At 45.7% G+C, this 144,179-nt stretch overlaps 3 protein-coding genes across 3 annotated transcripts; all 3 read right to left on the bottom strand.

Annotated features, from left to right (window-relative positions):
• Positions 1-37,475: 37,475 nt before the first annotated feature.
• On the bottom strand, positions 37,476-99,577 carry LOC140083203 (uncharacterized). The gene is made up of 2 exons (XM_072126362.1): positions 99,415-99,577; positions 37,476-38,614 (listed from the first exon to the last, which is right to left on the bottom strand). The coding sequence occupies exon 2, from the start codon at positions 38,420-38,422 to the stop codon at positions 37,793-37,795; it is 630 nt and encodes a 209-aa protein (XP_071982463.1). The 5' UTR covers positions 38,423-38,614; positions 99,415-99,577; the 3' UTR covers positions 37,476-37,792.
• On the bottom strand, positions 99,501-131,960 carry DDRGK1 (DDRGK domain containing 1). The gene is made up of 9 exons (XM_072126361.1): positions 131,809-131,960; positions 130,097-130,240; positions 121,466-121,605; positions 113,415-113,516; positions 107,593-107,715; positions 103,297-103,335; positions 101,903-101,959; positions 100,496-100,544; positions 99,501-99,752 (listed from the first exon to the last, which is right to left on the bottom strand). The coding sequence occupies exons 1-9, from the start codon at positions 131,894-131,896 to the stop codon at positions 99,580-99,582; spliced, it is 915 nt and encodes a 304-aa protein (XP_071982462.1). The 5' UTR covers positions 131,897-131,960; the 3' UTR covers positions 99,501-99,579.
• Positions 131,961-137,212: 5,252 nt separating this feature from the next.
• On the bottom strand, positions 137,213-138,184 carry LOC140113389 (olfactory receptor class A-like protein 1). Its single transcript, XM_072132642.1, has one exon. It carries the CDS (start codon positions 138,182-138,184, stop codon positions 137,213-137,215), a length of 972 nt encoding a protein of 323 aa, XP_071988743.1.
• Between the last annotated feature and the right edge of the window lie 5,995 nt (positions 138,185-144,179).

Genomic DNA, 144,179 nt, shown 5'->3' with positions numbered 1-144,179 from the left:
ATAACATGGTCAGTGTTGAATTCCACCTCGTGGGCACGTCGCACAACAGTCGGTGAGCGGGCAGTTGGAGGCGGCGCTGCGCTGCCCTGAGAGTGGCAGCATCTGGGCTGGACTTCCTGAAATGCGCACAGATGCGGCGCACCTTCGTGAGCAAATCAGACAGATTGGGGTATGTCTTGAGGAAACGCTGCACTATCAGATTTAACACATGGGCCAGGCATGGCACATGTGTCAGTCTGCCGAGTTGCAGAGCCGCCACCAGGTTACGGCCGTTGTCACACACAACCATTCCCGGCTTGAGGTTCAGCGGTGCCAGCCACAGATCAGTCTGCGCCGTGATGCCCTGTAATAGCTCTTGGGCGGTGTGCCTTTTGTCGCCTAGGCTCAGCAGTTTGAGCAACGCCTGCTGTCGCTTAGCGACGGCACTGCTGCTGTGCCTAGAGCTACCGACTGATGGCGCCGTGCCCACGGATGGTAGTTCGGAGGAGGAGGTGGAGGAGGGGTGGGAGGAGGAGGAGGCATAGTAGGCCTGAAACACCTGGACCGAGGTAGGCCCCGCAATCCTCGGCGTCGGCAGTATATGAGCAGCCCCAGGGTCAGACTCGGTCCCAGCCTCCACCAAGTTAACCCAATGTGCCGTCAGCGATATATAGTGGCCCTGCCCGGCAGCACTCGTCCACGTGTCCGTGGTCAGGTGGACCTTGTCAGAAACGGCGTTGGTCAGGGCACGGATGATGTTGTCTGACACGTGCTGGTGCAGGGCTGGGACGGCACATCGGGAAAAGTAGTGGCGGCTGGGGACCGAATACCGAGGGGCGGCCGCCGCCATGAGGTTGCGAAAGGCCTCGGTCTCTACTAGCCTATAGGGCAGCATCTCCAGGCTAAGCAATCTGGAGATGTGCACATTAAGGGCTTGGGCGTGCGGGTGGGTTGCACTATATTTGCGTTTCCGCTCCAGCGTCTGGGGTATGGAGAGCTGAACGCTGGTGGATGCTGTGGAGGATCGTGGAGGCGACGATGGGGTTTTTGTGCCAGGGTCCTGGGCAGGGGGCTGACTAGCAGCTGACACAGGGGAAGGAGCAGTGGTGTGCACGGCCGGAGGTGAACGGGCTTGTTGCCACTGAGTGGGGTGCTTAGCATTCATATGCCTGCGCATACTGGTGGTAGTTAAGCTAGTAGTGGTGGAACCCCTGCTGAGCCTGGTTTGGCAAATGTTGCACACCACAGTCCGTCGGTCATCCGGTGTTTCCTTAAAGAACCTCCACACTTCTGAAGATCTAGCCCTCGCCGCAAGAGCCCTCACCACGGGAGCTTCACTAGTTGACAGTGGCGCTGATGCACCAGCTCTGGCCCTGCCTCTCCGTCTGGCCCCACCACTGCCTCTTCCAACCTGTTCAGGTCGAGGACTCTCCTCCGTCTCAGAAGCACTGTGTTCACCCGGCCTCTCAACCCAGCTTGGGTCTGTCACCTCATCATCCTCCGATCCCTCAGTCTGCTCCCCCCTCGGACTTCCTGCCCTGACAACAACTTCCCCACTGTCTGACAACCGTGTCTCCTCATCGTCGGACACCTCTTTACACACTTCCACTACGTCAAGAAGGTCATCATCACCCACAGACTGTGACTGGTGGAAAACCTGGGCATCGGAAAATTGCTCAGCAGCAACCGGACAAGTGGTTTGTGACTGTGGGAAGGGTCCAGAAAACAGTTCCTCAGAGTATGCCGGTTCAAATGCCAAATTTTCCTGGGAGGGGGCAGACTGGGGGGGAGGAGGCTGAGGTGCAGGAGCTGGAGGAGTGGGGATTTCGGTGACATGGGTGGACTGCGTGGAAGACTGACTGGTGGTGGACAAATTGCTCGAAGCATTGTCAGCAATCCACGACATCACCTGTTCGCACTGTTCTGGCCTCAACAGTGCTCTACCACGAGTCCCAGTAACTTCAGACATGAACCTAGGGAGTGTAGCTCTGCGGCGTTCCCCTGCTCCCTCATCAGCAGGTGGTGTCTCACCCCGCCCAGGACCACGGCCTCTGACCCCTGCAGTAGTTGGACGCCCACGTCCCCGCCCTCATCCTCTACCCCTAGCCCTCGGGTTAAACATTTTTAAAATGAGAGTTATAACTTTTTTTTTTTTTTTACTTCTTTTTGTTTTTTTTTGTGTTTTTTTGTGGGTTTTTTTTTTTTTTGTGTTTTTTGTTTTTTTTTTAGTTTTTAAAACCAAACAATCCTATCCTATTGCTATGGCTATTTTCTAGCCAAGTATCAAAGGAAGCACACTACTATGCCAGATGAGATGACACTGAGTTAGTGCCTAATAGAAATCCAACCCCTACTGAATTTTGCCACTTCGGCCTTTGCTATGGATATGTGCGCCACTAAGCGCAGAACACAGCGGTCGCAAGTCTCACTACAAATTGCTCAGAATTGGCAAGTACATGCACTGCAGAAACTACAGCCACCAGCAGATCAACCAGAAATCAAATATATAGAACGCTACTGTAGGCTTCAAGAAGCTGTTTGTATTCTCCTATGGCTATTTTCTAGCCAAGTATCAAAGGAAGCACACTACTATGCCAGATGAGATGACACTGAGTTATTGCCTAATAGAAATCCAACCCCTACTGAATTTTGCCACTTCGGCCTTTGCTATGGATATGTGCGCCACTAAGCGCAGAACACAGCGGTCGCAAGTCTCACTACAAATTGCTCAGAATTGGCAAGTACATGCACTGCAGAAACTACAGCCACCAGCAGATCAACCAGAAATCAAATATATAGAACGCTACTGTAGGCTTCAAGAAGCTGTTTGTATTCTCCTATGGCTATTTTCTAGCCAAGTATCAAAGGAAGCACACTACTATGCCAGATGAGATGACACTGAGTTATTGCCTAATAGAAATCCAACCCCTACTGAATTTTGCCACTTCGGCCTTTGCTATGGATATGTGCGCCACTAAGCGCAGAACACAGCGGTCGCAAGTCTCACTACAAATTGCTCAGAATTGGCAAGTACATGCACTGCAGAAACTACAGCCACCAGCAGATCAACCAGAAATCAAATATATAGAACGCTACTGTAGGCTTCAAGAAGCTGTTTGTATTCTCCTATGGCTATTTTCTAGCCAAGTATCAAAGGAAGCACACTACTATGCCAGATGAGATGACACTGAGTTATTGCCTAATAGAAATCCAACCCCTACTGAATTTTGCCACTTCGGCCTTTGCTATGGATATGTGCGCCACTAAGCGCAGAACACAGCGGTCGCAAGTCTCACTACAAATTGCTCAGAATTGGCAAGTACATGCACTGCAGAAACTACAGCCACCAGCAGATCAACCAGAAATCAAATATATAGAACGCTACTGTAGGCTTCAAGAAGCTGTTTGTATTCTCCTATGGCTATTTTCTAGCCAAGTATCAAAGGAAGCACACTACTATGCCAGATGAGATGACACTGAGTTATTGCCTAATAGAAATCCAACCCCTACTGAATTTTCCCACTTCGGTCTTTGCTATGGATATGTGTGCCACTAAGACCTAAACACAACGGTAGCAAGTCCCCCTGCTAATTCCTCACAAAATGGTAAAAGATGCAAATTAAAATAAAAAAAGTAGAACGTTATTGTAGCCCTAAGAAGGGCTGTTGGGTTCTTTGAGAATCACTCCTGCCTAACAGTAAGCTAATAGAACACCCTAACGCTTTCCCTGACCAGCAGCAGCTCTCTCCCTAGCGGCATCCAGAGACAGAATGATCCGAGCAGCGCGGCCAGCGGCTAGTCTATCCCAGGGTCACCTGATCTGGCCAGCCAACCACTGCTATCGACGTGTAAGGGTACCACGTCATGCTGGGTGGAGTGCAGAGTCTCCTGGCTTGTGATTGGCTCTGTTTCTGGCCGCCAAAAAGCAAAACGGCGGGAGCTGCCATTTTCTCGAGCGGGCGAAGTATTCGTCCGAGTAACGAGCAGTTTCGAGTACCCTAATGCTCGACCGAGCATCAAGCTCGGACGAGCATGTTCGCTCATCTCTAATTATTATTACTCTTCCGGAAAAAAGGTTAGTAAAACCTCAGCTCACCGATATGTATGGAGGATGCAACATTTGCATATTTATTGGCCAAGTTTTGTATGAGCTGGAAATTTAGTTTGGCTAAAACAAAGATATTTACAATTTAAGAAAGAGCTATGGGTGGAATAGGTTTACCAAATTTTGAGAATGTGTTGTCTGAGAATCTAGTTACGGCATCTGCTTAGATGGGAGACATTGATATGCTACTGGATTTGTATAATTATAGAAGTAAATGGGAGATATCTGGATGTGTTCCAGCTACTGAAGTCTGGTTCTTTAAGCCGTCCAGCAGAAACTAAGTTGAGTAATTGTTGCAGTTGTTTATTTAAAGGAAAACTACCACCTGGAGTCTAGATCCAGGGGCAGATACCCCATGCAAGTGTGATCCAGGGTGCGTCTTTGTTGAAGCAAGGTATAGGCTCCTTTGTCCCTAAAATCTGTCCTTTATATTTGGCATTAAGCCCAAAAAGGCTACTGGGGCATCTCCCTAGCCTCTGGGAGCTCCAGAGGCAAGACTATAACAGGCATAGATGTACCCTTGTGTATCTGCAATGTAGAATAATGCCGGCAGCATGGGCCTGTGCATGTGCCATGGCATAACTGTCCATTTATGCAAAGCACATGCACACAGCTTCAGGGACGCACAGGGGGAAATCTCTGAAGAGCTCTGTCCCATGCCCTGCTTCAACAGAAAACACCATGAATAACATTTGCATTTCATGGGATAAAGTGCCCATGGATCTACTTTGGTAAGCAGATTCCTGCTTCCTGAAATGACTGTGGGTTTAACCATTTGCAAAGCAGGGCAAACTCCACAGGAGACAGACAGGTGTGGTGGTGATCAATTAATAGAGTTAAGAAAGCAGTAAATAAATGTTCAGATTAGGACAAAGGACAAAAAGAAACCAAATTATCTTTTTCAGGGCAACTTCGCCAGCGCTGAAGTCCAAATGGGCAGAGATGTTACAGTTGCATAGAAAGTTTTTATAATAATCATCAAATACGAGAAAGTGTTTCCTAACTTGAAAATCCCCTTTAAATGCTTACGTTTTAAATTGTTTGGCTAGACTAATTTTTGAATTCAAAACTGGTCTCACCAGTATAATATAACATTTAGGGAAGAATATGCAAGCCAAGATGCCAACACTAGAAGATATCACAGCAAATATTTCTACAAGAACAGTATTTTTCCCAGTAACACTCATGTAGGCCGGGATAAAAGCCACCCAAACACTGCAGACCACCAGCATGCTGAACGTGATGTTCTTAGCTTCATTAAAACTATCTGGTAAATTTCTGGCCAAAAAAGCAACAATGAAACTAACAGCAGCAAGTAGTCCCATATATCCCAGGAGCATGGAGAAGGCCAACATTGACCCTTCATTACACTGGAATATTATCTTGTCCTGATATAAGTGAGTGTTCCTTTCTGGGAATGGAGGAGAAGTGGATAACCAGATGATACTGAGCAACACTTGTATTAATGAACAGAAGAAGACAACACAGTTTGTGATTTTCACACCAAGAACTTTCCTCCAGGAGCTTCCAGGTTTGGTGGCTTTGAATGCAATGTAGACCATGATGGTTTTAGCCAGAATGGAAGAAATGGCTACTGAGAAGATGATGCCAAATGACGTCTGACGGAGCATACAGGTGACCTGTGTAGGACGACCCAGGAACAGGAATACACAGAGGAAACTCCACATGATGGAGACCAGGAGGATGAAGCTCAGGGTTTGGTTATTTGCTCTGACCACTGGAGTGTCTCGGAATAAAGTGAAGATCCCTAATATTATAGATGTTATAACAAGACAAGAGGCAGTTACAAAGGAGATGGTGAAAACTGTTGGGTCCTGATAGTTAAAGGATAAATATTCGACAGGTTTTGGTGAGCACTGGTTTACGTCATTCGGCCACTGATCTTCTGGACACTTTTGGCATGATACACTGTCTACAGTCATAGAAAATGTTAGATGGTAAAAGGCTGTCATGCAGTAGAAAAAGAAAAATATAAAGTAAACAAGCTGCATAAAAGCTAAAGGACATTAAGAGCAGAGCAACAAAGTATTGGTGATCTACAAAAGCAGTAACTTTTTAGAAAAAATAATATAGAGACTTGTCAGCAATCCCAAATCTCATAAAAAATAATGATGACAATTTATATTTTCAATGGAGCATTTTTCAACAAGTTATTACAAATTTATATTTGTATTTTAATTAGTTCTGGTCTTGAAATATTGTGGAAACCAATATGTTATATATTGGGGCTCATTTACGAAGGGTCCACGGACCGCACAAACGCAGAAACCATTTTGCACCGCTTTTAAAAGGGGATTGTGGCGCACACGATCGGATTTTGGTGCATCAGCACTGGTTTTCATGCAACATAAATCGGGGGGCAGGCTGTCGCAAGACAATGCACTTACATGCACCAGGAAGAAGAAGGTGAACTCTGGCGGACCTCAGCGGGGAAGCGACACATGCAGGATCTCGGGCACACAATCTTGGTGAATCGCGCCGGATTTCATCTTCGTCGGACCATCCGGATCAGGGATCGCGACAGGACCGGGTAAGTAGATGTACCCCATTGTGTCTATTTTTTAATTGTGATCATTTGTTTATAAAATGCGACCTATGCTACACCAACGTAAATTGCAATTGATACTTTTACACTGCTAATCGCTTATCTAAATGGCGCAGTTTACCTAAAAAACATAGTGCATGAATATTTTTACCTGTCTCCGTAGTTATTTCTCCCTCTGAACATTCCAAACAGTGATAGCAACATTTGTGTATTCCAGGCGCCAAAGCTCTTCTGTAGCCGGGAGGACACGGATCAGAGCAGGAAGACACGGGCACCTGATGTGATAAACATGGGGTCATAAATGAGTTATATTTTTAAAATATTCAAATATCTTTTCCCAATTTTTTTAAAACTGTAACTGTGCATCGTGTACAGTATATATATAATATATATAATATACAGCACCACAATATCGAATCTCTAACATGTTTAAAGGCCAGATATCTAAACTGAAAAAGAGAGGCTGAGTGCATTCACCTTCTTCTTCCTGGTGCATGTAAGTGCTTGGACTTGCGACACAATGTTGAATCCCGCGCTCACTCCGAATCCGTCGGATAGTCGGTTGGCACAACCCCCCAACTTGTGTCACATGGACGCCAAAATCCCAGTATTGGTGAGGAGTGAGCAGAGCTACACTTTAATTTAATGGCTAAATTAAGACTTTCTACATTCAAAGTCTGGATTCTATGAGTTGCCTGAGGAGGAAGTGTCAACAGAAGTTTTAATTGTGTGAATGTTTTGTACATTAATAATAAAATGTCTCTTGAATGTCTCTTGAGCTTTCTGACAAATCTATTAAGATCGATAAATAAATTCCAGCGCAGATACTAGTTAAATAACTGCCGTGTAATCCACAAAAAAAGGCAAACAGTCCAACAAAGGTGAGCAGCGCAACCCTTAGTAAATTAGCCCCAATGTATTTTCTGTTGAAGACCTATACCCCCTCCCTTTGTCTTTGTCTTTTTGGGGGGGGGGGTTTTGTTTATTTGTTTTGCACTGATCCATTTTGTTTGCATAATGTTTTTAAAATCACTAAATACTAAGGTACAGAATGTGTCAATAAAAAAATTCAGACTTAATATAATCCAAACTATGTCCAGCGTACGTGGATTGGTGAAACAAGATTACTTATTTATTGTGGATGTAATAATTTTATTAATAATAATAATATTTATTTATATAGCTCCATCATATTACAAATTGCTTTACAACTCATAGGGAACGTATACAAATAAAATAATACATTACAGGGTACAAACATTCATATGGAACAATGGGAGTCACATGTCCATGTCATGTTCAGAAATGCTAGCACACAGAACTATACAATACAAGGAGTCTATAATACCAGTTATCCCCTGGGGTAACCACCTCTTGATGGTCACATGGTGCAGAAAATTCCACCTTTATGACCCTGGGACAGGTGTAAATTAAAAACCTTAAAATTCACAGGATCAAATTCACGGATCCTTAAAAATCCTAAACTTTGCAATTGTGTATTTTTTGGTTCTCTTTTTTCTGTGTGACAAATATGATGACTATTTTTTGGTTTTTATATGTTCTCCTCAATTATACCATAGATGTTGTAACACATGAGATGTAGTTTCAGTCATTGATTACATGGTTGGCCCTGGAGGTAAAGCTCATAGAAATGACATGACTAGGATTGTGGGTTTGAGAGGTGTAGACTACCACAACACTTCACCATCGGGAGGGTATTTTATACCATCTGTGTGTGCTAGCATTTATGACCATGATTAAGATGCGGTAAGAGTCAAAATGCTTAGATATTTCTGCCCATATAATGCTGACTTTGCTGGTTTTACTATGTCTCCAATAAAGAAGTTACTGTATCTTGTTTCGCAAATCCACATATGTGCCTTCCTTGTTGTGCCGCACATAGTTTGGATTACATGGGATGTGTCCATGTTATTTCGGGTTTTCTATCTGATCCCCCGGAACAATTGGTGAGAAGTAATCTGAGCTACACTTTAATATTACAGATAAATTAAGACTTTGTGCGTTCATAAGTCTGGATTCTATGAGTTGCCTGATGAGGAAGTGTCAATAGAAGTTTTAATTGTGTGAATGTTTTGTACGTTAGTATTAAAATATCTCTTGATTGTCATATCTATTAAGATCGATAAATAAATCAAAATCATCCAGAACAGCATCAGGACAGAAAGCTGGTCCCTTTTTTAAAAAGGCTTCTTCTTCTTCTGGTTTCTGACCTGGTCTAGACGTCATTTTTTTTACACCATTGGGTTGAGACCTTAGGACATTTTGAACCTATCTCATTTTTTTTACAGTCTGCGGTCACCTGATCTTATGTCCCTCCCCTATTAGAGGGCGTTCACACAAACTAACCTAATGTATTGTGGGATCAGATACATCAGAGCACTTATCAAATTGGCCAGAGGCTAAAATGGGCATCAGACAATTAAGATTTCCAATGTTCTTTACCCCCTTAGATAGGCATAGACTCCCCAACGTCTAATTTCTCATACTGTGTTTGGCCTGTAATTACAGCCTCATGTTATCTTCTTAGAATCAGATATCAAAGACAATGGGGCACATTTACTAAGAGTCCAAATCGCTTTTTTCTGCCGGGTTTCCCGAATTTTTCTAATTTGCTCTGAATTGCCCCGGGATTTAAAAAAAAAATTGTGTCGCAAAAATAGCACTCACATACACCAAGATGGAGGCGCACGACCTTAGTTAATCCCGGCAGGACCCGAATCAGCGTCGGAGAACGCGCCACTGGATCGCGACTGGACCGGGTAAGTAAATTTGCCCCATTGTTCAAGTTTCATGGAAAATAATATACTGTATTTGTCTTCTTCACCATGGACAGTTGTGCTGTTTGTACCAACATTGACCACAAATTGGCCTATGAGGCAATAGCCTACAATCTTACTAAAAGTGGTATTTTGGCCTCAACCCAGAAGGACTTCAATCTGAATGCCTTACAGTTCTTATTAGAACTTATTTTATTTGCAGCAATAGGGGACCACAATGGAGAGCAAATTTGTTCCAAGTTTTGCTCCATCTTGAGGAGCCACTTCTTCATCAGTTGCCTTTGTTTGCCAAGTGAATCACCTCCATGTGGTTTGTAGTTGATGTTTTGATAATCTGGGATGAGAATATGGAGAAACTAAACAACTTTGGTGTTCAGACGAAGAGTTATATATGGGCCTGGAATTGGCAGGGAATTAGGCAGAATTTTAGGATTTGGTGGTCTTTAACAAATCAGATTTATGGAATAACAGAAGGATATACTTCAAAGCTGGGGACAGTAATAGTTATCTGGATTTCAATAGTAACCATTATAAGGAATGGTTGGTGAATATCCCTTTTGGGAAATTTAAACTTAGAAGAAGGAATTATAAAAACTACTATATAAGAAAAAAAAAATACGACCCCAAATCTCTCGTAAAAACGTTGTGTGAGAAGGTACCCTATTTTATTACTTGTTATTTTTCTAAATATTATGTTTTCTAGTCTGTTTTTTTTTTTTTTAATCCCTTGGACCAAGGGTCAGGACCAGCACTGGGCATACCCATGCAAGTGCCGGGGCCCAGGGCTGCTGGGGGCCCGCATAAAGCTGTACATAAGGAATTTAAGGGGGTGAGGGGGCTTATATAAAATTATAAAACAAATTATAAATATACATATTAAAATTACCATAAGGTACCATAACAAAGTAATGATAAACTAGGGAATACTTTATAGAACAGGAGACTGTTTTAGTTTCTGAATTTTTAATGCTGCCACGTGAGTTCACTGCAAAGGGGCCCACTGAGGCTCTGCAAACCAAGGGGCCTACTGAAATGTAATGTAATATATTATGTAGCAGATTTAAACATTTTTGATATTGATCATATATTAAGGATATTACATATGCTATTAGAAAATGGAAAAAACAGTAGCACATTTACTTCCTCATTTTTCCAAAAGGCAATATTATTAGAGAGGGAAAGTTGATTTCCTTTAGAAAAAGATGCATCAAAATTTCCAACATATTTATTATAAAGGTTTCCTTTTGGGTTAAATGTTATAATAGAGATATCATAGGATGTGGTCATTTCTCGTTTCTCATTAAAATGCACATTTTCTCCAGTAGGATCCATGAAAGAAACTCTTCTTAAGAACTAAAAACAAAAAACACATTGTATAAGTTACAGATGCACTAGATACATTTGCACCGAATTCATTTTGTGTTTGCCCAAATTTTTTAAATTAAAATTTATTTATCACAACATAATAGAGATTTATAAAAAATCTATAAGTCATTATATCACTCTGAAAAACTGTACTATGTACAGTAGCCCTTCACCTACATATATAACAGGATATAGGTTAGTTTTAACAGTGGATAAAATGTATGCTTTAAGTCAGCTCACCAATTCCTTGTACCCGACTTAAGGACACCGACTTGCAGACGAGCCCTAGTTACAGACGGATCCACTGTGACCTCTGGTGCAGCTCCCTGAAGGCTTTACAGGCTGCAATGATCAGCTATAAGGTGTCTGTATAGAAGCTTTATTGATATTGCTTGTTTCAAAAAATTGAAAAAATCCAATTGTCATAGGGACAAAAATTTTTTGTCAAGATACAATTATAAAATATACCAGTTCCGACTTAGGTTAGAAAAAGAGGGGGAGATACCAAGGGGTTCACAATAAGAGATTGGGAGATAAGGGGCTACAAAATCAGGGGTGGATAATAGGGGATCCACAATAAGAGGGGTATATTCAAGGGGTCCATAATTAGAGGGGGGAGAAGAGAAGGGTCACAATAAGAGGGAGGAATGAGAGGGGATCCACAATTTTTTAGTGTGGTCTAAAGATGTACTGTAAATACTTGAGTATAAGCTGGCACCAGAGTAGAACCTAATTTTAGCACAAAAACTGGGAAAACCTATAAGCCTAGTATATAGCCTGCCAGCTCATTCCCCGAGTATATTGTCAGAAGCCCCTTGTCTCCAGTGTATAGACAGCCAGCTTATGCTGCCAGTATATTTCCAGCAGTTCCTGCCCCCAGTACATAGCCTGCAGCCCCTGTCCCCAGTGTAAAGCCTGCAGCCCCTGCCCACCAGTATATAGCCTGCAGCCCCCCAGTATACACCCTACAGTCCCTGAAGGCGGAGCATCAATGGAAAAAAGAGGACCTGCCAAGGGGGGGGGTGCTGGAAGGTGAGTAGACATTTTGGATTTTTTATAGAGTAGAGTAAAAGCTGAGTTTTTTCAGCACATTTTTTTGTGCTGAAAAACTTGGCTTATACTCTAAAATATACGGTACATTTAATATTCCCATGTCTCAGTACGTGGGCACCCAAAATCAATTTCACTAGTGGGTCCTTGGTCCCCCAGTCGACCCTGTGTAGTTCAATAATGATTTCAAACTTTATCACTAAAATCCTGTATGCTCAAAGCATGCCAAGGTATATAAAATAGAGATTGACGCTTTTCGGTAGAATGCAGAATTAGTGATAGATCATGACTAAATCTACATTCTCGCCGAAATGGCTGTGTACCTTGACATGTATTGATAAAATGGGTTTTCTATTGTCTATTTGCCTCAATTGTAAGGTCTATAGCGTATACTAAATGAATTATTCTAATATTCACCTAATTTTCTACACATATATTTTTTTTCTAACTTTTTGAATGTTAGGCACAAAGCACTTGGGGTTTTCTCTCTCGCATTTAACTTATTTAGCTGATGCACTTTGGCGGTGTAGGTGCTGGCCCCTGTATTCTGAAATTGGTTTTCCGAGACCATAGATAAAAAACCTTGGTGGCTTGGAGGGAGCTCCTTAAAAAAATAAACATTTACTTACCTCCTTAGTCCCCTCCTGCGTCCACGGCTGCCATGTAAACAAACGGAGGCGCAGTAGCTGTACTGCATTGAGCTTCTGCACGAACGAGTTTGCTAGAAGCTGAACACAGTGTGGCTTCCATTTCCCTGTTGGTTTACATGGGGCACAAACCGGAGAGATGGCAGCACGGGACGCCAGGAAGGAACGTGGAGGTCACTTTTTGTTTATTTTTTTAAGCAGTTCCCTCCCAGCCACCAAAGTTTTTTTTTTCTATGGTCTCAGACAACCCCTTTAAGCATGTGCATGTAATATGTCTCTAGAAAAGAGCAAGAGGTGCAGGTATCTGTATTTTACATGCTCGTACATATTATTTTTTTAATGCCTAGGTGTATGAGAGAAAAAAAGGTTTAAGAAAAAATCTGAGCTAGGCACATAATTAATTTGTTTGGCAGAAAAGTACTGGGTCTCATTTACTAAGGGTCCGAACGCCGCACTTTGTTGGGTTTCCCAAATATTTCCGATTTGCACCGAATTGCCCGGGGATTTTGGCGTACACGATCAGATTTTGGAGCATCGGCGCTGGCTTTCACGCAACAGAAATCGGGGGCGTGGCCGGCGGACAACCCGAAGGATTCGGAAAACCTGCGGAATTTAAAAATTTGTGTCGCAAGATCAGCATTTGCATGCACCCGGAGGAAGAAGGTGAACTCCGGGGGACTTCAGCGCAGCAGCAACACCTGCTAGATATCGGGCGCAAGACCTTAGTGAATCCCGGCAGACCCGAATCAGTGCCGGACAATACGCCGCGGGATTGCGACTGGACCGGGTAAGTAAATGTGCCCTATTGAGGGTTAATTGGTTGGTTGCAGAGTCTGGCCCTTGTGTTGGTGTATTCCCCAGTAGTAGGTATAAAGACAAAGAGGTAAAAAACAGGCAGCAAAACAGATGCACTAAACAATGGGGGGGATTTATAAATGCACTTGCGCCACAATTCTGGTGGTTTGCGCCAAAAACTAAAATGCCTTGCAATACAGTTATCAAGGCCTTTAGACCTTTTTTTTGGCACTTTCTCGACTTGTCTGAGAAAGTGCCTCTTGTGAAAGGGGGCAAGGCTTGTGGGAAATAGTCCGTGCTCCCAAAATTGTGGAGCACAGTTTAGTCCAAATAAAAGTAGGTCTAAAATAGAAACTGGTGGGACCTGAGAGACATTGTTGAATCCCCCCCAATGAGTTTCTAAAGGTAACAGAAACATTTTACCTTTACCAACTTGCTATGCCTGTCTGTCTTTCTGCCCCGTTTTTTTCCTCCATTTCTAGTGCCTACGGACATTGATAATATGGCATACTGCACAACCGTACTTACTATTGTCAATGCAACGGTTCTTAAGTCTACTATGCGCAGGAAATCGAAATCAGAGAAAAATAACTTACACGTCTCATAAAAGTGTGACTTTCTCCGTACTTCTTTTTAATATTTGGCATAGATATGTATAAATTATGCAGGGAATGCGCCATGGCATAGACCGATTTGTATATCAGGTAAGGAAATCGGAAATCTTCAGATGTGTATGTGGAAAGGATCAGTTCACCCAACACCAAAGATTTGTTACATTCTATAAGTTGGGTTCTATATAGAGACTGAAATATTCTATTCATGTGTGGGTCTGAGGTTAAACAATGGAAAAAATAGGACAGAAAGTTTTCCATAAAATAATCATTTGGATGACTGGATAGAATCATATCATGAATGAAATCTTTCAATTGTGGTAGAATTTTAGTGAGAGGTGAAAATACCAGACTTCCATAAAATGGAGATTTTCCGATATTGTAAACTTTTGCCGCAGCTAGCCACCCAGCCGGGATAATAAAGGTCTTGTCGTATCCAATATCACATTGTGTTTGTATGAAAGCGATGATTAACAATGAAACTTTGCCACAAACAACAACAACTTGTGACGTTCTGCCCTCCATAATCTTTTTTTCCTGGTCTCTTTTTGTTTCACTAATTTTTAGAATATATTCAACACAGATGTCATAGGCAGCAGCCATTGCTGATAACTCCTGGCTCTGCTTCTCACCGGCGACATCATCGGAAGTAAGAACTCCGATCCACGTCCAGTTGTAATGGCGGAGTAATCGGACAATGGCCAAACATTGGGTTTGGTAATTGGGAAGAGCTTGGAAGAACGACGGGAAGAGTTTTGAATTGGTTAAAACTGGATCCGTGGTGCCATAACTGATCTAAATAATACAAAAAATAATGAGTTTATCAAAAAAGTTAAAAAAGACAAACAAAACAAATTGAATAATATGATAAATGACTGTGCTGAACTTCCTCTACACATCAAAAAAGAAAGTCCATAATCATTTATGGCTTTTAACCTATAGTTAGCACTAAAGAAAGATTTTTTTATACTTTTTCAAAGGGACTCTTTTACTCCATTTGACAACCCAATCCACATAAATCAACTTTATACCATATTCGCTGACATCACAGAAGGCTTCTATCTAATCCTTCCCATGTTCCAGGCCTCTTCTCAGCATGTCATGTGACCATAGTGACATCATCACAGTTCCATGGCCTCCTAACATAAGCAAACTGTACACCATGCATATATCTGATCACATGATACTTCTCCCCACCCTCCACGGAGGTAGAGCGATGCAAGTAACTCATGAATATGCAGGGCTACATTGGACTTCAGAAGTGCCACTGGACTCAGCTCAGATGAGTTGCATATAGGTTTACAAACTGATCTAACAGTGACTAAAGATATTAGTTAGAAATAATCGCACATCCTTAGCCTTCTTTCGAGATCTTAATTTAAATTTGATTAGCTTGTCGGTGGGAAATTTGAAATAATCTAATTTATGATTTCTCAGTTAATGCATCATAATTAAATTTACTTGTTGTATTGCTAAATTACCGAGATTTTAACTTTTTTTTTTTTTAAATATCATACTCTAAATACCAAATAGAGCAAAACTTGTTTATTTATGATGCACATTGTTTTACTGTATTAGAAGATTTTGTATATCAGATTTATCTTAGTGACTTGTGTCGAAGGTGATTAATTTTTGAAGTCGCAAATAAAGCGCAAATTGTTGCACAACTAATTTGTCATTTCCAATGCCAGAAGAGGAATGGAGCAAATTTGTGCCTAAATTTGAGACGTTTTGAAATGTCGCACTTCATATATCTGTCAACCACCCAATGATTCTGTTGATAAAGTGGTAAATATCCCAGATTTTTGAGCAAATCACCAATTCAGTCAATTCCGAGACATTTCTACACCAGAAACTGACGTAACCACAATCATTAATTCCCTCCAATTTGTCTCACCTGTGAATATCCATAAATGCCCAGTATTTGGGCTATAATTAAAGATATGTCGGAATCTTGATCTCCAATGACACCAATAAAGTGACCAAACTGCTCACAACTGTAATTGGGAACGGTGTCTCCAGGACCAGACAAGATCTGCAGAACATTATCTACAGCCTTATTCACATTGTTACACGAGTCATACACATGGTATCCCAGGGTCATATTTGGTAAAATATCTGGGTTCTTGTTAATCTCATCAATGGAGAATATGAAAGCCAACACATATCTGTAGAAGCGAGGGAGAGGTCTGTGGAGATGCCAAAAGATTTAAACAGGAAAAGTAAGGACATTAAGTACAGTGTAAGTACAGCGGGGCACATTTACTATGGATTGCGCTGTGCACTTTAGTCAGACTGTGCACCTTTTTCGGGGCTAAAACGGCTTGCACAGGTATTTTATAAGTGTGCTGGGATTGTGGCACACGCCACCCTTTATATGGCAGCTGCGCGGGCTTCCATGTGACACAATTAGAGGGCGTGTCGTCGGTCGGTCCAACTGATTCGAGCAAAGTGCGGTATTTAATTTTTAAATTGTGACGCATGCCCTATGTTTAAAATGCACCACAAAAATGATGTTGAATTCTGTTGGACCTGAGCGGGGAAGCAACACACACAGCATTATAGACTGACAATGCACTCTTCTGTGAACTCCAGTAACCCTGTAAGTAAATGTGCACCAGTATGTTTAAATAATAGGTGAAGATAGTTGAAAGAACAATTGGGTTCGGTAACCAAAATATCCCAAATGGCAAGTATCTGCTATTACACAACAATTACGCTTCCTTATCTGACATACAGTAAATCCAGTAAAAACTATAGTTGCTAACACAGTGTATTATTCCCATCTAAATCTAAATTCCCATCTAAAACTTTTTTGATGGTAATTTTTTTAATCGTAATTGTTGTTATGAATTAAGATACAAATTTACTCAAAACTTTGGTGATAGCTTTATAGTTTTTATCCAATTGGAATTGGGTTCCGGTTCAGCTGGTTTGGTGGAACCTTGAAAAACTGACCACTAACACCCACTATTGGTTCTGGCACTGATTGCTGTGTTAAGTCCTTAACAAAGTCAATAAAGAAATCAGTATATAGAGATGGACATAAGACATTAGTATCAGGTTTACACATTACCTACATATAACAAAAAGATACAGGATGTCCAGATTTACTTTTCATAAGCCTCATCCCATTACTCATAGTGAATATCCCTCCGATGACCAGGTCTCCATCCTGCACATACTGAGTATTAAATAAAGGATATCTCTTCCGGATGAAACATTGCGGGGATGTGCTGAGTTTCTGGCATTGGGAAAGGTTCCAGAGATACACAATGGTGAAGAGGAGAAGAGATTGTCTGTACATTGCTGGATCATGTAGATATCACGTAGCAGCGACTCCCTGCAGAACGTGTAACAGCGTCTCATTGTCTGTCACTGAGGCCAGTACCTTATATAGTCTGGAGAGGCTTCTGCAAGGTTATTGTAAGATGTTTCACCATAATAGATTACTATTAATTTGTCAATTGCTGATTAAAATAACAGACTGAGTTAATAGTGTAGAAGTGGTAGAAGTCATTTCCACTGTTACAGTTATATCTATGTACTGCAAGAAGGCAGGCAAGGGTCAGAAGAGCAAAAATACACAAGTCAAGAAAACGGGAGCAAGCTCTTCCTTGGCTTATAGCAGTGATAGCGAACCTGTTGGAGGTCGAGTGCCAAAACTATAACCCAAAACTTGCACATTTTTCGCAAAGTACCAAAATAGCAATTCAAGCAGTAACTTATTGCAGTCTTCTTGCTCTGTTCTGGACCAGAGTTTTCAATGGGCCTGAGGGCACCAATATCTCCAAAGAGAGGAAATTTGGATTGCCAGTAGAGTTTCCCTGGACAGCCCCCTGTAGAGGATGATTCAGGGGTCGCACAGAAGGAGCTGCAATGATAACCTGACCCTGCCCACACCTCTGCCCTCTTCCTGCAGTCTTAAGGATGCTAATGCTAAGCATGGCAAGTCCTGGGAGGATCCCTGTCTGGCAAACACTACCATGGGGCAACAGCCTGAGTGCCCACTGAGAGGGCTGTAAGTGCCACCTCGGTCACCCGTGCCATAGCTTCACCACCACTGGCTTATAGCATGAACCTTCCTTGGCTTATAGTATGAACCTTCCTTGGCTTATAGTATGAACCTTCCTTGGCTTATAGCATGAACCTTCCTTGGCTTATAGTATGAACCTTCCTTGGCTTATAGCATGAACCTTCCTTGGCTTATAGCATGAACCTTCCTTGACTTATAGTATGAACCTTCCTTGGCTTATAGCATGAACCTTTCTTGGCTTATAGTATGAACCTTCCTTGGCTTATAGCATAAACCTTCCTTGGATTATGGCATGAACCTTCATTGGCTTATAGTATGAACCTTCCTTGGCTTATAGTATGAACCTTCCTTGGCTTATAGTATGAACCTTCCTTGGCTTATAGCATGAACCTTCCTTGGCTTATAGTATGAACCTTCCTTGGCTTATAGTATGAACCTTCCTTGGCTTATAGCATAAACCTTCCTTGGCTTATAGTATGAACCTTTCTTGGCTTATAGTATGAACCTTCCTTGGCTTATAGTATGAACCTTCCTTGGCTTATAGCATGAACCTTTCTTGGCTTATAGTATGAACCTTCCCTGGCTTATAGCATAAACCTTCCTTGGATTATGGCATGAACCTTCATTGGCTTATAGTATGAACCTTCCTTGGCTTATAGTATGAACCTTCCTTGGCTTATAGCATGAACCTTCCTTGGCTTATAGTATGAACCTTCCTTGGCTTATAGTATGAACCTTCCTTGGCTTATAGTATGAACCTTCCTTGGCTTATAGCATGAACCTTCCTTGGCTTATAGTATGAACCTTCCTTGGCTTATAGTATGAACCTTCCTTGGCTTATAGCATGAACCTTCCTTGGCTTATAGCATGAACCTTCCTTGGCTTATAGCATGAACCTTTCTTGGCTTATAGTATGAACCTTCCTTGGCTTAGAGCATAAACCTTCCTTGGCTTATGGCATGAACCTTCCTTGGCTTATAGCATGAACCTACCTTGGCTTATAGCATGAACCTTCCTTGGCTTATAGTATGAACCTTCCTTGGCTTATAGTATGAACCTTCCTTGGCTTATAGCATAAACCTTCCTTGGATTATAGCAGGAACCTTCCTTGGCTTATAGCATGAACCTTCCTTGGCTTATAGTATGAACCTTCCTTGGCTTATAGCATGAACCTTCCTTGGCTTATAGCATGAACCTTCCTTGGCTTATAGTATGAACTTTCCTTGGCTTATAGCATGAACCTTCCTTGGCTTATAGCATGAACCTTCCTTGGCTTATAGCATGAACCTTCCTTGGCTTATAGTATGAACCTTCCTTGGCTTATAGTATGAACCTTCCTTGGCTTATAGCATTAGCCTTCCTTGGCTTATAGCATGATCCTTCCATGGCTTATAGCATGAACCTTCCTTGGCTTATAGCATGAGCCTTCCTTGGCTTATAGAATGAACCTTCCTTGGCTTATAGCATGAACCTTCCTTGGCTTATAGCATGAACCTTCCTTGGCTTATAGCATGAACCTTCCCTGGCTTATAGTATGAACCTTCCTTGGCTTATAGCATAAACCTTCCTTGGCTTATAGCAGGAACCTTCCTTGGCTTATAGCATGAACCTTCCTTGGCTTATAGTATGAACCTTCCTTGGCTTGTAGCATGAATCTTCCTTGGCTTATAGTATGAACCTTCCTTGGCTTGTAGCATAAACCTTCTTTGGCTTATAGCATGAGCCTTCCTTGGCTTATAGCATGAACGTTCCTTGGCTTATAGCATGAACCTTCCTTGGCTTATAGTATGAACCTTCCTTGGCTTATAGCATAAACCTTCCTTGGCTTATAGTATGAACCTTCCTTGGCTTATAGCATGAGCCTTCCTTGGCTTATAGCATGAGCCTTCCTTGGCTAATAGCATGAACCTTCCTTGGCTTATAGTATGAACCTTCCTTGGCTTATAGCATGAACCTTCCTTGGCTTATAGCATGAGCCTTCCTTGGCTTATAGCATGAGCCCTCCTTGGCTTATAGCATAAACCTTCCTTGGCTTATAGTATGAACCTTCCTTGGCATATAGCATGAGCCTTCCTTGGCTTATAGCATGAACCTTCCTTGGCTAATAGCATGAACCTTCCTTGGCTTATAGTATGAACCTTCCTTGGCTTATAGCATGAGCCTTCCTTGGCTTATAGCATGATCCTTCCTTGGCTTATAGCATGAACCTTCCTTGGCTTATAGCATGAACCTTCCTTGGCTTATAGCATGAGCCTTCCTTGGCTTATAGCATGAGCCCTCCTTGGCTTATAGCATGAACCTTCCTTGGTTTATAGTATGAACCTTCCTTGGCTTATAGTATGAACCTTCCTTGGCTTATAGCATGAACCTTCCTTGGCTTATAGCATGATCCTTCCTTGGCTTATAGCATGAACCTTCCTTGGCTTATAGCATGATCCTTCCTTGGCTTATAGCATGAACCTTCCTTGGTTTATAGTATGAACCTTCCTTGGCTTATAGTATGAACCTTCCTTGGCTTATAGCATGAACCTTCCTTGGCTTATAGCATGAGCCTTCCTTGGCTTATAGCATGAACCTTCCTTGGCTTATAGCATGAACCTTCCTTGGCTTATAGTATGAACCTTCCTTGGCTTATAGCATGAACCTTCCTTGGCTTATAGCATGAGCCTTCCTTGGCTTATAGCATGAACCTTCCTTGGCTTATAGCATGAGCCTTCCTTGGCTTATAGCATGAACCTTCCTTGGCTTATAGCATGAGCCTTCCTTGGCTTATAGCATGAACCTTCCTTGGCTTATAGCATGAGCCTTCCTTGGCTTATAGCATGAGCCTTCCTTGGCTTATAGTATGAACATTCCTTGGCTTTTAGTATGAACCTTTCTTGGTTTATAGCATGAGCCTTCCTTGGCTTATAGCATGAACCTTCCTTGGCTTATAGCATGAGCCTTCCTTGGCTTATAGCATGAGCCTTCCTTGGCTTATAGCATGAGCCTTCCTTGGCTTATAGCATGAACCTTCCTTGGTTTATAGCATGAGCCTTCCTTGGCTTATAGCATGAACCTTCCTTGGCTTATAGTATGAACCATCCTTGGCTTATAGCATGAACCTTCCTTGGCTTGTAGCATGAACCTTCCTTTGCTTATGGCATGAACCTTCCTTGGCTTATAGTATGAACCTTCCTTGGCTTATAGTATGAACCTTCCTTGGCTTATAGCATGAACCTTCCTTGGCTTATAGTATGAACCTTCCTTGGCTTATAGTATGAACCTTCCTTGGCTTATAGCATGAACCTTCCTTGGCTTATAGCATGAACCTTCCTTGGCTTATAGTATGAACCTTCCTTGGCTTATAGCATGAACCTTCCTTGGCTTATAGCATGAACCTTCCTTGGCTTATAGCATGAACCTTCCTTGGCTTATAGCATGAACCTTCCTTGGCTTATAGTATGAGCCCTCCTTGGCTTATAGCATGAACCTTCCTTGGCTTATAGCATGAACCTTCCTTGGCTTATAGCATGAGCCTTCCTTGGCTTATAGCATGAGCCTTCCTTGGCTTATAGCATGAACCTTCCTTGGCTTATAGTATGAACCTTCCTTGGCTTATAGTATGAACCTTCCTTGGCTTATAGTATGAACCTTCCTTGGCTTATAGCATGAACCTTCCTTGGCTTATAGCATGAACCTTCCTTGGCTTATAGCATGAACCTTCCTTGGCTTATAGCATGAACCTTCCTTGGCTTATAGCATGAGCCTTCCTTGGCTTATAGCATGAACCTTCCTTGGCTTATAGCATGAGCCTTCCTTGGCTTATAGCATGAACCTTCCTTGGCTTATAGCATGAGCCTTCCTTGGCTTATAGCATGAACCTTCCTTGGCTTATAGCATGAGCCTTCCTTGGCTTATAGCATGAGCCTTCCTTGGCTTATAGTATGAACATTCCTTGGCTTATAGTATGAACCTTTCTTGGTTTATAGCATGAGCCTTCCTTGGCTTATAGCATGAACCTTCCTTGGCTTATAGCATGAGCCTTCCTTGGCTTATAGCATGAACCTTCCTTGGCTTATAGCATGAGCCTTCCTTGGCTTATAGCATGAGCCTTCCTTGGCTTATAGCATGAGCCTTCCTTGGCTTATAGCATGAACCTTCCTTGGTTTATAGCATGAGCCTTCCTTGGCTTATAGCATGAACCTTCCTTGGCTTATAGTATGAACCATCCTTGGCTTATAGCATGAACCTTCCTTGGCTTGTAGCATGAACCTTCCTTTGCTTATGGCATGAACCTTCCTTGGCTTATAGTATGAACCTTCCTTGGCTTATAGTATGAACCTTCCTTGGCTTATAGCATGAACCTTCCTTGGCTTATAGTATGAACCTTCCTTGGCTTATAGTATGAACCTTCCTTGGCTTATAGCATGAACCTTCCTTGGCTTATAGCATGAACCTTCCTTGGCTTATAGTATGAACCTTCCTTGGCTTATAGCATGAAACTTCCTTGGCTTATAGCATGAACCTTCCTTGGCTTATAGCATGAACCTTCCTTGGCTTATAGCATGAGCCTTCCTTGGCTTATAGCATGAGCCTTCCTTGGCTTATAGCATGAACCTTCCTTGGCTTATAGTATGAACCTTCCTTGGCTTATAGTATGAACCTTCCTTGGCTTATAGTATGAACCTTCCTTGGCTCATAGTATGAACCTTCCTTGGCTTATAGTATGAACCTTCCTTGGCATATAGCATGAACCTTTGTTGGCTTATAGTATGAACATTCCTTGGCTTATAGTATGAACAAGAAAGTGGGCAGACAATCATCTTATGAGATATCAGAGTCCAGGTCAAGAGATTGATTGGAACAGCCCTTGACATCCAGACAAACCAGACTAGCAGTGGAGAAGGCATCTGTCCATCACAGCTATCTTATCCATTTGTGGAAGGAGACTTGGGGCAGGAGACATGCGGTGGAAATCAATTAAGATGGCCAGACAGTGTTAGGGCAGAATTCACATTTTATGCTATACTTTACGGGCATGATGTTGAAGCCGAGCAGATGTTATGAGTTGCCATTGGACCCTCATTGATACCACATTGGCTTGGGAGATGCTGGAACAGGACTGTAGTCCTTCCAATGAACAAGATATTGGATGGAGTTCCAGACCAGACAGGAATCCAAAATTGGATACAGCTCAACTGTGACTACTATTGTATCTATTGGATTTAATGCCAGTAACCCTAAAGGTTTTTTCTTCTTAAAAGGGAGTTTTGAAATTATTATACAGTATGCATGTACAAAGAACATGCTATAATCTGAATGGAACTGGATTAATGATGTGAATTACAGGAGCAATGGACCAATGGAACATGATGTAAATTTCCCAGACAGAACCTGGAGGAGGAGGCTCTTAGTAGACAATCTCACCTTCTACCCCAATACATAATCAGGGCAAGTAGAACATTTTTTATTAGGCTGATGTTGTTGTCTAGTTTGGGGCTTAGCCAGGGTCGAAAGTGCCTGGGACCAAACTGCGCACAGTTGTTGATATTTTAGCTCAGAAGTGAAGCTCAGCAAGAAGAGAACCTGGAATTAAACCCTTAGAAAATGAAGAATTGATGTCAAGAAACCTTGTACCAGGAAAACAGTGGCTAGATTTGGGATATCAGCCCATACTCCGACCCTCTGTTACTGGGTCAAAACACACCGAATGGTGCAGGTGTCTCGAATTTCCATTCACCGCTGATTCTGTTGTCCCTGGGGTGGTGACAGCGCCGGTCCATTGTTTGTGTGTAGTTTAGTTTTACTTTACTTTGTTTTATACTCATGGTGTCCTGGTTTCAAAGGCAACATCAGTGCTTCATGGCTACAAGGAGGTCACATCATCTACATAATCAGGACCATGCTTACATTTCTTACATTTTTTGGGGTCTTATGTGACAAACCTGTATAATAATAATCTTTATTTTTATAGCGCCAGTCATGTGGAACAATAGGAATGAGAGTCATGGTCACAAGTGCTTACAGTCTATGAGGATGAGATGGTGACACAAGAGCTTACAGTCTATGAGGGGGTGACACAAGAGCTTACAGTCTATGAGGATGAGGGGTGACACAAGAACTTACACTCTGTAAGGATGAGGGGGTGACACAAGAGCTTACAGTCTATGAGGATGAGGGGGTGACACAAGATCTTACAGTCTATGAGGATGAGGGGGTGACACAAGAGCTTACAGTCTATGAGGATGAGGGGGTGACACAAGAGCTTACAGTCTAGGAGGATGAGGGGGAGACACAAGAGCTTATAGTCTCTGAGGATGAGGAGGTGACACAAGAGCTTACAGTCTATGAGGATGAGGGGGGGACACAAGAGCTTACAGTCTATGAGGATGAGGGGGAGACACAAGAGCTTACAGTCTCTGAGGATGAGGAGGCGACACAAGAGACTACAGTCTTTGAGGATGAGGGGGAGACACAAGAGCTTACAGTCTATGAGGATGAGGGGGTGACACAAGAGCTTACAGTCTATGAGGATGAGGAGGTGACACAAGAGCTTATAGTCTTTGAGGATGAGAGGGTGAAACAAGAGCTTACAGTCTATGAGGATGAGGAGGTGACACAAGAGCTTACATTCTATGAGGATGAGGGGGCGACACAAGAGCTTACAATATATGAGGATGAGGGGGAACACAAGAGCTTACAGTCTATGAGGATGAGGGGGTGACACAAGAGCTTACAGTCTATGAGGGTGAGGGGGTGACACAAGAGCTTACAGTCTATGAGGATGAGGGGGCGACACAAGAGCTTACAGTCTATGAGGATGAGGGGGAGACCCAAGAGCTTACAGTCTATGAGGATGAGGAAGAGACACAAGAGCTTACAGACTAAGAGGATAAGGAGGTGACACAAGAGCTTACAGTCTATGAGGATGAGGGGGTGACACAAGATCTTATAGTCTATGAGGATGAGGGGGGACACAAGAGCTTATAGTCTATGAGAATGAGGGGTGACACAAGAGCTTACAGTCTATGAGGATGAGCGGGTGACACAAGAGCTTACAGTCTATGAGGATGAGGGGGTGACACAAGAGCTTACAGTCTATGAGAATGAGGGGGGACACAAGAGCTTATAGTCTATGAGGATGAGGGGGTGACACAAGAGCTTCCAGTCTATGAGGATGAGGGGGTTGACACAAGAGCTTACAGTCTATGAGGGTGAGGGGGTGACACAAGAGCTTATAGTCTATGAGGATGAGGGGGAGACCCAAGAGCTTACAGTCTATGAGGATGAGGGGGTGACACAAGAGCTTACAGTCTATGAGAATGAGGGGGGACACAAGAGCTTATAGTCTATGAGGATGAGGGGGTGACACAAGAGTTTCCAGTCTATGAGGGTGAGGGGTTGACACAAGAGCTTACAGTCTATGAGGGTGAGGGGGTGACACAAGAGCTTATAGTCTATGAGGATGAAGAGGTGATTCAAGTGCTTACAGTCTATGAGGATGGGGGGGTGACACAAGAGCTTACAGTCTATGAGGATGAGGGGGTGACACAAGATCTTATAGTCTATGAGGATGAGGGGGGACCCAAGAGCTTATAGTCTATGAGAATGAGGGGTGACACAAGACCTTACAGTCTATGAGGATGAGCGGGTGACAAAAGAGCTTACAGTCTATGAGGATGAGGGGGTGACACAAGAGCTTACAGTCTATGAGGATGAGGGGGGACACAAGAGCTTATAGTCTATGAGGATGAGGGGGTGACACAAGAGCTTCCAGTCTATGAGGGTGGGGGGTTGACACAAGAGCTTACAGTCTATGAGGGTGAGGGAGTGACACAAGAGCTTATAGTCTATGAGGATGAAGAGGTGATTAAAGTGCTTACAGTCTATGAGGATGGGGGGGTGACACAAGAGCTTAGAGTCTATGAAGATGAATGGGGTGACACAAGAGCTTACAGTCTATGAGGATGAGGGGGTGACACAAAAGCTTACAGTCTATGAGGATGAGGAGGTGACACAAGAGTTTACAGTCTATGAGGATGAGGGGGTGACACAGGAGCTTACAGTCTATGAGGATGAGGGGGAGACCCAAGAGCTTACAGTCTATGAGGATGAGGGGGTGACACAAGAGCTTACAGTCTATGAGAATGAGGGGGGACACAAGAGCTTATAGTCTATGAGGATGAGGGGGTGATTCAAGTGCTTACAGTCTATGAGAATGAGGGGGTGACACAAGAGCTTAGAGTCTATGAAGATGAATGGGGTGACACAAGAGCTTACAGTCTATGAGGATGAGGGGGCGACACAAGAGCTTACAGTATATGAGGATGAGGGGGAGACCCAAGAGCTTACAGTCTATGAGGATGAGGGGGAGACACAAGAGCTTACAGTCTATGAGGATGAGGAAGAGACACAAGAGCTTACAGACTAAGAGGATAAGGAGGTGACACAAGATCTTACAGTCTATGAGGATGAGGGGGAACACAAGAGCTTACAGTCTATGAGGATGAGGGGGTGACACAAGAGTTTCCAGTCTATGAGGGTGAGGGGTTGACACAAGAGCTTACAGTCTATGAGGGTGAGGGGGTGACACAAGAGCTTATAGTCTATGAGGATGAAGAGGTGATTCAAGTGCTTACAGTCTATGAGGATGGGGGGGTGACACAAGAGCTTACAGTCTATGAGGATGAGGGGGTGACACAAGATCTTATAGTCTATGAGGATGAGGGGGGACACAAGAGCTTATAGTCTATGAGGATGAGGGGGTGACACAAGAGCTTACAGTCTATGAGGATGAGGGGGTGACACAAGAGCTTACAGTCTATGAGGATGAGGGGGTGACACAAGAGCTTACAGTCTATGAGAATGAGGGGGGACACAAGAGCTTATAGTCTATGAGGATGAGGGGGTGACACAAGAGCTTACAGTCTATGAGGATGGAGGGGTTGACACAAGAGGTTCCAGTCTATGAGGGTGAGGGGGTGACACAAGAGCTTATAGTCTATGAGGATGAAGAGGTGATTCAAGTGCTTACAGTCTATGAGGATGGGGGGTGACACAAGAGCTTACAGTCTATGAGGATGAGGGGGTGACACAAGAGCTTACAGTCTATGAGGATGAGGGGGTGACACAAGAGCTTACAGTCTATGAGGATGAGGGGGTGACACAAGATCTTATAGTCTATGAGGATGAGGGGGGACACAAGAGCTTATAGTCTATGAGGATGAGGGGGTGACACAAGAGCTTACAGTCTATGAGGATGAGCGGGTGACACAAGAGCTTACAGTCTATGAGGATGAGGGGGTGACACAAGAGCTTACAGTCTATGAGAATGAGGGGGACACAAGAGCTTATAGTCTATGAGGATGAGGGGGTGACACAAGAGCTTACAGTCTATGAGGATGAGGGGGTGACACAAGAGCTTACAGTATATGAGGATGAGGGGGAACACAAGAGCTTACAGTCTATGAGGATGAGGGGGTGACACAAGAGCTTCCAGTCTATGAGGGTGAGGGGTTGACACAAGAGCTTATAGTCTATGAGGATGAAGAGGTGATTCAAGTGCTTACAGTCTATGAGGATGGGGGGGTGACACAAGAGCTTACAATCTATGAGGATGAGGGGGTGACACAAGATCTTATAGTCTATGAGGATGAGGGGGGACACAAGAGCTTATAGTCTATGAGGATGAGGGGGTGACACAAGAGCTTACAGTCTATGAGGATGAGGGGTTGACACAAGAGCTTACAGTCTATGAGAATGAGGGGGACACAAGAGCTTATAGTCTATGAGGATGAGGGGGTGACACAAGAGCTTACAGTCTATGAAGATGAGAGGGGACACAAGAGCTTACAGTCTATGAGGATGAGAGGGGACACAAGAGCTTACAGTCTATGAGGATAAGGGGGTCACGCAAAATCTTACAGTCTTTGAGGAGAAATTGGGAAACAAAGGGTAAAAGACCTTGTATAATGGTCCTGCCATTATTTATATGGAAACGAATAAAAGAAATTAATAAATAATGCAGCTGCTAGAACCAGCCATCAGCCGCTTTCTGACATACAAAGCAGAAGGTCAATGTAACTGCAGAGAAGCCTAGGGCTTAGTATCTGTTTTTTGCCAGATAACAGAGAGAGTTAATATTTCATGCTATTAGAATGTGATAGATCTGCCTAAAGAGAGGTCAATGAGGCACATGTGAATTCACGCCTCTCGCATGACATCACCTTGCTCTACAATGCTCCCAGCCTGGGAGAGGGAGGCACGGGGGCGGGCATAATCAGCAGCCCGGAGTGCTGGACATGTTGTCCCCTGCTGCATGCTGCTAAATATAAGTTTCTTTTCTAAGTGTTCCCGGCATGTCAAGCTTAGTGAGGACAAGTGCCGGGATCAAGATGAAGAGGAGCAAAGGTGAGTATCATTAGATTTTATTTTGTTTTTTAAGTGGTTTATTTCTTTTAAGGTAGAGTATAATCTAAGATCACTGGCAGATCATAGTACAGGAGTTGGGCATTAGACTGAGATGCGACTGAGATGAGAGAGGAGATGATTGGAGGTGCAGCACTGTGCAGAGCTTTGTGGATGAGGGTTATTATTTTAAAGTGAATACGGAGACGGGCAACCAGTGCAGTGACTGACACAGACTGAAGGCATCTGTGTAGCTTTTTACAAGCCTGGCTGCTGCATTAAGAATACATTGGAGAGGAAAGAGTTTAGTGAGTGTAAGATCATTTAGTAGGGAGTTTCAGTAGTTAATGGAAAAAATTTAAAAGATGTGGATTGTGGAAGGACCAAAAGGAAAACCATAAATGCAAAAACCTGAAACAAAACAGGTCTTGGAGGGGAAGATACAAGAAAACAAAATAAAAGATTTTTATTCTATCCCTTTCTACTCATACAAAACGAGTTTTCTTGGCTTAATATTTGTTTTACTAAACTAATTTTAGAATTTAAATCTGGTCTGACCAATATTATATAACATTTAAAGAAGAATATGCAGCCCAAAACAGCAATACTAGAAGATATTATAGCAAAAATCTCTACAAGAACAGTATTGTTCCCGGTAACACTCATGTAGGCCGGGATAAAAGCCCCCCAGACGCTGCAGACCACCAGCATGCTGAACGTGATGTTCTTAGCTTCATTAAATCGATCTGGTAAATTTCTGGCCAAAAAAGCAACAATGAAACTAACAGCAGCAAGTAGTCCCATATATCCCAGGAGCATGGAGAAGGCCAACATTGACCCTTCATTACACTGGAATATAATCTTGTCCTGATATAAGTGAGTGTTCATTTCTGGGAATGGAGGAGAAGTGGATAACCAGATGATACTAAGTAAAACCTGGAGAAATGAACAGAAGAAGACAACAGAGTTTGTGATTTTCCCACTAATACATTTTCTCCAGGAGCTTCCAGGTTTGGTGGCTTTGAAGGCCATGTAGACCATGATGGTTTTAGCCAGAATAGAAGACATGACAACTGAGAAGATGACCCCAAATGAGGTCTGACGGAGCATACAGGTGACGTGTGTAGGACGACCCAGGAACAGGAATACACAGAGGAAGCTCAACATGATGGAGACCAGGAGGATGAAGCTCAGGGTTTGGTTATTTGCTTTGACCACGGGAGTGTCTCGGAATAAAGTGAAGATCCTCAATATTATAGATGTCTTAACAAAACAAGACACAGATATAAAGGAGACACCAACAACTGCAGGGTCATTGTTGTTATAGGACAAATATATTACAGGTTTTGGTAAACACTGGTTTACGTCATTCGGCCACTGATCTTCTGGACACTTATGGCATAATACACTGTCTGCAAACATAACATATGAAAAGGTTAAAAATATCTAGGATGCCATTCATTATTTTGCTGTAAAATGTCAATTTTAATAAAAGTTTAAAAAATCACATTAAAGGTTGGGTACAGGCAGGGTCGGACTGGGGTGCCTAGGGCCCACCAGTGAAATTTATCCTGGGGTTACACCCTAATGCTACTTAGAAATGTGACCTGTATTGCGTGAGTTCAGCGAATATCTAGACACTAGGGGGGGAAGGCATTGGAATTTAAAATAAAGTAATGCCTTTCCCTTTCGTCTTCCAGCGTTCGGCTCTTGGTTTGTAAACATGTTTAGCGTTATGTCAGGCGTTATGTCAGGCTACAAATGGTGGGGATGTTTTACCCCTGGTTTCCTGGGTTTTCTGCTAGTGGTTGAGCTGTGGCTACAGATGAAAGCGTCAGAACCAACTTAACAATTAGTGCTAAAATTTACACCCTGGAGACTGTACCAAACACAGAGGACAAACTTCTGCCCACACTGTATTCTACACATATCATATACAGTATACCCCTAACAACACAACTGACAATGTTGTGCCTCTTATGTATCAAATATTACATTGTGAACATCCAATATATGGTGCCCCCCATAATTTTGCATTTAACTTTACGGCCTCCCCCATTAGTTTTTCAGCCTCCCCCCAAATGTGTTCTCACATTTAGTGCCCCCTCCCCACAAATTTTTAATTCACATATAGTGGACTCCCCCATATTTTTAATGTACTTACTATTGCTTTATTTCCGCCTAGTCTTCCTGTCTACTCAATCGCAGCATCAGGATTGATGTGGAACAGGATATCCGGCAGCTTGGTGACATCATCACATGCCTGCGGCGCTTCCTAGGTCAGGTCAAGACTCCTGGCCCCATCACACTCAATGTCAATGGCCATTGATGGATGTCGTTCTATTAATAGAGCTCAATGCTGGCAACATCGAGTGCTTTTGAAAAGTGAGGCAAAGGCCCGTGTTCCCTTTGTTGACAGGCACAAGGTATCATTATTTTTGGCACTAGTTGCTCTTTTTTTATCTCCCGATTTTATCGGTGATTTGCACTGTGATGTTATATTGTGGCGCAGGTCCTTAATGTATAAGGTGCACCGTTTGAAGAACAGATGAACACCAGAAATGTGTAACCACATTCATGGAGGGGTTTAGAAGTTGGTAGTCCAAACCAGGAAGAGGAAGAGTAGGATCCACACCGGTTTATAAAAGTGTACAGAAAAACCTCAGTGTGGGAACCCAGCCTAACAGAGAAGTCTTCTCAGCTCCTGCATGTACAACAGATATTGCCTACAGGTTAAAATTGCATGTCCACATTTCCCAAAAACACAAGTAAGAATTTTTTTACCTGTCCCATTAGTAATTTCTCCCTCCGAGCATTTTAAACAGTTGAAGCAGCATTTATGTATTCCAGGTCCTAAAACTCTTCTGTAACCAGGAGAACATGGAGCAGAGCAGGAAGAGACCGGAATCTGGTACAAATATAGGACCATAAAATCAAATGTGTCTGGATTTTGATTAATTTGACTAAATACATTCACTACAGTCTCTCAAGTAAAAAAATTGCAAATTGTTGAAGATAACAGATGTCTGAAAATGATAACAAAGTTCAAGCAGTGAAAATCCATGAAATTGGAGTCCAGACACAATAGGGTACATTTACTTACCCGGTAGCTGTGCGATACCCGATCCGGATCCCATATTCACATGACACGATTTTGAGTGCATCTGGAGAATCTCCTTTAGGTCTAAACACATGCATGTTCAGGGAGGAGATTCTCCAGATACGCTTGAAATGTATTTTAATGTATTTTAAAACGCAATTCAATCGCATCTTGTGAACATGCTCTTAGGCTGGGGTCACACTATGGCCCACATTTACTAAAAACAGTGCAGTCTGTACTATGTGCAGTTGCCTGGGTAGTGTGCAGAGGGCACTAGATTTGTGATTTGTGGTGCCCATTGTTCATTAATCTGGTGCCCTTTGCACTGCTCGACAGAGTGCATCACTTTATTTCGGGGCACGTTTACCATGGCATGCGACCCAATTCTGTTGGACTTGCATGACAAATTCGGCACACTTTCCAACTGAGCACCGGAATGCCCATTTCAGTGCAGAAATTTGTGTTTCATGAAGAATAGTGCAGTGTGCACCATAATTGTGTCACGTGTGCCAGAGATGTGTCTTGGACACTTCTTGTGCAAGCCGATTACAGCTAAAAGAATGTGCAAAGTCCGACAGAAAACTGGTCACATCTTTAGACTTCTTGTAGGTCATACTCAGCCTTTCAAGGTAGCAAGAGGAGGCATTGATTTCCATTCAACACCTTGGAAAATGTTTTTGCATACTTCCCTAAATATGGGCCTATGAGCTTGCATTGCATTTTAAAACACTTTGCAAAAGCAATGGGAAAATGCACTTGTAAATACCTCTGCATTTTTACTATACGTACTGATGTGTTTAGCCTGACGCATTTGGGTTGTGTTTCAAAACAAAACAGGAAATATGCAAATAGGTTTTCCGGGATGGAACATGGAAACATTGCTGCTTAGCTGCCTTGTAAGGCAGCCCTCTCAACATCAAGCATGACTTTTAAGAAGCCTAACAACATGATATGGGATAAAAGCCAAACCAGTGTTTCTATTCCAAAAGGAACGGATTCCCAACTCTAGACAGCGCTGTTCCGATTTATTTGCAGTAGAGTGTAGGGAACGCTAAGTGAAAGACTTTTGGTTAGGGTCAGGAAGTAAGAGTTCTTCTTACAGAGAATATATTAATTAAATCCACCTTTCAGGAGTGTGGAGACTTATAGCCATTAACACTCCACTGAGGGATTCTGGGAAATATCTAAATATGTTTTCCAGGATAGCATAAGTAAAACATTGCCTCTTAGCTGCCTTGTAAGGTAACCCCTTACCATCAAGCATGACTTTCAGGAAGCCTAATGACATGACCCCGTAGGTGGTATTTATATGGAGAATTTGGTGGGCCCTCCTCTCAATGTTTGTATCATTTAAAAAAAAAGATTGTTTTTTATATGATTTACATAATAGAGAACCAAAAAACTTACTTTTCCATTTTTCCAAAAAGTTGCACTGCTATTGAAGGTTAGCTGATTTTCTTTACGGGAAGACGCATCAAAATTTCCAACGTGCCTGAGAATGAAGTTCTCTTCATGATGGACTACACTAAAGATCTCATAGGACGTGGTCATTTCTTTTTTTTCATTAAAACACACATTTTCTCCGGTGGGATCCGTAAAGGAAACATTTTTTAAGAACTGAAAAAAGACATGATAAGAGATCAAAAAGAAATCTAGGTTTTTTTATTTCATTTAATTTTTTCTGCCGTTAAAAAATATTATTTACTTTCTGGGTATCATTTTAATGCCTAAAAAATGTATTAGTTACTGTATCTATTAATAGGGTGAAATATGTTTTTGGTATTTCAGTCAAAATACCTGCTATACCAGCTGTCAAGGCAACCAATTAACAACCCCCTGATGATGTCACGGGGGTGCTGATTGGCAGTAATGTGACTGCTGTTTATGTGAAATGATCAGATTTGACCATGGCAACCAACAGGTTAACTTCCACGATTGTCGCCAACACCGACCACAGCAATTAGCAGATACCTGGTTAGTATGAAGAAGGAAGAACCTATAAGCATTTCCATGTGACCCTAACCTCTTTATGGCACATATTAACCAGTTAAGGTGGATTTGATGGTAGGTTCCTACTAAGCCCTAATACATCTTAAGATAATCCTATATTTGGTTTCTGTACTTAGCTAAACTTTATCTAGCTCTGTACATTTTTCATGGAGGCTACTGGGGTTCTCGAGAGAGCGGGAGCAAAGTAGCCTCTGAAATCCCTTGTGTATGAGTATAGCAGAGATCCTGTCGGCACTGATGCCGGAGCTACTGATGGAGCATTCACCAATCAGAGCATTATAGGAACCCCATGAGGATGTGCAGGTAGGTGGGAGCGCAGAGGCTACTAGGGTGTGGAGTAGCCTTTGCTCCCGCTCCCCGAAGAGGCTTCTTCACCCTCCAGTAGCTCTCTAGAAAATTTACATATTAGCTAGGTAAAGTTAAGCTTAGTATAGAAAGTGATATAGGGTTAGCTAACGATAGATTGAGTCTTAGTAGGTTACCGTATTTTTCGGCCTATAAGGCGCACAAAAAATACTTTGATTTTCTCAGAAATCAAAGGTGCGCCTTATAGTCCAGTGCGCCTTATATATGAACCGTACTTACATACAACAGCTGACTTGTACTGTGCACAGGTCTGCCACCTGCTGGTCATTCATCCTTATAATCAGGTGCGCCTTATAGTCCAGTGTGCCTTATATATGAACCTAGACGTTTCATCAGGCATTTATTGATGGTGCGCCTTATACTCCGGTTCGCTTTATAGTCCAAAAAATACTGTAATAGGAACGTACCATCAGATTGACCTGAATAGGTTGATTTCTGATGGTAGGTTTCCTTTTAATTGTTTTAAAAATTAATTAAAAAAAAACAGCAGGAGGATATTTAAAAGAAATTTTAGTTTTTAAATTTCTAAAAAGCAGAAGGAACGTATGTAATTTATTTTCACACATTTTATTAATATATCCATTTACAGATTGATGAAAAAATACACCCTGACGTTCCTCCTCCGCAATACTCAGATTTTCGATCTTCAAAATTCATAGCATTTTCTATGTAGGTTGAATAGATGAAGGCAAGTTTTGTATGTTTCTTCTGCCCTCAGTCTTCTGCCCTCTGATTGTTCTGTCCCGGACTTACTTATTACTACACACCTTTGCTATTCCACTACTACACACCCACACGCTCTATGATGGCTCATACCTGGGATTATTTTGCCTATCCACCGGCCCCTGCCCAAGCTACAGAGTTCCCAGATGCACAAGTTGTGTTAGAGGATCACAAGGTTATCAGCGGACCACCACTGGAGATGTACTGTGATGAGGATAAAAGTAAAGTGCTAACTGCTGCAACTTTCCGAAATGTGGAGACTACTAAATAGGTAAGTGGTGGTCACAAGATCCTAGACCAAACATAGACTAAAGGCAATGAGAGTTCAGAAGAAGAGGTGGTGTCTACAAAGTCCCTGCTAGCCAGCTGAAGATGTCAAAGGGTGAAAAGGCACAGCGGGCAACACATGGCCACAACATAACGTGCTACTACCCCCCACACCCAGGAAATCAGCAAAGATTGGTCCAGAGAATCTTTATGGCCCTGAATTTTTTCAAGCAATAGGCAGAAAGTAAAACACATGTTCAGGCTGTGCTGCTATTCCCTGAAGCAAGGGAAAAGTGTGAACAATCTAAGCAGCTGCTATGGGGCCAGCAGTATCAGGGGGCCCTGTCATCTGACCTGACACACTACAGAGGATGTGCGCCATTATATACATATTATGCTGCACATTGCACAGCATAATATTATATATATAACATATGTAAATGATATATGCTGCATATATGTGTGTACCTGTGTTGTGTATATGGTGTATATACTGTATGCAAGTACATGTGGTGTATGTTTGTACATCGTACTGTGGGGCACATTTACTTACCTGGTCCATGTGCGATCCCTGGGGTGCGTTGTCCGCCAGAATCCACATCTGCTGCGATTCATGAAGATCGTGCGCCCAAGTTCCTGCATGTGTCTCTTCCCCGCTGAGGTCTGCCAGAGTTCACCATCTTCCTCCTGATGCATGTAAGCGTGTGGCTTGCGACACAAATTGTTTTGTTAAATCCCGCACGTTGTCCCAAACCGACGGACCCCCCCCATTTGTGTTGCATGAAAGCCAGCGCCAAAATCCGATTGGGTATCCCAACGATAGTGTGGACCGCGGACCGTTAGTAAATGAGTCCCTGTGTTTGTATATACTCTATAATGCATAAATGTGTTTAAGAGTGTATATATGTAAATGAGTGTATATAAGTGAAGAACGGTATGCTTATGTATAATAATAAATAATAATTATATATATACTGTATATATTGTAAGGGATCATGCTCGGGATCGTCGTCTCCTGAGGTAGACAATTCACCAGCGCACCTGTAAGTTCACTGTTCACACTGTGCGATTTGGGTACAACAGACCTCAGCCAGTTTTATTTGGCAGGATGGAACCCAGCTCAGCTCATGGGCACTATTGGAGCAAGAGGGATGCACCGAGAACAGCGTTTCCTTGCTTCTGGGCAGCCTTGCTCACATGCTCACCCGGCTGAACCCCTGCTATAAGGGTATCATATCATCCATGATTACTACAATGGAGCGTGACATAAAAATGAAAGAATAAAAGCGCACCTGGTGGAGGCACCACCAGTTTTTGAAACTTCCCTATAAAGGGCAATTACTAATTCCCCCTGACTGACCTTATCTCCACCAGCATCCTCTAGTGCTGTACCAACCATTTATACAGCTGAGCGCCTAATGGCTCTGCCAATAATCAATTTATGCAATCCTTCCCCCTGCTGATTGGCACTCCCACACAATGCTACGAGAGTCGGTGACGTGACTCAGCATTGTGTGGGTATGTCAATCAGCCAAGGGGAGGAGTGCGCAAATGAATTATTGGTGGAGACATGAGGTGCTCACCGGAGCACCACAGGCTCATTTGCTAAGTTTATAAAAACCTTTTTCCAAACAATGCAAAAAATTGGATGGGGAGGGAAGTATAAAATTCTACCATCAGGTTACCTGATGGTAGATGTCCTTTAAATAAATACTGGCACTGTAGTACCATATGAGGATATAGGTGAAATTAGTACTATTACTATCACTGTAGTACCATATGAGGATATAGGTGAAATTAGTACTATTACTACCACTGTAGTACTGTATGAGGATATAGATAAAATTAGTACTATCACTGGCCCTGTAAAATAGCAGTAAATCTGAATACACGTGCAGTTCTTCAGACTGCCCTGAAAAGGGAAATTATTAATTTTGCCTGTCTAACCCCATATCCAGTGGCATCTTTTTCCTAGCACTACCGGATTATATCAGGTTATAGATGAAACTAGACTGGAATTGTAGTACCATATTATTATTTATGTATAGAACACTATTAGTTCCATGGTGTTGTACTATCAATAAGGGATTCATGTACACAAGAACACATGTAAAACTGCCGACATCTGGAAGAGGTTGGAGGAGGATATATGAGGACATATGAGGATATAGTGGGCATGGCTGTGGTTGCTAGAGGTTAAAAGCTGGCCAAATGGCTGTTCAATGGCCCATAACCCAGCCTTTTCCATTGTGGCCAAATGAGTAGCCACAATGTTTGACAGGAACCCTAAACTTGATGGTTCAGGTTTACTCATCACTAGTCAAGACAAGGTTAGTGATAAGCAAATCTATTTGTTGGTTCATAGATTCATAGCAAATCTGCAATTTTTCAGGCACATAGACAAAGCTTTTCAGGTAAATCTTTTAATACGGGATCCATCTACTGCTGCCATACTTCAGAGATTCAGGCGAGGGAAAATAAAAATGAAAAGGATTAGAGGGGGTTGTATACAAATTTCCAGGACTACTGGAGCAACACTGGTTCGGATGGAAGCTTCACTCATGTTTCCTCCAGATCATTTCATTTTTTTTATATTTTGCCCTCCAAAAAAAAAACTTCTCCACCACATTTTAATATAAAAAGTTTTAATGTGTTTTCACATCCTTTTCCCAAAGTGTCACTTCTGATGATGGAAAATCATTTAAAACTTCGAAATTGCACAAGCCTTACAAATGAAACTTATGAGCAGCGATGAGTGGGCCCATTCAGTTTCGAATTCGTTGAGTTCAGACAAAAACCCCGAACAAAAGTTTGGTTCGGGGTACTCAAACCCGAACACTCGCCAGGAACACCCCCGGTGCTGGCAGGGGTGAGTCCGAAAATCGAACCGGAACTTCTGGCTGAAGTCTGCGTTCAGGGACTCTAATCCGCAATGCTCGGGTCCCTTTACCCTTACTTATGAGTACAAGGATCTCTCACTATGTATCAGATTTCTCTTACATGTCTCATAAGGCTGTGACTTTCTCTGAAGTTCTTGTTAGTGTTCATCGCATATAACTGTAAATCATGTAGAGAATGTGCCAGGGCATAGACAGATTTGTACACCAGGTAGGCAACTCGAAAATCTTCGGCTGCGTATGTGGAGCGGACCAGGTCATCCAATACCAAAGTTCTGTTACATTCTTTAAGTCTAAATAGAGACCGAAATACTTTGTTGATGTAAGGATCTGATGTTAAGCAGCTGAAATGATAAGCCAAAATATATTCCATGTATAAGTCATTAGGACGACTCGCTAGAATCATCTCTTTGATGTATTTTTTTAATTCTGGAAAAATTTTTGTAGAAGGTGAAAATACCAAACATCCATGAAACAGAGATTTTCTTATTTTGGAAATGAGTGCTGCTTCTAGCCCCCCCACCGGTACGATCAGCGTCTTATCATCACATTGGGCTCGCATAAAAAACATAATCCACATTGAAACTTTACCACAAAAGACAACGACTTGTGAGGTCGACCCATAGATGATTCTCCTATATATTCCATATCGTCCTCTCAGTTGTTCTTCACCGATCGCAATGACATACTCAACACAGATGTCATAGGCATCAGCCATCGCCTTCAACTCTGCACTCTGCTTCTCACCGATGTCATCACTAGACGTAATAACTCCGATCCACGTCCAGTTAAAGCGTCGGAGTAACTGGACAATGGCCAGACATTGGGTGTGATAATTGGGAAGAGCTTGGAAGAACGATGGGAAGAGCTTCGCATTGCTTAAAAGTTGATCTGTGGTGCCATAACTGATCTAAAATATATAAAAAACAATATTCCAATATATAAATATACATATACAAGATACATTTTAACCCCTTTCTGACCAGGCCTTAAACGGCTTTAATGACCAAGTGTCTGTAGCAAATTTTCATACTTATTTGTCTAAGGGCCATAACTTCTTATCTTTGTGCAATACCTTAAAACATTTTTAAGCATTTTTTTGGGAACATAGGGATAGTTAAACATTTTTAAAAAGGCAAAGATTTTTAAAAAATTTTGTAATGTATAGTGTATACAGGCAGTCCCCGGGTTACGTACAGGATAGGTTCTGGAGGTTTGTTCTTATGTTGAATTTGTATGTAATTTGTATATTTTATCATTGTAGCCTCAGACAATTTCTTTTTGGTCTCTGTGACAATTGGATTTTAAAAATGTAGGATTGTCTTCAGAACCAGGAGTTCTTCATTACAGACACCTGTGATAACTGTTACAGCTGATTATTGTAGCCTAGGGCTAAAGTACAGGAAATTACCAATTACCAGAGGTCCGGTTGTAACTAGGAGTCGTATGTAAGTCGGGTGTTCTTAAGTAGGGGACCGCCTGTATGTGGATTTTATTTTCAGTTTTCAAATTAACTCAAAATGACCGTTAATTAATTCCTTATTGTGAAACGGTCATTTTGATATATAATATGTATTTATTTGTCTCTGGCAAACTGGGCAACTAAGGCGATGTTTTTTAGTGTAGTTTTTTTATTTTATTGGGAAATATTAACATTTATTCCTAAATATTTATTAATATTTTGTGTGTGTTTGTCTTACCATCTATTGTGCCCCATGAGGTCATAAAAGATCCCTGGTGGTATTTTAACTTTTTTTTATGTTTTACTCTGTAACTGGGGCATCTTTGGGAGTGCCAGTCATGGGGAGAAATATCTGGAGAAGAAATGTACTGGGTCTAATCAGACCCAGCAATGATGAAACAGCCTTGTCTGCAGTACCGGATCTGCTATACATGGCATAACACTAATAAAGAGACTTTAGCGCTATGCAATGAGGACTGGAAAAGCAGATCTGTGCTGTCCATTTGTGCGACCAGGGACAGGGATAGTTTAATTGGTGTACAATATATGTTTCCTTTTTTTCAAGACTAAATCTGGGGTGCGCCTTATTGTCGGGTCTACACCCAATTGTGTAAATAGAATCCCGTAAGACCCGGACGAGAGAAGAAACGTGTCGGCTTTGTGTCAAAAATAAAGTGGAGTCAAATATATTCTAGAACAGTGGTGGCGAACCTATGGCACGGGTGCCAGAGGCGGCACTCAGATCCCTTTCTGTGAGCACCCGGGCCATTGCCCCAACGCACCAGACAGAACTCAAAGAATCTTCCTGCAGTTGCAAGCCACTGCTGCTCAGTCATATTTTGATACTTACTTCATTACTAGGGACTGTAGGAAGAGGGAAAATGAGTAGACAGGGACGAGTTATCTTTGGAGGACGTCCTGCTGGCCCCACGATTCTCTGTGTACACAGGGACACTGGTAAGAAGCTAAAACTATGAAAATTTTCCATTTTCTACTGGGTTGCTGTTGTCAGGAGGCCAATATGATTGAAAGTTGTTGAACAGGGAGCAATAAATTAATGCTTTAATTTTTGGTTGGCACCTCGCGATAAATAAGGGGGGCTTGGGCACTCGGTCGCTAAAAGGTTCGTCATCACTGTTCTAGAACCTTCTAAATATATTAAAAAATATATTGAAAATAGTATAAGTAAAAAAAATGAGGCCGAAGGAAAACCGCTGTGATTCCTTGGACACTTCACATACGAAATCACATATTTTACTTCTACTTTTTATGATTAGAAAACATAGAAAAATAGAAAAAAGTGACAATTTTTAAGGTTGAAATTCTTTAAGGTTGAGATTGTCACTGCAGCAGTAACTCGCACCTGTGCATATCCATAAATACTCAGCATCTGAGCTATCGGGAAGGTTATATCGGAATCCATATCTCCAATGACACCAAACAAGTTGCCAAACTGTTCGCAGGAATAATTTGGGACAATGTCTCCAGGACCAGACAAAATCTGCAGGACATTATCTACAGCCTTATTCACACTGTTACACGAGTCATACACATGGTATCCCAGGGTCATGTTTGGTAAAATATCTGGGTTTTGGTTAATCTGATCGATGGCAAATATAAACGCCAACACATACGTGTAGAAGAGAGGAAGAGGTCTGTGGAGAGGTTAGAAAAAGCGGAGTATATTATGCAGATATAACCAATCTTTACTATACCTTATACCGCTATTTGTATCCGGAAGTGTTCCCATTATACAAGCTCAATCCCAACAAGGAGAAGACAAACTGCTCTCCAGTCTCCCGTAGACGGCACATGGACAAAACTACTCCTCACTATGGATGAGCGGACACAAACCCCAAATATTTGGGTCTGTGCCAGACATTGTGGGTTCAGGTCCAGTGTTTGGGCTCACCCCTCGCCACCCCTTATCTGCTGGTAACATCGTCAGACAGTGGTGGAACCGATCCGGGGGTATTAAGTTTTTTAATGCTTTTCAAGGCCACCCAAATGTGGCACACCACCATTATTCTTAGAATCACCCATACCCTGATTAAATTACGGGAGAGACAATCCTAAGGAAAATAGTGGCGCACAAGTGGAATTTAAAGAATAGTGAAAGGGTAGCACCCGTTATCAGTGTCACCACCAATAGTAGCTGTTACCATAGGGGGTGAGGTTTAATGGGTGTGTTCATCCCTACTCCCCCATCTAGAGGTCAATCAGAAGGAGAGGTAGTTGTACTGTGGATCAGGCTAGGGTAAGCCCAAACAAACTAACCCCATTATCTTAGAAACAACATGTCTGAATCATATATGGCAGAAAAGTGTCTTACATAATTTATATTTTGGTCAATTTTGCTTAAAGGAAATCTACCAACAGGATGAGGGATTGTAAACCAAGTACTCTTACACGCAGCTATGGGCCCCCTTTGGCAGGATCTGTTCTTCGTTTAGCTTCAAAAATATTATACAAACGAGCCCCTCAGGATCTTTGGGCTAGATTATGGAGCCCCTTGGGCTCATTTGCATAATTTTTAAAGGCTTGTTTTGGAAAAAAAAAGGAATAGGAATCAACAAGAACAGTGGATCCTGCCAGAGGGGGCGCATATCAGTATCTTAGTGTGCTTGGTGTACAATCCTTCATCCTGGTGGTAGATGTCCTTTAACTTCTGTTCATCACTTCATTAAATATGTAAACCCCTCCATCAAGACAAGGAGTAAGGTAAAAGTTGTAGATTGAAACCTATAATTTAAGCAGATGTAATGTGTTTTTTTTTAGTAAATTCCCTTCAAAATGCTGAAAATGCAAATATAATGGTCATGATGCTCTTCAGCTTTGTTCTCCCTCCTCTATACTTCTCCTCCAGACTCCCATTAGACTACTATACAGGGTGAAGGATTTTTTTTACTCGTGTCGCGTCTAACTACAGAGACTGCACCGATAACAGAGGACTGGCATTTCCTATAGATCTTCTGAGACTCTCCCAGCTCAATGACCACTCAACCATCAGGGAACTACCCGGTAGAGCTCATCACCCCATCGTCCATTGACATATCATGGCATTAATAGGCAGCGTAGATGTGAATCAAATACCTTGGTGAGATATAAAACTTACAATATACTGCGGCCCCTTCACTGTGTCTCTGCTTACACAGATCCCTCCTGCTATTCATTCCCCTCCCTTTCCCACCATAGGAGGGGGAATGAAAAAAGTGTAATATTATTTGTGCTGTTTATTGTGTGAAACACTGTTCATGCCTTGCCTGGAGTAATGATGCACAAAACAATTTCCCAACGGGATTAATGAAGTTTTATTCTATTCTATAGAATCCCATGTGCGGCAGCTGTAATCCGATATCTCCCCGTACAAAGCTGAAGCAGTCACTTCTGCTCCCACAGCGATCACAGCACAAGTCTACACTCAATGCAGAGTGAGCAGTTTAGGTGAAAAATTGCTAAGGAGGAATGAAGACTAATGAATTTAGACATAACATTTTCGGTTGTTAAATATAGTGTTTATTTTAAATTTAAAAAAAGCTCCCGCAGAAAACTGATTTTTCTTTTTTTTTGGGGGGGGAGGGGGAGTGGGTGGCAGCAAAACAGGATCGGAATTCATTGTAGCCCTACATGATTTGTGTTGGTGAAATCCAGAGGTTCAATAAAAAACAAAATCACAAAAACCATAATATGAGTAACAAGCACAAAACCACCATCCTAACTACATAACCTATGCAGTGCTCACTCTGATTTTGCTACGTAAATTTGTCAAAAAGGGAGAACAGGTCAAAGATTTTAGTTTTTCTACGGGCCTCTTTGATTTCATGATCAATGAGGTCTATAGTAAAGAGAAACGTGCACAAAGTTTGCAAGAATTGATAAGAAATTTAGCAACTCGTCATATTACGCCAAAAAAGTTTTATTAATCTCCTTAAGGGTGAAAATAATTAAGAACAATAAAGAGATTCCGGAAAATCAGAAACTTCCAACACTTCAATGGATAAGGGAATGTCTGATACTTATCACCTATCCCTGTGTGTGTATAAAGTACTTACATATCACACATGGATACAGAAGCTCCTGAACTCCTGAGACCAGTACTGAGGGTGAATATCCCTCCGATGACCAGGTCTCCGTCCTGCACATACTGAGTATTAAATAAAGGATATCTCTTCCGGATGAAACATTGCGGGGATGTGCTGAGTTTCTGGCATTGGGAAAGGTTCCGGAGATACACAATGGTGAGGAGGAGAAGAGATTGTCTGTACATTGCTGGATCATGTAGATATCACTTAGCAGCGACTCCCTGCAGAACGTGTAACAGCGTCTCATTGTCTGTCACTGAGGCCAGGACCTTATATAGTCTGGAGAGGCTTCTGCAGGGTTATTGGAGCTTATTTTATCAGACTCCGGTGACTGTCAATTACTGATATAAAAAGAAAACTAGAAATAGTGGGACTTGTCGTGATTAAGTCTTATATATACTATACGTATTTCTTTGCTTTATTGCCATTGGGAAGACATTTCATATGACCGAGCCCAATTTGCAGAATTTTTTGTAATATTGAATTCAGGTCTGAATTTAGGGTTGGCCACTATTACAAAGATTTTACTATGGTGAGTACAAGGCTTCATAGGGTCCCAGGTAAAGTTTTGTAAAGTGATAAACTGTCAGCAGGACTCAGTACTTCCCCTGACGTCCTCTGTCCTGCAATCTTCCTGCAGATGGGAGGAGCCATTACTGTTTGTACACCCCTCCGTCATAACCACTCCCACAATAGTGGTTGGAGGAATGTGCCAGGGACATCCTACAACCCTCCTATCGCTGCTATGTGAATGGTTATGACTCTAGCACAGTGATGGCTAACCTATGGCACTGGTGCCGGAGGTGGCACTCAGAGCCCTTTCTGTGGGCACTCGGGCCATCACCAGAGATGACTCCAGGTATCTTCCTGCAGTCCCAGACAGCCCAGGACTTGCTGTGCACAGAGGTATTTTATAGTGACAGCTCTACCTGGGACTATTTTCTACTTTATTGGTGTCCTCAGGAGCTGGTATCAATGAAAACTGTGACAGAGAAGGGAGTATAAATCACAAATTGAATTTCTGTGTTGGCACTTTGCGATAAATAAGCGGTTCTTTGTTGTAGTTTGGGCACTCGGCCTCTAAAAGGTTTGCCATCACTGCTCTAGCAGAACACGGGACGTAACAGGAAAGCTTGCCTTGGAACTGCTCACATTCAGGATTCTGGAGATGGACAGCATTAATGATCTGATGACAGCAGGTGTTCTACAGTAATAAGTTCCCAGCCACCACTACTTTTCACGGCAGGTGGTATCCACCCTCCACCAACAGTTTGTAGACAAAATCAGATGTACACAGTGCAATGCCATTAGTCCCGAGGTGCATCTCAAAACTGACGCAAGGACCAGTAAGCATGGGCAGGGACGTTACATCCCTTTAACTGTCCGCTGGATTAATTTAGTGGCGGCTGTTCCTGAGGCAGGAGGCGGGACAGACAGATGACTGGTTGCTGCCACTGAACCTTAAGTCCAGTAAGGTAGTGCAAGACAACAGCCAGAAGATTGTAGCAGCTTTGGGCCGAGACAAGTTCCCACACGCCCCATCCATGCTGGATTCATACTCCAAGGACAGTTTAGTATTCTTCATTCCAATGCAAGAGTGTGAGACAAAAATGAGGTGCAATTTGATGTGCACTTTGTTGCAGGTGTACTACTGGCAGTGTTCTCATCTGACATTGAGAGCTCAGTGGCAGCACGAGGAGGAGGAATGTTGAGTTCTGCTCAATCTTCACCAGCATTCGATGGGGCAAGAAGTACCAGGAGGCAGAATGTGACTCCCATGGTGGAGGATTATCTGTCCTGAAGGTACTAAATGATGGGCCCTCTGTGTTCAATTTTTGGATGGAAAAATTGTACCCATGGCCAGAGTTTCTGTGCCTTACAGGTGTTTTCCTGCTGTGCAGCTAGTGTGCTGCCCTCTAACCCCAATTTACAGTCATTTTTCTGTATTAAAATCCAGGTCCCCATTGAGTTCAATGGGATTCATGCTCAGGCCAAAGTCCACTAAATTCGGATGAACCCGTTAAACCCGAATTTTAACTAACTTGTTGATCTCTACCGACAGGCTGTGGAGGATACCAAAGCAGAAAAGCAAGCAGATGGTCTACCACAGTTAACGCTTTTTAAGATTTTTCTCTTTTTCAAAAAGAGTTTTGAGAAATGTCGAACCACAAGGTTACTGTGTGCAAAGCAAGTTACCTCCAAGTTCTGTGTGATCTCTATGGTGTTGCCATTGTGGATCAAGACCTTACTGGCTTGGAGCCGTGGGTTGACAGCCAGTGTGCTGAATCTGCCATTCTGATGTGCCTCTTAACATGGTGCATGTGATAGGAAGAGGGGGAAAAGCATATGGATGGGTGTCGATGGAGGAAGTGGAAGAGAAGGTAAATAAGTGATACCTGCACTGGAATCCAGACTGACAAATACATGGAGGTGGCAAAAGACCCTAGTCCAAGAATAAATCTCTTTGTCAAAACCATCTACAACAATGTTAATAATACCCAGCGTTATTCCTCACGTCAGCCTGTATACTCTGTGTGTGACTCCAGTATTGATAAAACAGAGCAGAAATAGCATCTAGCAACTCATAGGTGATTATGTTGGTCCAGCAGGTCCTGAAGTTCATGAAGACGTCTCTCAGCCATGACTTAATGCTGCAGAACAAGATATCTTTGGCTTATGCAGAACATCTCCACACTGTGCACCTAAAAATTATACAATCACTTATAGTAAAGTGTGACCTGGATATCAACTATTCCCCACACTGTGCTCCTGATGTATATCTCTGACAACACAACTGACCTCATTGTGCCCCAACCTAAATCATGTATACCACACACCACAACTGACTGACCTCCATAAGTATAAAACAAAATTTCCTAAATTTAAGCCTAAGTTTAGTGCAATTTCTGCTCCCTGAGTACATTTTGATTTAGTGCTCCCAAATAAAAAAATATATAGTTTACACACAAAATGAAAGATAATATATACAATCCCTCAGGGTCGGACTGGGGGACCAAGGGCCCACCAGTGAAATTGATTTTGGGGGCCCACCTATTGCTACATGAGGTTTTGTGCACAAAAATGTGCTGAAAAACCTAACTCGGCTTATACTCCAGTCTATAAAAAAAAACAAAATGTGTATTCATCTTTCGACCCCCCCCCCCTCCCCCCCCCCCCATGACGTCAGCCGCAGGAAATATACTGGGGTGGCAGAGGCTGCAGGCTATATACTTAAAGCAGGGGCTGCTGGCTCTATACTGGGGGACAGGAGTTGCAGGCTATGTAATGGGGGCAGGGGGTAAAGGTTCTACACTGTGGTGCAGGGGCTGCTGGCTACATACTGGAGGGTAGGGGCTGCAGGCTATATACTGGACGGCAGGGGCTGCAGGCTCTATACTGGAGGGCAGGGGCTGCAAGCTCTATACTGGAGGGCAGGGGCTGCAGGCTCTATACTGGAGGGCAGGGGCTGCTGGGTATATACTGGGGGACAGGGGCTGCAGGCTACATAATGGGGGACAGGGAGACAGGCTATATAACGGGGGAAGGCGGTACAGGCTATAAAGTGGGGGGCAGGGGTTGCAGGCTTTATACTTGGGGCAGAGGATGCAGGCTATATACTGGGGGGGCAGGAGCTGCAGGCTATATACTGGGGGGGCAGGGGGTACAGGTTCTATACTGGGGTGCAGGGGCTGCAAGCTATATACTGGGGGAGAGGAAGTACAGGCTATATAATGGGGGAAGGCGGTACAGGCTATAAAGTGGGGGGCAGGGGTTGCAGGCTTTATACTTGGGGCAGAGGATGCAGGCTATATACTGGGGGGGCAGGGGGTACAGGTTCTATACTGGGGTGCAGGGGCTGCAAGCTATATACTGGGGGAGAGGAAGTACAGGCTATATAATGGGGGAAGGCGGTACAGGCTATAAAGTGGGGGGCAGGGGTTGCAGGCTTTATACTTGGGGCAGAGGATGCAGGCTATATACTGGGGGGGCAGGAGCTGCAGGCTATATACTGGGGGGGCAGGGGGTACAGGTTCTATACTGGGGTGCAGGGGCTGCAAGCTATATACTGGGGGAGAGGAAGTACAGGCTATATAATGGGGGAAGGGGGTACAAGCTTTATACTTGGGGAAGGGGATAGAGGCTATATACTGGGAGGCAGGGGCTTCAGGACATATACTGGGGGGCAGGAGGCTTCTGAGTATATAAGGGGACAGGAGCAGCAGGCTTTATACTGAGGGCAGGGGCTTCTGGCTCTATACTGGGGGGCAGGGGCTTCTGGCTCTATACTGGGGGGCAGGGGCTGCAGGCTATATTCTGTGCGGCAGGGGGCTGCTGACTATATACTGGGGAGAAGGTGGCTGCTGGGTACATACTGGAGAAAGGGGCTGCAGGCTATATACTGGGGGCAGGGGCTACAGGCTATATAATGGGGGTAAGGGTACAGCTTATATACAGGGGCAGGGGGCTGCTGGGTATATAAGCTGGCAGGGGCTGCAGGCTATATACTGGGGGGCGGGGCTGCAGGCTATATACTGGGGGCCGGGGCTGCTGAGTACATACTAGTGGCAAGGGCTGCAGGCTATTTACTGAGGGCAGGGGCTGCAGGCTATATATTGAGGGCAGGAGCTGCAGGCTATTTATTGAAGGCAGAGACTACAGGCTACATACTGGAAGACAGGGACTGCAGGCTATATACTGGGGGCAGGGGGCTGCTGGATATAGACTGGGGGAAGTGACTGCAGGCTATATACTGGGGGCAGGGGATACAGGCTATATACTTGGGGGCAGGGGCTGCAGACTACATACTGGCAAGCAGAGCATGCAGACTTCATACTGGGCACAGGGGCTGCAGGCTATATACTGGGGGGCAGGAGGCTGCTGGATATATAAGGGGACAGGGGCTGCTGGCTATATACTGAGGGCAGGGGCCGCTGGCTCTATACTGGGGGAGGAAGGGGCTGCTGGCTCTATACTGGGGGGAAGGAGCTGCAGGCTATATTCTGGGGGGAAGGAGCTGCAGGCTATATTCTGGGGGGCAGGGGGCTGCTGGGTATATACTTGAGGCAGGAGCTGCTGGCTATTTACTGGGGAGCAGGGGGCTGCTGGGTACATAATGGGGGAAGGGGCTGAAGGCTATATACTGGGGTACATTTGCTGCAGGCTATATAATGGGGGCAGGAGTTACAGGTTCCATACTGGGGGGCAGGGACTGCAGGCTATATTCTGGGGGGCAGGAGGCTGCTGGGTATATAAGGTGGCAGGGGCTGCAGGCTATATACTGGGGGACAGGGCTGCAGAGTACATACTAGTGGCAAGGGCTGCAGGCTATTTACTGGGGGAGAGGCTGCAGGCTATATACCGGGGCAGGGGCTACAGGCTACATACTGGAGGCCAGGGGCTGCTGACTATAGACTGGGGGCTGCTGGCAATAGACTGGGGGAAGGGACTTCAGGCTATATACTGGGGGGGAGGGGGCTGCTGGGTACATAAGCTGGCAGGGGCTGCAGGCTATATAATGGGGGTAGGGGGTACAGGTTATATACAGGGGGCAGGGGCTGCAGGCTATATACTAGGGGGGCAGGGGGCTCCTGGGTATATAAGCTGGCAGGGGCTGCAGGCTATATACTGGGGGACAGGGGCTGCTGAGTACATACTATTGGCAAGGGCTGCATGCTATATACTGGGGGCAGGGCTACAGGCTACATACTGAGGGGCAGGGGCTGCTGACTATATACTGGGGGCAGGGGCTGCAGGCTATATATTGAGGGCAGGGGCTGCAGGCTATATATTGAGAGCAGGGGCTACAGGCTACATAATGGAGGCCAGGGGCTGCTGACAATATACTGGGGGCAAGGGGCTGATGGCTATAGACTAGGGGAAGGGACCGCAGGCTATATACTGAATGGCAGGGGACTACTGGATACATACTGGGGTCAGGGGCTGCAGGCTATATTCTGGGGGGCAGGGGCTGCAGGCTATATAATGGGGGCAGGGGACAGGAGGCTGCTGGGTATATAAGGGGATATGGGCTACTGGCTACAAACTGGGGGCCAGGGGCTGCAGGCTATATACTGAGAGCAAGGGCTACTGGCTCTATACTGAGGGGAAGGGGCTGCAGGCTATATTCTGGGGGCAGGGGGCTGCTGGGTATATAAAAGGAGGAAGGGCCTGCTGCCTATATACTGGGGGCATGGGCTGCAGACTATATACTGGGGAGCAGGGGGCTGCTGGGTATATAATGGGGGCAGGGGCTGAAGGCTATATACTGGGGGACAGGGGCTGCTGGCTATATAATGGGGGCAGGGGGTACATGTTCCATACTTGGGGGCAGGGGCTGCAAGCTATATTCCGGGGGGCAGGGGCTTCAGGCTATATACTGGGGGGGCAGGGGCTGCACGCTATATACCAGGGGACAGGGGCTGCAGGATGTATAGTGGAAGTCAGGGGCTGCAGGCTATATACTGGGGGTGGGGGCTGCAGGCTATATACTGGGCGGCAGGGGCTGTAGGATATATTCTGGGGGCAGGGGCTGCAGGCTATATACTAGGACCAAGGGCTGCAGGCTATATGCTGGGGGGGACTTCAGGCTATATACTGGGGGGCAGGGGCTGCTAACTATATATTGGTGGAAGGGGCTGCAGGCTATATACTGAGGGCAGGGGCTGCAGGCTATATACTGGGGGCATGGGCTGCACGCTATATACTGGGGAGCAAGGGGCTGCTGGGTACATAATAGGGACAGGGGCTGAAGGCTATATACTGGGGGACAGGGGCTGCAGGCTATATAATGGGGGCAGGGGGTACAGGTTCCATACTTGGGGGTAAGGGCTGCAGGCTATATACTGGGGGACAGGGGCTGCAGGCTATATAATGGGGGCAGGGGGTACAGGTTCCATACTTGGGGGTAAGGGCTGCAGGCTATATACTGGGGGACAGGGGCTGCAGGCTATATAATGGGGGCAGGGGGTACAGGTTCCATACTTGGGGGCAGGGGCTGCAGGCTATATTCTGGGGGGCAGGGGGCTGCTGGGTTCATACTAGGGGCTGCAGGCTATATACTGGGGGCAGGGGATACAGGCTATATACTTGGGGGCAGGGGCTGCAGACTATATACTGGGGGGGAGGGGCTGCAGTCTATATACTGGGGGGCAGGGGCTGCAGACAACATACTGGGGGACAGGGGCTGCTGAGTACATACTGGGGGACAGGGGCTGCTGAGTACATACTAGGGGCAGTGGCTGCAGACTATATACTGGGGGAGGGGCTGCAGGCTATATACTGGGGGAAGGGGCTGCTAGATATATACTGGAGGACAGAGGCTGCAGGCTATATACTGGATGTCAGGGACTACAGGCTATATACTGGATGGCAGGGACTACAGGCCACATACAGAGGGCAGAGACTACAGACTATATACTGGGGGGCAGGGTCTGCGGGATATATAATGGGGCAGGGGGTAGAGGTTCTATACTGGGGGAAGGGACTGCAGGCTATATACTGAGGGCAGGGGCTACAGGCTACATACTGGGGGGCAGGGGCTGCTGGGTATATACTGGTGGATCTATACGGGGGCAGGGGCTGCAGGCTATATACTGGATAGCAGGGGGCTGCTGGGTACATAGTGGGGGCAGGGACTGCAGGCTATATCCTGGGGGCAGAGGCTGCTGGGTATATACTGGTGGGCAGGGGCTGGTGGATCTATACTGGGGTCAGGGGCTGCAGGCTATATACTGGGGGCAGGGGCTGCAGGCTATATACTGGGGGAAGGGGTTGCTGGGTACATACGGGGGCAGGGACTGCAGGCTATATACTGGGGGCAGGGGCTGCAGGCTATATACTGGGGGTAGGGGCTGCTGGATATATACTGGCGGCATAAGCTGGCTGTCTATATACTGGGGACAAGGGGCTTCTGGCTATATACTTCGGGCATGAGCTGGTAGGCTATATACTAGGCTTATAGGTTTTCCCTGTTTTTGTGTTAAAATTAGGTTCTACTTAGGTTTCGGCTTATACTCGAGGATATACAGTACATTTTCAGACACTGAAAAATTGTGGGTCCCCTCTAATCCAACCCTCTTATTGTGGACCTTCTCTCCTCCCCTCTCTAATTATGGCCCCTGTTGTATATACCCCTCTTATTATCTTGTTGCCCCCCCTCATTTGTGGTTTTCTCATCTCCCTCCTCTCAATGTTGCCCCCTTTTATCTCCTACTCTTGTTATGGCCCCCCAGGTATCCCCCCTCTTATTGTGGGCCCCCTGATCTTCTGTACCCCCTTTAACCCCACTCATTTATGGCTCCTCTCTCCTCCTAATGTTCTCCCCTTGTATCTCACCCTCTTGTTGTGAGGCCCCTGGCATCTCCCTCTCTGACCCACTCTCAACTCCACCTCTCAATGTGCCCCCCCCCCCATCCTGTTGGCCCCCCTCTTATCTTCCTCTTTTTAACATACTTTAAAAAAAACAGACACCACAAACCTCACCTTTCCACGTTCTCCTCTTATTCTCTGCTGCTATGTGCAACAGGCCGACAGGCGATGACATCATCATACCGCGCCTGCCGACCTCGTCTTCGCTTCTAGCAAACACAGTGCCATACATCTGCAACATCCCTGCCAATACATAGGCAGGCTGGAAGTTGTGAATAGCGCCCTCTCCGGGTCAGGAGCTGTTAGGGGGAGTCGCAAACCCTCTATGAAGGTTCTAGAACGTGGTCATTATGTAAATGCTGCTAGAGCCTCAGCCTGGAAAGGCAATAGTTAAATGGGTGAAAGATGTTATCCAATTATGTGGCTTTATCGTAAACTGGAGTGTGATTGGAGAGGTGCTACCACCTGACCAGGGGGAGTATGAAACCCCTGTCAGCAGTCTGACCTCAGTGTCAGGTCCAGTCCAGACTACAGGAGTCTGAGAGTGAACAGAAAGTCCATGTGGAGCTCACCTTTAGTGCTGTCACAGAAACCAGTCCCAGGAACTGAGCCAGGAGACTCTAATCCAGAGCTGCAGCTGGTGCACTATTCCTGAGGACCCCTCTCCATGACCACTCCAGTACGGTAATCTGCTGTTTCACTGTTTTGGCCTGTTGCCTGCTACCTGTTGTTCAATAAGGAACCGCGAGTTGATTTGCAGAACGTTGCCTCTGTCGGATCCCTGGATACGGCGGTATTAACAAGGGCGCCCCATCCATTACCAAGGGACTCATACTACGGACACTAAGGGGTTGCCCCAGGGAGAACCAGTACATCAGCCTCTCCCTCCATATTTCTTGCACACACCACCTGCTGGAGACCTGCCAGGCTGTAGGACAGCCCTCCGGTCCCTATACCAAGCACCGTGACACTAGCGTGCCTAGGCCGCAACCGCTAGTCACTCCGGTATTCTGGGCCCCGGCTGCCTCCAGACCCACAAGAAAAGACTAGGTCCCGGTGGAAGATGCTGCACATATTTCTATGGCAGGTAAGACCTGGCATAGAAATATACGATCTGTAGCCCAGGCGGTGGAAGCCTCTTGATGTATCCGTAGGGGCAAGTATTTCATCATGCACGAAGAACAGCATATGATAAATCTCCCCCCAACGTGTGATAGTCCACAACACTTTCATTGGGTCCATAACAAAATTCCTAGACTGAAGTCATGGCTATATGATCCTTCAACACATGACATCATCATACAGTAGGTCTTCTAACCCACTAACGATCCAGAATCTATCCGGGGCGGAGTGGGGGGTAGTGGTGGTAGTAGGGGCTATGGCGGCCATAGATATTGGACCAGATTTACTTACCCCGTCCTGTCGCGATCCCGCGGTGCGTTGTCCTACGAGGATTTGGGTCCGGCGCGATTCACTAACATCGTACGTCCTCTGGAGTTCACCTTCTTCCTGGTGCATGTGAGTGCTTGATCTTGTGACACAATTCCCTTTTTAAATTCCGGGCAATTACTCTACACAAGACTGGATTTAGGGAGGCTGTATTGGCTCTTCACTTCTGTGTCACCCATATATCAATTATCTTATAGGGGTTCATGATGGGATAAAGAAAAAAAAAAACCTCTGATCACTGTCTCCATTTTCTGTGTTGCTCTGATACGTTCAGTTTTTGGGCCTGCACCCGACCAGAAGTTCCAGAGTCATGTGACCTGCTCCAGCAAGTAATGGCTGCATCAGACCATGTGACGTCACTTTCATTTTCTTTCCTTTGTTGTCCCATGACCCCCCCCCCCCCAGACATATATCATATCAGGGGCAATGCTTTGTCACTCAGTAATTGATTACCCTATCAAAACCCCCCGACTTGTGCGGGACAGACCTCTTCTTTCCTTACCAAGTTCCCTTTTTTATCGACAAACCATAGGGTTATTCTTTTTGGACTGACAGATATGTAACCATCAGGCCGTGTAGTGGGGGCCTCGGGGTGCAGCAGCTCCCGTATTTTAGCTTATCTGTCATTCTTTGTGTTGTATATGACCTGATAAAAAAGAATTTATTTACAGTCCTGTGTCACAGTTCTCTCATTCTCTCCCCCCTTGATGTAGGTTATATCTAAAATTAGGGTCATACACATGTAAATTTATCGTCGTCCTCAGTGGTCACATGTGCTTGTTGTGGAAGTCATCCGTGTAGAGAAATCTACTACAACTATCACACATGAGGCCAGGAGTGACCACAGACGTCGCTCCAGAGACTAGTGGAGAGCACCGGTAGTGCGCTGCTTGAAAGAACGAGTGGCCAAGACTCCCCCTCCCCCATTGACAACACAGACATTACTAACAGACATGAACCCACACTATAGTCTATGGTTCCAGCCGGGACACAAGCAACGTCTCTTGGCCATGGCCAAAGAAGGTCCTATGACCCCACAATTTAGAGCCCCCTGGAAAATCGCTATGAGTTACTGATAATGTATCCATGAAATCAGTTATCCAACACAGACCCCCTTGGATCGGGCGTGCCCCACCTGCCGAATGCAGAGGGATTTTCATTACATAAAAAAAACCCTATAAATGAAAAAGTTATTATGTTATTTAGGTTTCAAAAAAAATGAAAAATTTATTAGAAAAAAACTGCTTTGTGTTCTTTTAAAAATGAAAATTGTGTTCCTTCCTGGAAAAAAACCAAAACGAAACCTCATAAAAAATACGGGAAATAAAAATAAGTTATAGCTTGTGGAAGGTGTTACCGAAAAATAGCCTGGGTTTACATGGAATGCCCTTGTGTTTGATATGGACAATCCCTTTAAGATATAGAGAATATTTGGGAGTATTCCCTTATACAGCAGCGAGAGGGACGAGGCCAACGCACATCGTGAGCTGGAACATCCGACCCGAACACAGAGCAAATAGGACAGAACTTCGGTTCTGGTTGTCAGCGTTCGGGTTGGAGGGGTCACAAGATACATGTAGACACAATAGTCTATTATACCGGAATATATATTTATATTAGGAATATATTAACCCTCGCTGGCCACGTGTTCAGCACCACAGACTGTACAATGCGCCGGGTAAAGGATTTGACATGAATGAAAGATGAAGGAGAAGTTCTGTGTGGAAGCCCCGGGGGACGGATCACAGGCAGCGCCAATCTCCGGGGGGAAGCGCTTGCATTCTGCCGATTACATCTAATAGAAGGATAAAAGCGTCTGACATTGTGCCAAAGACAAGCCCGACCTGTAATTACCAGCGACTTCTCCTCTATAAGAGGCGGGGGAGGGGCGGGAGGTGTGACGGGGGCGGGGACACCAAGGGAATAGCAGCGCCGGCGCTTACATCACCCCCCCCCCGGGCCGCCGCCTGCACCAGGGTGTTCTGGGAGGACAATCTACTGCAAGGGGTTAATGCTGGAGACAGAGAGAAGAGAAGAGACAGAAATAACTGCAGGAGAGATCAGCAGCACACAGCGACACGTCACAAGACAGCGAGGAAAAATAACATGTCACACGTTACTAGGATGAAATATCAGGGAGAATAAAATGTCAGAATTGTCTTCCTGCTAAAACTACTAATAAAGAGAAATAAAATACTAACACAAATAATAATCAGTAATAATAACAATAGTAATAATAAGAGTAACAGTGATAAAAATAATAACAACCTTATTACTATTATTGCCGTCATTGTTACTACTATTACTAACAATTCTAATAATAATAATAGCAATACTAATAATAGTAATACCAATAATCACAGTAATAATCACAGTAATAATAGTAACAGTGATAATAACAATATTAATAACAAACATTATTACTATTATTGCTGTCATTGTTACTATTCTTAATAATTCTAATAATAGCAATAATAATAACAGCAATACTAATACTACAACTAATAATAGTAACAATAGTAACAGTGATAATAATAATAACAGTAATACTAATACTACAACTAATAATAGTAATAATAGTAACAGTGATAATAATAATAACAGTAATACTAATACTACAACTAATAATAGTAATAATAGTAACAGTGATAATAATACTAACAGTAATAATTACATTACTATTAGTTATTATTACTATCATTGTTACCACTGTAAGTATTATTACTAATAATTATAATAGTAATACTAATAATAATAGCAGTAATAATAGTAAGGCTACATTCACACGGACCTATGGGGTGTGTATATACGCTGTATGTACGTCCCCCGTAAACGGCAATGGGCGCACGGCGCTGTACGGGAGCGGTATGGTGCTGCACACATGCGCCATGTATCTCTATGGAGAGGGGCAGCGCTCCCCCCCCCCCCTCCTCTTCTCCCTCCTCTTCTCTGAATATTGCCTAAAAATTACTATTATTACAAATACAATACAGTAAAGTAATAAAATTACAATATACAGAATAGAAAAGAATTCACCCCAATGTACACACTCTGTATGAGAAATGATGATTAAAATAATAATAATAATAATAATAAATATATATAATAAAAAAAATAAAAACACAACAACGATGGAAAATGTCTGAAATATCAGTAACACAAACGTCCGGATACAATCTCCGCAGGGATAGAAGCTGTAAATGTTCTCATGGAAAAAAATATATTGGAACTTCTGAGAACAAAAATGGCCGATACAAAATCTAGAAGAAACACAAAGAGAAGACGAGACGCCAACATACAACTGGTACAACATATAATCCCCTCAGATCACTGAGAAATAGGAGACCGGGGGAGAGATTTAAGAAAAATCATGGAAAATAAAAATGTACTAAATATTGAAATAAAAAAGCAGAACAAAAATAAATCATAAAACACAAAATACAGAAACACGAGTAATAAGAATGACCCTCAGTGATGGGGCAGAGACCCTCAGTCCATCAGTCCTGTGTCACAACCAGACGTCCAGGGCTGGGACTCCTTACATCACAGCGATATACATGATGTAGGGAGTCCCTTCTGACCTGCTAGAGCCGTGCAGTCCTATGTCATAAGCAGAGAGCCGGGACTCCTTACATCACAACGATATACACAATGCAAGGAGTCCCTTCTACCCTCCTAGAGCAGTGCAGTCCTGTGTCATGACCAGGCGGCCATGGCTCCTTACATCATAGCGATATACATGATGCAAGGAGTCCCTTCTACCCTGCTAGATCAGTGCAGTCCTGTGTCATGACCATAAGGCCGGGGCACCTTACATCATAGTAATAGACATAATGCAGGCAGTCCCTTGTACCCTGCTAGATCAGTGCAGTCCTGTGGTAGTAGGGGCTCCCTGCATCATATGTATGAGTGTGATGTAAGGAATACCGGCAGTGAGAGCAGGACACTGAATCACAGACCGATGTTGCTGCCCATAACATGAATCGTGAAATCCCTCCGATCACATAGCGATTGTTATTAAATGTAATAATTATCACACAACGTTCTGGTTACTGTGACGTCCCTTCTGATTGTCCGGTGTCACAAGACGTATTCAGCACATGTCACAGAGAGTAGTAGATGCAGGAGACCAATGTGAGGGGACAGAAGGGACAATGTGTGACCCCCTGCCTCCATAGTCTTGCTGCTTGCCCGTTACACAAGATCCCACGTTCATACAGTCACAAAGGAGCTGCCCAGAGTTGAACATAGAAGATCTCAGCGTAACGCTGCCCTCTGCAGGACAGTACAAGACACTGCAGTAATAAATAACAGCTGAAAAATATATTCCAGCAATGTGTAAGTGCCCCGGAATATCTCATCAGTGTCACTGTGTCTGGTCTCAGCACAAAAATAGGAAAACCCTGCTCAGCGCTATACATAAACCCTCCACTAGATGTCAGCACTGTACCAGATATCACACACAGCCCGGGCTCAGCGCTATACATAACATCTCCACTAGATGTCAGCACTGTACCAGGTATCACACACAGCCCGGGCTCAGCGCTATACATAACATCTCCACTAGATGTCAGCACTGTACCAGGTGTCACACACAGCCCGGGCTCAGCGCTATACATAAACCCTCCACTAGATGTCAGCACTGTACCAGGTATAACACACAGCCCGGGCTCAGTGCTATACATAACATCTCCACTAGATGTCAGCACTGTACCAGGTATCACACACAGCCCGGGCTCAGCGCTATACATAACATCTCCACTAGATGTCAGCACTGTACCAGGTGTCACACACAGCCCGGGCTCAGCGCTATACATAACACCTCCACTAGATGTCAGCACTGTACCAGATATCACACACAGCCCGGGCTCAGCGCTATACATAACACCTCCACTAGATGTCAGCACTGTACCAGATATCACACACAGCCCGGGCTCAGCGCTATACATAACATCTCCACTAGATGTCAGCACTGTACCAGGTGTCACACACAGCCCGGGCTCAGCGCTATACATAACATCTCCACTAGATGTCAGCACTGTACCAGATATCACACACAGCCCGGGCTCAGCGCTATACATAACATCTCCACTAGATGTCAGCACTGTACCAGATATCACACACAGCCCGGGCTCAGCGCTATACATAACATCTCCACTAGATGTCAGCACTGTACCAGATATCACACACAGCCCGGGCTCAGCGCTATACATAACATCTCCACTAGATGTCAGCACTGTACCAGGTATCACACACAGCCCGGGCTCAGCGCTATACATAACATCTCCACTAGATGTCAGCACTGTACCAGATATCACACACAGCCCGGGCTCAGCGCTATACATAACATCTCCACTAGATGTCAGCACTGTACCAGATATCACACACAGCCCGGGCTCAGCGCTATACATAACATCTCCACTAGATGTCAGCACTGTACCAGGTATCACACACAGCCCGGGCTCAGCGCTATACATAACATCTCCACTAGATGTCAGCACTGTACCAGATATCACACACAGCCCGGGCTCAGCGCTATACATAACATCTCCACTAGATGTCAGCACTGTACCAGATATCACACACAGCCCGGGCTCAGCGCTATACATAACATCTCCACTAGATGTCAGCACTGTACCAGGTATCACACACAGCCCGGGCTCAGCGCTATACATAACATCCCCACTAGATGTCAGCACTGTACCAGATATCACACACAGCCCGGGCTCAGCGCTATACATAACATCTCCACTAGATGTCAGCACTGTACCAGATATCACACACAGCCCGGGCTCAGCGCTATACATAACATCTCCACTAGATGTCAGCACTGTACCAGATATCACACACAGCCCGGGCTCTGCGCTATACATAACATCTCCACTAGATGTCAGCACTGTACCAGGTGTCACATAGCCCGGGCTCAGCGCTATACATAACATCTCCACTAGATGTCAGCACTATACCAGGTATCACACACAGCCTGGGCTCAGCGCTATACATAACACCTCCACTAGATGTCAGCACTGTACCAGATATCACACACAGCCCGGGCTCAGCGCTATACATAACATCCCCACTAGATGTCAGCACTGTACCAGATATCACACACAGCCCGGGCTCAGCGCTATACATAACATCTCCACTAGATGTCAGCACTGTACCAGATATCACACACAGCCTGGGCTCAGCGCTATACATAACACCTCCACTAGATGTCAGCACTGTACCAGGTGTCACACACAGCCTGGGCTCAGCGCTATACATAACACCTCAACTAGATGTCAGCACTGTACCAGGTGTCACACACAGCCCGGGCTCAGTGCTATACATAACATCTCCACTAGATGTCAGCACTGTACCAGATATCACACACAGCCTGGGCTCAGCGCTATACATAACATCTCCACTAGATGTCAGCACTGTACCAGGTATCACACAGCCCGGGCTCAGCGCTATACATAACATCTCCACTAGATGTCAGCACTGTACCAGGTATCACACAGAGCCCGGGCTCAGCGCTATACATAACATCTCCACTAGATGTCAGCACTGTACCAGATATCATACACAGCCCGGGCTCAGCGCTATACATAACACCTCCACTAGATGTCAGCACTGTACCAGATATCACACACAGCCCGGGCTCAGCGCTATACATAACATCTCCACTAGATGTCAGCACTGTACCAGATATCACACACAGCCCGGGCTCAGCGCTATACATAACATCTCCACTAGATGTCAGCACTGTACCAGGTATCACACACAGCCCGGGCTCAGCGCTATACATAACATCTCCACTAGATGTCAGCACTGTACCAGATATCACACACAGCCCGGGCTCAGCGCTATACATAACATCTCCACTAGATGTCAGCACTGTACCAGATATCACACACAGCCCGGGCTCAGCGCTATACATAACATCTCCACTAGATGTCAGCACTGTACCAGGTATCACACACAGCCCGGGCTCAGCGCTATACATAACATCTCCACTAGATGTCAGCATTGTACCAGGTATCACACACAGCCCGGGCTCAGCGCTATACATAACATCTCCACTAGATGTCAGCACTGTACCAGATATCACACACAGCCCGGGCTCAGCGCTATACATAACATCTCCACTAGATGTCAGCATTGTACCAGGTATCACACACAGCCCGGGCTCAGCGCTATACATAACATCTCCACTAGATGTCAGCACTGTACCAGGTGTCACACAGCCCGGGCTCAGCGCTATACATAACATCTCCACTAGATGTCAGCACTGTACCAGATATCACACACAGCCTGGGCTCAGCGCTATACATAACATCTCCACTAGATGTCAGCACTGTACCAGATATCACACACAGCCCGGGCTCAGCGCTATACATAACATCTCCACTAGATGTCAGCACTGTACCAGGTGTCACACACAGCCCGGGCTCAGCGCTATACATAACATCTCCACTAGATGTCAGCACTGTACCAGATATCACACACAGCCCGGGCTCAGCGCTATACATAACATCTCCACTAGATGTCAGCACTGTACCAGATATCACACACAGCCCGGGCTCAGCGCTATACATAACATCTCCACTAGATGTCAGCACTGTACCAGGTATCACACACAGCCCGGGCTCAGTGCTATACATAACATCTCCACTAGATGTCAGCACTGTACCAGATATCACACACAGCCCGGGCTCAGCGCTATACATAACATCTCCACTAGATGTCAGCACTGTACCAGGTATCACACACAGCCCGGGCTCAGCGCTATACATAACATCTCCACTAGATGTCAGCACTGTACCAGATATCACACACAGCCCGGGCTCAGCGCTATACATAACATCTCCACTAGATGTCAGCACTGTACCAGATATCACACACAGCCCGGGCTCAGCGCTATACATAACATCTCCACTAGATGTCAGCACTGTACCAGGTATCACACACAGCCCGGGCTCAGCGCTATACATAACATCTCCACTAGATGTCAGCACTGTACCAGATATCACACACAGCCCGGGCTCAGCGCTATACATAACATCTCCACTAGATGTCAGCACTGTACTAGATATCACACACAGCCCGGGCTCAGTGCTATACATAACATCTCCACTAGATGTCAGCACTGTACTAGATATCACACACAGCCCGGGCTCAGTGCTATACATAACATCTCCACTAGATGTCAGCACTGTACTAGATATCACACACAGCCCGGGCTCAGTGCTATACATAACATCTCCACTAGATGTCAGCACTGTACTAGATATCACACACAGCCCGGGCTCAGTGCTATACATAACATCTCCACTAGATGTCAGCACTGTACCAGGTATCACACACAGCCCGGGCTCAGCGCTATACATAACATCTCCACTAGATGTCAGCACTGTACCAGGTATCACACACAGCCCGGGCTCAGCGCTATACATAACATCTCCACTAGATGTCAGCACTGTACCAGATATCACACACAGCCTGGGCTCAGCGCTATACATAACATCTCCACTAGATGTCAGCACTGCACCAGGTGTCACACAGCCCGGGCTCAGCGCTATACATAACATCTCCACTAGATGTCAGCACTGTACCAGATATCACACACAGCCCGGGCTCAGCGCTATACATAACATCTCCACTAGATGTCAGCACTGTACCAGATATCACACACAGCCTGGGCTCAGCGCTATACATAACACCTCCACTAGATGTCAGCACTGTACCAGATATCACACACAGCCTGGGCTCAGCGCTATACATAACACCTCCACTAGATGTCAGCACTGTACCAGGTGTCACACACAGCCTGGGCTCAGCGCTATACATAACACCTCAACTAGATGTCAGCACTGTACCAGGTGTCACACACAGCCCGGGCTCAGTGCTATACATAACATCTCCACTAGATGTCAGCACTGTACCAGATATCACACACAGCCTGGGCTCAGCGCTATACATAACATCTCCACTAGATGTCAGCACTGTACCAGGTATCACACAGCCCGGGCTCAGCGCTATACATAACATCTCCACTAGATGTCAGCACTGTACCAGGTATCACACAGAGCCCGGGCTCAGCGCTATACATAACATCTCCACTAGATGTCAGCACTGTACCAGATATCATACACAGCCCGGGCTCAGCGCTATACATAACACCTCCACTAGATGTCAGCACTGTACCAGATATCACACACAGCCCGGGCTCAGCGCTATACATAACATCTCCACTAGATGTCAGCACTGTACCAGATATCACACACAGCCCGGGCTCAGCGCTATACATAACATCTCCACTAGATGTCAGCACTGTACCAGGTATCACACACAGCCCGGGCTCAGCGCTATACATAACATCTCCACTAGATGTCAGCACTGTACCAGATATCACACACAGCCCGGGCTCAGCGCTATACATAACATCTCCACTAGATGTCAGCACTGTACCAGATATCACACACAGCCCGGGCTCAGCGCTATACATAACATCTCCACTAGATGTCAGCACTGTACCAGGTATCACACACAGCCCGGGCTCAGCGCTATACATAACATCTCCACTAGATGTCAGCATTGTACCAGGTATCACACACAGCCCGGGCTCAGCGCTATACATAACATCTCCACTAGATGTCAGCACTGTACCAGATATCACACACAGCCCGGGCTCAGCGCTATACATAACATCTCCACTAGATGTCAGCATTGTACCAGGTATCACACACAGCCCGGGCTCAGCGCTATACATAACATCTCCACTAGATGTCAGCACTGTACCAGGTGTCACACAGCCCGGGCTCAGCGCTATACATAACATCTCCACTAGATGTCAGCACTGTACCAGATATCACACACAGCCTGGGCTCAGCGCTATACATAACATCTCCACTAGATGTCAGCACTGTACCAGATATCACACACAGCCCGGGCTCAGCGCTATACATAACATCTCCACTAGATGTCAGCACTGTACCAGGTGTCACACACAGCCCGGGCTCAGCGCTATACATAACATCTCCACTAGATGTCAGCACTGTACCAGATATCACACACAGCCCGGGCTCAGCGCTATACATAACATCTCCACTAGATGTCAGCACTGTACCAGATATCACACACAGCCCGGGCTCAGCGCTATACATAACATCTCCACTAGATGTCAGCACTGTACCAGGTATCACACACAGCCTGGGCTCAGTGCTATACATAACATCTCCACTAGATGTCAGCACTGTACCAGATATCACACACAGCCCGGGCTCAGCGCTATACATAACATCTCCACTAGATGTCAGCACTGTACCAGGTATCACACACAGCCCGGGCTCAGCGCTATACATAACATCTCCACTAGATGTCAGCACTGTACCAGATATCACACACAGCCCGGGCTCAGCGCTATACATAACATCTCCACTAGATGTCAGCACTGTACCAGATATCACACACAGCCCGGGCTCAGCGCTATACATAACATCTCCACTAGATGTCAGCACTGTACCAGGTATCACACACAGCCCGGGCTCAGCGCTATACATAACATCTCCACTAGATGTCAGCACTGTACCAGATATCACACACAGCCCGGGCTCAGCGCTATACATAACATCTCCACTAGATGTCAGCACTGTACTAGATATCACACACAGCCCGGGCTCAGTGCTATACATAACATCTCCACTAGATGTCAGCACTGTACTAGATATCACACACAGCCCGGGCTCAGTGCTATACATAACATCTCCACTAGATGTCAGCACTGTACTAGATATCACACACAGCCCGGGCTCAGTGCTATACATAACATCTCCACTAGATGTCAGCACTGTACTAGATATCACACACAGCCCGGGCTCAGCGCTATACATAACATCTCCACTAGATGTCAGCACTGTACCAGATATCACACAGCCCGGGCTCAGCGCTATACATAACATCTCCACTAGATGTCAGCATTGTACCAGGTATCACACACAGCCCGGGCTCAGCGCTATACATAACATCTCCACTAGATGTCAGCACTGTACCAGATATCACACAGCCCGGGCTCAGTGCTATACATAACATCTCCACTAGATGTCAGCACTGTACCAGGTATCACACACAGCCCGGGCTCAGCGCTATACATAACATCTCCACTAGATGTCAGCACTGTACCAGGTATCACACACAGCCCGGGCTCAGCGCTATACATAACATCTCCACTAGATGTCAGCACTGTACCAGATATCACACACAGCCTGGGCTCAGCGCTATACATAACATCTCCACTAGATGTCAGCACTGCACCAGGTGTCACACAGCCCGGGCTCAGCGCTATACATAACATCTCCACTAGATGTCAGCACTGTACCAGATATCACACACAGCCCGGGCTCAGCGCTATACATAACATCTCCACTAGATGTCAGCACTGTACCAGGTGTCACACACAGCCCGGGCTCAGCGCTATACATAACATCTCCACTAGATGTCAGCACTGTACCAGATATCACACACAGCCCGGGCTCAGCGCTATACATAACATCTCCACTAGATGTCAGCACTGTACCAGATATCACACACAGCCTGGGCTCAGCGCTATACATAACATCTCCACTAGATGTCAGCACTGTACCAGGTATCACACACAGCCCGGGCTCAGCGCTATACATAACATCTCCACTAGATGTCAGCACTGTACCAGATATCACACACAGCCCGGGCTCAGCGCTATACAGAATATCTCCACTAGATGTCAGCACTGTACCAGATATCACACACAGCCTGGGCTCAGTGCTATACATAACATCTCCACTAGATGTCAGCACTGTACCAGGTATCACACACAGCCCGGGCTCAGCGCTATACATAACATCTCCACTAGATGTCAGCACTGTACCAGGTGTCACACACAGCCCGGGCTCAGCGCTATACATAACATCTCCACTAGATGTCAGCATTGTACCAGATATCACACACAGCCCGGGCTCAGCGCTATACATAACATCTCCACTAGATGTCAGCACTGTACCAGATATCACACACAGCCTGGGCTCAGCGCTATACATAACATCTCCACTAGATGTCAGCACTGTACCAGGTGTCACACACAGCCCGGGCTCAGCGCTATACATAACATCTCCACTAGATGTCAGCACTGTACCAGGTGTCACACACAGCCCGGGCTCAGCGCTATACATAACATCTCCACTAGATGTCAGCACTGTACCAGGTGTCACACACAGCCCGGGCTCAGCGCTATACATAACATCTCCACTAGATGTTAGCACTGTACCAGGTATCACACACAGCCCGGGCTCAGTGCTAAACATAACATCTCCACTAGATGTCAGCACTGTACCAGATATCACACACAGCCTGGGCTCAGCGCTATACATAACATCTCCACTAGATGTCAGCACTGTACCAGGTATCACACACAGCCCGGGCTCAGCACTATACATAACATCTCCACTAGATGTCAGCACTGTACCAGGTATCACACACAGCCTGGGCTCAGCGCTATACATAACAACTCCACTAGATGTCAGCACTGTACCAGGTATCACACACAGCCCGGGCTCAGCGCTATACATAAACCCTCCACTAGATGTCAGCACTGTACCAGGTATCACACACAGCCCGGGCTCAGCGCTATACATAAACCCTCCACTAGATGTCAGCACTGTACCAGATATCACACACAGCCCGGGCTCAGCGCTATACATAACATCTCCACTAGATGTCAGCACTGTACCAGATATCACACACAGCCCGGGCTCAGCGCTATACATAACATCTCCACTAGATGTCAGCACTGTACCAGATATCACACACAGCCCGGGCTCAGCGCTATACATAACATCTCCACTAGATATCAGCACTGTACCAGATATCACACACAGCCCGGGCTCAGCGCTATACATAACATCTCCACTAGATGTCAGCACTGTACCAGATATCACACACAGCCCGGGCTCAGCGCTATACATAACATCTCCACTAGATGTCAGCACTGTACCAGATATCACACACAGCCCGGGCTCAGCGCTATACATAACATCTCCACTAGATGTCAGCACTGTACCAGATATCACACACAGCCTGGGCTCAGCGCTATACATAACATCTCCACTAGATGTCAGCACTGTACCAGATATCACACACAGCCCGGGCTCAGCGCAATACATAACATCTCCACTAGATGTCAGCACTGTACCAGATATCACACACAGCCCGGGCTCAGCGCTATACATAACACCTCCACTAGATGTCAGCACTGTACCAGGTATCACACACAGCCCGGGCTCAGCGCTATACATAACACCTCCACTAGATGTCAGCACTGTACCAGGTATCACACACAGCCCGGGCTCAGCGCTATACATAACATCTCCACTAGATGTCAGCACTGTACCAGGTATCACACACAGCCCGGGCTCAGCGCTATACATAACATCTCCACTAGATGTCAGCACTGTACCAGGTATCACACACAGCCCGGGCTCAGCGCTATACATAACATCTCCACTAGATGTCAGCACTGTACCAGGTATCACACAGCCCGGGCTCAGCGCTATACATAACATCTCCACTAGATGTCAGCACTGTACCAGGTATCACACACAGCCCGGGCTCAGCGCTATACATAACATCTCCACTAGATGTCAGCACTGTACCAGGTGTCACACACAGCCTGGGCTCAGCGCTATACATAACATCTCCACTAGATGTCAGCATTGTACCAGGTATAACACACAGCCCGGGCTCAGCGCTATACATAACATCTCCACTAGATGTCAGCACTGTACCAGGTGTCACACACAGCCTGGGCTCAGCGCTATACATAACATCTCCACTAGATGTCAGCACTGTACCAGATATCACACACAGCCTGGGCTCAGCGCTATACATAACATCTCCACTAGATGTCAGCACTGTACCAGGTATCACACACAGCCCGGGCTCAGCGCTATACATAACATCTCCACTAGATGTCAGCACTGTACCAGGTGTCACACACAGCCTGGGCTCAGCGCTATACATAACATCTCCACTAGATGTCAGCACTGTACCAGATGTCACACACAGCCCGGGCTCAGCGCTATACATAACATCTCCACTAGATGTCAGCACTGTACCAGATATCACACACAGCCCGGGCTCAGCGCTATACATAACATCTCCACTAGATGTCAGCACTGTACCAGATATCACACACAGCCCGGGCTCAGCGCTATACATAACATCTCCACTAGATGTCAGCACTGTACCAGATATCACACACAGCCTGGGCTCAGCGCTATACATAACATCTCCACTAGATGTCAGCACTGTACCAGATATCACACACAGCCCGGGCTCAGCGCTATACATAACATCTCCACTAGATGTCAGCACTGTACCAGATATCACACACAGCCCGGGCTCAGCGCTATACATAACATCTCCACTAGATGTCAGCACTGTACCAGATATCACACACAGCCCGGGCTCAGCGCTATACATAACACCTCCACTAGATGTCAGCACTGTACCAGGTATCACACACAGCCCGGGCTCAGCGCTATACATAACATCTCCACTAGATGTCAGCACTGTACCAGATATCACACACAGCCCGGGCTCAGCGCTATACATAACACCTCCACTAGATGTCAGCACTGTACCAGGTATCACACACAGCCCGGGCTCAGCGCTATACATAACATCTCCACTAGATGTCAGCCCTGTACCAGGTATCACACACAGCCCGGGCTCAGCGCTATACATAACATCTCCACTAGATGTCAGCACTGTACCAGGTATCACACACAGCCCGGGCTCAGCGCTATACATAACATCTCCACTAGATGTCAGCACTGTACCAGGTATCACACAGCCCGGGCTCAGCGCTATACATAACATCTCCACTAGATGTCAGCACTGTACCAGGTATCACACACAGCCCGGGCTCAGCGCTATACATAACATCTCCACTAGATGTCAGCACTGTACCAGGTGTCACACACAGCCTGGGCTCAGCGCTATACATAACATCTCCACTAGATGTCAGCATTGTACCAGGTATAACACACAGCCCGGGCTCAGCGCTATACATAACATCTCCACTAGATGTCAGCACTGTACCAGGTGTCACACACAGCCTGGGCTCAGCGCTATACATAACATCTCCACTAGATGTCAGCACTGTACCAGATATCACACACAGCCTGGGCTCAGCGCTATACATAACATCTCCACTAGATGTCAGCACTGTACCAGGTATCACACACAGCCCGGGCTCAGCGCTATACATAACATCTCCACTAGATGTCAGCACTGTACCAGGTGTCACACACAGCCTGGGCTCAGCGCTATACATAACATCTCCACTAGATGTCAGCACTGTACCAGATATCACACACAGCCTGGGCTCAGCGCTATACATAACATCTCCACTAGATGTCAGCACTGTACCAGATATCACACACAGCCCGGGCTCAGCGTTATACATAACATCTCCACTAGATGTCAGCACTGTACCAGATATCACACACAGCCTGGGCTCAGCGCTATACATAACATCTCCACTAGATGTCAGCATTGTACCAGGTATCACACACAGCCCGGGCTCAGCGCTATACATAACATCTCCACTAGATGTCAGCACTGTACCAGATATCACACACAGCCCAGGCTCAGCGCTATACATAACATCTCCACTAGATGTCAGCACTGTACCAGATATCACACACAGCCCGGGCTCAGCGCTATACATAACATCTCCACTAGATGTCAGCACTGTACCAGGTGTCACACACAGCCCGGGCTCAGCGCTATACATAACATCTCCACTAGATGTCAGCACTGTACCAGATATCACACACAGCCTGGGCTCAGCGCTATACATAACATCTCCACTAGATGTCAGCACTGTACCAGATATCACACACAGCCTGGGCTCAGCGCTATACACACAATCTCCACTAGATGTCAGCACTGTACCAGGTATCACGCACAGCCCGGGCTCAGCGCTATACATAACATCTCCACTAGATGTCAGCACTGTACCAGATATCACACACACAGCCCGGGCTCAGCGCTATACATAACATCTCCACTAGATGTCAGCACTGTACCAGATATCACACACAGCCCGGGCTCAGCGCTATACATAACATCTCCACTAGATGTCAGCACTGTACCAGATATCACACACAGCCTGGGCTCAGCGCTATACACACAATCTCCACTAGATGTCAGCACTGTACCAGATATCACACACAGCCCGGGCTCAGCGCTATACATAACATCTCCACTAGATGTCAGCACTGTACCAGATATCACACACAGCCTGGGCTCAGCGCTATACACACAATCTCCACTAGATGTCAGCACTGTACCAGATATCACACACAGCCCGGGCTCAGCGCTATACATAACATCTCCACTAGATGTCAGCACTGTACCAGATATCACACACAGCCCGGGCTCAGCGCTATACATAACATCTCCACTAGATGTCAGCACTGTACCAGATATCACACACAGCCCGGGCTCAGCACTATACACACAATCTCCACTAGATGTCAGCACTGTACCAGATATCACACAGCCCGGGCTCAGCGCTATACATAACATCTCCACTAGATGTCAGCACTGTACCAGGTATCACGCACAGCCCGGGCTCAGCGCTATACATAACATCTCCACTAGATGTCAGCACTGTACCAGGTGTCACACACAGCCCGGGCTCAGCGCTATACATAACATCTCCACTAGATGTCAGCACTGTACCAGATATCACACACAGCCCGGGCTCAGCGCTATACATAACATCTCCACTAGATGTCAGCACTGTACCAGATATCACACACAGCCCGGGCTCAGCGCTATACATAACATCTCCACTAGATGTCAGCACTGTACCAGGTATCACACACAGCCCGGGCTCAGTGCTATACATAACATCTCCACTAGATGTCAGCACTGTACCAGATATCACACACAGCCCGGGCTCAGCGCTATACATAACATCTCCACTAGATGTCAGCACTGTACCAGGTATCACACACAGCCCGGGCTCAGCGCTATACATAACATCTCCACTAGATGTCAGCACTGTACCAGATATCACACACAGCCCGGGCTCAGCGCTATACATAACATCTCCACTAGATGTCAGCACTGTACCAGATATCACACACAGCCCGGGCTCAGCGCTATACATAACATCTCCACTAGATGTCAGCACTGTACCAGGTATCACACACAGCCCGGGCTCAGCGCTATACATAACATCTCCACTAGATGTCAGCACTGTACCAGATATCACACACAGCCCGGGCTCAGCGCTATACATAACATCTCCACTAGATGTCAGCACTGTACTAGATATCACACACAGCCCGGGCTCAGTGCTATACATAACATCTCCACTAGATGTCAGCACTGTACTAGATATCACACACAGCCCGGGCTCAGTGCTATACATAACATCTCCACTAGATGTCAGCACTGTACTAGATATCACACACAGCCCGGGCTCAGTGCTATACATAACATCTCCACTAGATGTCAGCACTGTACTAGATATCACACACAGCCCGGGCTCAGCGCTATACATAACATCTCCACTAGATGTCAGCACTGTACCAGATATCACACAGCCCGGGCTCAGCGCTATACATAACATCTCCACTAGATGTCAGCATTGTACCAGGTATCACACACAGCCCGGGCTCAGCGCTATACATAACATCTCCACTAGATGTCAGCACTGTACCAGATATCACACAGCCCGGGCTCAGTGCTATACATAACATCTCCACTAGATGTCAGCACTGTACCAGGTATCACACACAGCCCGGGCTCAGCGCTATACATAACATCTCCACTAGATGTCAGCACTGTACCAGGTATCACACACAGCCCGGGCTCAGCGCTATACATAACATCTCCACTAGATGTCAGCACTGTACCAGATATCACACACAGCCTGGGCTCAGCGCTATACATAACATCTCCACTAGATGTCAGCACTGCACCAGGTGTCACACAGCCCGGGCTCAGCGCTATACATAACATCTCCACTAGATGTCAGCACTGTACCAGATATCACACACAGCCCGGGCTCAGCGCTATACATAACATCTCCACTAGATGTCAGCACTGTACCAGGTGTCACACACAGCCCGGGCTCAGCGCTATACATAACATCTCCACTAGATGTCAGCACTGTACCAGATATCACACACAGCCCGGGCTCAGCGCTATACATAACATCTCCACTAGATGTCAGCACTGTACCAGATATCACACACAGCCTGGGCTCAGCGCTATACATAACATCTCCACTAGATGTCAGCACTGTACCAGGTATCACACACAGCCCGGGCTCAGCGCTATACATAACATCTCCACTAGATGTCAGCACTGTACCAGATATCACACACAGCCCGGGCTCAGCGCTATACAGAATATCTCCACTAGATGTCAGCACTGTACCAGATATCACACACAGCCTGGGCTCAGTGCTATACATAACATCTCCACTAGATGTCAGCACTGTACCAGGTATCACACACAGCCCGGGCTCAGCGCTATACATAACATCTCCACTAGATGTCAGCACTGTACCAGGTGTCACACACAGCCCGGGCTCAGCGCTATACATAACATCTCCACTAGATGTCAGCATTGTACCAGATATCACACACAGCCCGGGCTCAGCGCTATACATAACATCTCCACTAGATGTCAGCACTGTACCAGATATCACACACAGCCTGGGCTCAGCGCTATACATAACATCTCCACTAGATGTCAGCACTGTACCAGGTGTCACACACAGCCCGGGCTCAGCGCTATACATAACATCTCCACTAGATGTCAGCACTGTACCAGGTGTCACACACAGCCCGGGCTCAGCGCTATACATAACATCTCCACTAGATGTCAGCACTGTACCAGGTGTCACACACAGCCCGGGCTCAGCGCTATACATAACATCTCCACTAGATGTTAGCACTGTACCAGGTATCACACACAGCCCGGGCTCAGTGCTAAACATAACATCTCCACTAGATGTCAGCACTGTACCAGATATCACACACAGCCTGGGCTCAGCGCTATACATAACATCTCCACTAGATGTCAGCACTGTACCAGGTATCACACACAGCCCGGGCTCAGCACTATACATAACATCTCCACTAGATGTCAGCACTGTACCAGGTATCACACACAGCCTGGGCTCAGCGCTATACATAACAACTCCACTAGATGTCAGCACTGTACCAGGTATCACACACAGCCCGGGCTCAGCGCTATACATAAACCCTCCACTAGATGTCAGCACTGTACCAGGTATCACACACAGCCCGGGCTCAGCGCTATACATAAACCCTCCACTAGATGTCAGCACTGTACCAGATATCACACACAGCCCGGGCTCAGCGCTATACATAACATCTCCACTAGATGTCAGCACTGTACCAGATATCACACACAGCCCGGGCTCAGCGCTATACATAACATCTCCACTAGATGTCAGCACTGTACCAGATATCACACACAGCCCGGGCTCAGCGCTATACATAACATCTCCACTAGATATCAGCACTGTACCAGATATCACACACAGCCCGGGCTCAGCGCTATACATAACATCTCCACTAGATGTCAGCACTGTACCAGATATCACACACAGCCCGGGCTCAGCGCTATACATAACATCTCCACTAGATGTCAGCACTGTACCAGATATCACACACAGCCCGGGCTCAGCGCTATACATAACATCTCCACTAGATGTCAGCACTGTACCAGATATCACACACAGCCTGGGCTCAGCGCTATACATAACATCTCCACTAGATGTCAGCACTGTACCAGATATCACACACAGCCCGGGCTCAGCGCAATACATAACATCTCCACTAGATGTCAGCACTGTACCAGATATCACACACAGCCCGGGCTCAGCGCTATACATAACACCTCCACTAGATGTCAGCACTGTACCAGGTATCACACACAGCCCGGGCTCAGCGCTATACATAACACCTCCACTAGATGTCAGCACTGTACCAGGTATCACACACAGCCCGGGCTCAGCGCTATACATAACATCTCCACTAGATGTCAGCACTGTACCAGGTATCACACACAGCCCGGGCTCAGCGCTATACATAACATCTCCACTAGATGTCAGCACTGTACCAGGTATCACACACAGCCCGGGCTCAGCGCTATACATAACATCTCCACTAGATGTCAGCACTGTACCAGGTATCACACAGCCCGGGCTCAGCGCTATACATAACATCTCCACTAGATGTCAGCACTGTACCAGGTATCACACACAGCCCGGGCTCAGCGCTATACATAACATCTCCACTAGATGTCAGCACTGTACCAGGTGTCACACACAGCCTGGGCTCAGCGCTATACATAACATCTCCACTAGATGTCAGCATTGTACCAGGTATAACACACAGCCCGGGCTCAGCGCTATACATAACATCTCCACTAGATGTCAGCACTGTACCAGGTGTCACACACAGCCTGGGCTCAGCGCTATACATAACATCTCCACTAGATGTCAGCACTGTACCAGATATCACACACAGCCTGGGCTCAGCGCTATACATAACATCTCCACTAGATGTCAGCACTGTACCAGGTATCACACACAGCCCGGGCTCAGCGCTATACATAACATCTCCACTAGATGTCAGCACTGTACCAGGTGTCACACACAGCCTGGGCTCAGCGCTATACATAACATCTCCACTAGATGTCAGCACTGTACCAGATGTCACACACAGCCCGGGCTCAGCGCTATACATAACATCTCCACTAGATGTCAGCACTGTACCAGATATCACACACAGCCCGGGCTCAGCGCTATACATAACATCTCCACTAGATGTCAGCACTGTACCAGATATCACACACAGCCCGGGCTCAGCGCTATACATAACATCTCCACTAGATGTCAGCACTGTACCAGATATCACACACAGCCTGGGCTCAGCGCTATACATAACATCTCCACTAGATGTCAGCACTGTACCAGATATCACACACAGCCCGGGCTCAGCGCTATACATAACATCTCCACTAGATGTCAGCACTGTACCAGATATCACACACAGCCCGGGCTCAGCGCTATACATAACATCTCCACTAGATGTCAGCACTGTACCAGATATCACACACAGCCCGGGCTCAGCGCTATACATAACACCTCCACTAGATGTCAGCACTGTACCAGGTATCACACACAGCCCGGGCTCAGCGCTATACATAACATCTCCACTAGATGTCAGCACTGTACCAGATATCACACACAGCCCGGGCTCAGCGCTATACATAACACCTCCACTAGATGTCAGCACTGTACCAGGTATCACACACAGCCCGGGCTCAGCGCTATACATAACATCTCCACTAGATGTCAGCCCTGTACCAGGTATCACACACAGCCCGGGCTCAGCGCTATACATAACATCTCCACTAGATGTCAGCACTGTACCAGGTATCACACACAGCCCGGGCTCAGCGCTATACATAACATCTCCACTAGATGTCAGCACTGTACCAGGTATCACACAGCCCGGGCTCAGCGCTATACATAACATCTCCACTAGATGTCAGCACTGTACCAGGTATCACACACAGCCCGGGCTCAGCGCTATACATAACATCTCCACTAGATGTCAGCACTGTACCAGGTGTCACACACAGCCTGGGCTCAGCGCTATACATAACATCTCCACTAGATGTCAGCATTGTACCAGGTATAACACACAGCCCGGGCTCAGCGCTATACATAACATCTCCACTAGATGTCAGCACTGTACCAGGTGTCACACACAGCCTGGGCTCAGCGCTATACATAACATCTCCACTAGATGTCAGCACTGTACCAGATATCACACACAGCCTGGGCTCAGCGCTATACATAACATCTCCACTAGATGTCAGCACTGTACCAGGTATCACACACAGCCCGGGCTCAGCGCTATACATAACATCTCCACTAGATGTCAGCACTGTACCAGGTGTCACACACAGCCTGGGCTCAGCGCTATACATAACATCTCCACTAGATGTCAGCACTGTACCAGATATCACACACAGCCTGGGCTCAGCGCTATACATAACATCTCCACTAGATGTCAGCACTGTACCAGATATCACACACAGCCCGGGCTCAGCGTTATACATAACATCTCCACTAGATGTCAGCACTGTACCAGATATCACACACAGCCTGGGCTCAGCGCTATACATAACATCTCCACTAGATGTCAGCATTGTACCAGGTATCACACACAGCCCGGGCTCAGCGCTATACATAACATCTCCACTAGATGTCAGCACTGTACCAGATATCACACACAGCCCAGGCTCAGCGCTATACATAACATCTCCACTAGATGTCAGCACTGTACCAGATATCACACACAGCCCGGGCTCAGCGCTATACATAACATCTCCACTAGATGTCAGCACTGTACCAGGTGTCACACACAGCCCGGGCTCAGCGCTATACATAACATCTCCACTAGATGTCAGCACTGTACCAGATATCACACACAGCCTGGGCTCAGCGCTATACATAACATCTCCACTAGATGTCAGCACTGTACCAGATATCACACACAGCCTGGGCTCAGCGCTATACACACAATCTCCACTAGATGTCAGCACTGTACCAGGTATCACGCACAGCCCGGGCTCAGCGCTATACATAACATCTCCACTAGATGTCAGCACTGTACCAGATATCACACACACAGCCCGGGCTCAGCGCTATACATAACATCTCCACTAGATGTCAGCACTGTACCAGATATCACACACAGCCCGGGCTCAGCGCTATACATAACATCTCCACTAGATGTCAGCACTGTACCAGATATCACACACAGCCTGGGCTCAGCGCTATACACACAATCTCCACTAGATGTCAGCACTGTACCAGATATCACACACAGCCCGGGCTCAGCGCTATACATAACATCTCCACTAGATGTCAGCACTGTACCAGATATCACACACAGCCTGGGCTCAGCGCTATACACACAATCTCCACTAGATGTCAGCACTGTACCAGATATCACACACAGCCCGGGCTCAGCGCTATACATAACATCTCCACTAGATGTCAGCACTGTACCAGATATCACACACAGCCCGGGCTCAGCGCTATACATAACATCTCCACTAGATGTCAGCACTGTACCAGATATCACACACAGCCCGGGCTCAGCACTATACACACAATCTCCACTAGATGTCAGCACTGTACCAGATATCACACAGCCCGGGCTCAGCGCTATACATAACATCTCCACTAGATGTCAGCACTGTACCAGGTATCACGCACAGCCCGGGCTCAGCGCTATACATAACATCTCCACTAGATGTCAGCACTGTACCAGATATCACACACAGCCTGGGCTCAGCGCTATACATAACATCTCCACTAGATGTCAGCACTGTACCAGATATCACACACAGCCCGGGCTCAGCGCTATACATAACATCTCCACTAGATGTCAGCACTGTACCAGATATCACACACAGCTCGGGCTCAGCGCTATACACACAATCTCCACTAGATGTCAGCACTGTACCAGATATCACACACAGCCCGGGCTCAGCGCTATACATAACATCTCCACTAGATGTCAGCACTGTACCAGATATCACACACAGCTCGGGCTCAGCGCTATACACACAATCTCCACTAGATGTCAGCACTGTACCAGATATCACACACAGCCCGGGCTCAGCGCTATACATAACACCTCCACTAGATGTCAGCACTGTACCAGGTATCACACACAGCCCAGGCTCAGCGCTATACATAACATCTCCACTAGATGTCAGCACTGTACCAGGTATCACACACAGCCCGGGCTCAGCGCTATACATAACATCTCCACTAGATGTCAGCACTGTACCAGATATCACACACAGCCCGGGCTCAGCGCTATACATAACATCTCCACTAGATGTCAGCACTGTACCAGGTATCACACACAGCCCGGGCTCAGCGCTATACATAACATCTCCACTAGATGTCAGCATTGTACCAGGTATCACACACAGCCCGGGCTCAGCGCTATACATAACATCTCCACTAGATGTCAGCACTGTACCAGGTATCACACACAGCCCGGGCTCAGCGCTATACATAACACCTCCACTAGATGTCAGCACTGTACCAGGTATCACACAGCCCGGGCTCAGCGCTATACACACAATCTCCACTAGATGTCAGCACTGTACCAGATATCACACACAGCCTGGGCTCAGCGCTATACATAACATCTCCACTAGATGTCACCATTGTACCAGATATCACACACAGCCTGGGCTCAGCGCTATACATAACATCTCCACTAGATGTCAGCACTGTACCAGATATCACACACAGCCCGGGCTAAGCGCTATACATAACATCTCCACTAGATGTCAGCACTGTACCAGGTATCACACACAGCCCGGGCTCAGCGCTATACATAACATCTCCACTAGATGTCAGCACTGTACCAGATATCACACACACAGCCCGGGCTCAGCGCTATACATAACATCTCCACTAGATGTCAGCACTGTACCAGATATCACACACAGCCCGGGCTCAGCGCTATACATAACATCTCCACTAGATGTCAGCACTGTACCAGATATCACACACAGCCTGGGCTCAGCGCTATACACACAATCTCCACTAGATGTCAGCACTGTACCAGATATCACACACAGCCCGGGCTCAGCGCTATACATAACATCTCCACTAGATGTCAGCACTGTACCAGATATCACACACAGCCTGGGCTCAGCGCTATACACACAATCTCCACTAGATGTCAGCACTGTACCAGATATCACACACAGCCCGGGCTCAGCGCTATACATAACATCTCCACTAGATGTCAGCACTGTACCAGATATCACACACAGCCCGGGCTCAGCGCTATACATAACATCTCCACTAGATGTCAGCACTGTACCAGATATCACACACAGCCCGGGCTCAGCGCTATACACACAATCTCCACTAGATGTCAGCACTGTACCAGATATCACACAGCCCGGGCTCAGCGCTATACATAACATCTCCACTAGATGTCAGCACTGTACCAGGTATCACGCACAGCCCGGGCTCAGCGCTATACATAACATCTCCACTAGATGTCAGCACTGTACCAGATATCACACACAGCCCGGGCTCAGCGCTATACATAACATCTCCACTAGATGTCAGCACTGTACCAGATATCACACACAGCCTGGGCTCAGCGCTATACATAACATCTCCACTAGATGTCAGCACTGTACCAGATATCACACACAGCCCGGGCTCAGCGCTATACATAACATCTCCACTAGATGTCAGCACTGTACCAGCTTTCACACACAGCTCGGGCTCAGCGCTATACACACAATCTCCACTAGATGTCAGCACTGTACCAGATATCACACACAGCCCGGGCTCAGCGCTATACATAACACCTCCACTAGATGTCAGCACTGTACCAGGTATCACACACAGCCTGGGCTCAGCGCTATACATAACATCTCCACTAGATGTCAGCACTGTACCAGGTATCACACACAGCCCGGGCTCAGCGCTATACATAACATCTCCACTAGATGTCAGCACTGTACCAGATATCACACACAGCCCGGGCTCAGCGCTATACATAACATCTCCACTAGATGTCAGCACTGTACCAGGTATCACACACAGCCCGGGCTCAGCGCTATACATAACATCTCCACTAGATGTCAGCATTGTACCAGGTATCACACACAGCCCGGGCTCAGCGCTATACATAACATCTCCACTAGATGTCAGCACTGTACCAGATATCACACACAGCCCGGGCTCAGCGCTATACATAACATCTCCACTAGATGTCAGCACTGTACCAGGTATCACACAGCCCGGGCTCAGCGCTATACATAAACCCTCCACTAGATGTCAGCACTGTACCAGGTATCACACACAGCCCGGGCTCAGCGCTATACATAACATCTCCACTAGATGTCAGCACTGTACCAGATATCACACACAGCCCGGGCTCAGCGCTATACATAACATCTCCACTAGATGTCAGCACTGTACCAGATATCACACACAGCCCGGGCTCAGCGCTATACATAACATCTCCACTAGATGTCAGCACTGTACCAGATATCACACACAGCCCGGGCTCAGCGCTATACACACAATCTCCACTAGATGTCAGCACTGTACCAGATATCACACAGCCCGGGCTCAGCGCTATACATAACATCTCCACTAGATGTCAGCACTGTACCAGGTATCACACACAGCCCGGGCTCAGCGCTATACATAACATCTCCACTAGATGTCAGCACTGTACCAGATATCACACACAGCCCGGGCTCAGCGCTATACATAACATCTCCACTAAATGTCAGCACTGTACCAGATATCACACACAGCCTGGGCTCAGCGCTATACATAACATCTCCACTAGATGTCAGCACTGTACCAGATATCACACACAGCTCGGGCTCAGCGCTATACACACAATCTCCACTAGATGTCAGCACTGTACCAGATATCACACAGCCCGGGCTCAGCGCTATACATAACATCTCCACTAGATGTCAGCACTGTACCAGGTATCACACACAGCCCGGGCTCAGCGCTATACATAACATCTCCACTAGATGTCAGCACTGTACCAGATATCACACACAGCCCGGGCTCAGCGCTATACATAACATCTCCACTAGATGTCAGCACTGTACCAGATATCACACACAGCCTGGGCTCAGCGCTATACATAACATCTCCACTAGATGTCAGCACTGTACCAGATATCACACACAGCCCGGGCTCAGCGCTATACATAACATCTCCACTAGATGTCAGCACTGTACCAGATATCACACACAGCCCGGGCTCAGCGCTATACATAACATCTCCACTAGATGTCAGCACTGTACCAGATATCACACACAGCCCGGGCTCAGCGCTATACATAACACCTCCACTAGATGTCAGCACTGTACCAGGTATCACACACAGCCCGGGCTCAGCGCTATACATAACACCTCCACTAGATGTCAGCACTGTACCAGGTATCACACACAGCCCGGGCTCAGCGCTATACATAACACCTCCACTAGATGTCAGCACTGTACCAGGTATCACACACAGCCCGGGCTCAGCGCTATACATAACATCTCCACTAGATGTCAGCACTGTACCAGGTATCACACACAGCCCGGGCTCAGCGCTATACATAACATCTCCACTAGATGTCAGCACTGTACCAGGTATCACACAGCCCGGGCTCAGCGCTATACATAACATCTCCACTAGATGTCAGCACTGTACCAGGTATCACACACAGCCCGGGCTCAGCGCTATACATAACATCTCCACTAGATGTCAGCACTGTACCAGGTGTCACACACAGCCTGGGCTCAGCGCTATACATAACATCTCCACTAGATGTCAGCATTGTACCAGGTATAACACACAGCCCGGGCTCAGCGCTATACATAACATCTCCACTAGATGTCAGCACTGTACCAGGTGTCACACACAGCCTGGGCTCAGCGCTATACATAACATCTCCACTAGATGTCAGCACTGTACCAGATATCACACACAGCCTGGGCTCAGCGCTATACATAACATCTCCACTAGATGTCAGCACTGTACCAGGTATCACACACAGCCCGGGCTCAGCGCTATACATAACATCTCCACTAGATGTCAGCACTGTACCAGGTGTCACACACAGCCTGGGCTCAGCGCTATACATAACATCTCCACTAGATGTCAGCACTGTACCAGATGTCACACACAGCCCGGGCTCAGCGCTATACATAACATCTCCACTAGATGTCAGCACTGTACCAGATATCACACACAGCCCGGGCTCAGCGTTATACATAACATCTCCACTAGATGTCAGCATTGTACCAGGTATCACACACAGCCCGGGCTCAGCGCTATACATAACATCTCCACTAGATGTCAGCACTGTACCAGATATCACACACAGCCTGGGCTCAGCGCTATACATAACATCTCCACTAGATGTCAGCACTGTACCAGATATCACACACAGCCCGGGCTCAGCGCTATACATAACATCTCCACTAGATGTCAGCACTGTACCAGATATCACACACAGCCCGGGCTCAGCGCTATACATAACACCTCCACTAGATGTCAGCACTGTACCAGGTATCACACACAGCCCGGGCTCAGCGCTATACATAACATCTCCACTAGATGTCAGCACTGTACCAGATATCACACACAGCCCGGGCTCAGCGCTATACATAACACCTCCACTAGATGTCAGCACTGTACCAGGTATCACACACAGCCCGGGCTCAGCGCTATACATAACACCTCCACTAGATGTCAGCACTGTACCAGGTATCACACACAGCCCGGGCTCAGCGCTATACATAACATCTCCACTAGATGTCAGCACTGTACCAGGTATCACACACAGCCCGGGCTCAGCGCTATACATAACATCTCCACTAGATGTCAGCACTGTACCAGGTATCACACAGCCCGGGCTCAGCGCTATACATAACATCTCCACTAGATGTCAGCACTGTACCAGGTATCACACACAGCCCGGGCTCAGCGCTATACATAACATCTCCACTAGATGTCAGCACTGTACCAGGTGTCACACACAGCCTGGGCTCAGCGCTATACATAACATCTCCACTAGATGTCAGCATTGTACCAGGTATAACACACAGCCCGGGCTCAGCGCTATACATAACATCTCCACTAGATGTCAGCACTGTACCAGGTGTCACACACAGCCTGGGCTCAGCGCTATACATAACATCTCCACTAGATGTCAGCACTGTACCAGATATCACACACAGCCTGGGCTCAGCGCTATACATAACATCTCCACTAGATGTCAGCACTGTACCAGGTATCACACACAGCCCGGGCTCAGCGCTATACATAACATCTCCACTAGATGTCAGCACTGTACCAGGTGTCACACACAGCCTGGGCTCAGCGCTATACATAACATCTCCACTAGATGTCAGCACTGTACCAGATATCACACACAGCCTGGGCTCAGCGCTATACATAACATCTCCACTAGATGTCAGCACTGTACCAGATATCACACACAGCCCGGGCTCAGCGTTATACATAACATCTCCACTAGATGTCAGCATTGTACCAGGTATCACACACAGCCCGGGCTCAGTGCTATACATAACATCTCCACTAGATGTCAGCACTGTACCAGATATCACACACAGCCCAGGCTCAGCGCTATACATAACATCTCCACTAGATGTCAGCACTGTACCAGATATCACACACAGCCCGGGCTCAGCGCTATACATAACATCTCCACTAGATGTCAGCACTGTACCAGGTATCACACACAGCCCGGGCTCAGCGCTATACATAACACCTCCACTAGATGTCAGCACTGTACCAGGTATCACACAGCCCGGGCTCAGCGCTATACATAACATCTCCACTAGATGTCAGCACTGTACCAGATATCACACACAGCCCGGGCTCAGCGCTATACATAACATCTCCACTAGATGTCAGCACTGTACCAGGTATCACACACAGCCCGGGCTCAGCGCTATACATAACATCTCCACTAGATGTCAGCACTGTACCAGATATCACACACAGCCCGGGCTCAGCGCTATACATAACATCTCCACTAGATGTCAGCACTGTACCAGGTGTCACACACAGCCCGGGCTCAGCGCTATACATAACATCTCCACTAGATGTCAGCACTGTACCAGATATCACACACAGCCCGGGCTCAGCGCTATACATAACATCTCCACTAGATGTCAGCACTGTACCAGGTGTCACACACAGCCCGGGCTCAGCGCTATACATAACATCTCCACTAGATGTCAGCACTGTACCAGATATCACACACAGCCCGGGCTCATTGCTATACATAACATCTCCACTAGATGTCAGCACTGTACCAGGTATCCCACACAGCCTGGGCTCAGCGCTATACATAACATCTCCACTAGATGTCAGCATTGTACCAGGTGTCACACACAGCCCGGGCTCAGCGCTATACATAAACCCTCCACTAGATGTCAGCACTGTACCAGATATCACACAGCCCGGGCTCAGCGCTATACATAACATCTCCACTAGATGTCAGAACTGTACCAGGTATCACACAGCCCGGGCTCAGCGCTATACATAACATCTCCACTAGATGTCAGCACTGTACCAGATATCACACACAGCCCGGGCTCAGCGCTATACATAACATCTCCACTAGATGTCAGCACTGTACCAGATATCACACACAGCCCGGGCTCAGCGCTATACATAACATCTCCACTAGATGTCAGAACTGTACCAGGTATCACACAGCCCGGGCTCAGCGCTATACATAACATCTCCACTAGATGTCAGCACTGTACCAGATATCACACACAGCCCAGGCTCAGCGCTATACATAACATCTCCACTAGATGTCAGCACTGTACCAGATATCACACACAGCCCGGGCTCAGCGCTATACATAACATCTCCACTAGATGTCAGCACTGTACCAGGTATCACACACAGCCCGGGCTCAGCGCTATACATAACACCTCCACTAGATGTCAGCACTGTACCAGGTATCACACAGCCCGGGCTCAGCGCTATACATAACATCTCCACTAGATGTCAGCACTGTACCAGGTATCACACACAGCCCGGGCTCAGCGCTATACATAACATCTCCACTAGATGTCAGCACTGTACCAGATATCACACACAGCCCGGGCTCAGCGCTATACATAACATCTCCACTAGATGTCAGCACTGTACCAGATATCACACACAGCCCGGGCTCAGCGCTATACATAACATCTCCACTAGATGTCAGCACTGTACCAGATATCACACACAGCCTGGGCTCAGCGCTATACATAACATCTCCACTAGATGTCAGCACTGTACCAGATATCACACACAGCCTGGGCTCAGCGCTATACATAACATCTCCACTAGATGTCAGCACTGTACCAGATATCACACACAGCCCGGGCTCAGCGCTATACATAACATCTCCACTAGATGTCAGCACTGTACCAGGTATCACACACAGCCCGGGCTCAGCGCTATACATAACATCTCCACTAGATGTCAGCACTGTACCAGATATCACACACAGCCCGGGCTCAGCGCTATACATAACATCTCCACTAGATGTCAGCACTGTACCAGGTGTCACACACAGCCCGGGCTCAGCGCTATACATAACATCTCCACTAGATGTCAGCACTGTACCAGATATCACACACAGCCCGGGCTCAGCGCTATACATAACATCTCCACTAGATGTCAGCACTGTACCAGATATCACACACAGCCCGGGCTCAGCGCTATACATAACATCTCCACTAGATGTCAGCACTGTACCAGATATCACATACAGCCCGGGCTCAGCGCTATACATAACATCTCCACTAGATGTCAGCACTGTACCAGATATCACACACAGCCCGGGCTCATTGCTATACATAACATCTCCACTAGATGTCAGCACTGTACCAGGTATCCCACACAGCCTGGGCTCAGCGCTATACATAACATCTCCACTAGATGTCAGCATTGTACCAGGTGTCACACACAGCCCGGGCTCAGCGCTATACATAAACCCTCCACTAGATGTCAGCACTGTACCAGATATCACACAGCCCGGGCTCAGCGCTATACATAACATCTCCACTAGATGTCAGAACTGTACCAGGTATCACACAGCCCGGGCTCAGCGCTATACATAACATCTCCACTAGATGTCAGCACTGTACCAGATATCACACACAGCCCGGGCTCAGCGCTATACATAACATCTCCACTAGATGTCAGCACTGTACCAGATATCACACACAGCCCGGGCTCAGCGCTATACATAACATCTCCACTAGATGTCAGAACTGTACCAGGTATCACACAGCCCGGGCTCAGCGCTATACATAACATCTCCACTAGATGTCAGAACTGTACCAGGTATCACACACAGCCCGGGCTCAGCGCTATACATAACATCTCCACTAGATGTCAGAACTGTACCAGGTATCACACAGCCCGGGCTCAGCGCTATACATAACACCTCCACTAGATGTCAGAACTGTACCAGGTATCACACAGCCCGGGCTCAGCGCTATACATAACATCTCCACTAGATGTCAGCACTGTACCAGGTATCACACACAGCCCGGGCTCAGCGCTATACACACAATCTCCACTAGATGTCAGCACTGTACCAGGTATCACACACAGCCCGGGCTCAGCGCTATACACACAATCTCCACTAGATGTCAGCACTGTACCAGGTATCACACACAGCCCGGGCTCAGCGCTATACACACAATCTCCACTAGATGTCAGCACTGTACCAGGTATCACACACAGCCCGGGCTCAGCGCTATACACACAATCTCCACTAGATGTCAGCACTGTACCAGGTATCACACACAGCCCGGGCTCAGCGCTATACACACAATCTCCACTAGATGTCAGCACTGTACCAGGTATCACACACAGCCCGGGCTCAGCGCTATACATAACATCTCCACTAGATGTCAGCACTGTACCAGATATCACACACAGCCCGGGCTCAGCGCTATACATAACATCTCCACTAGATGTCAGCACTGTACCAGATATCACACACAGCCCGGGCTCAGCGCTATACATAACATCTCCACTAGATGTCAGCACTGTACCAGATATCACACACAGCCCGGGCTCAGCGCTATACATAACATCTCCACTAGATGTCAGCACTGTACCAGGTATCACACACAGCCCGGGCTCAGCGCTATACACACAATCTCCACTAGATGTCAGCACTGTACCAGGTATCACACACAGCCCGGGCTCAGCGCTATACACACAATCTCCACTAGATGTCAGCACTGTACCAGGTATCACACACAGCCCGGGCTCAGCGCTATACATAACATCTCCACTAGATGTCAGCACTGTACCAGGTATCACACACAGCCTGGGCTCAGCGCTATACATAACATCTCCACTAGATGTCAGCACTGTACCAGGTATCACACACAGCCCGGGCTCAGCGCTATACATAACATCTCCACTAGATGTCAGCATTGTACCAGATATCACACACAGCCCGGGCTCAGCGCTATACATAACATCTCCACTAGATGTCAGCACTGTACCAGGTATCACACACAGCCCGGGCTCAGCGCTATACATAACATCTCCACTAGATGTCAGCACTGTACCAGGTATCACACACAGCCCGGGCTCAGCGCTATACATAACATCTCCACTAGATGTCAGCACTGTACCAGGTATCACACACAGCTCGGGCTCAGCGCTATACATAACATCTCCACTAGATGTCAGCACTGTACCAGATATCACACACAGCCCGGGCTCAGCGCTATACATAACATCTCCACTAGATGTCAGCACTGTACCAGGTGTCACACACAGCCTGGGCTCAGCGCTATACATAACATCTCCACTAGATGTCAGCACTGTACCAGGTGTCACACACAGCCCGGGCTCAGCGCTATACATAACATCTCCACTAGATGTCAGCACTGTACCAGATATCACACACAGCCCGGGCTCAGCGCTATACATAACATCTCCACTAGATGTCAGCACTGTACCAGGTATCACACACAGCCCGGGCTCAGCGCTATACATAACATCTCCACTAGATGTCAGCACTGTACCAGGTATCACACACAGCCTGGGCTCAGCGCTATACACACAATCTCCACTAGATGTCAGCACTGTACCAGGTGTCACACACAGCCCGGGCTCAGCGCTATACATAACATCTCCACTAGATGTCAGCACTGTACCAGGTGTCACACACAGCCCGGGCTCAGCGCTATACATAACATCTCCACTAGATGTCAGCACTGTACCAGGTATCACACACAGCCTGGGCTCAGCGCTATACACACAATCTCCACTAGATGTCAGCACTGTACCAGGTGTCACACACAGCCCGGGCTCAGCGCTATACATAACATCTCCACTAGATGTCAGCACTGTACCAGGTGTCACACACAGCCCGGGCTCAGTGCTATACATAATATCTCCACTAGATGTCAGCACTGTACCAGATATCACACACAGCCCGGGCTCAGCGCTATACATAACATCTCCACTAGATGTCAGCACTGTACCAGGTATCCCACACAGCCCGGGCTCAGCGCTATACATAACATCTCCACTAGATGTCAGCATTGTACCAGGTGTCACACACAGCCCGGGCTCAGCGCTATACATAACATCTCCACTAGATGTCAGCACTGTACCAGGTATCACACAAAGCCCGGGCTCAGCGCTATACACACAATCTCCACTAGATGTCAGCACTGTACCAGGTATCACACAGCCCGGGCTCAGCGCTATACATAACACCTCCACTAGATGTCAGCACTGTACCAGGTGTCACACACACAGCCCGGGCTCAGCGCTATACATAACATCTCCACTAGATGTCAGCACTGTACCAGATATCACACACAGCCCGGGCTCAGCGCTATACATAAACCCTCCACTAGATGTCAGCACTGTACCAGGTATCACACACAGCCCGGGCTCAGCGCTATACATAACATCTCCACTAGATGTCAGCATTGTACCAGGTGTCACACACAGCCCGGGCTCAGCGCTATACATAAACCCTCCACTAGATGTCAGCACTGTACCAGGTATCACACACAGCCCGGGCTCAGCGCTATACATAACATCTCCACTAGATGTCAGCACTGTACCAGATATCACACACAGCCTGGGCTCAGCGCTATACATAACATCTCCACTAGATGTCAGCACTGTACCAGATATCACACACAGCCCGGGCTCAGCGCTATACATAACATCTCCACTAGATGTCAGCACTGTACCAGATATCACACACAGCCCGGGCTCAGCGCTATACATAAACCCTCCACTAGATGTCAGCACTGTACCAGGTGTCACACACAGCCCGGGCTCAGCGCTATACACACAATCTCCACTAGATGTCAGAACTGTACCAGGTATCACACACAGCCCGGGCTCAGCGCTATACATAACATCTCCACTAGATGTCAGCACTGTACCAGATATCACACACAGCCCGGGCTCAGCGCTATACATAACATCTCCACTAGATGTCAGCACTGTACCAGGTATCCCACACAGCCCGGGCTCAGCGCTATACATAACATCTCCACTAGATGTCAGCACTGTACCAGATATCACACACAGCCCGGGCTCAGCGCTATACATAATATCTCCACTAGATGTCAGCATTGTACCAGGTATAACACACAGCCCGGGCTCAGCGCTATACATAACATCTCCACTAGATGTCAGCACTGTACCAGGTGTCACACAAAGCCCGGGCTCAGCGCTATACATAACATCTCCACTAGATGTCAGCATTGTACCAGGTGTCACACACAGCCCGGGCTCAGCGCTATACATAACATCTCCACTAGATGTCAGCACTGTACCAGGTATCACACAAAGCCCGGGCTCAGCGCTATACACACAATCTCCACTAGATGTCAGCACTGTACCAGGTATCACACACAGCCCGGGCTCAGCGCTATACACACAATCTCCACTAGATGTCAGCACTGTACCAGGTATCACACAGCCCGGGCTCAGCGCTATACATAACATCTCCACTAGATGTCAGCACTGTACCAGGTATCACACAGCCCGGGCTCAGCGCTATACATAACATCTCCACTAGATGTCAGCACTGTACCAGATATCACACACAGCCCGGGCTCAGTGCTATACATAACATCTCCACTAGATGTCAGCACTGTACCAGATATCACACACAGCCCGGGCTCAGCGCTATACATAACATCTCCACTAGATGTCAGCACTGTACCAGATATCACACACAGCCTGGGCTCAGCGCTATACATAACATCTCCACTAGATGTCAGCACTGTACCAGGTATCACACACAGCCCGGGCTCAGCGCTATACATAACATCTCCACTAGATGTCAGCACTGTACCAGATATCACACACAGCCCGGGCTCAGCGCTATACATAACATCTCCACTAGATGTCAGCACTGTACCAGATATCACACACAGCCTGGGCTCAGCGCTATACATAACATCTCCACTAGATGTCAGCATTGTACCAGGTATCACACACAGCCCGGGCTCAGCGCTATACATAACACCTCCACTAGATGTCAGCACTGTACCAGGTGTCACACACACAGCCCGGGCTCAGCGCTATACATAACATCTCCACTAGATGTCAGCACTGTACCAGATATCACACACAGCCCGGGCTCAGCGCTATACATAAACCCTCCACTAGATGTCAGCACTGTACCAGGTATCACACACAGCCCGGGCTCAGCGCTATACATAACATCTCCACTAGATGTCAGCATTGTACCAGGTGTCACACACAGCCCGGGCTCAGCGTTATACATAACATCTCCACTAGATGTCAGCACTGTACCAGATATCACACACAGCCCGGGCTCAGCGTTATACATAACATCTCCACTAGATGTCAGCACTGTACCAGATATCACACACAGCCCGGGCTCAGCGCTATACATAAACCCTCCACTAGATGTCAGCACTGTACCAGGTATCACACACAGCCCGGGCTCAGCGCTATACATAACATCTCCACTAGATGTCAGCACTGTACCAGGTATCACACACAGCCCGGGCTCAGCGCTATACATAACATCTCCACTAGATGTCAGCACTGTACCAGATATCACACACAGCCCGGGCTCAGCGCTATACATAACATCTCCACTAGATGTCAGCACTGTACCAGATATCACACACAGCCCGGGCTCAGCGCTATACATAACATCTCCACTAGATGTCAGCACTGTACCAGGTGTCACACACAGCCCGGGCTCAGCGCTATACATAACATCTCCACTAGATGTCAGCACTGTACCAGATATCACACACAGCCCGGGCTCAGTGCTATACATAACATCTCCACTAGATGTCAGCACTGTACCAGGTGTCACACACAGCCCGGGCTCAGCGCTATACATAACATCTCCACTAGGTGTCAGCACTGTACCAGATATCACACACAGCCCGGGCTCAGTGCTATACATAACATCTCCACTAGATGTCAGCACTGTACCAGGTGTCACACACAGCCCGGGCTCAGCGCTATACATAACATCTCCACTAGATGTCAGCACTGTACCAGATATCACACACAGCCCGGGCTCAGCGCTATACATAACATCTCCACTAGATGTCAGCACTGTACCAGATATCACACACACAGCCCGGGCTCAGCGCTATACATAACATCTCCACTAGATGTCAGCACTGTACCAGATATCACACACAGCCCGGGCTCAGCGCTATACATAACATCTCCACTAGATGTCAGCACTGTACCAGATATCACACACAGCCTGGGCTCAGCGCTATACATAACATCTCCACTAGATGTCAGCACTGTACCAGGTATCACACAGAGCCTGGGCTCAGCGCTATACATAACATCTCCACTAGATGTCAGCACTGTACCAGATATCACACACACAGCCCGGGCTCAGCGCTATACATAACATCTCCACTAGATGTCAGCACTGTACCAGATATCACACACAGCCCGGGCTCAGCGCTATACATAACATCTCCACTAGATGTCAGCACTGTACCAGGTGTCACACACAGCCTGGGCTCAGCGCTATACATAACATCTCCACTAGATGTCAGCACTGTACCAGATATCACACACAGCCCGGGCTCAGCGCTATACATAACATCTCCACTAGATGTCAGCACTGTACCAGGTATCACACAGCCCGGGCTCAGCGCTATACATAACATCTCCACTAGATGTCAGCACTGTACCAGGTATCACACAGCCTGGGCTCAGCGCTATACATAACATCTCCACTAGATGTCAGCACTGTACCAGATATCACACACAGCCTGGGCTCAGCGCTATACATAACATCTCCACTAGATGTCAGCACTGTACCAGGTATCACACACAGCCCGGGCTCAGCGCTATACACACAATCTCCACTAGATGTCAGCACTGTACCAGATATCACACACAGCCCGGGCTCAGCGCTATACATAACATCTCCACTAGATGTCAGCACTGTACCAGGTATCACACACAGCCCGGGCTCAGCGCTACACATAACCTCTCCACTAGATGTCAGCACTGTACCAGATATCACACACAGCCTGGGCTCAGCGCTATACATAACATCTCCACTAGATGTCAGCACTGTACCAGATATCACACACAGCCCGGGCTCAGCGCTATACATAACATCTCCACTAGATGTCAGCACTGTACCAGGTATCACACAGCCCGGGCTCAGCGCTATACATAACATCTCCACTAGATGTCAGCACTGTACCAGGTATCACACACAGCCCGGGCTCAGCGCTATACACACAATCTCCACTAGATGTCAGCACTGTACCAGGTGTCACACACAGCCCGGGCTCAGCGCAATACATAACATCTCCACTAGATGTCAGCACTGTACCAGATATCACACACAGCCCGGGCTCAGCGCTATACATAACATCTCCACTAGATGTCAGCACTGTACCAGATATCACACACAGCCCGGGCTCAGTGCTATACATAACATCTCCACTAGATGTCAGCACTGTACCAGGTATCACACACAGCCCGGGCTCAGCGCTATACACACAATCTCCACTAGATGTCAGCACTGTACCAGGTGTCACACACAGCCCGGGCTCAGCGCTATACATAACATCTCCACTAGATGTCAGCACTGTACCAGGTGTCACACACAGATCGGGCTCAGCGCTATACATAACATCTCCACTAGATGTCAGCACTGTACCAGATATCACACACAGCCCGGGCTCAGCGCAATACATAACATCTCCACTAGATGTCAGCACTGTACCAGGTGTCACACACAGCCCGGGCTCAGCGCTATACATAACACCTCCACTAGATGTCAGCACTGTACCAGGTATCACACACAGCCCGGGCTCAGCGCTATACATAACATCTCCACTAGATGTCAGCACTGTACCAGATATCACACACAGCCCGGGCTCAGCGCTATACATAACATCTCCACTAGATGTCAGCACTGTACCAGGTATCACACAGCCCGGGCTCAGCACTATACATAACATCTCCACTAGATGTCAGCACTGTACCAGGTGTCACACACAGCCCGGGCTTAGCGCTACACATAACATCTCCACTAGATGTCAGCACTGTACCAGATATCACACACAGCCCGGGCTCAGCGCTATACATAAACCCTCCACTAGATGTCAGCACTGTACCAGGTGTCACACACAGCCCGGGCTCAGCGCTATACATAACATCTCCACTAGATGTCAGCACTGTACCAGATATCACACACAGCCCGGGCTCAGTGCTATACATAACATCTCCACTAGATGTCAGCACTGTACCAGATATCACACACAGCCTGGGCTCAGCGCTATACATAACATCTCCACTAGATGTCAGCACTGTACCAGATATCACACACAGCCTGGGCTCAGCGCTATACATAACACCTCCACTAGATGTCAGCACTGTACCAGATATCACACACAGCCCGGGCTCAGCGCTATACATAACATCTCCACTAGATGTCAGCACTGTACCAGGTGTCACACACAGCCCGGGCTCAGCGCTATACATAACATCTCCACTAGATGTCAGCACTGTACCAGGTATCACACACAGCCTGGGCTCAGCGCAATACATAACACCTCCACTAGATGTCAGCACTGTACCAGGTATCACACACACAGCCCGGGCTCAGCGCTATACATAACATCTCCACTAGATGTCAGCACTGTACCAGGTATCACACACAGCCCGGGCTCAGCGCTATACATAACATCTCCACTAGATGTCAGCACTGTACCAGGTATCACACAAAGCCCGGGCTCAGCGCTATACATAACATCTCCACTAGATGTCAGCACTGTACCAGGTATCACACAAAGCCCGGGCTCAGCGCTATACATAACATCTCCACTAGATGTTAGCACTGTACCAGGTATCACACAAAGCCCGGGCTCAGCGCTATACATAACATCTCCACTAGATGTCAGCACTGTACCAGATATCACACACAGCCCGGGCTCAGCGCTATACATAACATCTCCACTAGATGTCAGCACTGTACCAGGTATCCCACACAGCCTGGGCTCAGCGCTATACACACAATCTCCACTAGATGTCAGCACTGTACTAGGTATCACACGCAGCCCGGGCTCAGCGCTATACATAACATCTCCACTAGATGTCAGCACTGTACCAGGTATCACACACAGCCCGGGCTCAGCGCTATACATAACATCTCCACTAGATGTCAGCACTGTACCAGATATCACACACAGCCCGGGCTCAGCGCTATACATAACATCTCCACTAGATGTCAGCATTGTACCAGGTATAACACACAGCCTGGGCTCAGCGCTATACATAACATCTCCACTAGATGTCAGCACTGTACCAGGTGTCACACACAGCCCGGGCTCAGAGCTATACATAACATCTCCACTAGATGTCAGCACTGTACCAGGTATCACACACAGCCCGGGCTCAGCGCTATACTTAACATCTCCACTAGATGTCAGCACTGTACCAGATATCACACACAGCCCGGGCTCAGCGCTATACATAACATCTCCACTAGATGTCAGCATTGTACCAGATATCACACACAGCCCGGGCTCAGCGCTATGCATAACATCTCCACTAGATGTCAGCACTGTACCAGATATCACACACAGCCCGGGCTCAGCGCTATACATAACATCTCCACTAGATGTCAGCACTGTACCAGATATCACACACAGCCTGGGCTCAGCGCTATACATAACATCTCCACTAGATGTCAGCACTGTACCAGATATCACACACAGCCCGGGCTCAGCGCTATACATAACATCTCCACTAGATGTCAGCACTGTACCAGATATCACACACAGCCCGGGCTCAGCGCTATACATAACATCTCCACTAGATGTCAGCACTGTACCAGATATCACACACAGCCCGGGCTCAGCGCTATACATAACATCTCCACTAGATGTCAGCACTGTACCAGGTATCACACACAGCCCGGGCTCAGCGCTATACATAACATCTCCACTAGATGTCAGCACTGTACCAGATATCACACACAGCCCGGGCTCAGCGCTATACATAACATCTCCACTAGATGTCAGCACTGTACCAGATATCACACACAGCCCGGGCTCAGCGCTATACATAACATCTCCACTAGATGTCAGCACTGTACCAGGTGTCACACACAGCCTGGGCTCAGCACTATACATAACATCTCCACTAGATGTCAGCACTTTACCAGATATCACACACAGCCCGGGCTCAGCGCTATACATAACATCTCCACTAGATGTCAGCACTGTACCAGATATCACACACAGCCCGGGCTCAGCGCTATACATAACATCTCCACTAGATGTCAGCACTGTACCAGATATCACACACAGCCTGGGCTCAGCGCTATACATAACACCTCCACTAGATGTCAGCACTGTACCAGATATCACACACAGCCCGGGCTCAGCGCTATACATAACATCTCCACTAGATGTCAGCACTGTACCAGGTATCACACACAGCCCGGGCTCAGCGCTATACATAACATCTCCACTAGATGTCAGCACTGTACCAGATATCACACAGCCCGGGCTCAGCGCTATACATAACATCTCCACTAGATGTCAGCACTGTACCAGATATCACACACAGCCCGGGCTCAGCGCTATACATAACACCTCCACTAGATGTCAGCACTGTACCAGGTATCACACACAGCCCGGGCTCAGCGCTATACATAACATCTCCACTAGATGTCAGCATTGTACCAGGTATCACACACAGCCCGGGCTCAGCGCTATACATAACATCTCCACTAGATGTCAGCACTGTACCAGGTATCACACACAGCCCGGGCTCAGCGCTATACATAACATCTCCACTAGATGTCAGCACTGTACCAGATATCACACACAGCCCGGGCTCAGCGCTATACATAACATCTCCACTAGATGTCAGCACTGTACCAGGTATCACACACAGCCCGGGCTCAGCGCTATACATAACATCTCCACTAGATGTCAGCACTGTACCAGGTGTCACACACAGCCCGGGCTCAGCGCTATACATAACATCTCCACTAGATGTCAGCACTGTACCAGATATCACACACAGCCCGGGCTCAGCGCTATACATAACATCTCCACTAGATGTCAGCACTGTACCAGATATCACACACAGCCCGGGCTCAGTGCTATACATAACATCTCCACTAGATGTCAGCACTGTACCAGATATCACACACAGCCCGGGCTCAGCGCTATACATAACATCTCCACTAGATGTCAGCACTGTACCAGGTGTCACACACAGCCCGGGCTCAGCGCTATACATAACATCTCCACTAGATGCCAGCACTGTACCAGGTATCACACACAGCCCGGGCTCAGCGCTATACATAACATCTCCACTAGATGTCAGCACTGTACCAGGTGTCACACAGCCCGGGCTCAGCGCTATACATAACATCTCCACTAGATGTCAGCACTGTACCAGATATCACACACAGCCCGGGCTCAGCGCTATACATAACATCTCCACTAGATGTCAGCACTGTACCAGGTATCACACACAGCCCGGGCTCAGCGCTATACATAACATCTCCACTAGATGTCAGCACTGTACCAGATATCACACACAGCCCGGGCTCAGCGCTATACATAACATCTCCACTAGATGTCAGCACTGTACCAGGTATCACACACAGCCCGGGCTCAGCGCTATACATAACACCTCCACTAGATGTCAGCACTGTACCAGGTATCACACACAGCCCGGGCTCAGCGCTATACATAACATCTCCACTAGATGTCAGCACTGTACCAGGTGTCACACACAGCCCGGGCTCAGTGCTATACATAACATCTCCACTAGATGTCAGCACTGTACCAGATATCACACACAGCCTGGGCTCAGCGCTATACATAACATCTCCACTAGATGTCAGCACTGTACCAGATATCACACACAGCCCGGGCTCAGCGCTATACATAACACCTCCACTAGATGTCAGCACTGTACCAGGTGTCACACACAGCCCGGGCTCAGCGCTATACATAACATCTCCACTAGATGTCAGCACTGTACCAGGTGTCACACAGCCCGGGCTCAGCGCTATACATAACATCTCCACTAGATGTCAGCACTGTACCAGATATCACACACAGCCCGGGCTCAGCGCTATACATAACATCTCCACTAGATGTCAGCACTGTACCAGATATCACACACAGCCTGGGCTCAGCGCTATACATAACATCTCCACTAGATGTCAGCACTGTACCAGGTGTCACACAGCCCGGGCTCAGCGCTATACATAACATCTCCACTAGATGTCAGCACTGTACCAGATATCACACACAGCCTGGGCTCAGCGCTATACATAACACCTCCACTAGATGTCAGCACTGTACCAGGTGTCACACAGCCCGGGCTCAGCGCTATACATAACATCTCCACTAGATGTCAGCACTGTACCAGATATCACACACAGCCCGGGCTCAGCGCTATACATAACATCTCCACTAGATGTCAGCACTGTACTAGATATCACACACAGCCCGGGCTCAGCGCTATACATAACATCTCCACTAGATGTCAGCACTGTACCAGATATCACACACAGCCCGGGCTCAGCGCTATACATAACACCTCCACTAGATGTCAGCACTGTACCAGATATCACACAGCCCGGGCTCAGCGCTATACATAACATCTCCACTAGATGTCAGCACTGTACCAGGTGTCACACACAGCCCGGGCTCAGCGCTATACATAAACCCTCCACTAGATGTCAGCACTGTACCAGATATCACACACAGCCCGGGCTCAGCGCTATACATAACATCTCCACTAGATGTCAGCACTGTACCAGGTATCACACACAGCCCGGGCTCAGCGCTATACATAACATCTCCACTAGATGTCAGCACTGTACTAGATATCACACACAGCCCGGGCTCAGCGCTATACATAACATCTCCACTAGATGTCAGCACTGTACCAGATATCACACACAGCCCGGGCTCAGCGCTATACATAACACCTCCACTAGATGTCAGCACTGTACCAGATATCACACAGCCCGGGCTCAGCGCTATACATAACATCTCCACTAGATGTCAGCACTGTACCAGGTGTCACACACAGCCCGGGCTCAGCGCTATACATAAACCCTCCACTAGATGTCAGCACTGTACCAGATATCACACACAGCCCGGGCTCAGCGCTATACATAACATCTCCACTAGATGTCAGCACTGTACCAGGTATCACACACAGCCCGGGCTCAGCGCTATACATAACATCTCCACTAGATGTCAGCACTGTACCAGGTATCACACACAGCCCGGGCTCAGCGCTATACATAACACCTCCACTAGATGTCAGCACTGTACCAGGTATCACACACAGCCCGGGCTCAGCGCTATACATAACATCTCCACTAGATGTCAGCACTGTACCATGTATCACACACAGCCCGGGCTCAGCGTTATACATAACATCTCCACTAGATGTCAGCACTGTACCAGATATCACACACAGCCCGGGCTCAGCGCTATACATAACATCTCCACTAGATGTCAGCACTGTACCAGGTATCACACACAGCCCGGGCTCAGCGCTATACATAACATCTCCACTAGATGTCAGCACTGTACTAGATATCACACACAGCCCGGGCTCAGCGCTATACATAACATCTCCACTAGATGTCAGCACTGTACCAGGTATCACACACAGCCCGGGCTCAGCGCTATACATAACATCTCCACTAGATGTCAGCACTGTACCAGGTATCACACACAGCCCGGGCTCAGCGCTATACATAACATCTCCACTAGATGTCAGCACTGTACCAGATATCACACACAGCCTGGGCTCAGCGCTATACACACAATCTCCACTAGATGTCAGCACTGTACCAGGTATCACACACAGCCCGGGCTCAGCGCTATACATAACATCTCCACTAGATGTCAGCACTGTACCAGGTATCACACACAGCCCGGGCTCAGCGCTATACATAACATCTCCACTAGATGTCAGCCCTGTACCAGATATCACACACAGCCCGGGCTCAGCGCTATACATAACATCTCCACTAGATGTCAGCACTGTACCAGATATCACACACAGCCCGGGCTCAGCGCTATACATAACATCTCCACTAGATGTCAGCCCTGTACCAGATATCACACACAGCCCGGGCTCAGCGCTATACATAACACCTCCACTAGATGTCAGCACTGTACCAGATATCACACACAGCCTGGGCTCAGTGCTATACATAACACCTCCACTAGATGTCAGCACTGTACCAGGTGTCACACAGCCCGGGCTCAGCGCTATACATAACATCTCCACTAGATGTCAGCACTGTACCAGATATCACACACAGCCCGGGCTCAGCGCTATACATAACATCTCCACTAGATGTCAGCACTGTACCAGGTGTCACATACTGAGCCTGGAGAGCAGAGATCAGAACTATACATTAAGTGTCCACCAGGTGTCAGTGTTGTACTGGAGACAGAGCCGTGCTGAGGCATGCTGGGAGTTGTAGTCCGCTTTGTTTGATCTGCATGAAGAGGATGAGAGTGTTTGTTATATAGGAAAATACCACCACTTCTGTATTATACTCTAGTCACCCTGTAAATGCCGCTCTGGATGCGATTGGAGTATAAGGCAGATTTGTAAACCAAGTCTGGCCTCTCTGAATGCAGCTCTGGATGTGACTGGAGGAAAATACAGGTTGTAACTTCAGATAATGTAATCTCACAATATGTAAAAAGCTCATGTATGAATACAGCAGCTTTGGTTGTGACTGGAGAGCAACAGAGGTTGTTAATTCCACACCATGCAACCTTACAAGGTGTAAATGCAGCTCTGGAAGTGACTGGAGCAAAAAAAACAGTCTCCTATTCACATTCAGAGCTGCATTTACGTCATGAAAAATGGCATGGTCTGGGACCAGAGTACCTACGAATGAATCAGCTTTGGATGTGACCGGAGTAAAAAGGCGTTTGTCGCGCTGTGAGCGCAGCTTTGGATGTGACTAGAGTGTAGAGTAGGATGTTATGTAACCTTAAAGCTCTGGATGTGACTAGAGTTCTCCAGATTCTGTAGCTTTCCAATATGTGAATGCAGCTGTGGATGTGACTGGAGTATAGTTCAGGCTGTACCTGTAGATGACTGGTGACCTGTGACCTTACACTCTGCTCCTTCTCCGGATTTGCACAGGCTGCGGTAAATAAGTCATGTGACGACACTTGGGGGGAGATCAGTCCTTTAATGCTGTAATATCCCACCAGACATCTACTCCACACACCCCGCAGTCTGCGAGGACATTAGGACACAGTCAGGGGGGTGGGGCTGGGGTCAGGGTTCAAGTTAATCAGCTGATTGGTGGCCTGCGCCAGCTCCGCGATGGAGACCCGCCCCCTCTGCCGGATAAACCGCGCCACCGCCGCCAGCTCCTCCGCCGTGATGTAGATGAACTTCCCTCTGTCGTCTATCACACCTGCCGGAGGAGAGAGAGAGGTGAGTGTGCGCTCCAGTCACATCCAGAGCTCCAGTCACATCCAGAGCTCCAGTCACATCCAGAGCTCCAGTCACATCCAGAGCTCCAGTCACATCCACTCAGAATACATCCATTTATTGACATACTCCAATCACATCTAGAGCTGCACTCACATCACGCAAGACGACACAGTCTGGAGTTATAACCTGTATCATACTCCAGTCACATCCAAAGCTGCATTTACAAACTTCGAGACTACAAGCTTTCTTGGCCTCCAGTCACATCCAAAGCTGCTGCATGAACATCTTACAAGTCTACATAAGGTGAAGCTACAGCTGGGTTGTTCTCCAGTCACATCCAGAGCTGCATTCACGGCCATGAATATGATAAGATTATATGGTTTAGTTACACACAGTTTCATACTCCATTCACACCCAGAGCTGCATTTATATCTTATAGGGCTTCGTAGTTTGGAGTTGTAAACTGTCCTGTGCTCTGGTCACATCTAGAGCTGCAATCCAAGCTTTTCATATTCGCGAGGTGACATAATATTATAATGGTTTCATACTCTTCACACATCAAGAGCTGCAATCAGTCTGCAGCCACCAATCAGTCAGAACACACATGATGTGGATGTATTGTGCTCCAATCCCATACAGAGCTGCATTTACAGCCACGCAGACCACATGATCACCCCCTGCTGGCTCCTCCCCAGTATGACATCACTGCCCTCACATCCTCACCTGTGATGGAGCCATCGGCCAGTAAGTCCTGGATCCTGCTGACAGCGTCCTGGAGAGAGAGCGCAGGAGAGAAGGTGAGAGAGAAAGCGTGAGCGCAGGAGAGAAGGTGAGAGAGAAAGCGTGAGCGCAGGAGAGGAGGAAGAGAGAGAAAGCGTGAGCGCAGGAGAGAAGGTGAGAGAGAAAGCGTGAGCGCAGGAGAGAAGGTGAGAGAGAAAGCGTGAGCGCAGGAGAGAAGGTGAGAGAGAAAGCGTGAGCGCAGGAGAGAAGGTGAGAGAGAAAGCGTGAGCGCAGGAGAGAAGGTGAGAGAGAAAGCGTGAGCGCAGGAGAGAAGGTGAGAGAGAAAGCGTGAGCGCAGGAGAGAAGGTGAGAGAGAAAGCGTGAGCGCAGGAGAGAAGGTGAGAGAGAAAGCGTGAGCGCAGGAGAGGAGGTGAGAGAGAAAGCGTGAGCGCAGGAGAGAAGGTGAGAGAGAAAGCGTGAGCGCAGGAGAGGAGGTGAGAGAGAAAGCGTGAGCGCAGGAGAGGAGGTGAGAGAGAAAGCGTGAGCGCAGGAGAGGAGGTGAGAGGGCGAGCCAGCGCAGGAGAGGAGGTGAGAGGGCGAGCCAGCGCAGGAGAGGAGGTGAGAGGGCGAGCCAGCGCAGGAGAGGAGGTGAGAGGGCGAGCCAGCGCAGGAGAGGAGGTGAGAGGGCGAGCCAGCGCAGGAGAGGAGGTGAGAGGGCGAGCCAGCGCAGGAGAGGAGGTGAGAGGGCGAGCCAGCGCAGGAGAGGAGGTGAGAGGGCGAGCCAGCGCAGGAGAGGAGGTGAGAGGGCGAGCCAGCGCAGGAGAGGAGGTGAGAGGGCGAGCCAGCGCAGGAGAGGAGGTGAGAGGGCGAGCCAGCGCAGGAGAGGAGGTGAGAGGGCGAGCCAGCGCAGGAGAGGAGGTGAGAGGGCGAGCCAGCGCAGGAGAGGAGGAAGAGGGCGAGCCAGCGCAGGAGAGGAGGAAGAGAGCGAGCGCAGGAGAGGAGGAAGAGAGCGAGCGCAGGAGAGGAGGAAGAGAGCGAGCGCAGGAGAGGAGGAAGAGAGCGAGCGCAGGAGAGGAGGAAGAGAGCGAGCGCAGGAGAGGAGGAAGAGAGCGAGCGCAGGAGAGGAGGAAGACAGCGTGCTCAGGAGAGGAGGAAGACAGCGAGCGCAGGAGAGGAGGAAGACAGCGAGCGCAGGAGAGGAGGAAGACAGCGAGCGCAGGAAAGAAGGGGAGAGAGAGAGAGCGAGCGCAAGAGAGGAGGAGGAGGAGAGAGAGAGAGCGAGCGAAGGAGAGGAGGAGGAGAGAGAGCGAGCGCAGGAGAGGAGGAGGAGAGAGAGCGAGTGCAGGAGAAAAGGTCAGAGAGCGCAGCGCAGTAGAGGAGGTCAGAGAGTGCTTCTTTATAGTCACCTACCTGAGCTCTCAGACCAAAGTGTGCCCCCAGATCCTCCAGAACAACCACTTTCGAAGCCTGAAAAAAAATAAAGCCATACATGTGACATGCATTTATATTACTCTACAACATACTTTCATTTCTAGCATCTCTGCTTGCTTTCCAATAATGGAAATATTTCAGATACTGTCAGGAAACCCGTACACAGCTGAAACTTCTCACAGCTGAGGGTTTGTTACAAGGTATGGGCCTTGACCAAGTTCTATGATTTATATATAGTGTTGAGGGCAAATTTGGTAACAGAGAAAGATCTTAGTCGCATTTCTTTGACACTTCCTGTTCTGTAGAGATCACTTCTCAGCAGTTACTTCATTATCAGCACTGGAAGTAAGGGTGGAGTACAGATAACACAGGATCCACCATTCACTATAGATGATGTCACCGCTCTGGTCTCTGAGCATGCTCAGAACACTCTCGTATACATGTATATGGCTCTTTATATCACTAGAGCCTTTACTTACCTCATCTCCATCACTTTCCTGCTGTGCTCCACTAGGCTGCAGCTGAAGCCTCTGCCGACCTCGGCAACTATTGAACGGCCACCGGAGCGGACCTGCTCACACCATGGTGGCCACCACCTCTAGTGCTTCCAAGGCTTCCTAGCAGGGACCGGGGTCACCAGGGTCAGCGCAGGCTTCAGCTGTAGCCAGGTCATAGAGTTGACGCAACATCATTATCGGTGGCGTTATGGGCAGCCGAGCTGGAGGACTGGACTCCATGGGCTGCAGGTTCTGTACTGGAACAGTCCATGGAATTCAGTTCTCAGGGCTCGGAGCTGCCGTCCATCATCATCATCATCATCTCCATCTTCTGAGCTGAAGAGCAACACGGGGGCGGAAGAGAGAACGCAGAGATTTTACCGGACAAATCAACTTAAAGGGACCCTCAAAACTGGGCCTAAAGAGTACAGGTACTTAAAGGGGTTGTCCCAAGGTTTTGAGTAATATTCCCTACAGAGCGAATACTCTCCTATAATTGAAAGGAGAAATGCTGGGACCCAGTATACCGGAGAGTGGGGGTCCCAGCAGTTGGCCGCCCTCAAGAGGGTAACGTTAAAACTTGGGACAGCCCCTTTAAGGATCTCCAAAGTACGGGGTCTCCTTTAACATAAAACGGTTGTCTGTATCAGTTGTTTGCTGGCGGTCCAGGGGGACGTTATGTTAAGAATGAATTCATAATTACTTGTAACCACCACTAGAGGGAGCCTTGTGAATACAGTTACCATAGTGCACTCTATGATGTAGCAGCATGTAGAGAGCTCCCCCTAGTGGTGCCTGCAGCCAGTGTGATATCTATACAGAGTGTACTGACATTATGGAGATACAGGAGGAATTATATCTGCATCAGCCACTTACCTTAATGTAGTCTATGAACTCTGTGAGAAAACTGCGAGTCTGGAAGAGAGAAGAGGCGTTAGAGACCCACGCAAACGTAACAGTCACCAGCAGAGGGATCCGGGCAGCGAGGGGTTAACCCCCGGCTCCTCAGCTACGTGGTCACACACCACTGCACGCCGTGGGCTGCACCAGCGCATGAGACCGGAAGGTCACCGCCACCAGGTCCGATGTTATCAGGCGTAATCACAGGTCACACAGAAAAATACAAACTGCAGTATTTTGGATTATTTTAGAAAAGGCTGTGGGTGCCGGGAAGGGTTAATGAAGGTGGAATCACATCACAGAAAATTTTTTTTTACAAAACGTACAAAGGTTAAAAGTATGACAAGTAAAAAAAAAAAAAAAAAAATTATTAAAAAATAAACCAGCACACAAAAAAAAAAGAAAAAAAAAAAAAGTTGTTTAATAAAAATGTATTATTGAATATACTATAATAATGTATTTTATATCATTTTCTGTGTGTGACTATTTGGTTCGTCCTTGTACATTATAATCACTTTAATCAGGATAAAAATAATAACAACAATAGTAATAATGATAATAATAACAATAGTAATAACAATAATAATAATAGTAATAATAATAATAATAATAACAATAGTAATAATAGTAATAATAATAATAATAATAACAATAACAATAACAATAATAATAACAACAATAATAATAATAATAATAATAATAATAGTAATAATAATAATAACAATAATAATAATAGTAATAATAATAATAATAATAACAATAGTAATAATAGTAATAATAATAACAATAACAACAATAACAACAATAACAACAATAATAATAATAATAATAATAATAATAATAATAATAGTAATAATAATAATAATAATAACAATAACAATAATAATAATAATAACAACAATAATAATAATAATAATAATAATAATAATAATAAAAGGGGGTCGTCCGGTTTTAGGAAATTTAAAATGTGGCAGCTCAAAGCAATGTCATTGTCCGCCTCGGTATACAGAATCCGCCCCGTATACACAGACATCTCCTTTAATATTTTATTATCGATGTTGTTAAAGTATTAACCCCCTCAACGCCACAGCCCTTTTTTCATGTCCATTTTTTCCATAACTTTTTTTTATTTTCCGGTGTGCAGAGCTGTACGGGGGCTCGTGTTCTGTGTAACAAGTTGTACTTTCCAGTGACGGGATCTACTATCCCATGTGCCGTGTACTGGAAAATTGGGAATACTTTTATATTTTCATTAACGCTTTTCTGTGCATATTTAAAAAAGAACTGAGGTTTTTTTCTAATAAAAAAAATTTCTGCGTTTATCGTGGAACCTTAAAAAACAGAGATTTTTTTTTTTTCTGGATCAATACACGTACAGCGATACCAGATCTATAGAACAACAAAAAAAAAAATTTCCATAAGAGGTTAAATTGACTAAACATTTTCCTGTGGGCTCCGTTTTTATGGCTTCTTAAACGTGCCCTCTGAATGACCCCTCCCCTATATTCTAGGGGTCGTTCTCGATCACAAAGATACCCAATTTTTACAGGTTTTAACCCCTTATCTCCACATCTGTTTTCCCACATTAACAGCCTATTTTGCAGTTGTTCCCCCCCCCCATAAATTTTTACAGCCACTTTAGTTTTATGGGGCCTTGTTTTTTTGTTTTTTTTTCGGGGCCGAATGTGGTTTTGAATAGCGCAATTCTTGGCTTCCTACGTCCTACTAATGAATTTTCGTTAACGCTTTTCTGTGCATATTTATTAAAAAAAAAAAAAAAACAGACTTTTTTTCTAATAAAAATTTTCTGCGTTTATCGCAGAACCTTAAAAACTATTTTTTTTTTCCTGGATCAATACACGTACAGCGATACCAGATCTATACAACAGAAAAAAACATGTTTCCTTCATTTGTTTAATGAAATAATTTTGAAAAAAAAATAAAAAATTTTCCCATCATCACCATCCGGTGTGGTGTATTTTTCTAACTTTTTACACTTTTTCTTTTTCATATAAAATGTTTTATTTTTAGGAGACACTGACCTGAGATCACTCATGTAGTGCAGTTCATTATACCGTCAGCAACTGATACGGCCTAATAGAGAGATGCTATGGGCAGCCCAGGGGTCCCTCAGAGGACCCCCGAGCTGCCTGTGACTTCAGAGGCACCAGCTCAGATACTGTGGTCCATGTTTGACCACAGCGTCTAAGGAGTTAAACACCAGGGAGTAGAGATTTTCGGAATCCAGGTGTTAGTGTGGGATACGGAGGTCGTTAACACGATACGGAGGTTGTTAAGAGGTTTTTCAGATTTAAAATTAAAAAAACTTAAGGAAAATATTTAGAAATTCACCATATTCTGACATCAATGAATTTTCCACACTCTGATGCACGGACTCGTGGTGAGGTGTCGTTTTTTGCTGGAGGAGCCGATATTATCATAGTTACCATTTTGGGGACTGTACGACCTTTTTTATGACTTTTTATTTAAAATTTTATGTGTTGCCGAATGGTGAAAAAAACTTTAACAGGTGAAGCAAAAACTCAATTCATTTTATCCAACACAGATATAAAAGATTACAAACGTCATGCCGGTGGATGGGCCATGCAGACTCCGGGCCCAGGACCCCACGACATCACACAAGATGCTCTATGCTGATGCTGGGGGTCTGCTAAAAATTTCATAATGTCATTATATTTTTGGAATGGAGGAAGGGAAATGCCTGCAACGTCATTGGGTACTGAACAGCTTCATCCTAATTAGGAACTGAATGAAGGTAACACTGAAAGACCATAAATGGTTAATGGGGAAAAAAAATTAAAAATAAATACAATTTTAGTATCATTTTCCCATTTAAAGAGCTATAGTTCAGGGCTTGTTTTTTGCGGAACGTGCTGTACTTTTTATTGGTTCTATATAGGTGTCTCTGGTTGATTTTTAATTTTTTGGGAAAAAAAAAAAAGATTAAAATTTTAGTTTCATTTTTCCCACGTAAAGAGCTACAGTTCAGGGCTTGTTTTTTGCTGAACGTGCTGTACTTTTTATTGGTTCTATAAAGTGATATAGGTGACTCTTTGTTAAATAAAAAGACGTCCTTCACCGAGCGGAGTAGAACAAGGGGTTATAGATTTATAGTTCAGGTCATTACGACTCATCGATAGCAAATATGTGCAGGTTACTTTGTGTTAAATTATTTTACATGTTTGTATAGGAGGAGATCAGAAGATGTGACTGATGGATGGCACATATTACATATGTCAGTGTATAGTGTCTGGCCGGATGGCTGGACTTGTGGCAGACCCCCAGTGCTGCATTATGCCCCCCAAACCCTGTTATTGTCCCTTTAAAGATTAAAAGGGATCTGCCCCTAATACAACTTCTCCCCAATTCATAGGATAGCCCCATTAATCTACCAAGATGGGGGGGGGGGGGAGGCGAAAGATGGGTGTGGTCCGATGCTGCAGATGTCTATATGGCACCAAAACCACCAAGACTTGCCTTATATTTATATGACAAAATAGAAAGATCTGAGTGCCTAAAAATTGGGGTTTTTTAATGCTTTTCCTAAAATATCTGCGAACATTAAGACATTTTTGTTTACTATTTTTTAGAAGTACTCTATACATTCATAGTTATTCTATTCTATAGAAATAGCCTTGAATCTAAAAAAAAAAAAAAAATTATAGACAATGGAAAACTAACACCGCTATCAACGTCTCATTAAAAATGTCATTCCCCAAGTCACTTGTAAGGAGAATCCAAATGAAAAAGGGAAAAAACAGAAATGCTAATTTTTTTTTTTTAATTATTATTGTTGTTGAAAAAAAAAAGTTTGTCCCAAATCAGAGAAAAAAAATTGGGATTCAATATTAAAAAAAAAAAATTTTTTTTTTTTTTAAAAACCTTGCATTTAATTTGGAGCATTTGCCATAATTCCTACAGTTACAGTCCTATAATCTGAGGTTAAAGGGACCGGATCAGTTCCGGATGATCAGATAATAAGGGAACAGAACCTTAAGAGAAACTTATACATAACACTTTGCGATGAGGCGGTGACCGGATTATCAGATGTTCCGGACTATCAGATGCAGCAGTAATGGGACTGTTGTAGCATTTACTATACACACACACAAAAGAACATTTTTAGTCCATAAAAACTTTTTGAAAACTTTTCATTATTTTGGTTGGGGTTTGGTACGTTCCCTCTATCTATGTGACACGGCATGCATGATATACACCAACAGCCACATACAGACAATGCTGGGTACTTACCTGCTCCTCATCCAAGGTCTCGGTGATTCCTTCCTCCTCCACCACGAAGCTCTCCTTCAGTTTCAGGTATTCCTCATACTCCTGCTTCTCCTTCTCCACCTTGGCTTTCCTCCTCTCTTCCTCCTATGGAGAACAGAAGACAACGGTGAGACTGGAGGAGAGGACAACCACATAGTCACTGACTAACCCAGAGTCACCCGAGGTGAGAGAGGAACCTACACAGACTGCACAGGGATTATATACTGCAGATTACCACAGCCACACCCCCATATGTAATACACAGGGTGCAGATTACCACAGCCACACCCTCATATATAATACACAGGGTGCAGATTACCACAGTCCCACCTCCATATGTAATACACAGGGTGCAGATTACCAGTCACACCTCCATATGTAATACATAAGATGCAGATTACCACAGCCACACCCCCATATATAATACACAGGGTGCAGATTACCACAGCCACACCCCCATATGTAATACACAGGGTGCAGATTACCACAGCCACACCCCCATATGTAATACACAGGGTGCAGATTACCACAGCCACACCCCCATATGTAATACACAGGGTGCAGATTACCAGTCACACCTCCATATGTAATACATAAGATGCAGATTACCACAGCCACACCCCCATATATAATACACAGGGTGCAGATTACCACAGCCACACCCCCATATATAATACACAGGGTGCAGATTACCACAGCCACACCCCCATATGTAATACACAGGGTGCAGATTACCAGTCACACCTCCATATGTAATACATAAGATGCAGATTACCACAGCCACACCCCCATATATAATACACAGGGTGCAGATTACCACAGCCACACCCCCATATGTAATACACAGGGTGCAGATTACCAGTCACACCTCCATATGTAATACATAAGATGCAGATTACCACAGCCACACCCCCATATATAATACACAGGGTGCAGATTACCAGTCACACCTCCATATGTAATACATAAGATGCAGATTACCACAGCCACACCCCCATATATAATACACAGGGTGCAGATTACCACAGCCACACCCCCATATGTAATACACAGGGTGCAGATTACCACAGCCACACCCCCATATATAATACACAGGGTGCAGATTACCACAGCCACACCCCCATATGTAATACACAGGGTGCAGATTACCACAGTCACACCCCCATATATAATACACAGGTTGCAGATTACCACAGTCACACCCCCATATGTAATACACAGGGTGCAGATTACCACAGTCACACCCCCAAATATAATACACAGGGTGCAGATTACCACAGTCACACCCCCATATGTAATACACAGGGTGCAGATTACCACAGTCACACCCCCATATATAATACACAGGGTGCAGATTACCACAGTCACACCCCCATATGTAATACACAGGGTGCAGATTACCACAGTCACACCCCCATATGTAATACACAGGGTGCAGATTACCACAGTCACACCCCCATATGTAATACACAGGGTGCAGATTACCACAGTCACACCCCCATATGTAATACACAGGGTGCAGATTACCACAGTCACACCCCCAGATATAATACACAGGCTCTGCAGCGCCATCAGCTGATCCCTCCATGCCATAACAACTCTGCAGCGAAACCAGCTGTTCCCTCCACGCCATAACTCTGCAGCCCCATTAGATGATCCCTATGTCTTATCACACCTCTGCAGTGCCATCAGCTGATCCCTTCATGTTATAACACCTCTGCAGTGCCATCAGCTGATCCCTCCATGCCATAACACCTCTGCTGCGCCATCAGCTGATCCCTCCATGCAATAACACCTCTGCAGCACCATCAGCTAATCCCTACAGGCCATAACACCTCTGCAGCAACATCAGTGGATCGCTCCATGCCAAAACTTCTGCAGCGCCACCAGCTGTTCCCTCCATGTCATAACACCTCTGCAGCACCATCAGCTGATCCCTCCATGCCATAACTCCTCTGCAGCGCCATCAGCTGATCCCTCCATGCCATAACACCTCTGCAGTACCATCAGCCGATCCCTCCATGCAATAACAACTTCTGCAGCGCCACCAGCTAATCCCTATGTGCCATAACACCTCTGCAGCGCCATCAGCTGATCCCTCCATGCCATAACACCTCTGCAGCGCCATCAGCTGTTCCCTTTAGGCCATAACACCTCTGCAGCGCCATCAGCTGTTCCCTTCATGCCATGCAGTGCCCATATAGCTCTTCACGCAGTCAGTGCAGTGCACTCAGTTCTCATACAGCACCAAATACTACCACCCCCTTGTCCATCCATGCAGCGGCCAGACGGATGCTGTAGACTTGTGACCTCTCTGGAGATGATTTATGAACAATTATTTTTATTAATAATTTCATGAAATATACCCTATTATATCAAGAGAAATAAAATCAGTGATGAGAAGAGGCTCCGCCTTGTTACACAGGAAGAGCGCACCGCAGCGATCACAAGAGCCCCGGCCACTTATTCTAGGCGACTGTTTAGCAATGGAGAGGAAGCGTTCGCTCAGTGATAAAGTGTCAGGCGGTTAACCATTTCCTCACCAGAAAAACTCCACGGGGCGAAAGGGAATTCCCCAGCAGACGCCGAGCCACAGCCAGAAAAGCTAAAAACACACACAGAGCCTATACACTAGCACATGTCATGCACTCAAATTATCAGAGAAATGGAAGATATATAAGCAGACTACAAAAAGCCAAAAGTGCAACAAAAAATAAATTCTAATAATTTTACAAAAAAATTGTAAAAAAGTATTTTAACATTTTCGCACATAGACAAAAATCACAAAATATTGTGGAAATAAATATTTTAGTGTTTTTATTAATTTTTTTTTCTCCTTTTTTAAGGTTTTATTGCACTGTTACAGCTTCTACCATGGCCAGGAATAATGAATTCTTATCTCTGAGTTTTTTCCCTAAGGGCAGATCCATAAACTTTATAAATGTTTTACGTGTTTTGCACAAGAACCCAAAGTTTAAATTTTGTCCCGGAAGAATTATCAACTTAATTTCATTAATTCCCCAACTCAAAATAAAGCTCCGCCCTCCAAAGAAAACGGAAGAACAAGGGTGGAACCGACGTCAGAGGTGGGAGATCATCTTACTTTCCTCCATAGATATTGGGACACCAAAGTTAGTTCTGCCTATAGGGTAAGACTAAGACTGGAACTGGGCGGAGCTAACAGAAGGATAAGGAGCCAAGAAAAAAAGGGGGCGGGGCAACAAATTGAGATGGTAGCATAGAGAAGGATGGAAGGGCGCAACAGAAATGGGGAGATGGGGGGCCTAAAAAGAAGAAGGTATCATTGATGGATGGCGGTCGAGAATTATAAGTGGGTGGTAATAAAGGGGAGGGGTGTATAGGGATTAAACAAGAGATAAGGAAGGGTAAGGAAGATGGGGTGTAAAAATAAGGGGGCATCATGGAGGTGGGGTATATTGGGATAAAAAAAATACAACACAGAGATAATGGGGGTAAAGAAAAGATGGGGGCAAAAAAATGCTATGTGGACATAGAGAACAATGGGGGGGCATAGAGAATAATGGGGGGGGCATAGAGAACAATGGGGGGGCATAGAGAATAATGGGGGGGCATAGAGAACAATGGGGGGGCCTAGATAATAATGGGGGGCAAACAGAGAAAGGTGGGGGGGGATGTGGATATAGGAATGTAGAGAGAAATGTGACAATAAAAATGGGTGGGGACTTGAGATAATTTGCCAGGAGGCAACAAAAAGATAAGAGAGGGTAATCCCAGAAAATTAAGGGTAACATAGGAAATACACCTTATAAATCGCCCCACAGCGCCATCCTAAATATTTCGGGATAAGGAAATGTTTTGTCACATGGCCATAATATATGTACATCCCACAGGACCCGGAATAACACATGACCCACTGGACCTGTGGTCGTCTTATAGGCCTTAAAGGGAACCTGTCAGGAACACGTGAGACCCTTAACCAGCCACAGCTCCTTATGAAACAGTTTTTGTCCTAAAAATACCCTTTATAATCTCTGCCTGGGGCTGCAGTATAAAAACACTTGGACCTTCTTGAGTCCAAAACCCCCCATCGTGTGCGACCCCCCCCCCCCCCCCCCACACACAGTCACCTCTAACCCATGGACTGATCTTCCACTGGAAGGAAGAGGAGATTGGGGATTGTTATTAGGCCCCATACACATTAGACAGTTGCTTCAAACCCAAAAATAAATAATTTAGGAGGATTTTCATGTAACATCTATGGGGGGGGTTAGGTTTTGTGGACTGTTTTCGTTTTTTTTTTTTTTGGTATTGTGAAGGGTATTTTTTCTTTGCGACCTGTAGGGCTTTTAATTTTAGCTAAAAAATAAACACACAAAAAAATAAAAAATAAAGGATTTTCATGAGCCTTTTCCAACATAATGTAAGAGGCTTATTTTAACCAGTAATGTAGAAAAATGTATAAAGTGTAAGATGAAGCACATGGAGCTATCGCACACCAGATCTTCATGTAAAGGTCAGGACCCGCCCGCTGTGGGTGTAGAAGGGGCGGCTGCGCCCTGATTTTCCTGTCACTTTGTTCTGTTACCAGAGACCCAAAAAGAGACGAAAATACCACAAAATATTCAGCTCAAAAAAAAAAAAATTTAATATAAGAAAAATATTCCCCATTGTAATAAAAATAGGGAGACAAAACTAAAAGTCAAAAACACAGAAGGTTTTATATTCATTGTGGGAGGAAACTCTGGATTTATAATATCCCCTGTATATATCTGTAACATACATTACAATGTGTGATCGAAAAAAAAAAAAAATTTTGGAAATTGCAATAAAAATATTTAACTAATTTAATTGTTTAACAGCAATAAAAAAAAAATAAAAATAACATCACCGAAATAAAATAAAAATGAACACTAGGAACAATAAAAAAAAATGTTATTAAATAGAAAAAGTAAAAAAATAAATGAATAATATTATTAGAAAAATATTGATTAAAAAAAAAAATTGGAAAAAGAAAGATATGCAAAAGAATTTTAAAAAAATTAGAAAAAAAAATATAAGTAAAAGTGAATAACAGGAAGAATAATAAAAATATAAGATAAATATATGACATACAGGACATAAAAGTGATAATAAATCTTATAGGTCAGTGATGACAAACCTTTTAGAGACCGAGTGACCAAACTACAACCGAAACCCGCTTATGCCAACATGGCAATTTAAAGGAACCCTACCCTATCAGAAGTAGATGTGGTTGTAGATACCCCCTTCCTGCCTCTACCCTAATCTGTAATTTAAAGGAAACCTACCATCAGGATCACAGATTGTAAACCAAGCACACACACATACCGGAGGGGGCCCCCTCTGGCAGGATCTACTCTTATTTTAGCTTTGTATGCCCTGGTTTGTGCAAAAAATTATGGAAATGAGCCAAAGGGGCTCCCGGCTCCATAGGTGTTGATAGAGCTTGGAGCCCCTCAGGCTCATTTTCATAATTTTTATAGCCTTTTTACTTCATAAGGAACATGAAGAGTGGATCATACACCGTTATGTAGTATAACTCTCTATAGCCACCCCATGACTCTTCTGTAGCTATAAATAACCCTGTGTGCTGGGGGCGCGATGCTCTGCACCTGCAGCCCTCTCACATGACTGTGTGTAAGTCTGCAGCGAGGTGTGGAAAGATCTGCAGCTGGCGGGACCTTCTCACACTGCAGAGAGGTTACTGTGAGGAGTCTGTGCGGATGGATAATGGGGGTGATTGTCCTGTTCTCCCTGGCGGTGTGACGATCAGTGACAGGTGACACCGCGCCTCGCACACGCACCTCTCTCTCTTCCTCCTGCCGCGTGCGCTCGTCCTCCTTGCGCCGCTCCTCCTCCCGTTTCATCTCTTGTTTCTTACGTTCTTCTCTTTCAGCTTCTTCTGCCTATAAAAAAAGATAAAGAAAAATGTAAACACAAAGAAATAATAAAATATCTGCTCCAGTCACATGTAAAGCACCACAATCCTGCAGCCAGTCCTCAGGATCGCTGGTTCAGGGTCAGGAACACTTTTTTAGGGGTCTTCCTCCCCAAGAAGACAAGTTTCCTACATATACCCAGGATAACAAAATAACACATTATCTAATTCACTGTTATTAACAAAAATGCAGCATTTCACAGATATAATTCCCACCTGTTTCTATCAGTCCTGGTGCATTTTGGCTGTCCCTGGATACGACCATTATATCCTAACTATGGTTGGGCAGATTCCTCTGACATGAATAGCTTCTCCTGCAGGGGGAGGGGCAGGAGGCGGAGAGAACTACAGACACAGGCACTTCCTGTCCAGACACAGGCACTTCCTGTCCAGCAGCAGCAAAGGAGACCAGCTCTACAGACACGATGAGCTCAAGATTTGAGGGGAAGGAGGCATAGCACTGTGTGTTTTTTAGGTGAGGTAGTAGATCTGAGTTTGTCATTGTGTCTTATGTCCATCTCTCATGACTCTGATCTCTCATCTCTTTTTCTATGTGTCAGATACTAGTACAATGTTCAGAAGCTAAATAAAAGTGTAGATAAACCCTGTACCCTGATAATCTAAGCACATTGTCAGCACACAGCATCTCATAGCTCAGAGGGATCATGAAGTGCCTGCTCAGAGAGTCCCCACTCATACTTTGGAATCTTACAATGACCATCACTGAGTGATAGGAGCTAAACAGCAATAACACTGAGTAACATTGTAAAGTAAGGGGTTACATTTATCTTTATTTTGTCTAGGGGATTAAAATTTGAGGACTTTCTTTCATGGTCAGACCCCTTAGTGGGGGTCCCAGGTGTGGGATATTTACAACATATCCTATGGATAGCTCATCAGTATCAATAAGCTTGAAAACCCCCTTAAACAGGTCCGCTTGCTGTCAATGGATGCACAGCTTTTTGTATCTCGTACTCCAGGCTTACACACATTACCTGCACTGTTACACTGTACCAAAAACTCAGCACAACAAACAGCTGAAAATCCGTACTGAACTCATCAGGGCTTTGTGAGTGCCACTTTCTTTTTTTTTTTTTTTTTTTTTTTTTTTTTATTATACAAAAATACAAATATATAAACAAATATAGACAATACAAATAGACATATACACAAAAAAAATTTTTTTTTTTTGCAGCTGCGTCCTGGGAGGGGCGGCATTTCAAACTCAAGATTTAGAAGTAACAAGAATTTTAGATTTTTAATTTTCCATTCAAGTTAAACGTGACCATTTATTAAATATATTGTGGGTTGAGCACTTTAGGGTATCTTTCAAGGGCCAAACTTATTTTACTGAGAAGGGGGACTTCTCCCATATATCCCATTTTTCTTTCGTTCTGCAAAGATGCGTGTAATTTGAGGCCATCATAATTTCATAATGGCTATACATGTTTACTTTGTTGCATACTTCTGTTAGGTTTAGTTTTTGTGCCGTCTTCCAGTTTGCAGCTATACATTGCCTTGCTGCAATCAGGATATACGTCATAATCCATCTCTGGGACTTTGGGAATTTATCCGTCCCTAAATGTAATAGAGCTAGCTGTGGGGAAATAACATTCTGAGCTTGTGTGACTGTGTTAATCAGGTCCCCTATTTGTGACCAGAATGAAGTTAATTTAGGGCATGACCACCACATATGAACTTGGTCTCCTTTAATACCGCATCCACGCCAGCATAGAGGAGAAGATGTGCCTCCTTTGGACAATCTGTCTGGCGTAAGATACCATCTCATATGCATCTTTTTTATTTGTTCTAAGTGGTTTATGCATGGCGAACATTGAGCTGTCCATCTAAGTGTTTTTGCCCACTGCTCAACATCCCATTCTGCATTCAGGTCCGACTCCCATTTTTTCATGTAGCTCAGCTTGTCTGTTATCCCCTGTAAATTAAGAATATTATATGCAATTGATATACCCCTTACTTTTCTCTCAGGGGGCTCAAATAGTTTTTTCAGGGGGTACAGGTGAGTGTTGCTTTGCTTTTCCCCTTCTGCTAATATACTTCTTATTTGTAAATATTGAAAAAATACCTTATTGGGCAAATCGAATTGGTCCTTAAGGGTTTCAAAAGACTTTATCGTTTTACCCTCAAAAAGGTCTGAAATAGTGTATATGCCTTTATTGGCCCACAGCTCTAGTGTCATATTAGGGCCGAGTAATTCCAATGCTCGAATAGACATCTGTCCTCTTTTTAAGCCTATGCTGCCACCTACTTCGTTCCAGGTTTTTAAAGTATATTGTAATGAGGGCATGTTAGTGGAAAACGTTAAATTCCCCAAATAGACTGCCTCCATTACTGTTCTAAGAGATCTCCCACCAAAAATGTACTGTTCTAATCTCATCCATTTATGGTTTTCTTTCGGGTTCCAGCACTCTCTCAATGAGTCAATGGCAACAGCCTTATAGTAGGTTGCAATATCTGGCATTGCCATGCCTCCTTTGTTAAGTGGAAAGTGCAAATTCGCCTTTGCTACTCGTGGGGGTTTGTTATTCCACACAAAATTACTAAGGATTATCTGGATCTCTTTTAAGACTTTATTAGAAACTAGTACATGGAGGCATCGGAAGACATACAGAATCTTAGGCAGAGCTGTCATCTTGCAAAACTGAATTCTTGCCACCCAAGATAAATAAATTTTGCCTAATTTATCAAAATCTGTTTTCAAGTTTGCTTTTAATTTAGTTAAATTCTTCCTTATTGTCTCATTTGTTGTTGGGCACAAAATAACCCCCAGATATTTTATGCCTTCTGGTTTCCAGGTTATGCCACAGGTATTACACAAATCCCTACATACTATGAGTGGGACATTTATTGGGAGAGCAACCGATTTTTTAATATTCAACTTATAATATGAAATATGTGAAAATAACTTTAGGGTGTTTAGCAAATTAGGGAGCGATTTTTCGGGGTCTTGGCATGTGATGATGACATCATCAGCGTATAAGGTGATTACATGTCTTTCTTTACCCGCTGGAATACCCACAATTTCTGAATTAGACCTCACCATTTCCGCCAGTGGTTCCATTATCAACGCAAATATTAGCGGTGATAGGGGACACCCCTGGCGGGTACCATTAGAGATGTTAAGTGGTGAAGATAAAAAACCTGAAATTAAAACCCGCGCTGAAGGGGCCGAGTAGAGAGCTAAAATTGATTTTTGAATTTGATCAACAATGCCAAATTTGGACAGGACCTCCTTTAGGTAGCCCCAGTGCACCCTGTCAAAAGCTTTTTCAGCATCTAGTGACAGGAATGCAACCGGGGCTCCCATTGAGTTTGCTAGATGAATAAGGTCCATCATCCTCCTTGTCGCATCTTTAGTTTGTCTCCCATATACGAACCCTGTTTGATCTGTAGATACTAAGCTGGGAATTATTCTTTCCAATCTATTTGCCAGCAACTTAGCGTAAATTTTTAAATCGCAGTTAATTAATGCTATTGGTCTATAATTTTCTGGGAGAGGATTAAGATTATCTTGCTTTGGTATTGCTCTAATTATTGTTTCAGCATTCATCTTTGAAATCCTGCCCTGATTTTGCCAGAAATTGAAAGTTCTTATTAAAAGCGGGTTCAGGACCTGAGAAAAATTAGAATAAAACATATTTGTCAAGCCATCCGGCCCTGGGGCAGAATTAAGTTTAAGGCCCTTTAAAACTCGGTTTAATTCCTCTTGATTAAATGGCATTGCCAAGTATGCAACTTGATCTTCTGATATACTTGGAAGGGAGACTGAAGAAAGGAAATGGCGGATTTCGTCTATAGTTGGTTGCAGTATATCTTTATTATCTTTTAAGTTATACAATGCTGCATAATATTTCCTAAAGGCCTCCGCTACCTCCCTAGGATCTCTTATCTGCCCATTATTACTTTCTTGTATAAGATTTATTCGTTCCTTAGCTATTTTTCTCTTAATTTTTTTAGCAAGAATCCCACTTGCTCTATCTCCCAGTGAGTAATTTTGTAATTTTAATTTCCTTAATGATTTCTCGTAATCTGATAGCATCCGTGCTCTCAACATGGTTCTAAGTGAGGAGAGGTTGTTACTAGTGGAAGCTAAGGGATTTATTTTATTAGAATTTTCTAATAAAGTTATCTGTGACAAAATTTCGCGAATTTCAATATTTTTTGCTCTTTTTTCCCTTGCTGCTACCTGCTTAAAGACTTCTTTTATATGTAATTTAAGTGACGACCATAAGGATTCATCGTTAACTTCTTTATTATCGTTAATATTAATAAACTCCTCTGTGACCTCCAAGATCAAGTTCTGTGTGTTTTCATTTTTTAGAAGAGAGTTATTTAGCCTCCAGGGAGAATTCGTAAAAGCAATGGAGCTTTCCTTAATAGTTAAAAATATAGGGGCGTGATCCGTCCAAGTTATTTGACCTATCTTGGAGAGTAAGCAAGATGTTAATGCTAAATTATTTACTAGATAAAAGTCTATCCTTGAATACGAGAGGTGTCTAGTGGAAAAGAAGGTATAATCCCTTTCTTCAGCATGTTGATACCGCCACACATCATGTAGCCTCTCTTCAGTTATTATTTGTGCTAAGTCTTCTCTACCACCTCTCATGTTCAAAGAACAGTCCAATTCTCTGTCTGGAGGGATATTAAAATCTCCCATCATAACAATTTTCCCCTCTGCATTTTGTTCTAACAGGCTAGCCATTTTTTTAAAGAAGGTTTTTTGCCCTCTATTTGGGGCATAAATTGTTACGAAAGTATAAGGGACATCATTTATTTTACCTAGAACTATAATGTATCTCCCCTCCTCATCAATCAGTTTCCTAGTAAGATCAAATATAACAGTATTTTTGAACATCATACACACCCCTGCTTTTTTAGAGTTAGAAGTTGCAAATATAATCGTAGGAAAGTCGCGATGATGTAGGCGGACTTCATCTTTTTTAAGTAGATGAGTTTCTTGTATCCCTATTATGTCTGCTTGAGTGTTAATTATTTCTTTCCAAAGTGAAGTACGCTTTTGTGGAGTGTTCAACCCATTAACATTCAATGACATTATTTCAATAACCATATCTTAGTCACGTTTTAAATGCTATTAATACATTCTTATTTATTTCAATTAAACTGCCCCTCCCAGAGCATGCCTTATCATAAATACAAAACACCACTACAACAACATATTTAATATACAAATACATTAACTGACCAGCTAACATATTAGCCGGCCTAGACTTAAACAAATCCAGTGTTTGTATACTGGATACGGGGCAAACAGTCACCAGTGAGATGGGACTCCGCCTCCTATGTAAGGTGGAAGAGTTCCGTCCCCTTGGTGTCTCCAAAATGAGGGATTAGTCTCCCTACCATTCCCCATTATTCCCTATTTTACTACGGACCACTCCTGATCTATATTACTTTTAGCTTTTTCAGTGTCCTTACATTTTAGCAAGCCCCACTTTTCCATTAGGTTTTCAGCTTGCTTCACATTACTGCATGTATAGGTGGACTTATCCTTTGTCACAATTAATTTTACTGGGAAACCCCATTTATAGGTCATACCTGCATCTCTTAGGATTTTAGTTATTTCCCCGAATTCGCGCCTCTTTTTTAGGGTTATTGGTGATAGGTCCGCAAAAATCTCAATGTTCCCGTAGGGTGGTGGAAACCTGGGGTTTTTACGGGTCTCCTGTATTAGAAGGTTTTTAGTTTTAAAAAAATGCATCCTTAAGATGGTATCTCTGGGGGTATCTGCTTTTAAATGTTTTGGTCTCGGAATCCTATGGATGCGATCAATTGTCACATCTAACTCTTTTGCCTCTGGTAGTATAGCCGAAATAAATTTGCCTGCGTATTCCTCAAGTGCTGAGTCAGGAACAGCTTCAGGGATGCCCCTAAGGCGAACGTTGTTTCTCCTCGATCTGTCCTCTAAATCCCCTATTTTTAATTCCAAATCCGTTATCTTATGTTCCATTTCGGTATGCGAGGTCATTAAACTATTTTGAGACACTGTCACTTCCGATAGTTTAGTTTCCACCTGGTCTATCCTTTCTCCAATCGACCTTACTTCTTTTTGTAATTCCCCCATCATGTCCTGCATTCTAGATAAGAGTTTTATTTCAAATCTGTCTAGCATACTTTGCATTACCTCTACAGTAAGTACAGCTTGGGGATTTGGGGAGGGAGAGGCGGAATACGCCTCTCTCAGAGATGTTGCCATAATTGTCGGTTGGGAATCAGCTTGAGGAGAGGTGGAATCTTGGGTCGTTAGTTTTGGCTGAAAATTAAGACGTAAGGAGTTAATCCCCTTTGGTATACTCGAAATAGGTTCACGTACCGATGATTTATTTTGGGCACGTGTCAGTTGGTTTTTTAGTTTAGGCGGGGTATTTTTTTTTAGCAGGTTTTTACCTCTCGTCATTATACCCACAAGCTGGGGAAAAGAGGAGAGAAAAAAAAAAAAAAAAAAAACACTTCTTCTACATTAAATAGTATCACCACGTTTTTAGAATGGTAGACCTAAAATATAACCTTTGTAACTTTTTCCCGCTTCACAATTATGGCAGATAATAGTTCACTTGGTTATTTCTGGTTATAAGCACCAAAAAATATCCCAGCAATATTCTCAATAATATCACCACATTTTTAAGATGGCAGACCGAGAACACAACCTTTATACCCTTTTCCCGCTTAACCATTATGGCAAGTAATAGTTCACTTAGCTATTTCTTATTAAGAGCGACCTGAAAAATATCCCAACACTTTTCTCACAGTCTACCAATCAAGCAAGGAAACAGCAGAAATAAGTGAGATCCATTTCAAGGGTCAAATGTACTTTCAGGAAAAGGAGGTTAGTTCCAGAGACAGCTGCATTCACATTCCCATTTACCTAGTCCATTAGTTCCAGGGTAGTAAGTTATTAGTCAAAGGGTAAGCAGTTAGTTAGAGAGTGGTTAGAAGAAGTTTCGTTAGATGGTTAGTCAGTGGCCTTGAGACCTCAGGTTAGTCCAGCACATTCCTATGTTATTGCTAGTATTACAAACAGCAAAACATGAAGCGAGAGGGCACAGAATAGCCGCCGGGGAAATCATAAATCCCCAGATAGACTCAGGGGTCCTCAGTGGGCAAATAGAATGAAGAACAATTGCTGAGTTCCATAGCTATAAATTGTACTGTACCATTGCTTTGGGGGTCCGGGTGTCGCTTCTGTCGGTGGGGTCCCTCTTCTGAGTGTCCAAGGTGCGGGGTGCAGGGCGCAGGGTTCACTCACCAGACGCTCGCTCACTCACTTAGCGACACTGTAGTCATAGCAGGGCAGAGACCGGCAGTATTCCTCTCCTTACGACACCCAGAGGTGCATCCAGGTCCGGCTTCTTCTTGCTTCCTGCATTCCAGGTCGCCGTTAGCGCCCTCAGCGTCCTCTTCATGCAGAGAGCCACAGGTGTCCCGTCAGCATCGGGGGCGCTCTGCACTCTTCGCGCACCCCGCGCCGGACCACCTCTCCTCATAGATCCTTAGCACCCGGCACGCCGTGCAGTGCTATGTGCGGCACCGACCCATGCCTGTCGGCCGCCGCAGAGGAGACTCGAGACGCGAGCCGCGCGTCAAAAAGACTCCAGCGTCTCGGCCACCCCGATCGCGGCCGCGTCACCTGCGCCTCTCCTCCCGGCACCGCGGACCAGAGGCACCACACCTCCCTAAACGCGCCCCCAAGCCCATCCGATCAGGTAAGAGTGGGGCAGAACAAGGCTTAGCGATAGGGATAGGGAAGTAGAGAGCTCCGTCAGAGCCTGGAGCCGGCAGCCATTACTCCGTGAGTGCCACTTTCTTGAGCAGCATTTCCATTCACTGACTGGCAGCGGAGGTCTTGGACATGTTCACATTATCTCCCATGACTCTTACCTCTCTCTGGGCCTTTCTCGCCTGCTTTTCCTCTAATTTCTTCTGCTTTTTGGCTCCAATCTTCCCCGTGGCCTGCACTGCCGGAGCTTCCTCCCCCTCCTCATCATCCTCAGCAGCGGCAGAGTGCTCCTCCACGATGGCTGAAGGATGGCAAGAGAGAGAAGTGATAATGTGGTAATCTTCTTATATTTCTTATCCATGGCCTCCTTCATTCTAAAATTAAAGGGTGTTTATTTTGCTGCAGCTTCACAGGCTGTTACAGTGTGCAGACCACTTCCCCCTCCCACTGTGTGAGATTACATGATGCAGAGGGAGCAGGGGAGTGGTTTGACAGTGTAACAGCCTATGAAGCGTCAGCACTGAGGGGCTCTGGTAACACCCGCAGGAATAATTCAGACTCATTAGCATAATTATAAAATGTGATTTTTAGAAGGCAGGAGACTATGGACAAACAAATATGAGTAGATTACCCCAGTGACGGTCTATGAGTAACGTCCCTGGTTTGTCATGATGGATTTTGATGGTAGATTTCCTTTCGGGGGGGGGGGGGGGGGGGGATTTTGTTTGCACAATTGCACAACATTGAGGATTGTATAGCCCCCCTTCATCAGAGCTCAGCATGAAGAAGGGCTCATGAAAGGTTTTATAGAAACTTTTTTTTTTTTTTTTTTTTTAAGTTTTAAAAGTCAAAAGTAACAATTTTTACATCTTTTTTTTTTCTTCAGCAAAATATTGAGAAGGGGTTAACCGGAGACACAGGTGGAGGCTGATGTGTGACCCTGCGGCTGCTGCAGGAGATAAGCTCCAGCATCATCCCACGTGTGGTGCAGCCCCCAGCCTGCGCCGGCCGCCCCCGCACCCGGCATGTCTGACTACGAGACCAGAGAGAGAGAGAGAGAGAGAGGGGGGGGGGGATACAAGGACTGTATCAGCACTGCTGCCGATACACAGGTGCAAATACAACCTAAATATGTAAAAAAATACACTAAATTTAATTGTTCAATATTGCAATAAACAGCTCAGCTTCACATCAGTTATTCAGCGAAAGAACAGCTGAAAAAACTGCCGAAAAAATTAGCATTTTTTGCAAAAAAAAAAAGTATAGCACGGGGGTTCACATACTAATTGCCAGATAGTTTTTTTTTTTTTCACTAGGTTTCACTCCCACGTAACAGCTTTTATTTTTTCACAGCTTCAGGACTGGAATGTTTTATGTCTTTTTTAATGTTCCCCTCCATATTGCTTGTTTTTTATAGGCTGGGTCCTACTTTTACAGGATTTTGAATGACATCTAATTTATTGTTTTATTTCATAAAGGATAAAAAAAAAAAAAAAAAGGAAGGGTTAAACAGAGAACAGAATTTTTGAGTGTGATGCGATATCTGAAAAAGTATCCCGATACTGATATGATACTTGTAATACTCGATTGTGATATTGAACTGTTTTGCCTCTTTTAAAACCGAAAAGGTACCGAAATTTTGATGCTTCAGGCAAACCTAGTTTATGGAAAATACTAGAATGTCTTACCCCGACTGTCCCCTGTATCAGAGCTTGGCAAGAACAAATATTGGAGCAAGGGGGAGGAGCTGCAGGACAGAAAGGAGGCGGGGCCTAGCAATTCATTTCCCAGGAGCGCTTGCTGTGGTTGTTTATCCCGTAATAGCACGTCAGGGGTTGGCTGGGGGCGCACGGAGAAGGCTCACTTGCTGAGCCCTCTTTTGCCATGACGGAAGACCCGAGGCTGTCACGTTTTAACCCATTGATTACAATGTGTGAAGAAAATCCCCATATATTGCCATACTGTAGTATGGATGTGTATGTTGGAATCAATCAGACAACCTAGGGTTAAAGTACCCTAGGCGGTCTGAAAATTAGTAAAAAATTTTTTTAAAAAAGTAAAAAAGAAATTATATTAAAAAAAAAAAAAACTAAAAATTCTAATCACCCCCCCCCCTTTCCCTAGAACTGACACAAATATAAATAAACAGTAAAAATCATAAACACATTAGGTGTCGACACATCCAAAAATGCCCGATCTATCAAAATATAATAACGGTTTTTCACTGCGTTTAACCCCGTAACAGAAAATAGCGCCCAAATTTTTTAAAAAGGGGGGTTTTTTTGCCATTTTGAAAAATGTAAAAATTTTTTTATAAAAAGTGAAAAGAAGGTCATACAGTCCTAAAAATAGAAGCATTGAAAACGTCATCAAAAGTCGCAAAAAAATGACACCGCCCACAGCTCGTAACCAAAGTGTGAAAAAGTTATTAGCGCCAGAAGACGGCAAAATAAAAATAAAAAAAATTTGTACAAAAGGTTTTAATATTTGTAAATGTATGAAAACATTATAAAACCTATCCAAATGTGATATCCCCGTGATTGTACTGACCCAAAGAATAAAGTAGACCTGTCATTAGGGGCGCACAGTGAAAGCCGTAAAATCCAAGCCCACAAGAAAACAGAGCAAATGCGTTTTTTTTTCAACAATTTCACTGCATTTGGAATTTTTTTTCCGGCTTCCCAGTACACGGCATGGAATATTTAACACTGTCACTATGAAGCACAATTTGTTACACAGAAAACAAGCTCAAACACAGCTCTTTACTTGGAAAAGTTATAGATTTTTGATGGTGGGAAGTGAAAAATGGAAATGAAAAAAACAAAAAAAGGGCCTGTTTTTTTTTGTTTTTTTTTCAGTATGAGCTGTTCTTTTCAGGGATTATACAGTCGTATGTGTTTTTCGTGACCGTTTTTATTTAGCTAGTTAGTAGTTTGTTAACGTTCTCTATTGACATTTAGCTAAATTTAGAAGCTCAATAAACGGGAATGACCAAACGCTCGGGGAAAAAAATGGCAATTTTAATTTTAAGACAATACATGTTTTCATAGGATTTTTTTTTATATTACACTACACTATAAACATTTCATTAAAGGACATCTACCACCAGGATGATGGAATGTAAACCAAGCGCACAAACATACTGGTGTGCACCCCCTTTGGTAGGATCCGCTCCTCTTTTAGCATCTTTAGCAAAGATTTTAGAATAAGGCAAATGAGCTTGAGGGGCTCCGGGCTCCATAGCTGTCAATAGAACCCGGAGCCCCTCAGGTTCAGTTGAAATACCTTATTTTTCGGACTATAAGGCGCCCCAGATTAAAAGGTGCACCATCAATAAATGCCTGCTAAAACGTTTAGGTTCATATATAAGCCGCACCGGATTATAAGGCGCACCTGATTATAAGGAAGAATGACCAGCAGGTGGCAGACCTGTGCACAGTACAAGGCAGCTGTTGTCTGTAAGTACGGTTCATATATAAGGCGCACTGGATTATAAGGCGCACCAGATTATAAGGCGCACCATCAATAAATGCCTGCTAAAACATCTAGGTTCATATATAAGGCGCACCTGATTATAAGGATGAATGACCAGCAGGTGGCAGACCTGTGGACAGTACAAGGCAGCTGTTGTCTGTAAGTACGGTTCATATATAAGGCGCACCGGATTATAAGGCGCACCTTTGATTTCTGAGAAAATCAAAGGATTTTTTGTGCGCCTTATAGTCCGAAAAATACGGTAATTTTTTTTGTTCTTAAAAACAAGGGAATAGGAAGCTAAAAGAAGAGCAGATCCTGCCAGAGGGGGCGCACACCAGTATGTCAGTGTGCTTGGTTTACAGTCCTAGATCCTGGTGGTAGATGTCTTTTAAATTGGAAATACACAAAGAATATAGTGATTAATCTTTATTATTTATATATGTTTTGGGGTAAAAAAAAAAACAAAGAATTGTTACAAAAGGAGTTTAATTTTTTTTTTTTTTTTTTTTAGTATAAACTTATTTAACCGTTTTCTTTGTAATATCTTTTTAGGAACTTTTTTTTTTTTTTTTTAGGTTAAATAAAAAAAAATTAATAAAATTTCCACACTAATTGGTGGATGTCCTTTAAGACCGAAGGGGCGTGAATTTTAGGCCTCAAATATAAATATATTACTTATATACTGAAACACGGGCACTTGTAATGTCACACAGGTGACTTTTCCCTCTACTTTAGGGTAACGGCACCTGAAATATCCACCAGATATACTAAACCGTTCTGTAAAAAAATTCCATGTACAGGTGGTCCCCTACTTAAGGACACCCGACTTACAGACGACCCCTAGCTACAGACGGCCCCCTGTGACTTCTCTGGATGTTACTATAGTCCTGGGCAGCAATGATCAGCTGTAAGGTGTCTGTAATGAAGCTTTATTGACAATCCTTGGTCCCATTACAGCAAAAAAATTTGAAAATCCACTTGTCACTGGGACAAAAAAATTTTTTTTGCCTTGATCTACAATCAGAAAAAATATATATGTACTACATAGTATATAGTTTCGACTTACATACAAATTCAACTTAAGAACAAACCTACGAACCCTTGTATCTTGTATGTAACCCGGAAACTGCCTGTACTTGCTGCAGATGTTTTCCACAAGTAAAATGCACATTTTTAATGTCTCTGCGCAGAGGTCTTGTGCCCTATGCAGGACTGGGTGCTCACCTACTAGGTGTCATGGGTGCCCTATGCAGGACTGGGTGCTCACCTACTAGGTATCATGTGTGCCCTATGCAGGACTGGGTGCTCACCTACTAGGTGTCATGGGTGCCCTATGCAGAACTGGGTGCTCACCTACTAGGTATCATGTGTGCCCTATGCAGGACTGGGTGCTCACCTACTAGGTGTCATGGGTGCCCTATGCAGGACTGGGTGCTCACCTACTAGGTGTCATGGGTGCCCTATGCAGCACTGGGTGCTCACCTACTAGGTATCATGTGTGCCCTATGCAGGACTGGGTGCTCACCTACTAGGTGTCATGGGTGCCCTATGCAGGACTGGGTGCTCACCTACTAGGTATCATGTGTGCCCTATGCAGGACTGGGTGCTCACCTACTAGGTGTCATGGGTGCCCTGCAGGACTGGGTACTCACCTACTAGGTGTCATGTGTGCCCTATGCAGGACTGGGTGCTCACCTACTAGGTGTCATGGGTGCCCTATGCAGGACTGGGTGCTCACCTACTAGGTATCATGTGTGCCCTATGCAGGACTGGGTGCTCACCTACTAGGTGTCATGGGTGCCCTATGCAGAACTGGGTGCTCACCTACTAGGTATCATGTGTGCCCTATGCAGGACTGGGTGCTCACCTACTAGGTGTCATGGGTGCCCTATGCAGGACTGGGTGCTCACCTACTAGGTGTCATGGGTGCCCTATGCAGGACTGGGTGCTCACCTACTAGGTATCATGTGTGCCCTATGCAGGACTGGGTGCTCACCTACTAGGTGTCATGGGTGCCCTATGCAGGACTGGGTGCTCACCTACTAGGTATCATGTGTGCCCTATGCAGGACTGGGTGCTCACCTACTAGGTGTCATGGTTGCCCTATGCAGGACTGGGTGCTCACCTACTAGGTATCATGTGTGCCCTATGCAGGACTGGGTGCTCACCTACTAGGTGTCATGGTTGCCCTATGCAGGAATGGGTGCTCACCTACTAGGTGTCATGGGTGCCCTATGCAGGACTGGGTGCTCACCTACTAGGTATCATGTGTGCCCTATGCAGGACTGGGTGCTCACCTACTAGGTGTCATGGTTGCCCTATGCAGGAATGGGTGCTCACCTACTAGGTGTCATGTGTGCCCTATGCAGGACTGGGTGCTCACCTACTAGGTGTCATGGGTGCCCTATGCAGAACTGGGTGCTCACCTACTAGGTGTCATGTGTGCCCTATGCAGGAATGGGTGCTCACCTACTAGGTATCATGTGTGCCCTATGCAGGACTGGGTGCTCACCTACTAGGTGTCATGGGTGCCCTGCAGGACTGGGTGCTCACCTACTTGGTGTCATGTGTGCCCTATGCAGGACTGGGTGCTCACCTACTAGGTATCATGTGTGCCCTATGCAGGACCGGGTGCTCATCTACTAGGCGTCATGTGTGCCCTATGCAGGAATGGGTGCTCACCTACTAGGTATCATGTGTGCCCTATGCAGGACTGGGTGCTCATCTACTAGGCGTCATGTGTGCCCTATGCAGGACTGGGTGCTCACCTACTAGGTGTCATGGGTGCCCTATGCAGCACTGGGTGCTCACCTACTAGGCGTCATGTGTGCCCTATGCAGGACTGGGTGCTCACCTACTAGGTGTCATGTGTGCCATATGCAGGACTGGGTGCTCACCTACTAGGTGTCATGTGTGCCCTATGCAGGACTGGGTGCTCACCTACTAAATGTCATGTGTGCCCTATGCAGGACTGGGTGCTCACCTACTAGGCGTCATGTGTGCCCTATGCAGGACTGGGAGCTCACCTACTAGGTGTCATGGGTGCCCTATGCAGCACTGGGTGCTCACCTACTAGGTGTCATGTGTGCCCTATGCAGGACTGGGTGCTCACCTACTAGGTGTCATGTGTGCCCTATGCAGGACTGGGTGCTCACCTACTAGGTGTCATGTGTGCCCTATGCAGGACTGGGTGCTCACCTACTAGGTGTCATGTGTGCCCTATGCAGGACTGGGTGCTCACCTACTAGGTGTCATGGGTGCCCTGCAGGACTGGGTGCTCACCTACTAGGTGTCATGGGTGCCCTGCAGGACTGGGTGCTCACCTACTAGGTGTCATGTGTGCCCTACGCAGGACTGGCCGCTCACCTACTAGGTGTCATGTGTGCCCTACGCAGGACTGGGCGCTCACCTACTAGGTGTCATGTGTGCCCTATGCAGGACTGGGTGCTCACCTACTAGGTGTCATGGGTGCCCTCTGCAGGACTGGGTGCTCACCTACTAGGTGTCATGTGTGCCCTATGCAGGACTGGGTGCTCACCTACTAGGTGTCATGGGTGCCCTGCAGGACTGGGTGCTCACCTACTAGGTGTCATGTGTGCCCTATGCAGGACTGGGTGCTCACCTACTAGGTGTCATGGGTGCCCTGCAGGACTGGGAGCTCACCTACTAGGTGTCATGTGTGCCCTATGCAGGACTGGGTGCTCACCTACTAGGTGTCATGGGTGCCCTGCAGGACTGGGTACTCACCTACTAGGTGTCATGGGTGCCCTACGCAGGACTGGGCGCTCACCTACTAGGTGTCATGTGTGCCCTACGCAGGACTGGGCGCTCACCTACTAGGTGTCATGTGTGCCCTATGCAGGACTGGGTGCTCACCTACTAGGTGTCATGGGTGCCCTATGCAGCACTGGGTGCTCACCTACTAGGTGTCATGTGTGCCCTATGCAGGACTGGGTGCTCACCTACTAGGTGTCATGTGTGCCCTATGCAGGACTGGGTGCTCACCTACTAGGTGTCATGGGTGCCCTGCAGGACTGGGTGCTCACCTACTTGGTGTCATGTGTGCCCTATGCAGGACTGGGTGCTCACCTACTAGGTGTCATGGGTGCCCTGCAGGACTGGGAGCTCACCTACTAGGTGTCATGTGTGCCCTGCAGGACTGGGTGCTCACCTACTAGGTGTCATGTGTGCCCTATGCAGGACTGGGTGCTCACCTACTAGGTGTCATGGGTGCCCTGCAGGACTGGGTACTCACCTACTAGGTGTCATGTGTGCCCTATGCAGGACTGGGTGCTCACCTACTAGGTGTCATGTGTGCCCTATGCAGGACCGGGTGCTCACCTACTAGGTGTCATGTGTGCCCTATGCAGGACTGGGAGCTCACCTACTAGGTGTCATGTGTGCCCTATGCAGGACTGGGTGCTCACCTACTAGGTGTCATGGTTGCCCTATGCAGGAATGGGTGCTCACCTACTAAGTGTCATGTGTGCCCTATGCAGTACTGGGTGCTCACCTACTAGGTGTCATGTGTGCCCTATGCAGGACTGGGTGCTCACCTACTACGTGTCATGTGTGCCCTATGCAGGACTGGGTGCTCACCTACTACGTGTCATGTGTGCCCTATGCAGGACTGGGTGCTCACCTACTAGTCGTCATGTGTGCCCTTTGCAGGACTGGGTGCTCACCTACTAGGTGTCATGTGTGCCCTATGCAGGACTGGGTGCTCACCTACTAGGCGTCATGTGTGCCCTATGCAGGAATGGGTGCTCACCTACTAGGCGTCATGTGTGCCCTATGCAGGACTGGGTGCTCACCTACTAGGCGTCATGTGTGCCCTACGCAGGAGGAGCCCATTTGACACCACGAGGACTTAGTACTTTTTGTAATGAGATGTAACCCTGGAGTGCAGAATCTCCGGCGTTACATCTCATTACAGGCAGTCCCCGGGTTATGTACAAGACACAAGGGCCCGGAGGTTTGTTTTTAAGTTGAATTTGTATGTAAGTCGAAACTGTATATTTTATCATTGTAGATCCAGACAAAAAAATTGTGGCCCCAGTGACAATTGCAGTTTAAATTTTTTTTGCTGTAATTGGACCAAGGATAAAGCTTCATTACAGACACATTACAACTGATCATTGCAGCCTGGGACTATAGTAACATCCAGAGACTTCACCAGAGGTCAAAGGGGTCTGTCTGTAACTATTGGTTGTCTGTAAGTTGGGTGTCCTTAATTAGGGGACCGCCTGTACTATGAAAGTGACTGAAGAGCAATACCACACACAGCCTGTGGGCAGGGGGGGCGCTGTTCATACCTTGCCTCTCCTCCTCCATGCGCTGTGCCCTCCTCTGGGCATGCATGCTGCGGTTCACCCTCCTCCTGGGCATCCCCTCCGCCCGCTGCTCGGGCTGTGGCCTGGGCCTCGCTGCCGCCACATGCTGCTGCTGCTCCCCATCCGCTGTGAGTGAGAAGACAATTAATGACATAACATCCTCATTACCCGCAGACTGCAGGTGATTACAGGCACATAATACAGATACACTAAGAATTGTTACACAAAATGTGTATTTTATAACCATTTTCTTTGTAATATCTTTTAAGTAACATTTTTTTTTAGGTTACAATTTTTTTTTTTTAAATTCTACACTATTTCATAGATGACACACATTAACCCCTTAAAGGGATTCTCCTTCTCCTCTAATAAGGGGGGTGGGGAGGTATGCTCCCATACTTCTGGTTTTCTCCGGGCTTCTTCCGATCGGAAGTCACATGATCCACTTCATCCAATGACTGGCCTCCTCATTAGATGAAGGGATCCTGTGACCCTCCAGAACCTCTATTCGGACCCAGTCCCAAAAATCAGAAGAGTGAGATGGGAACCACAGCTGGGTAAAAGGAGCCATTTACATTTGTTTTTATTCCATTTTTCACACCGCGACTGTGATAATCGCCCCTCCTTCCTTCTAAAATCACCTCTTACAATTATGCTAATGAGTCAGAAGGGTCATAGGGGGTGTTGCAGGAGCCCCTCCATGCTGTAGCTTCACCGGCTGTTACACTGTGCAAGAGAACTTCCCCCTTTCACTGTGTGACATTACATCAGTTAAATGGATGGGGAAAGTCCTGAGAGCAGACAGTAGGGTGAGTCAGTGTAACAGCATGCGAAGCTATATGTTTCTCTTGTAACAACTCCCAGATTACTTCAGGCTCATAAGCATAATTTTAACAGTTGATTTTTAGAAGGAAGGAGGCCATGGACAGCAAATCTATGGATCCTTCATCTAAGTGTCCCTGGGTTATCGTGATGGATTCGGATGGCAGATTTCCTTTAAGGACGTGTTTTATTTATTTTTTTTTTTTTTTGGCGGGGGGAGAGAACTTTTTGATTCGCTTTATCACCATTACTATTGAGGGATGGGTGAAGGGGAGGCGATCATAACAACTTTTTTTTTAATTAATTACATTTTATTGATATTTTCATACTTTATAAGTCGCGTGGATATTGGGTCTGATGCTTGGGGCCGGTCCAGATAACCAGCTCCGGTAAGATTATTGTTATGATGTTATTGGGGCAGGTCCTCTCTGAGCCTCCCCGGCCCCTGATGCTGATGTTTCAGGATTCTATTGGGGGTCAATGGCCACAGGTGGCTCCTCAGGGGCGGGGCAGTGAATAGGGGGGTGATAATAAATAACAATTCCCACAAATTTGGGACTGTTGGTCGGTATCAGGCAGTCGGTACCAGTAGCAGTAGGTGGGATGTCAGAGCCGGAACGTCAAGGTGTGGGAAGAGTTCAAAAGCTCTGATGCAGATGTGAACAGAGCCCTAAACTTCTCACAGCTGACGCTTTGCTACAGTAAGATCCACATGTGACAAGCAATGGACAATTCCCAGCAGGTAGTGCACAGCAGGGATCACAGCTGTGACTATCGCACCATTTAAAGGGACAGTCCACCCAGCGACTAAGCTCCCGCACCCAGAGCCCCCAAGAGCGGGCCATACAGGGGGGCACTAGGACCCCGCTCACCTCGCTCCGCCTGCCCCCGTATCCGGGTTATAAAGAAGAGCAGCACCGCCAGCAGCGCGGCCGCCACCACGTACAGCACGGCGTCCATCACTGCAGGACACGTCACCGGACAGGCCCCGCCCACAGCGCCGCGTCATCAGCCGGCAACACAGAGCGTGGACGCGACCAAAGCGGCCTCACAGGGGGGAGCGTAACTAACTAACCGCGTATAATGCGTGTAGCTTCACTTAAAACACCGTTCTGTATCCAAACACTGCAATGTTTACAGAGCAGCTCTGTATGATGGTTTTACATATATAAAGCATATATTATAGCGTCATTGGTAGAAGGTTCCCCCCCGCGACAGGCTCTAAATGGTCGCGCTCTGTATAAATCTTATGATCCTCCTCACCCGCTTTAAGGAAAACCGGATACAGCGGGAGAAAAAAAAAAGTGCGTTGTTCACACGTGAGAGCGCGTTCACACGTTGCGTTTTGACCTGCGTTTTCATTGCGTTTGAAACGCATATACAACAGCTGAGGAGGGGTGATTTGCCTAATTACATCACTGTTAACATTTCCGTTTACAAAACGCATCATAAACGCGATGTTAACGCATGCGTTAACATTTCGTTTACAAACATAAACGGTAATGTAATTAGGCAAATCACCTCATCAGCTGTTGTATATGCGTTTTAAATGCAATGAAAACGCGACCAAAACGCAACGTGTGAACGCGCCCTGACGTTAATATTGCGTTTTGTAAATGCATTCGTTAACCGCAATGTCATTAGGCAAGTTAGAGCAAAGTCATGAGCGCCACATGTGAACGCAGCCTTTACTTCGGGATTTTTTTTTTTTTTTTTAAGTCTCAAATTTGACCTTTTTCTACTGTTTTTAAAAAGCTGAAAATAAAGTAAATTACAGTAACATCTCTTTCTGACCTAGGCTTGATCTGCTGTTCGGTGCAGTCTGTTGTTCTCTGTTATCAGCCAGTTTAGGATTAGTTTTATCATATAAGGGGGTGTAAATGGGTGTAAACCCATATTTTGATTTAAAGGGATCATACAGTTTACAAAATCAAAATAACGACAGTTTATCCAGACACCGTTCTCCATACGGCAAAGAATGAAAAGTCATGGCTGTCAGAAAATTGGCGATACAAATATTGAGGTTTTTAAAAAATATACATTCTTAATAAAAAATATAATAAAAACATGATATCTGTACGATAAAGAATAAAGGCGAGGTGTAAGCACGCAGTGAAAGACGTTAAGTCTGCTAGAAAATGGCGCAACCATTTTTTATTTTTATCGATCATCGATTTCATATATTACATGGCGCCGCTAGAAAATTCAATCTGTCCGACAGAAATCAAGCCCTTCGTTAGGGCGCGTTCACACATTGCGCCTTGGTTGCGTTTTCATTACGTTTAGATCGCATCACAACAGCGGAGGAGAGTTGATTTGCCTAATTACATTTACTAATTACTATTTATATGTGTTAACACAATGTTTACGCATGTGTTAACATTGCATTTACAATGCGTTTTGTAAACGCAAATGTTATCAGAAATTATAAAAACACAGTGCAGCACACTTCCATACCACAGGAGCTAACACCACAGTCCGAGACCGATCCAACAAGTCCCACTTTAAACAATAAAAAAGGAGTATAAAAAACCCTGACCGGAGCTCCCAATGATTCCAATACGGCTGTTGTTCAAAATTCCTTCAAAGATCTTCAATTATATTCTACCGATGAGGAAAGTTTGGCAACAAGATGTAGGTCACTATTCAGAACATCCTTAAGGTGCAGTTTGCTCCTTAAACTCACTCAACAGTGTGGTAGCAAAAACTAAAAGAGAAAGTAGGCACCAAATCGCATAGTACATTCTAAAACCTTGGATTTTATTCTTAAAAGTTATACTCACAAGAGTATGTTTAAAATGCGCATAAAACAGTATACAAAACGGGACGCCAGCTCCACTCGCTCACCCTGTCACCCTTCATCCTCATAGACTGTAAGCTCTTGTGTCACCCCTTCATCCTCATAGACTGTAAGCTCTTGCATCACCCCCTCATCCTCATAGACTGTAAGCTCTTGTGTCACCCCCTCATCCTCATAGACTGTAAGCTCTTGTGTCACCCCCTCATCCTCATAGACTGTAAGCTCTTGTGTCACCCCCTCATCCTCATAGACTGTAAGCTCTTGTGTCACCCCCTCATCCTCATAGACTGTAAGCTCTTGTGTCACCCCTTCATCTTCATAGACTGTAAGCTCTTGTGTCTCCCTTCATCCTCATAGACTGTAAGCTCTTGTGTCACCCCCTCATCCTCATAGACTGTAAGCTCTTGTGTCACCCCCCTCATTCTCATAGACTGTAAGCTCTTGTGTCACCCTTCATCCTCATAGACTGTAAGCTCTTGTCTCACCCCTTCATCCTCATAGACTGTAAGCTCTTGTGTCACCCCTCATCCTCATAGACTGTAAGCTCTTGTGTCACCCCCTCATCCTCATAGACTGTAATCTCTTGTGTCACCCTCCATCCTCATAGACTGTAAGCTCTTGTGTCACCCCCTCATCCTCATAGACTGTAATCTCTTGTGTCACCCCCTCATCCTCATAGACTGTAAGCTCTTGTGTCACCCCCTCATCCTCATAGACTGTAAGCTCTTGTGTCCCCCTCTCCCATGAGCTTTGCTTGGGGGTCACACAGCGGAGCACAACTCTGCTTTATGGTGAGATACTACATTTCCATCCTCCCTAGGATCCCCTTTAGGGTGTCAGGCTGCCCCGCTGTGTTTCCTGAGCCAGAATTTCATGGCGTCCGGTCCGGTGATAAAGCGGCTGTACACCCCCTCCTCCGGCACATTGATAGCCACATATCTCCCTGGGACAGACATTAGTTTCAGCCCATAGATTTTCCATCTCCCTTTATTTGCTGTGATATTAAATTCGTATTAGAGGCCGTCATCACCGCTGCGCTGAATGGAGTCGCTTCTAATATAGAGAGTCAGATTGCTCTATCATGTTCCTGCCATTGAATCAGTAAACAGTTTATTCCCGCTCACTGTATTATAGAGCGTCATGGTGGAGGAGACGTCTCTAGGGTGCACTCTACAGGAAAGAGCAAACTATTGAGACAGGACAGAAGAATAGTGAGTGCAGCTCTGGAGTATAATACTGGATGTAACTCAGGATCAGTACAGGATAAGTAATGTCATGTATGTACACAGTGACTGCACCAGCAGCAGAATAGTGAGTGCAGCTCTGGAGTATAATACAGGATGTAACTCAGGATCAGTACAGGATAAGTAATGTCATGTATGTACACAGTGACTGCACCAGCAGCAGAATAGTGAGTGCAGCTCTGGAGTATAATACTGGATGTAACTCAGGATCAGTACAGGATAAGTAATGTCATGTATGTACACAGTGACTGCACCACCAGCAGAATAGTGAGTGCAGCTATGGGGTATAATATAGGATGTAACTCAGGATCAGTACAGGATAAGTAATGTCATGTATGTACACAGTGACTGCACCAGCAGCAGAATAGTGAGTGCAGCTCTGGGGTATAATACAGGATGTAACTCAGGATCAGTACAGGATAAGTAATGTCATGTATGTACACAGTGACTGCACAAGCAGCAGAATAGTGAGTGCAGCTCTGGAGTATAATACAGGATGTAACTCAGCATCAGTACAGGATAAGTAATGTCATGTATATACACAGTGACTGCATCAGCAGCAGAATAGTGAGTGCTGCTCTGGAGTATAAACCAAGATGTAAACCATGATATAATCCTCTGTGTAGTCCCAGGGGTTGGCCTTTGGTTTGGATGCATTTCTAAAAACAACACATGACCTGTCTTAGCTGAGGACTGCTTAGCTCTCAGCCCCCACCTTTCTGCTCCTGTACAGCTCCTCCCTCCTGCTCCTTCATAGAGGTCACAGCCTAGTTAGATGACATCAGTGGGGGAGGGAGGATCTGTACAGGAGCACAAGGGGGGGGGGGGCTGAGAGCTGAGGAGTCAGCAGCACAGACAAGTCACTGGATGCTTTTCAAAAAACAACATGTGACCTGTCTATGCTGCAGACTCCCCAGCTCTCAGCCCCAACCCCCCTTGTGCTCCTGTACAGCTCCTCCCTCCTGCTCCTTCATAGAGGTCAGAGCCTAGTGAGATGACATCAGTGGGGGAGGGAGGAGCTGTACAGGAGCACAAGGGGGGGGGGGCTGAGAGCTGAGGAGTCTGAAGCACAGACAAGTCACTGGATGCATTTCAAAAAACAACACAACCAAAGCCCAACCCCTAGGACTACACAGAGGATTCTGTCAGGATACAAGGTAAGTTATACCACACAATTATATTGTAATGCAAATGCATAGAGAAAGCAGAAAGGCATTTTTGCACTGCAGGCTTCTGCAACCTGTCTTTAGTGATAATGAGGTCCCTGGTGACAGGTTCCCTATAACATCAACTTATTTGGTAGTTTATACCTGTATGGTAAGATGATGTCCAGAGTTGGATATACATTTATGTTTTAGTTATTATATCTTAGTAATTCATGGCCACACATTTGTGTCATGGCCTCTGTTCCAAATTCAAGATATTTGATATTTATCATAGTGCTCATGACGCTTTGCAAAACCCGGTTGACCCCATTATATGGTCTATTAGATCCTGCCTATTAATAATGGAGACCAACTTTCCAAACAAATTGAGAGAATCTTCTAAAAAAGCTGGCAGATAAATAAGATGAGTTATAATGTCAGATTTGGACCATAGGGGGCAGTCTTGCAGTTTTGTATTGGGTGGAGAGCTGCAGGTTGCAGACTACGGACCTAGTGAGTCTATAACTTGTATGTTTCCTTAGGTCAATCCTCAACATCCAAAGACCACCTGCATGCTCAGCCATCATATCCAAGTCATCGATCTGTTATATTTTTATATATTTATTTTACTATTTTTTTGTAAAAATAGTTTTTTAAAGGACTGGTGCAGACTAGGATTGGGGTGTGTCAGATAATGCACTTATATTAATACCTTATGTAAATCTCACGGAGCAGCGTGTATGACATGGCAAAATGTGGGGGCAATGATGGGGGCGTCCTAAGTTTAGGTCATATACTAATGTTCCAAGGCTCTTGATTGGGGCAGATGCTGGTTGTAGTTGCCTACAGGTGGCACTAGAGAGACAGTTTTCTTTCTTCAGAAGGAGAGCTAATTTGCATACTTTTCCCAGAATGCATCTCTACACCAGTTTGTCTCCTCAATCAGTACTATGACAAAAAAAAGTGCTAAAGCTTACGAAGTGTTTCCCATTCTAATATAACCAATATACAGTACAAAAAAATAACACTACAGTAGATATATAACAACGTCAGAGCTGTACATTATTGAGCTAAGATAAAATTATTATTATTGCTGCTGTTCCAAGGTCTGGACCGTCGTTGGGGGTCGTTCCACTCGACAGCAGTTTCCCGCTTCTGCTAAATAGTCTTTCACTTGTCTGTAGCCAAACACCATAATGCAGGAGCTGACTGAATAGTATATGGAGGACAGGATGCCATATAGAGCGGAGAGCATGTCGTTTTCATAGTCGTTCTCCATGAGCCCGGAGACTATGGCTATCCACACCACGTCACTGGAGATCCAGCAGAGGACATACAAGCACAGGAGGGACAGCAGTATCTTTGTAGCCTGAGCTGTGTGCTTGTTCCACCCACGTCTTACGGATATGGTGTCCCGTACTTGCCTCCGGTGTCTACATATCAAGTCTATTATGAACCAGTTTAGGATAACAACCAAGATGATCAACATGAAGTCCACACTCACCGTGGCATAAGTGAGGATCTTCAAGAGTTCACTGTGTGATGGTCCGATGCAGTTGGTACTCGTCATCAACATGTTGCTCTTATTACGTGTGCCCACCGACTCAGGGTATAGGAGGTACGGCATGTGGAAAATTATACTTATGGCCCAGCATCCAGCCAAGGACCAGTTGACATATTGAGCTTGGTGCCGATGGATAAACTTTGACCAACTATGACCAGGTCTCCGTATCTTGATGAGATGGAGAAAGCTGAGATTCTCCACTGACCAGATGCTGATCAAGCGGAGAGTGTGGTAAAAATAAAGCAAGAACCTACATCCCCCAGGTCCATAAACTTTGGCATTGAACAATATGAGGAGTCCGGGGATCTCCTTGTAAAAACACAAGAGGAGGTTGACCACTGCCATGTTCACGATAATCTTATCCAGAGGTTGAAACACTTTGTTTTTGAAAGCATTGCTCAGAAAAGCGAAGATGAGAACCAAATTTGCAATTGTCCCGAAAAGAGCAGAAAAATAAATTGCGAGAGAAACAATATCAGAAGCACTTAATATCATAGTTTGGAGTGTTCCTCTGTGATTCCTCCTCTTCTCAGTCACCTTGGGTCTTTAGTAGAAGCATCGTCTTAACACAATGGGAAAGTTGTGATGCGGCTGGACAGACTGGTCCCTTATAAATTCTCTGGTGGTGAGAAGCAGAAGGTGTGAATCCATTATCTGAGTCACCATGGTAGCGTTTACTTCCACTGAGATAGCTTGTATGTCCTGCAGAGCAGTGAACGGACTCATGACAGATGTGTGCTCACACTGTAATATGTCCATCCACATGCAACCACCACAAGTTGTGTAAAATATAGACAACAGACAACAAAGATCCAAAGTTTTTCTTATTTTTGGAATGTTTCTTAAATTTGCACTTGAAATTCCACAAAGATCTCCACATTGATGCTCTGATGGAAATATCTTTGAAGTTTATCTAGAAGGTGCCCACAGGGATGGGGAAGCCAACCAGACACTTGGACTGCCACAAGGTGTTCAACTTTTATACTTTTAAAGGAAATCAATCACTGAAAATAACAACAAAAGGCTACAAATACTCACCTTTACTCCTCTTCATCTTGATCCCGACACTCTACTCCGCTAGTCTTGACATGCCGAGATCACCAAGAAAACAAACTTATAATTAGCAGCATGGATGCTGTCCATCACAAGATGTCCGACGCTCCAGGCTGCTAATTATACACATTCCAGAATGTGGGCGTAGACTCTCTAAGAAGACACACTATGATTAATCTAGTGGTATGAGATACTGTGTGCTGACAATATGGTTAGATTATTAGAGTACAAGGTTTATATACACTCTGATTTAGCTTCTGAACATTCTACTAGTATCTGACACATGTAAAGAGAGATGAGACAGATCAGAGATGAGATCCATATTACACACAACGACATAGTCATCTCTACTACATATCTGCTCTCTGCTACATCTCTGCTCTACACTATCAGATCTGATGTGCCTCCCTCCCCCTCCTCAGATAAAGATCTTATCTGCCTGTAGCTTGTATCTCTCTTCTTGTTGATGCTGTTGTTTGCCAGAAGGAAGTCAGTGTCTATGTATCCGTGTGAGCTCAGTCCTGGAATTCAGGGGGAGGGGCCGCTGCATGGAGCAGAGGGAAAGAGAAGCTCCGCTTTACAGCATCGGGCAATATGGCTGCTGACCCTAAAGTTAGAAAATACAGGGTCGGAAACCAGGGGTAACTGAAATTGTGTACACCAGAGCTGATTGAGACAAGTCATAATTGTATCTGTGTATAATGCTGTATTTTTGTTAATAAAAGTGAATTAAAGAATGTGCTATTCTGTTATCCTGAGTACATTTAAGAAACTTGTTGTCTTTAATGTAAGATGATGATTTGGAGTTCATATCTATCATGTATTTCTTGACACATTACTCCACCATATCCCTCACACACACGTGAGACTTGGTGTCAACACATGCACTGATTGGGTGTCAGATTATGTGCCACTGTTCCAATTCATTCACACTAATTGAAAGGAATTCCCCCTCTCACCCCAAATGTGGCACGATTACCTCCTATAAACGGGTAGCACTCTGTTTTTTTTATTGGTCCTTACACTGCAGCTAAACGACTCCTTATTGAGGGCACATAGTAAGAAGTGCTTGTGGCCATTCAGCATGGGCTATCCAGTGATCCTAAATGAATCAAATAAAAACACATTTATTCTTAAAAACTAAATTATTTGACCATATTTTAAACATTTTAGTCTGTGATTGACAGAAAGGGACTTGTTTTTTGTGAACGAGGTGTCATTTTCCATCTATTCTATTTTTGAGGGTTTGTTGAACAGATATGACAGCACCTATGCTTTATTTTTTTCCATAAATCTTTTTGCTGATTTTTTTACATTAACAGGGAAGAAGGCGAATTTACAAACAGCACTGGAAATGTCGTCACTTTGTGGGATTAACAACATGATAGTTTTATAGTCTTTGTAATAGGCTTTTCTTTTGTCCCCATGGCATCTAAAGGATAAATCTGCCAGACCGCTGCTAGTTAGTTAGTAAATAAACTAAATCAATATCACGTATCATAAATTTATAGTAAAAAAAAATAATAAAAAATACCCCTCCCACCAAAAAAAAATAAGACCACCTGTATCGGTAAAAATCCCCAGAAATATTCGGTGCCCACAAGACCAAAATGAGCGGCACCCTTAAAGGGTTGTCCCTGAGAAGCCGGTAGACCGCCCTGGGCTGCTGTAAATACTATGTGTAGTATCTGGGGGCTACGTGTAGCTAGGCGATGCTGAGAACATGCAGCTGCCTGACACATTAAGATAAAAAGCCATCTCCATTATTTGTCTACACTGGACGTGTGTAAACAGAGCGATGGTCATTACTGGGAGCGGGCTGTATAAGGACACACTTATGGGATTTCATTAGAGCACTTTCCCGTCTCGTTCTTGTCAGTAGTGTTTACTCATTATCGCCTCAATGGTTTGTTTTCCACCCACTTAATTCATTCATAGCAGAGAAACTGCGCTCACATAGGGAATCACCCTCTAAAAACATGGCTGTGCCTAGCACGACCCTCTTATTCAGTCTAATCTGCAGGCAGCATGGGAAATTTATTTGTCTGCCCCTTCTGGGTATATAGGAGTCCAGGGGGCGGTCCTACTCAATGAGGATCCCAGAATAAATGTGATTTCAGTAGGAGCTGTTATTTACCGCCCGCTGGACTACTAAACCCAGTTGGTTGGCAAGGGGTTGCTATGTCACACTGCGGCCTAGTGTAGGTTCAGAAGCCTGCCGTCGCAGTATAGCTATTAAGTGAGAATGCGGGTGCTGTGGCAGCTTTTGGGGGCCAACAATCTTCCCTTTACTACACCCTGCCACCCATACTTTGTCTGAATATGGTCCATTTTGTGAACAATAAAGATAACACTGTAACTTCAGTATAAATGCCCCCCATATAACCACTCACATCCCTGTCAAGAGATTTTTACCTATTAAATCACAAAGGCAATTTTTCACTTTTTTTTTTTTAGAAAAGGTTAGATAGAGAATTAAATGAAACAACATGAAAAATTTACTAAAACATACAAAATTCATCAAAGGACCAGTAATAATAATAATAATAATTCCTTTATTTATATAGCGCACACAGATTATGCAGCGCTACACAGAGCTTGTCAGTTCAGTGCTGGGTAATGTTCATCTGTTCAGTCCCGTAAACAGGATACCCCGGGCCTATGGCGTCATATTCACTCATCACATGAGGGTTTAAGCTGCAATACCAGTCCCAGCCACAATACAATGTGTAGCACTGTGCTAGGCAGGAAGCATAGAGATTGGAGTGTTCATGTGAGGACTGCAGTGTCTTCACTCATCTTGGGGGCTTAGGGCAATGGTTGTCTAGTATCAGTCTCTTAAATAATGTAATAGAAGATATTAGATAAAAGAGCATTATCGGTGGATATCTGTCCAGTAAATAAGAGCTGCCATATAATGATAGGGAGAGAGCGAGCGCTGCCGCGATCATATACCCAGCGTGCAATTAGAAACTGAAGACTCTGATGACAAAATGTGTCTTGGAAATCACTGGTGATACAATCCAGGTGTCGGGAGGCAGCGGAGTGGAGTATGGTGTAGCGTCCCTTTAAGGCTTCCTGTTGAGGAATGGATTGGTGGGGATTAATGACGCTGCACTTGGCGGTGTCTCTGATGTCCTGAGAGATTTCAAGGTGTCAGATCAACAGGTGGAGAAAAGTGCTGACAAATAAGTCCCTGGCACCGATAAGGAGCTGGGTGCGAGGGGAGATAACATCAAGGACTGGTTCTAGCACAGCATCAGTCACTGACATTAGTCACTCAGTTCTGAGACATCAGAAAGTGCAGGAAGAAGAAGGATCTAAATGGTATTTGCTATCAGTACCGACCATGTAAAGCTTCAGCCAGTGTTAGAGAGCTGTTCATTATTATGTGTTATATTCTGGGATTGTAGCTGGACTTGGTGTACTTAGAGCATGTCTTCATGCTGCAGTGCTCTTCGGTGTCTGCTTGGAATTGCTCCAAGTTTTATTATTCAACCTGAATCCTCTTACCGTTTTCATTGAGAACAGAGGTGAAAGGCAGTGAAGCAATTAGTACAGAGATCTGAGGACACAGCAGTGTGAGGACACACCCCTAATGCACTTGAAGAAGCTACAATTCTAGAATATTAACATTGTGTAGGGTTCTGTTCACACTGCATTTTTTAACTTTCATTTACGTAGACATCTCTGCTTCCAGCTGTCTGCAGCTCAGCTTGATACGATGCTGATACACAGGCAGAGCTGCAGTGTAAAGTATGGTGCAGTAGGGGATTTATCAATATTTTTCCTCCAGGACCTGCACTTGTCTGCAGCATTGTAGGTCCTCACTTATTTCATATAAGATGTCCCATGATGAGCCTGTGCTGCTGTCCATGGTGCTGACCACAAGAATCCCTCTGGATCCTTGCACCATCTGCAATGTAAAACACTCTCAGATCATTGTGGGTAAGAAATAGCAGTGATGGGATGAGGCTTGAGGCTTCTTTTGGAAGTGTTGAGCAAATTGCAGCGGCTGCTATTTCATCTGGTTTGTGTTTAGTTGGACCATCATTTATTTTTCAACATGACCCCAAACACCTCCAGGCTGTGTAAGGGCTATGTGACCAAAAAGGAGAGCAATGGGGGCTACGCCAGATGACCTAACCTGCACAGTCCCCACACCTGAACCCAATCCAGATGGTTTGGGGTGAGCTGGACCACAGAGTGAAGGCAAAAGGACCAACAAGTGCTAAACATCTCTGGGAACTCCTTCAACACTGATGGAAGACCATTTCAGGTGACTACCTCTTGTATCTCATCAAGAGAATACCAAGAGTGTGCAAAGCAGTAATCACAGCAAAAGGAACCTGGAATATGAGACATATTCTCGGTTGTTTTACACTTGTTTGTTAAGTAAATAATTCCACATGTGACAATTCATAGTTTTGATGCCTTCAGTGTGAATTTACAATTTTTAGTCAGGAAAATAAAGAAAACTCTTTGAATGAGAAGATGTGTCCAAACTTTTAGTCTGTACTGCCCATCAATCAAAAAGGGATATTAGTCCATTCCCCAAAAGATTATCATTCTACAGTGATCTACAGGATAATCTACACGGGGTCTTGTTGATGCAGTGAACGCATGCGCTAAGGTCAGAAGAAGAGAGAGAGGAACAGCAGTGTGTCTGGAGTAAGCTGGCGACCACTGAGGAGGGCGAGGTTTTAGCGTCAGGGGGCAGTGGTAGGTGCTCAATTCTTGCACAGGGTCCCCTTACTATCAGTGCTCACCCCTGGGGACGGCTGTGATGGACCTGAGACTATTCTAGAGATGCCAATGATACAGGAAAGCTGACATTACATAACATAACTGGATGTATGAAGACATATGAGTATGGGAAACTTTACACTTCCTAAAACTTTGGAGACAATAAGTAAGCGGGGGGGGGGCGCGCTCAGATGGAAAAACAACAACACTACTCCAAAAATACACTGAGGAAAGAAGCAAGCCCCTGCCAGGAGTGTTTTCTTCCCCCGAGCAGCGGCTCCCACTATTTATAGCCGCCCCTCGCTGCATTGTATGTTTTGTTCTTTCCATAATTGTCGAAACTTTACACGGGAACACCCTGAGTGCCGCCGCAACAACAGCACAGCACGGGCATGCCTATGTTATGTAACGCGGCACACAGAGGCATCTGACAGCCGCACATCCATACTGACAGGATCAGGATGTCTATACTTATACTACAGGGCAGGTGCAGGCTGTCTATACTTATACTACAGGGCAGGTGCAGGCTGTCTATACTTATACTACAGGACAGGTGCAGGATGTCTATACTTATACTACAGGGCAGGTGCAGGTTATACTACAGGGCAGGTGCAGGCTGTCTATACTTATACTACAGGGCAGGTGCAGGCTGTCTATACTTATACTACAGGACAGGTGCAGGATGTCTATA

This window comes from Engystomops pustulosus, chromosome 1 (assembly GCF_040894005.1).
Source record: "Engystomops pustulosus chromosome 1, aEngPut4.maternal, whole genome shotgun sequence".
Classification (NCBI taxonomy): Eukaryota; Metazoa; Chordata; class Amphibia; order Anura; family Leptodactylidae; genus Engystomops; species Engystomops pustulosus.
This window is presented reverse-complemented; position numbering and strand designations above follow the sequence as displayed.

Bases quoted from the DNA above. Each gene is read 5' to 3' on its own strand.
- LOC140113389 (XM_072132642.1), bottom strand. From the start codon at position 138,184: ATGATATTAAGTGCTTCTGATATTGTTTCTCTCGCAATTTATTTTTCT.
- DDRGK1 (XM_072126361.1), bottom strand. From the start codon at position 131,896: ATGGACGCCGTGCTGTACGTGGTGGCGGCCGCGCTGCTGGCGGTGCTG. The intron at 113,517-121,465 runs GTAAGAGTCATG...CTTTTTTTATAG, and splicing joins CGAGAAAGGCCCAGAGAGAG to GCAGAAGAAGCTGAAAGAGA. The intron at 100,545-101,902 runs GTAGGTGACTAT...CTCTCTCTCCAG, and splicing joins ACTTTGGTCTGAGAGCTCAG to GACGCTGTCAGCAGGATCCA.
- LOC140083203 (XM_072126362.1), bottom strand. From the start codon at position 38,422: ATGGCTGATGCCTATGACATCTGTGTTGAGTATGTCATTGCGATCGGT.